The sequence below is a fragment of the Bidens hawaiensis genome, unplaced genomic scaffold, assembly GCF_021521415.1.
Source record: "Bidens hawaiensis isolate Kalapana, Puna unplaced genomic scaffold, B.hawaiensis_p1.1 tig00002153_1, whole genome shotgun sequence".
Taxonomy (NCBI): Eukaryota; Viridiplantae; Streptophyta; class Magnoliopsida; order Asterales; family Asteraceae; genus Bidens; species Bidens hawaiensis.
In genome coordinates, this window is record NW_027491115.1 from 3066630 (window position 1) to 3210808 (window position 144179).

The window sequence follows — 144179 nt, forward strand, 5'->3', positions numbered from 1 at the left end:
TGTGATGATTAATTTCTAGTATTGATAACAGATTTTATTTCTTCGATTCATTTTACTAAAACACTTACTCTTGTAGTGCCACTAGAATTTATAGGTTTGCACAACGTAATTTGTTTTAACGAGTATTTCAATTGTGAAGGATCACTGTTGTAACGACTAGTATTCATGTTCGGTAAACGATTTTTGTTGCCAATGACATTTAGTGGGGGAATGTTGGGTCGGATTTTTGAAAAGGAAGATTGGAATCTTCTCAACCTCCTCAGAAATGACTATGTATGGAATTCAAGCAAGCCCAGACGATCGAGCATGGTTTTTACTACTTCGAGCAAGGTTTTGAACCTTAGATGGTTGATTCTTCTAAGTGTTAAGGCTTCGAGCAAGCTACACTTCAAAGAGCAAGAGTATTCTTTTATCAAGCATGGATTGCCAATCGTGCAAACAGCTTGATCATACAAGTTCCAGCCAAGTGTTACGAGCACAGGATGATCGAGCACATGGGGACGAGCATGGATGCAATTAGGGGATGTCACGTGAATCAAAGCAAAGACTTCGAGCACAGTTCAGTTACCGAGCAAGATTTACATCCGAGCATGCTAAAGATTGTTGTATAAGAAAAGCTGAAGACATCAAGAAGAATGAGCTTGCTCGATAGACGAGTTCGAGCAAAGCATGGACAAGTCAAGAGGAATGAAGCTTACTCAAAGGGAATATGTATTCTTCAAAAGAGAATATATTCTAAGTAAAGTCTGCTTGAGGACATTCACCGAGGACACCCAGTTAGGAAGTTTGCTCGAGCAAGGTATGTACCTTGCTCGAGGACAGTAACACTTGTATTAGATTTATCTTTCATTATGTAATGACTAGGACTTCTAGAAGGAATGTCAAGGTCTATATATAGATGTCCTAGGGTACCTTTAGGGTACGGTTTTTCCAGACGGATTTGGAGACAGAGGCTGGCTCGCACTGATTACGAAAACATTCCATTTTGTTCATCATACAAGAGTTGCCGCCGTCACACAAAACCCTAGACATTCGATTCACTGTTCCATTGATATATCATTGAATACAGTGAATCTTTGTCTCTAAAAGAGCTTTTACTGATTATCATTTACTGTTTTGTGTTTGATATTTGTTCACAATCCTTCATTCTTAATCATTGGATATCCTGATTCCGCCGGGATATTAAATCGGTCTTTGAGTATTCAAGTCGGTGTGTTCTTGTCTAACCTTTGCTAAGGTTTCACCCGACTGACGGTCCTGACAAGTGGTATCAGAGCAAGAGTAAGCTCACTGAAGACCACGGGACTAAGGATTTGCGAAGAAGCTTGAAGATTCACTGTGATTTGCTGCTGAAAAAACTCAGATCTGGTGAAATGGAAGACCAACAATATTCCAAGGTTGCTTGGACATGAGAACTTCATAAAATGGAAGGTGCTATTTGAAGATGCAGTGAACTATAACGACCCGGAACTTTGGATGGCTATCACTGAAGGGAACTATGTTCCTTCAGCAGCACCAAACAACAACGCTGCTGTTGACTTGAGAATGAAAAAGAGGGATGATAAAGCACTGTCAATGCTGAAGTTGGGGCTTTCGTGGTAAATTTTAACCACTGTAAATCATCATAAAAATGCAAAGGATATGTATGATGCAGTGATTGAAATGTTTGAAGGGAACACTGAATTGAGAGATATTAAGAAAGACCGACTGAAGCAGTAGTTGGACAGATTTAAGTTTAAGGAAGGAGAAAGGTTGAAGTCAGTGTTACAAAGGTTCATGACCATTGTGAATGAGATTAGGACCACTGATCTACAGATTTCTGATTTTGAGCTTTACAAGAAGCTTTTGTCATCTCTATCTGGCGAATGGTACATTGCGAGCAAGTTTATAAGGAAAAGGCAAGTTTCCCTAGCTTCAAACTGGATGATGTGATTGCCTTTCTTAAGGCTGCTGAGCATGAAATGATTTAGAATCATATTATTCGAGAGGACAAACCAAGCTTTCAAATGAACAATGCTCTTGTGGCACCCATGGGAAATCTCTCGATCAAGAATCAACAGCCTATCATTGAGGAACCATCAGAAGCAAACTAATCTTGTAACAGTCAGTCAAGATTCAATGTGCAACTGATGGAAGATGACAATCAATCTACTGGAAATGGGCAGTCTACTTTCGCACAACACAATCCAAATCAAGGAACAGATTACCAAGCACTATTCTCAATGTTCACTGAGTCTTACCATGCCTTTGTGGCCAAGAATCTGATAAACACAAGCATCGTGCAAGAAGACTTAGAACAGATAGATGTTGATGATTTAGAAGATATGGACATCAAATGGCAAGCGGCTATGTTGGCAGTAAGAAGCAAAAGGTTGTATAACATAACTGCCAGAACCAGTTTCAATGACCCAATGAAAGGATTGGATTTGAGAAATCCAAAGCCATCTGTTATAACTGTCAACAACCGGGAGACTTTGCAAGGGAATGCAACATGCCAAGGCAGTCTGGCAATCAAGTTAACCAGAAATAGTTCTATTAGAATCAGAACCAAAACTTTCAGCAGCAAAGGAATCAAATTCCCAACCAAAATCCCTATCAAAATCAGAATAGAACCTAGCAACAAACATTTCAACCTCAGAGAAATAATCAGATGCAGGTTCACACAAATCAAAACAGACCATCTCAAAATGGTGTGAACCAGCAAAGGGATCAAGGGAATGTAGCTGTTACAACGGTGGCTCAGGATGGGGAGTTTGACTAAAGTAATCATGCTGCTGAGATGGAAAAGGCAAATGTTGCATTCATGGACAAAATAAATGACAAGGCTGAATCTTCCAACACTCAGATACATTCTGATACTTCTATTTCTGATCTTCTTGCTACAATTGATGAATTAAATCAGGAGGTTGGAAAATGGAAATTTGAATATGGAAGGAAGGATGTCTTTCTGAAAGTGTATGCGGATAGTGAGGCTACATATGAAAGTCAAATCAAGGGTTTGGAGGATGATTGTATGGTATCATATCAAGCTCAATCCAGAATGAGAATTGAGATAGAAGGACTAAAGAAGATGTTTGCTGATGAAAAACTCAAGAATGCAGAGTTGTTGATTGAAATGGAGTTTTTGAAAAACCTTGTCTCTACAGGAAACATTAGTAGTCATATTGAAAAAATGACTGAGGAAGAGAAGTACAAGAAGGTACCACCACCATTCTGTGACAGTTACCCATTAAAAGTTGATAAAGAGAGCAGAAGTGAGTATCTCAAACAGTTCAAAAATGTGTTTGATGACAAGCCTGAATTTATCAAGCAGTATGATGATGTGATTGTAGATCAGGATGGAGAATTTGTGATGAAACAGACTGATAAGTCAGAAACTGTGATTGATGAACAGCCTCAAGGAGAGAAAAAGAAGTGGAGTGAATACTCCAGTGAAGAAAGCAATTGTAGCTGTGGAAAGCTCTATGTCATCAAAGGGGAAGAAGAAGAAAAGAACAAATAAGAAGAAAAATGACAAAATTCCTCTTCTGCCACCTATGACATCACAGGTAAGAAAGTACCACGAGAGAATGAGAAGAGAGCATGTTCCATTTGATATATGTGCTAGACCACAGCCAGTCATCAAGAAAAGAACAGAACCACAGCCAGTCGTCAAGAAGAAAGAAGAACAACCAATTAAATCCTCTTGTGATCAGAGTCATCCACCAATCTACCCAGTCTTTTCTAATCATGAATTATTTGATGTTGGTGATGTGGATTATGCTCCAAGAAGAAAATATCCAAAAGAACAAGAGGGAAGTTCTTCAAGAGTGCCATCAAAGCTGAAGAAAATTGTTTTTGTCAAAGAAAAATGTCCACAAGCAATTGATCTCAGCAAGCCAATCAAGATGGATTTCTCCAACACTTTTAATCCAAAGACAGCTTTAGGATTTGACTTCCCTAAACCAAGTAACAAGATCAAGGACAAGAAACTTCTTGAAGATATGGGAAGCTTTGCTAAAGTGTTCTGCACGAAATGTGATGCATATGGGCATCACACTGACTCTTACTGGGTTCTTGAGGATATTTTTGAAATTCCAGATGTGGTTAGTGGCTATGACATGAAAAGCTACAAATAAATGTATGAGAGATACTTAAATGGAAATAAAAACCCATTTGAAGATAGGCACCATTAGCCTGTGTTGGAACAAAGGCTCAAAACAATTTTGAAGATCAAAGAAGATGACCAGATCCTGAGAACAACAGACAAGAACAAAAGGTCACCAAATGAAGAGAAAGCTAAGAGGAGACCAGGTGTTCTAAATGGTGATGAGAAGTTTCTGTTAAAACAAGGATTTGAACCAAGAGGATTCAAGTGGAAGACAAAGAAGAAAGTAGAAGAAGGGATGGATAAGGTGATTGAGGAAGTTGATAGTAGCATTAAAGTATCTACAGTGCACTTTGGATCAGAGTCCGACACTGATGAGGATTGTGAAGTCGTGTATGAAGATCCACCACCTGTTCCAATCCCAACTTCTGATGCATCCTCCACTATCTCTGAATTACAAACTGATGGAATTTGTAACTCAGAATCAAACTGATTCCTTTTGTGTGTGTGCAGGAACAGTCCATGAGTAGCAATGATCTATAGTATATGGACAGTGGATGTTCAAGGCACATGACATGTGACAAGTCTGCATTGATTAATTATGTGAAGAAGTATGAGGGACCACTTGCATTTGGGAGTGATGAAAATGGAGGAAAAATTGTTGGAAAGGGAACACTCACAAATGGCAAAGTATCCTTTGACAATGTTCTACATGTTGAAGGACTGCAACACTATTTGCTGAGCATTTCTCAAGTATGTGACAAGGGATACAAGGTTGCCTTCAATGATGAACATTGCTTGATTTTGAAGCCAGAGTTTGTGATTCCAACCGAAATGATTATGTTGATGGCTCCAAGAAACGGCAACCTCTATAAACTGAGAATGAATACTGCAACTTCAAGAGGTGGTTCATGCTTTGTATCAAAGGCAACTGAAAATGAAACTATGCTATGGCATAGGAAGATGTGTCATGTAAATTTGAAGAACATGAACAAACTAGTGAAAGGTGAACATGTTGGCCTTCCCACAAGAGAGTTCAAGCTAGAAGAAAAATGCACATCTTGCCTAAAAGGAAAACAACACAAATCCTCACACAAGAGCAAACTGATAAACACAATAGATGAGGTCTTGGAATTATTTCACATGGACTTGTTTGGTCCAGTGAGTGTTCCAAGTGTTGGGAAGAAGAAATACCGCCTAGTGATAACTGATGATTTTTCAAGATTCATTTGGGTATATTTCATGGGCAACAAGGATGAAACCCCAAACCTGATCAAATCATGTGTACTCAAGATAGAAAATCAACTTGACAGGAAAGTGAAGGTAATTAGAAGTGACAATGGGTCAGAATTCAAGAATGACACTATGAGTGAATTCTGCACTTCTAAGGGTATTTTCCAACAGTATAGTGCTCCTAGAACCCCTGAACAAAATGGTGTTGCAGAAAGGAGAAATAGAACTTTAATTGAAGCTGCAAGGACCATGATTGTTGATGCCAACCTTCCTGTTACCTTCTGGGCAAAAGCAATCAACACTGCATGTTATGTGCAGAACAGGGTTCTACTCAACAAGGCTCAAAATAAGACACCATACGAAATTCTCTACCAGAGAAAGCCTTATGTGAAGTTCTTGAAGCCTTTTGGATGTAAATGCTCATTCTTGAACACAAAGGACTACTTGAATAAATTCCAGTCCAAATCACTGGAATGTTTCTTTGTGGGCTATTCATCTCATTTAAAAGCTTATAGAGTCTATGTGAAAGAGCACATGGTGGTCATTGAATCATCTGACATCATCTTCAATGAAAACCACTTCAACAATACTGATGGTCCAAAATGGCTATTTGATCTTGAGAAAATGATCAAATCATTTAAAATCTATAGCGAATACATGGATGATAGTATGAACAGAACCAGCTTTGAAGAAAAAGAAAAAGCAAAACAAGTTGATCTGAACAAACTATGGACCTCAGTTGCTCCTGAAGCAAATGGTTTTGACTTTGGTAGAAACATCCAAGAAGAAGATGCAGTAGAGAGAGTTAGACAAGAGGCTGTAGTTGAAACCTCAAATGAAGGTCCAAGTGTTATTGAAAGTGAGCCCATCCAAAGTCAACAACTCTCTCAGACTGAAGAAATGTCTCAGTTGTAGACCCTATTTGACTCATTGCAGCTAGGAGGAAATGAGGCATCTACATCATAACTCAATGATGTTCAAAACTCTACTGAAAATCAAGACAGATCTGATGTTGAATCTGCTGAGATGAGTATGACAAATCTAGAAGCAGAAGTGTTTGTACCACCAGTTGTTCAAACTACCTCCGTTGAAAGAAATCACTCTACAGAGAACATAATTGGAGATCTACATGAAAGAGTTACCAGAAGTGCATCTGAAAGAGCAAATATCTGCCTGTATGCCTGTTTTCTATCCCAAATTGAACCAAAGAATATCAATCAAGCTTTAAAGGAAAACAGCTGGGTGGAAGCTATGTAGGAGGAATTAGCTCAGTTCAGAGATTTACATGTGTGGGACTTAGTGGACAAGCCCAGAGGCAAGTATGCAATTGGTACAAAATGGGTTTTAGAAACAAGAAGGATGAAAGGGGGATAGTGATAAAAAACAAAACTAGATTGGTAGCTCTAGGGTGTCTACAAGAAGAAGGAGTAGACTTTGAAGAGGTATTTGCACCTGTTGCAAGACTAGAGGCTATCAGGATTTTTCTAGCGTATATAGCATCAATGAACATTAAAGTCTATCAGCTTGATGTAAAATCTGCATTTTTGAATGGAAAGATAGATGAAGAAGTTTATGTAACTCAACCTCCTGGATTTGAAGATCCAATTCATCCAAACAAAGTCTACAAGCTCAGCAAGACACTTTATGGACTACATCAGGCACCTAGAAAATGTAAGATGTGCTGTACTGCCGCCAGATGAGTCACTCGGGGACTCGATTGGTACATGGCACATAAACAAACATCAAACATTATATCTGGACGAGATGCAGTCAAATACATAAGAGAACCAATCATTGCTCGATATAAGAGAACCAACGGTATCCTCCAATTCATCCGGTGCCAAGTTGTGACCCACGGGAAGAGGTGTAGAAGGGATTTTTCCGTCAGATATCACGAATCGGCTCAAGACATCATTCACATATTTCGTCTGATGGATGAAGATCCAGGAATCAGACTGGTAAACTTGCAATCCCAAGAAAAAGTTCATCTCCCCCATCAAACTCATCAAGAATTTAGTTTGCATCGTCGTCTCGAAATCTTTGCACAAGCTGTCGTTCGTCGAACCAATAATAATATCGTCCACATATATTTGGACGAGGAGCAGATGTCACACCCCGACTAGCACAATGCGGAAGCATAAAACGGGAATGTAACAGACACCTCCGGTATCAACACATTGTTTATAAAGAAACATTACAAACTAATTTACAATATATTACATTTCTTTGTTCTATCATTGTTTTACAGTCTAGGTGATACAAACAAAACTAGTTCGTTAACTAAACGTCCTTACTACTAACACCCTTACCTCTATTCACATAGCATCAACCACACACCTTGGGCAAGTAACAGATCACCAAATCATTCCAATTTAGGTATACCTGAAAAGCAGCTTAAAACGGGTCAACTACTAGAGTTGGTGAGTTTCACGAGTTTTAAGAAAACAGTAATGAGTATTCACAAGTCAACACTTGTAATAATGAAATAAGTATGTATGTATGTAAATGATGTAATTATGCTAAGAGACAGTGAAGCCTTGACTGTATGTGCTACGTGCATCCATTTCCCGCGCTCCATCAACCACTTTGGCCCCTTTCCGCCCACAACATGCCCCGGTAGCTATGTCTAACACTACATAGCCTGTTTGTATAAATATGGTCATGTGCAAACTGCGCTATGTGACACGACAACCAGGCCGATTCCGTTTGGGTTTGTCAAATCAATAGTACTATTCACAAGCCACCGGCTCTAAGTTAATCACTGTGATCGTGGGGACTTTCGTGTGTTAGAACTTAGATAATTCACATCAATACATGTTTCAGGTATGTATATGTAATCAAACATGCTTTTCACCCCAAAAGTTCGTAAAATTGTTTAAAGAGTGGGGTCATGAAACTCACGGTTTAGTAGATAATCAGTACTGTATCAACTCGTGGTTTGTTCGGTCCGATACCAGTAGTTCCTTTAATCAATATTATAATAATATTAATATTTTAATATTATTATAATCTCAATACTAAACTGGGCTGTATAACTAATCTGGGTGTAGCTGGAACGCCCAGAAAGTGGCAATAGGCTTAGGTTGTGATGTTGTTCAATGTCTAATACTTAAAACCGAACTTGGCTCAGATTCCCGTTTTCCCAGCTGCGCCAAGTTATTCGTTTACGCGTTCAGAAAATAGTTATGGGGAAATAAGCTTGGGTAAATGTATTGGTTAACAAAATGATTAAGTTATAAAGAAGGATCACCTATTAGGGTCCCGGATTAGCCACGGGGCCCGTTTCCGTTTATTCAGTTTGATTTGAGAAGAAACGCGCACAATCCACCCGGATTGTCCAGGTTTCTCATAGAAAAGTTCATTTTCACTTAATTAGTCCAAAAATATGATTTTTGATCACTCTTGGTGTTTTGATATTCCCGCAGATTCGCTAGTCGCGAACTTGCCGGTTTTTATAAAATCAGAATTTGTTTAATCTTTAAATTAGCATAATTAATTAATCGTTAATCATTGGATTATGAAAATTTAGCCCCTTATCAATTAAAATATGTAGATTTTTATAAAAATATTTCTGGAATTTATTTACTGATTTATTAATTTAAAAAAATTCATTTTAGCAGCTATATTTCGCCTGAAAATCGTCCGTTTACCCCAAACAATTTCCGAAAATTCCACAAAAATTCCTGAATGCTCAAATCATGTCCCAAATCAACCTGTATCAATTCCAGAATGTAAAAAGCTCTTGCAATATTCTTTTCGGCCCAAATTCGGCTATAAAAATTCACACGAACGCAAATAAACAAAATACCTTTAAACTTCTCCAAATGATCCCAAAATTCATATGTGATCAAACTACATCAAGTCTGAGTTCCCAGAAAAATTTCATAATTTTTGAAGTATTTTAGCTATTTTTCTCAAATAAACGTCCCAATTCGGTAATAAATTCGCTAAATATTCTCTGATGGTCGAAAAATTACCAAATTTGAACAGGGACTCATTGACATGGTCCCTGATGTCCCTGCAAAGTATCAAGGCCTAAAAATATTCACATCACAACGTTAACCTAAATAGCCCGTAAGCGAGTGTTTCGGCTAGTGCACAAAAACGAACTTTTGAACCGTAAAAACGTCGTTTCAACCCTTTAATCCGTATTTATGGCCAAAAAAAACTATCAAAACAGGTTCCTTACCGTGTTTATGATCAAAACATGTTTATGGACCATTTTTAGGATTTTTACACGGTTAGGAAGGATTTTTGGTAATCAAGACATGTTTTTATGGTATTAAACGAGTTTAAACAAGTACAAAAGCTACTTATTTAAGCTCCTTACCTTAGGGTTTGAAGGTTTTTTGGAAAATCAGCTTGCAACTGCTTGTACCTCAACTCTTATAAACCAAAATGAATAAACAAGCTTGTAAAATAAGTTTTATAAAAAGAATAGGGGGTGGGGTGGGCGGGCCGATCGGAAGATCATTATGGCCCATGATGGGCTGTTTTGGCCCAATAATCTAGTTTCTCAAGCCTAAATAATGAAAGCCCGGTCCAAATTTAGTTCGGGTTCGGGTTTTGGCGTGAAAAACTTATCGGGTGCGTTAAACAGCGCGAAAACAAGTGTTTTTCGGCTAGTTTTGTGTAAAATTATAAAAACATACTATATGTTTGTAAAAATCAAAAATATTTTCACCGATCGCTTAAAACATTCCAAATAAGTGTTTGGTAAGTCTTTTTCGGCTTAACGGATGATACAATGCTTGGTTTGTAAATATCTTTCGCGTTTAAATCTATAGCGGTTAGGTAAACGAGCATATTTTCGTTTAACTTGTTTGCTATCAAACTAAGGCCATATTTCTAATGTTTTAGCTTATATTAAACGTATATCACTTATAGATACCCCCCCGAGATATCTGGGTCATAACCCGACCCGTTCGGTTAATCGTTCGTTTGTTACGCAAAAGGCGTTTATTTGCTTAATCAGTAAATACGTATTAAGGTGTACCTTGTTTTGGCTCAAATGTCACAGCAGATCATCACCAACATTCTTGTAAAACAATGTACAATCCACAGTTCCCCTCTTGAAGCCACTATCAATCAAATGGTCAGCCAACGTGCTGTACCAGGCTCTCGAGGCCTGGTGTAAACCATAAAAAGCTTTGTATAAGCGATAAACACGCTCTGGATAGTCCGGATATTCAAAGTTGGGAGGCTGCTTCACATATACTTCTTCGTGAATTTCTCCATTGAAGAATGCCGATTTAACATCCATCTGATAAACCTTAAAGTTCTTGTAGGCTTCATAGGCAAGAAAGATACGTGTAGCTTCCAGTTGTGCCACAGGAGCATATACTTCGGTGTAGTCAATGCCTTCTTGTTGATTGTAACCCAATACGACCAATCATGCCTTGTTTCTCACGATTACCCCACGGTCGTCCTTTTTGCACATAAAAACCCATTTTGTCGGTTTAGCCCTTTTCACTCGGTCGGGTTTTTCGATAAGATCACGAACTGTTGCAGGTCCTCCTGCATAGCTTCAACCCAAGAAGGTTCCTTGAGTTCCCTAGTATCACTTGTCGGTTCAATCTGTGATAAGAAGCAAGTGTATCGTGCAATATTAAGAATCCCCGATGACTTCAAATCCGTATAAGCACATACAATCAGATCATCTGTAGGAGATACGTTACATTATACCACACCGTCGCATACATTAGCTAACTGATGTCTCGTGCGAACCCCGTCATTCACATCCCTAATTATCTGTTCCTGGGGATGGTTCGTGTGAATCCTTAATGAAGGATTCGCAGGCACAGATAGAATATCACCAAGATTGGTGACATTTTCCTCTGTTGTGTCTAATAAAATAGATGATGAGACATCTTCGACTAGAATTGGCTCGTTCGTTTCTTGAGCTTTATCTATTGGAATTGAAGATGAATCAACAAAATCAGCAACATCGGAAGAGTCAGAAACATCATGAGATGTTTCTGATACATTAGGAGAGTCATTTACATCAACGGACGAAGAACTTGGAATAGGAAGACATCGTTCTTCCATATAAGATTGAATAAAGTCTTCAAGTATCTCCTCAACCGTTGGTGTAAACGAATTAAATAACCCATCATAATGAAACATCCAATCAGGACCTGTACCGGTAAGAGGTGTAGTGTAGCTTTGACAGTCTACGTGATACCATTCTTCTACGCATACCGAAGAGATATTAAAGATACGCTTCTTAGGAGAATTATGCCCTAAAAAGTAACCCTCGAATGCCTTTTTATCAAACATCCCGGCATCTCTCTTCAATACCGTACATGGACACCCAAATGGTTCCAAATACTTTAAATTCGGCTTGCGACGATTTAGAAGTTCATAGCTTGTTTTCTTCAACTTCTTTACAGTTAATACGTGATTCAACGTATAACATGCTGTATTCACAGTCTCGTTCCAAAATTGAACAGAAAGCTTAGAATCAGCAAGCATTGTTCTCGCAGCCTCTATCAACGTTCGATTCTTTAGCTCAGACACGCCGTTTTGTTGAGGAACATACGTTGCACTGAATTCCCGATGTATTCCCTTCTGAATACAGAAGAAATCCAATACGTTGTTTTTAAACTTGGTTCCATTATCACTACGAATTCGTCACACTTTCAGTTTATAAAGTGATTCGATCTTCGTGATAATGTTTTGAATTAAAACAGGCGTCTGATCTTTCGAACCCATAAACTCGGTCATCTTTAATGACTGATGACGGTAATCTTGAGAAGTCATCGGTGACAACTAGGCAGTACAAATTACCCGCAATACTGGCACGATTCACTGGACCAAATAAATCCATATGAAGTCGTTCCAGTGGCGTGACAATCGAATTAATTGACTTGCACGGGTGTGACTTCTTCTTCTGTTTCCCCTTCTTGTAAGCAACGTAATGATAATTTAACTTGAAGTTCTTGAGGGTTACACCATCCTCCAAATCATTAGTGATTAAATGATTCATTTTGCGAATGTGGATGTGCCCCATGCGTCGATGCCATAGTATCGAGCCTTTCTCCGTGGCCTTGGAGAAAAAACACGTAGCCGAGGGCGAAACGTTTACATTAACACTAATGTCAAATATATAAATATCATTTGATCGAGGTGATCGCATGACAACCATTTCTTCAGGAATTGTTTATCCCGTTTGAAGGATAATACATTCCTTGTCTGTGAAAATCACGGTGTATTTCTTATCACATATCTGCAAGACACTCAACAGATTATGGTCCACTTTTTCACAATAATTTGTTTTCTCAAACGTAACTGTCCCGTTTGATACCTCTCCCTCTTTAGTAATCATCCCACCGTTATTACCAGCAAACGCCACATAACCTCCATGAATATCTTCGATGTTATTAAGAAGATCCAGGTTGCCATTAATATGCCGAGAACATCCACTGTCCAATATACACTTGTGACTTGACACAGACCTGGATGAACTCTGCACAAAAATGTAAAATGATTAGTTCAAAAAGGCAGCCCAAGCCTCAGTCTTGGGCTCTCCTTTTGAGATTTTCGGATACTTGGCACGTATGATTCCCGAATCAGCATTTTTACAAATCGATTGAGCACGGTCAACGAATTTGTTTAATACATTAGATGTTTCAACCGGAACCACTTTCCTCGGGTTGACATTTGAATACATTATAAAACACTCATCAACTTGAGTTTCTTTCAAATTTTGATTCATTTAAGTCTTTCGAGTTGATGACGACTTGATATCGTCAACCTTTGCTTTGCCCTTCTTCGAGACATGACCAGGTTCACCACATTTAAAACACAATCGATGTCTAAAATTTTTTTTGATGAAACAATTGATTTGTTTTTATGCAAAGGTTGAGGAATATCAACCTTAGATCTTTCAAAAGTTACTTTCTTTGAAACTTCACGTTTTAATCCCTTTTTATTTTGATAAAATTCCAGATTGGTGGAATTCAATGAATCCCCCATTCCTGATGATTTCATAAATTTTATAGGGTCAAACTTTTTGATATTAGAATTCACTTGAACATTCTTTAATTTTGATTTGCTAAATTGTCGTTCAAGTTCAGTAACTTTTGAAGTATCGTCTTGAAAGACACTTTCAATCATTTCAGCATTCAGAAGATTCAAAGGAACTTCCTTATCCGAAAATACATTAGATAACCCTTTTATCTTAAAGATTTTCCCATTGAAAGATTCAGGTTGAGGATTGATGAACCTCATCAACTCCTCATCAGACACAGAAGGCTTGTCTGATTTCTGTACTTTAGAAGATACCTTAGGAATTTTCAATGAATCACTCGAGGGCTTTGAACCGTATATAGCTTGTTCAAACTCCTCGGGTTCACACAAGATATGATTGTCAGAAGGTATGTTATCATTTTTGACAATCACATTTGGTTCTATCAATTCCTCAGTTGAACCATCCAACTCATTTTCAGTAAAAACTGATTTACTCTTAATTTGAATCGGTTCTTGAGTTGTTTTAGTTGGTTCAACATTTTCAGATTCAATAGTAGGGAATTCTGGAGTTATATGTTGTTCAACAACAGAAATGCTACTGTAATCTCCTTTGAAAGGAGGAGGAATCTCAACATACCCTAGACCCGCTTTCCCATTTTTTTGTGAGTATTATTGACTTCAATAATCTCATTTAAAAGAAACGAGGAATCTCGAAATTTTCTAGGTTTATTTTTCAGTTCCAAAACTTCATTTTATAAGTTGGAAATGCAGTTCGGAGTCTAAGAATCTCCTTGAAATGTTGTTCAACAACTACAATCTTACAATTAACTTCAGATTTGAGATCATGATTGCTAACAGACAAATTTTTAATTTTCAACGTCGATTGTTCCAATAATTTGGATTTTTGTCTGTAGCATTCATTGACCATGAAATGATCTTTTGTGAGAGTAGTGTTCTGTTGTATGGCTGACTCAAGTTTGACTTTGAGTTCAACACATTCAGCACACTCAGTCACAACATGTGAAGTTATTGTCTCTTTTGATTCAGATACATTACTGGAAGGTTTAGGACATACCTCTTCAATCTTAGCCATACATGCAAAGGATTTGGTTTGTTCAGGTGCTAAAAGATCCAAATCAGTTTCTGAATCAGAGGTATCACTTTCTTCAGATAGATTATCACCACTTGCATCTTCAAACTTTTCAACTGGTTCAACCAAAACAAGGTTTGCTTGATATCCCAAAATTCATTGAGACCAGTCCACACCGTCATTGGCAATAAGAGCTGCTGAAAGATCCGAATCAGTTTCTGAATCAGAGGTATCACTTTCTTCAGATAGATTATCACCACTTGCATCTTCAAACTTTTCAACTGGTTCAACCAAAAAAAGGTTTGCGTGATATCCCAAAAGTCGTTGAGACCAGTCCACACCGTCATTGGCAATAAGAGCTTGAGTGTTGGTCGGCTTATTCTGGTCACCATCTAATGAACTCTTCTTATTCTGATCATTTCCAGATGAATTCTTTCCCGAATTTCTCTCAGACTCGCATGGACCCGAATATTCCTTCCTTGGGTTATCACACTCTTTTGCAAAATGACCGAAATCTCCACAATTATAACACTTGACCTTCATTTTGTCAAACCCAACTCGCTTGCTCAAAGTCGGTAGATCGTTTGCTGTCTGTTGCATAAATCTTTTCACTTTCCTGACAATCATTGCCATGTTCCACTTAATATCCATCAACTCAAGATCATCTGGATCAATTTGGTCATAATCTCAATCAATTCACTTGTAGCAATCTTACTCCCAATGAGTTGTTCGTAAGATATCATGAACGCACAAACAAAAGCGAATTGCTGCTCAGCTTCTTGAAGATTTGCATTACGCAATGAACTTGAAGAACTTGCACTTGACACAGAATTAGCACCAGATGCCATGAAGCATACTTTAGGAGAACCGTTACAATTATTACCATTAGCATACTCTTCTGGCGATGTCTGTGTGAAGAATGCAATGATTGGGACTGAGCTTGAAGAATTATTAGCAGGTAATGAACCACCATACAGAGAAGGGTTTTGATTCTGATTATCCTTCAATGATGTTTGACACTTTAAGTCAAATTCTCTTTCTTCAATCTTGTTAATGAATTGCTCAGCAGTGAGTTGATCATTTCTAAAATAACCATTCTCCTTTAACACCAATAAGAAAGTAGAATACGAAGGTGGTAATGCATTCTTCAAGGTGTCAATCTTATCTGACTCAGTTGGTTCAAGATCACAGTAGTCATCTCCACAACCAGATGACAAAATCAACTTATCATCTCTTCCACTGTCTAGTTTTTCAGCAAAGTAAAATTTCGAAACTGAAATTTCACTAGAGTCTTTTTACTCTCGAGTTTATTTCCCAAGCTTCTAGTCTTCAAAGTTGCAAATAGGGACACACAAGTCTTGATAGTGCTATACTGGTGAAAGATTTGCTCGGGCAATGCCATCGTGAGAGTAGAATAAGCTTTGGTCTCACTTTCATAATCTTTAATTTCCTGAGCTTCATAATGCTTATGATCCTTCGGAGTCCAACCAAGTGTATCACTACCTACAAGAGGTGCCTTGTAGACTTCATGAAGAAAACGAACACTGCTTGGATGTACCGAACCCAAATGAACACGAAACCTCGGTTCCCAATGGGCAAAGTCAGACAGTTTCAGAAGTTTCGGACATTTGTTGTGAGTACCAATTTCGTTGTCCAATGATAGCATCTGTTGCATTAATGCATTCTGGGATGCTAACGCATAATACGTGGCATTTTGAGAGGCCATGTGATCACAAGTTTGAAAAGTCAAAGAACTAAACTTGTCAAATTTAAAAAACTATGTTTACTGTTCAAACGAATGAAAGAACAGTAACAAATGTGATTGATCAAATGAAAGTGTAACGAATGAGATAGGAAAGAGTAAAGAATGTGAAGTGAATAGCGAATGTAGGTCTTAGCGAATGAAAGTCTTAGCGAATAAGAAATAGAACGAATGTGGTCAACGAATGGTGAAGCAAATGTGAAGAACGAATGTAAAAAGAAATATGACTTGAGCGAATGTGATTGTAGGTTTTAGCGAATGATTAGTTGAAAAGTAACGAATGATAGGTTAACGAATCAATCTTCAACCAGTTAACGAATCAGCCGTCATATCTTCAAACCTTCAAATCTTAGTCCAGACTTGTCCGAAATCAACAAAACATATATCAATCTGCTCGAAATATGAACGAACCTCAATATGCTAGTCCGTAATCACAAGCATCCACCTATACACTCAATTAACCAATTCATCGAACTATCATTAAACACCATTAATATCCAAATCAAACTCTATCAATTCAATCAAATTTACTATCCAATTCAACTCAAGATGAACTCAATCCGCCATTAACACCTTCAATTACTTTTATAGTAAGATCACATACTATTAACTGCGTTCGAATAACAGTCTCTGTTTTAACGGAATTAATCCACACACTGATTCATATCATTTATATGGGAATTGATTCAATACGTGATGAATTAATATGATTAAATAACGAATTAGCATGAAGATCATATCAAATGGCTCTGATACCACTTGAGAGAGCCTGATAAGGATCTAGATCTACGATGACATCCTGTTCTTCGTTGATTAGGAATACGATTAGCCGGATTACAGTTAGTGTGTGTACTGTGTGTATTGAGAGGGAAATCGGGCAGAGTAACGACACGGAAGGAATAATAATAAGAACTGCTACATTAATGATAAACTTACAGATTTATATAAGGGGTGACCACATTTGCTAAGACATCCTTAACGAATGTGTCATTCGTTACATTAACCAAACGAATGAACACACTCATTTGTTAATACATTAAACTAAGCTAATAGCCCCACATTCGTTATCTCTTTCGTTAAACTTGGTTAACGAATGAGCTTACATTAATACGAATGTGATACATTCTTTACGGGGTAACTAATGTATCTTACATTAGAGCGAATGGCATATTTACACAAATAGCCCTTACATTATAATAATAAACTAATAAAGACCGAGACGTCCAAAATGTGTATCAATAGTATGTTTCCTTAAGCATCTCTCCAAATGATAGGCAGAAAGGTAATTATCCAGTCATACACAAGCCTGCTGACGTTATGGTCACCCAAAAACTCTTTTATTTAATAATTGAGCAGCTATAAATATATACGTATTAGCCTAAGTAGCACAAAAAAAAGGTTACAAATGCTTATTATAAATATTATGTTCTCTAAAAATAATCAGACTTAAAGGGACATCAAGGGAACTACAGGGGTGGGGCATACAAGTAAGTCCTAAACACCCTGAATGTAAGGCATGTAAGTCCGAATTGCATGTAAGTCCAATGTTCAACCTTAAAGTCTGCTTTTTACAAATTCTGCTCTTATAATCAAAACAATTTTGACCATACATTAGGGGGTTGAAGTCAAATTGGGGTGACTTGGAGAAAGTTGAATAAGCTTTGAGAAGAGATAAGGAACAACCAAAGTCCAAAGTGTTGACCATTCACACCTTATGCATTTAATTGAACCTTAATCATATAACTGAAAACAATGATAATCATGCTAAGTTCAAATACCTGCTGTCAATCTGTTTTTGTGTCATAATAATGTCAACCATGAAATGGTGTGAAAGTGCTTAGATAGTATTATCCCATGTTAAGATCTCTCTATAAACAGTTTTGAAGTGACTACTCAACTGAATTTTGATATCTTATTCACCTTAAACTTATGTTTGAGTTAATACAGTGTCTTAAATGATAAATTTTAATGATTTAAGAAAATTTTGTGTGTGAAAATGTTTAGTTTACTAGACAGATGATAAATTGTTTCAAACGTATAATCTGAAATGGTACAAGTGTTTTCGAGCATGTTCAAAGTCTTATAAGTCTTAGAATTGCTCTCAGAAATGCTTCGAGCATGACACTATGCTTGAAATTGCTTTTTGTTGCTCTTCGAGCACAATGATATGTCTTGACAACTTTTCTAAATGATTCGAGCATAGATTCTTGTATTTTAACATGAATTTGAATTTCGAGCACTATGTTATAGACTAACTGATGTTGCTAAGTGTTCGAGCATGTGCATATCATAGATACAGTTTGGCTCGACGAGCACAAGTTGTGAAATGATAGATTTCTGTAAGTATTTCGACCATGAGTATACTCTACGAGCATAGGTGACAACATGATAATTTGTTTAAGTATGTTCGAGTAAAGTTGATTATTTGAATGTGTTTCAAGCATGATAAATTGTATGAGCATATTTCTAAGAACTTCAAGCACATGTGGTGTAAGTAGTGTTTGAAAATTTGTCTAAGTATCTCGAGCACAAACTCATGATAGACTCTTAAGTTTACTCTACGAGCACAAACTCATGTCCAAGTGTTTGGAATGCTCTTGAGTATTATTTGTGATCAAGCATGTTGTGTAAAACTAAAATATTGGTTAAGGAAAAGTATCGCGCACAGGTAAACTCGAGCACAGTTTTGAAAAGTCTCACAGACTAGAATTTAGTCTAAGTTTTCTCTCAAGTATACTGGGGCTCGAGCAGACATTTTAATTGAATATTCTGGTATACTTAAACCACTTTCAAATGAATATAAGTCGAGCATGATTTAAAAGAGTATTAGAGTACAATGAGAGACAGCTGTTTTTGGATGTATGCTCGAGCAGAGGAGTTACACTTATTTCAAATTAAATGACATTTGGCATGCGCTAGATGACAAATCTAATTTGTACTATCCAAGCATTAGGTATAAAAGGGGGACTTAGAAAATTTTCCAAAACACTTCTTCCCTCTCTCAACCTAAAACCAAAAGAAAACCCTTTGCTCGTGCATCCCCTACTCGTTGCAAATACTCGATTATGCTTGATACTAATTCCGTTATAGCCATTAGCTCTGTTTCGACCTTGGTAAGATATCGATTATCGGTTATCATATCTCCGAGTTTCAGAATTATGGTTTCTATTGAAACGATTACTAACTGTTTACTTGTTTGTTTAGGTTCGCAAACTGTTACGGAACAGGTTACCGAAGATGACTTTCTTCTCTAACAACTAACCGCTGTTATTCTGCTATAATAGATAATGACTATTTCTTTACTCTTGCAGAACTAATGGCAATGAGGTTCGAACCTAAGCGCAACATGTGCGCCCATTTGGTGGTGGATGATGAGAACCGGGAGTTGGAGTTCATAATCAACTTCCTCAATAACTCCAATATATGGGGTAGCACTAACAGAGAACCCAATCATCAATAGAAATCATATCACAGATTTCTGGGGTTCAACAGAGTACATGGATGATATAAATGGCAGAAGAATTGAAGCATCAGTACTCGGACAAGACATTGAAGTAACAGAAGCATCTATCATAGAAGCTCTACAACTAAACGAAAATCATCAAAAGCATTTTCTATACGCCACTAGAAGATTATTGAGCATTTTTCTGGAGTTGATGGGATATCAGGGAGTAGTATATGAAGGTCAATTTCAGAAGGGGAGTTTTCCTTTGATGTACAGGTTTTTGATCCATCATGTGATTCGGTTTTTATCACCTAGACGAGGAACTTGGACTCTTTTGAGTAGAGAGTTGGCTACGATAACTGTTGCTCTATTGTTTAACCGACCATTCAACTTCTCAAGATTTATCTTTAATGGTTTGGTTAGTAATGCTCCGAAAGAGGCTAATGAGAGGTTCCTGATGTATCCTAGTGTTTTGGTCAAAAATTGGTTTAAGGATCAAGTAACCAAATTAGTTTGTGAGGATTGATGCTTGTATGAATAATATGAATAAAATGACAATTCTAAGAGATGAACAACGAGATTTATACGAGGAAAATCCCTTGGTAACTAGTATCCTGCCGGCATAAAAACCTCGGGTAGTGAAAACTATCACTACCAATTATATTAAGCTTAAAAGAATTACAAGAGATGGAATCAAGGCTGATCGTGATTACAAAGTGTTTTTGCTAAGAGTTCTATGTGCTCAAGTGTTGTGTGTTATGTGATATAATCAGCTCATATATATAGTTACAAGAAGGATGATTAAATAATAACTAGCCATAAAGAGAATTAATTGTCCTGGCGGGAATCTTGGAGCGGTTTCGACTTGTATATCTTTGTTATAAACGAGTTGTAACTCCTTCCAACATCTACAATCTTCAATGCTTTGACCATGTCTTCAACTAGGCGTTAACTGTTGAGGATCCTTTAACCATAAAGGATCTTTATTCCTGGAAACAGTCGCCAAGAATAGCTTATCCACAATAATAGCCCCCAAATATGATAGGTGTCAATGGATAACAGCTGTCATGTTTATCCCGAGAATTCAAATCGCAACCGTTGGAGAGAAAATGATGTGACCATTGCCTGCTGACCGATTATTATCCTTAGGTTATAGCATTGAGGCGCCTTATAACTATTCTTCATTCCAGACTAAAAACACTATTCCATCGATAGGTATGGATCAATGATGTTGGTGATGGTGGTGGTAGCGTGGTGAAGGAATGAGCGGGGAAATGGGCGATGATGGATATGAAGACAAGGCCGGAGCCCATTTTTTATGATGTTTTAAGGGTTTTTTTTGGGTGGTTTATGTTCGAACAATAGTAGTAGTAATTCTCAGGATTGATGATCCTAAAGACAATTATCAAAGGTGGTTAGGTTGGAGGGATCCTCAGCTTTTGCAGGATGAAGTTTTAACCGCCTTTGTCTTTTTAATTTCTGCATAGACATATGATAATCTTGTAAAGGCTTGACTCGGGTGGATGGTCCACCTGTTGATGGAGAAGCCCAGATCAACTTTTGGTTTGCTACTTGATAATATAACTCTTTTGGTTTCCGTTTTGTTTTCTGTGTTGCTAGGATAGAGGATCTTGAATCCTTATAGTACTTCTTGGATTGCTTACCTGTTAAAATAAGTAACCAAAAGAGAACAGAATAATTAGAAAAGTTAGATCTAAATCCAACCATCTCGGGCACCAGCCCATTAAAACGTGGGGACAAGCCCAATTAGATACGGGTGACGAGCCGATCCTTGGCGTTGGCCCAAATAAACACGGTGATGAGCCTAACCCGGCGTTGACTTAACTTGTGCATATGGTACGTCAACCATTTAATTCGTATGATCTAAGATATGATTTTTAGCCATGAAATTGTCAACCACGTATAGTGCACTGGTCCCACAGCCTCCAATCATATCCGCATAATCGTGCACTCCAGGCGTGTCAAAACCCTAAATTCATGGGATAAGGTGAAGACCTTATAAACCTAGCGACAAGGCCAATTAAACTTAGGAGAGAGTTGGCCAACCCGTTTTTTCCACTTGAGGGCCCTATTTCTTGGCATTTCTGCAACTTGAGATACTTGACGAAACAAAATTTTAACATAATGTATATAAATATAGACATAAAGTAAAATTTTAACAGATACCGGATTGAAGTAACTGACTAGGATCCAGGATCCTGATCAACAAAAATATTTTTTCAGATGAATTGCATTCCAAGCCCTTGGGAGCATGTCACCCTCCATATTCATCAAACGATATGCCCCCTTTCCAGCTTTGGATTCAATCAAGTAAGGCCCTTCCCATTTGGGTGCTAACTTTCCATCAGCAGGATTAGTTGTATTTTGAAAAACATTTCGAAGAACAAAATCCCCAACTTGAAACCTTCTGATTTTGATATTTTTGTTGTATGCACCAGCTATCTTCTGTTGGTAGGCTGCCATCCTGAATCTTGCTTGATCTCTAAGTTCTTCTACGGTATCTAGGTCATGGAAAAAATTCTCTTCATTCATCTGAGGATCACGGATGCTTGTTCTAGCTGTTGGATACACCATTTCGGTGGGGATCACTGCTTCAACTCCAAAGACTAATGAGAATGGTGTCTGTCCTATGGCATTCTTTGGAGTTTTCCTATCTGCCTAAAGCACGTAGGGTAGTTCCTTAGCCCATTTGCCTTTCTTTATTCCAAGCTTCTTCTTCAAGTTGTTGATGATGATTTTGTTGCTTGATTCTGCATGGCTATTTGCTTGTGGATGGACTGGTGTTGAAATGACCATCTTAATTCCCCAGCTGTCACAAAAGCTAGTAGTTCGTTTCCCAATAAATTGGGAACCATTATCACAAATAATTTCATAAGGGATACCAAATCTAGTAATAATATTACGCTTAATAAAGGATATAACTTCCTTCCCCCTGACTTGAGGAAATGCCTTACCTTTAATCCATTTAGAGAAATAATCCGTCATAGCTAACATAAAAACTTTCCCCCCTAGAGTTGTAGGGAGTTTGCCCACTATGTCCAATCCCCATTTCATGAATGGCCATGAAAAGACAATGGGGTATAAGGGTTTTGCCGGCTAATGTAGGATGTTGCCATGCCTCTGACAAGCATCGCACTTCCTTGAGTATTCCATAGCATCTTTCTTCATAGTAGGCCAGAAGTATCCAGTCCTTACGATCCTGGAGAATAATGCTCTGCCCTCCTGTATGATTGCCAAAATCTCCTTCATGGAAATCCTTTAGTACTTCCTGGATCTTGGATACTTCTATGCATTTTATGTATGGACCTGCAAGGGATTTCTTGTATAGCATATCATGTATAATAGTATATTGTGATACCTTGGCTTTGAAAGCCCTGGGTTTTCGCCTTCCGGGATTTTTCCCTTTCGGATGTACGCCATTATTGGAAGGATCTATGAGGATCTTCCCTTCTACTTCTAATGCCTTGTATTCCTCGATTGCCGGAGATAAGACATGAATAATGGGAATTTTTGTATTCTCAGGGAGCTTCAAGGCTGAAGCTAGGTTTGCTAAGGCATCAGCCTCGGCATTTTCTTCTCTTGGTACCTACGTAATATTGAAATAATCGAAGGATCCTGCAAGATCCTTAACTATATCTAAATATTTAACTAACTTTTCACATTTGACTGCATATGAGCCATTAAAACAATTAGCAATTAATAATGAATCTACAAAAATTTGAAGATACCTGATTCTCATACCTTTGGCTGGTTGTATACCTGCAACGAGTGCCTCGTATTCTGCTTCATTGTTAGTGGCATGGAACTCACAAGCTATTGAGTGGGGTAGTATGTCCCCCTGTGGTGATTTTAGTAGTATTCCTAATCCTGTTCCTTTAACGTTTGAGGCTCCATCAGTGAAGAGTGTCCAAGGATCCTTGGTTTCTTCAAGCTGTTGAAATTCAAGGTAGGCTTGTTCCTCTGTGTCACTACTGAAATCATCCACAAAATCTGCTAGGGCCTGTAGCTTGATTGCGTTTCTAGGCTCATATTGAATATCATAAGCACTTAGTTTTATAGCACACTTAGCCGTACTTCCTGACATTTCTGGTTTTCTAAAGACATTCTTAATAGGATAATTAGTTTTTATAATGATAGTATGAGTTTGAAAATAATGTCTTGTCACACCCCGACTAGCACAATGCGGAAGCGTAAAACGGGAATGTAACAGACACCTCTGGTATCAACAACATTGTTTATAAAGAAACATTACAACTAATTTACATTATATTACAGTGATCTATCTTTGATTACAAACTAGGTGTTACAACAAAATATACTTGTAAGTTATTCTATTCGTACTAGTAAGTCTGCGTCTATTCACACCGCATCGATCACGTTTGGTAACAGATAGCACACATTCACGGATTTTCCAAATTCGGTATCACACCTGTAAAAAGCACGTTTAAAATGGGTCAACTACTAGAGTTGGTGAGTTTCACGAGTTTCAAGAAAATAAATATGCATAATCACAAGACATAATTTGTATATATGCATGTAAGTATATGTGTATGTATTGATATATGTGATGTAATTATGCTAAGCTACAGTGAAGCCTGGACTGTTCGTGCTGCGTGCCTCCATTTCCCATGCTCAATCAACCACTGTGGCTCCCCTTCCGCCCACATTATACCCCAAGTAGCTATGTCTAACACTACATAGCTGGTTCGTAAAAAATATGGACATGTGCAAACGGGATAATGTCTCAGCAACCGTGCTGGCCCCGCCTGGGTTTGTCAAACCAATAGTACTATTCACAAGCCACCGGCTCGAAGTTAATCACTCTGTTAGTGGGGAATTTCATGTGTTAGCACTTAGATAATTCACATCATCACATGTTTCAGATAAGTATACAGATATAAGCAAATATGCTTTTCACCCCAAAAGTTCGTAAAACAGTTCAGAAAGTGGGGTCATGAAACTCACTGTTTAGTAGATAATTAGTAGCACGTCGGTTCGAGGTTTGTGTAACTTGTAATCACGGTTTCCTATAATCAATATTATAATAATATTAATATTTTAATATTATTATAATCTCAATACTAAACTGGGCTGTATAACTAATCTGGGTATAGCTGGAATGCCCAGAAAGTGACAATAGGCTTAGGTTGTGATGTTGTTCAATGTCTAATACTTAAAACCGAACTTGGCTCAGATTCCCGTTTACCCAGCTGGGCCAAGTTGTTCGTTACGCATTCAGAAAACAGTTATCGAAAAATAAGCTTAGGTAAATGTACTGATTAATAAAATGATGTTATAAAGAAGGATCACATACTAGGGTCCCAGATTAGCTACGTGGCCCGTTTCCGTTTATTTAGTTTGATTTAAGAAGAAACGCGCACAATCTATCCGGATTGTCCAGGTTTCTCATAGAAAAGTTTCTTTTTTACTAAATTAATCCAAAAATTTGATTTTTGATCACTCTTGGTGTTCTGATACTCCCGCAGGTTCGTTAGTGGCGAACCACACAGTTTGTTTAATCTTTAAATTATCATAATTAATTAACCGTTAATCATTAAATTAAGAAAAATTAGCCACTTATCAATAAAAATATGTAGATTTTTATAAAAATATTTCTAGAATTATTTACTGATTTATTAATTTATAAAAATTCATTTTATCAGCTATATTTCTCCTGAAAATCGTCCGTTTATCCCAAAAAATTTCCAAAAATTCCAAAATACTCAAATTATGTCCCAGAACAACCTGTATCAATTCCAGAATGTAAAAAGCTCGTGCAATATTCTTTTCGGCCCAAATTCGGCTATAAAAATTCACACGAACGCTTATGCACAAAACACCTTTAGACTTCTCCTAATGATCCCAAAATTCGTATGTGATCAAAATACATTAAATCTGAGTTCCTAGAAAAATTTCATAAGTTTTCAAGCATTTTAACTATTTTTCCCCCATTAAACGTCCCAATTCGGTAATAAATTCGCCAAATATTCTCGGATGGTCGAAAAATTACCAAATTTGAACAGGGACTCAATGACATGGTTCCTGATGTTCCTGCAAAATTTCAAGGCCTAATAATATGCATATCACAACCTTAACCTAAACAGCCCGTAAGCGAGTGTTTCGGCATTACCTTAGCGGTTTTGGTTCGTTTCCGCCTTTCTAATCAACTTTTCAAGCTCTTGTGCTCCTATGTAGGCTAGATACAAGTCCTATATTATAAACCAAGCAATTTTTCATCAACATAACAACCCTTAACTTAGGATTTCGGCTAGTGCACAAAAACGAACTTTTGAACCGTAAAAATGCTGTTTCAACCCTTTAATCCGTGTTTATGGGCAAAAAGACTATCAAACCAGGTTCCTTACCATGTGTATGATCAAAACATGTTTATGAACCATTTTTAGGATTTTTACATGGTTAGGAATGATTTTTGGCAATCAAACTATATTTATTTGGTATAAATCAATGTTAAACAAGTGTAAAAGTAGCTTATTTAAGTTGTTTACCTTAGGGTTTACAAAGTTTCCTGACGAAGAAAGGTTTTTCCAGAATTTGCTTGTGGATGAATGTGAAAAAATGTCACACCCCGTTAAGCGATTTGCGGAAGCGTAAAACGGTAATGTAGCAGACACAACTGGAATCAAATACGTTGTTCATAAAGAAACATTATTAACTAATTTTACAATATATTACGTTGTTCTAACATCTTTTACAAACTAGGTGATACAATCAAAACTAGTTCGTTAACTACTTCACTTCATACTTGTATCGGTTTACACGGCCTCGATCACAATCCAAACACGTAGCACATAATTCTACTTCACTTTTATGAATACCTGAAAAGCATGTTAAAACAGGTCAACTACGAATAGTTGGTGAGTTTCATAAGTTTTAACGAAATCAGTTCCGCATGCCACACAGTCACAGTTTGTATGTACGCGTGTATGTACAAATATACGTATGTGTGTAAGTTTAAGATATAAGTTTGTAAACTACGATAAAATCGTGACTGTTTACTCGCACTGCGTGCTTACATTTTTCCATGTAAAATCAACCACTGTGGCCCCCCTACCGCCCACAACGGTTCCACGTACAATCAACCACCGTGCCCCTCTTCTGTCCATAAAGGTTCCACATAAAATCAATCATTACACAGAGTATCCATATATATATAGTATTTCCTAAGCCTAACAACATAGTATGTATATATATACATATATATTCATGTATAGCATTCCCACGTATCATCAATTACTGTGGCCCTCCTTCCGCTCACAATATATACAATCACATTATTTTCTTGGCATTCATGCCATAATCAAATTAGTTTGTTTCGTTGCAGCAGAACTTGGCTCATAGGCCATACTCAACTTTGTTTATTAAGTTGCAGTAGAACTTGGCTCGTAGGCCATACTCAACATAGTTTAGTAAGTTGCAACAGAACTTGGCTCATAGGACATACTCAACTTTGTTTATTAAGTTGCAACAGAACTTGGCTCATAGGCCATACTCAACTTTAGTTTAGTAAGTTGCAGCAGAACTTAGCTCTTAGGCCATACTCAACTTTAGTTTGTTACTATTGTGGCCCCCCTTCCGCCCACAATAGCCCATAATCATCACAGAGCACGTTATCCCCATGGCCATTACAGACCACGTTGTTTCCCAAATTAGTTATGTTTAACATTACATAACGTGTTTGTATAAACATGCTGTCACGTGTAATTTCATTATGTTTTGCAATTCGTATTATCTCCACTCAATATATCAATCAACGATAATAATCATCTTTCATCAGCACGTAATCAATCATTATGTTTGTAGGGACTTTTCATATATAAATGTTCAGATATTTTATATCCTGAACCGTTTTCAGAAAGATAATGTGTATAAACATGCTTTCCACCCCAAAAGTTCGTAAAATAGTTTAAAGAGTGGGTCATGAAACTCACAGTTTTGTAGGCACTCAGTGCGAGGTCAGCTCGGGGTTCGTTTTCCTTGCTATCACTTAGTCCCTATAGTTCATATTATAATAATATTAACATTTTAATATTATTATAATCTCAGTACTAAACTGGGCTGTATAACTAATCTGGGTATAGCTGGAATGCCCAGAAAGTGGCAATAGGCTTAGGTTGTGATGTTGTTCAATGTTTAATACTTAAAACCAAACTTGGCTCAGATTCCCGTTTTCCCAGCTGGGCCAAGTTGTTTGTTTACGCGTTCAGAAAACAGTTATGGGAAAATAAGCTTGGGTAAATGTATTGGTTAATAAAATGATTAAGTTATAAAGAAGAATCACATCCTGGGGTCCCGGATTAGCCACGAGGCCGGTTTCCGTTTATTTAGTTTGATTTAAGAAGAAACGCGCACAATCTATCAGGATTGTCCAGGTTTCTCATAGAAAAGTTCGTTTTTACTTAATTAATCCAAAAATATGATTTTTTTATCACTCTTGGTGCTTTGATATTCCCGCAGGTTCGTTAGTCGTGAACTTGCCGGTTTTTTTAAAAACTAAATTTGTTTAATCTTCAAATTTGTATAATTAATTAACCGTTAATCATTAAATTATGAAAATTTTGCCACTTATCAATTAAAATATATAGATTTTTATAAAAATATTTCTGGAATTATTACTGATTTATTAATTTATAAAAATTCATTTTATCAGCTATATTTCGCCTGAAAATCGTCCGTTTATCCCAAACAATTTCCAAAAATTCCACAAAAATTCCTGAATACTCAAATCATGTCCCAAAACAACCTGTATCAATTCCAGAATGTAAAAAGCTTGTTCAATATTCTTTTCGGCCCAGATTCGGCTATAAAAATTCGCACGAACGCATATGTACAAAACACCTTTAAACTTCTCCAAATGATCTCAAAATTCATTTTTTATCAAAATACATCAAATCTGAGTTCGCAGAAAAATTTCATAATTTTTGAAGTATTTTAGCTATTTTTCCCTAAACGTCCCAATTCGGTAATAAATTCGCCAAATATTCTCGGATGGTCGAAAAATTACCAAATTTGAACAGGGACTCAATGAGATCGTCCCTGATGTTCCTGGAAAATTTCAAGGCCTAATAATATGCACATCACAACCTTAACATAAACAGCCCGTAAGCGAGTGTTTCCGCATTACCTTAGCTGTTTTGGTTCGTTTCCGCCTTTCTAATCAAATTTTCAAGCCCTTGTGCTCCTATGTAGGCTAGATATAGGTCCTATATCACAAACCAAGCAAGTTTCATCAATAGAACAGCCCTTTAACTTAGGTTTTCGGCTAGTGCACAAAAACGAACTTTTGAAGCGTAAAAACGCCGTTACAACCCTTTAATCCGTGTTTATGGACAAAAAAACTATCAAACTAGGTTCCTTACCATGTGTATAATCAAAAAATGTTTATGGACCATTTTTAGGGTTTTTACATGGTTAGGAATGATTTTTGGCAATCAAGCTATGTTTATATGGTATTAATCGAGTTTAAACGAGTTAAACTTAGCCAAAAATGAAGCTTTTTACCTTGGTCTTGCTGGGTTTTGAGAGGGCCAGGTTGATATCCAGAGTTTTCCACAAGAAAATGACTTTAAAATATCTTGGATTTGTTTTTATATTTAAAGGAAAACCAAGGGAGGAAAAGTCTTCTTTGGCGGGCTGGGCTCGTTGGGTCCCCTTTTGGTTCCATTTGGGCCACGTTTCATGATTTACGTGCCCGAACTTGAAATTCCAAGTCCAAATTTATTTCGGGTTTGGTTTTTAGTGCGAAAAATATATCGAGTACGACAAACAGTGCAAAAACGAGTTTTTTTTGGCTATTTTTGTGTAAATTTATAAAAACATAGTATTTGTTTGTAAAAATTGAAAATATTTTCATGGATCATTTAAAACATTTCAAATAAGTATTTGGTAAGTCTTTTTCGGCTTAACGGATGACACAATGCTTGGTTTGTAACTATCTTTCGCGTGTAAATCTATAGCGGGTAGTTAAGCGAGCATGTTTTCGTTTAACTTGTTTGCTATCGAACTAAGGCCATATTACTAATATTTTAGCTTATATTAAACGTATAACACTTATTGATGCCCCCCCCCCCCGGGATTTCTGGGTCATAACCCGACCCCCTCGGTTAATCGTTCGTTTGTTACACAAAAGGCGTTTATTTGCTTAATCGATAAATACGTACTGAGGTGTACCTTGTTTTGGCTCAAATGTCACATTCTCTCCCAGTTAGGAAATTTCGTCCCCGAAATTCAATATGCGAATTACGCCTTTTTAGTGAAAAGTTTTTGAATATATGTTACCGATTTCATTCTTCTGTTTCCGTACATAATTGATTCCTCGTTGTGGATACTCCCCAAACTTATTCAATCAGATTTTATTGAGTCATAAGTGTTTGATTTTCCCCGTTCAACATTTTCACGGGTTCTTTTACAGAGTTTAGTTGTATACAAGATTTCAGGTGGTACTAATTTCGTTCTGTTGGTAAGGCACTCGTTCTGATTCGATATATATAAAATATCGTGAATGAGGTAATTTTGTTTAATACGTTATGGGATTAACCTTCGAGGCAATTTTGTACAGTTCCATGTATTTTCAAGTTAACTCATCGGTTTCATTAACTCAACCTTTCAAAAATTGTCACCTTCTCACATTCACCGGTATAGTACTCTGGTTAGCCTCAAGCAACTTTCAGTTTGTTTTCGATATTACGAGCTTTATCTATGGCTTCCGGAATCGATTCATGTTTTGTAATTTGGTAGTTGCCAATTTTCAATTAAATAAGTTAGCGAGTTACATTCTTGCTCGTATAATATCTATATCTGTGTATCGGGGATTGAAATTACTGGTCTCACTTTCCTCTAATGTTTGAATATTGATTGTTTGTTAGAAGATTAAAGACCGTATGCATGTCGATTAGGGATCTAAGATTCATACATAAGTTACTAAGGATAAGATTTTGTTAAGGCGCGTTTTTTTTTTCAGTTGGGTAGTTGTTACAAATCTGAATAAGGTATTTGGAGTGGATTAGTCAGGGAACTATCATTCAGCTTGAATTGCTTTCTCAGGATGTTTAAGGAACACGTGTTAAGGGTTCCATTTTAGTTTGTTTCCCACTTCCAATGGGGTATCTCGAATTGTTGTAGCATCTCTGGGGATCTTTAGTATTCCCCGTTAACTTATTATAGTGCACACTTTACAACACATGAGCCTATGATTCCTTCATAGATTTCTCTTGCATCTTTATACTAGTACTCAGTTTATCCAAACATCTGGCCTGACTTTTCCTTGTTTATCACTCGGTTATTAAGGCTATAAAATTTTAAAGTTCATGTTTCGGTTAAGGATAGTATAGTTTTCCCTCATCCGTGTTTTGTCATTGGGGTACTAGGTTTTGTTCCGTGTACGGGATCACTTCTTTATCTAGAAGAGGCAGTATAACAGTTCTATTTCTATATATAACCTTCATTTGAACTCAATTAACTAGTCCATACTGACTATTACACAATGACTGTAGGTTCCCTGGACGGATCAACACGAGATATCTCGATCTACGTAGGTGCGGAATCCCTGCGTAGGTCGTTACGAGCGTAGAAGACACGGATAGATCAAACACGATATGATAAACAAACACGTTATATTATAACCAAAACACGTGATACGATATCACTATTACAGACCCGAACTCTCTGGTTCAACTATCGTTCAACTAACAACTGTTTCAACAACTCAACACAAACAAAACCGTAACCTATTTAAATACACGACAACTTCGCCTGGCATGTTCAGGCGAAGTTGTCCATAACTTCGCTTGACTAACAAGTTCGCCTAAACAGCGAACTTGTCAGTAACTTCACTTAAGACATATAAAACATAATTAATCATTACAGACTCGATTACAGACACTAGACTATGAACTACTGACATTATGCACCAACAGACTCCCCCTTGGCAGTATCTTCATGTCTTGATCTTCAAGCACGTGTCTTGTAATCTTCAATCTCTTGGTCTTCATGCATGTACTCCTTCTCTCACGCATACCGTGACTACTCGCTGATATTTCCTCGCTTCGTCTTTCCAAGCAGGAATATAAAATATCTTCTTTTCATTTAACACCTGCAGATCAGCTTTCGATAAATTAACAAGATGCACCGGATCATACACTCTTAGCACTTCTTGTTCATCTTCGTCTTCCATCACGGCTTCAGCAGTCTGGCAATCAACATACCACCATTTAAGATCTTTCAACACATCTTGAGGCATAGTCTTCATTGGAACCTCTTTCATGCATCGAATCGGTTTGTACTTCATTACCATCCATGGCTTGCCATCTGCTCTCATTCCTCTTTCCTTATCTTCCACTAGCTTTCCCTTCTGTGGCTTTAATAACTCAAACTTCTTTTCTTTAATACTTTCTTTCCACACGATCTTCCCAATAACTCTGGCCATGTTGTCGTTGCTTCTATTAATCAACCCCAATCTAGCCAAATCCTTCACCTCACATTCAGGCAATGTATTGAGAGATCTCAACGTCCTCTTAAAGTAATGGATCCCATCATATCTTTTCAACACGAACACTTTTAACTGTTCATCATATAGCCAACAGATAATTCCTTTCTTTGATTCAGCATAGCCTTTGATATTATAACTTTTCTTGAACATGGTTGGAACAGCAGGCTTCTTAGTTTTGATAAACCAATGAGCATAGCCTTCCTTCCATCTAGGCTGCTCCTCCCATTTTGTATCATCACCTGCTGTATCTTGACATACATCTGACTTTTCAACTTCAGGGATCTCGTGTTCAACATTCTCCTCAACTATTTCACCCTCTTCAACATCATCTTCAATCACTATTTCAGCACCAATCTTTTCAATCTCTTCGACTGGTAGAACATCATCTTCACACATAAACACATCATCCAACATATCATCATCTAATTCCTTCAAGGCATCGATCACATCATCTCCCATCTCCTCGTCATCTACCATCACCACCTCATCACCACCAGAACCGCCAGCTGCACCTGCAGACTCCCCCTGAGCTGTGGAAGTCCCAAGAGCTTGTGTAGTTCTTGGCAACTCACCACCTGCACCTTTCGATGCATTGGGATCATCGTCTCTGTCATTCCTCTTCTTTGTCCTGAGCTCGTCGCCTTTACAGCTCGTCTCCCCCTGAGATGCCAAGAACTCCTTCATAGCATCTATAAATTTTCCATGTTCAACCAGGAGGGACGACTGTAGTTGATTTTCTGCTACTAGGCGCTGAATAGCCTGGGTCTGGATAAGATTCACCCTTGACTGCTCTGCCACGACCCATTCCAGTGCAGCTATTCTTTCCGAGTCTGATAGGGTTGCATCGAAATCGAACCACATATGCGATAAATCGTGAGTGTACTGAGGAGGGATTTCCGACGAAACCGGGACATCAGAAGCAGCTGTGGACGTAACCGCAGGTGGTATCGTGACCGACAACCCCGCAGTTGCAACGACTGTCGACTCAACAAATTGTGCAACCACCTCTGAAGGAGTAAGAGTTGGAGGTGGTAAAGACACAATCTCCGGAGTCGTCAGCTGGAAAGTAGTGATAGATGGGATGCCAAAAGAAGATGATGTAGCCACCACGGGAACATCCGCGGCGCTTAAACTTGTAACCTGTACTGATGTAGGGACAATCGACATACCTGACAGTGCGGGCGGAGCGAAACGTACGACTCTTGAACTCTCACCTGCTCCCATACCTGCACCTGTCCTGTCCCTTCTTGAACGTCTGATCAACTTATGAATGTCTTCTTCTTCTTCTGACTCACTGTCGTCATCCGTCCTCTTTCTCTTCCCATACGTTCTTTCACGAGTCACCATCATACGTCTTGCCCCATCCATTACTTCATCAAAATCTGAGTCAGCCACTGTCGTAGCTGCTCTAGTAACATCCACCCTCGAAACTTGTGCTACCGAGACCTGTACATCTTGTTGAGGATCAACTCGGTCCATATCGAAGTAGCCTTGACCTCCAAACACTTCATCAAGGTCCACTTCCTCCTTCGGTGACACAACAGGCGCAGCAGGTATATGTTGAGGTGCTCCTGCCTGTTGTGGTCGAGGGTCTCTGAACTCGTCCCCATTGGCAGGAACATACTCCGGGTTGATTAAATACCCAAAGAGTGGAGTATGCTTGGGACGGAGCTCAGGTTTGCTCCTCGTGCTCGATGTCCTGCACTGAGCGAAGATACGTTTGTTCACACTCTCCACGTATCTGATCGGGCGGCGCTGAGGTAGATTTGGAGCTACACGGTTCAAGATCATCTGGATGAATCTTGGATACATAATGAACCTCTCACGCGCCACTGCCCGTCTTTGTATATCGATCTCATAGAAGACCATCTGACTGAAGCTATAACGTTTGTTATAAGTCAGAGCAGTCATCGCCGACTGTATGGTCGCACCCATCCCGTCAGTACCCGCCTTCCTCCCTGACATGCAGACAATCATTACGTGCATGAGGAAGCGCCACTGATCGAGTAGGAAACCCTTCCTTCTTTGTGTATCGCCCAACAGGCCCGAATAGCCCATCCGTAAAAACGCTCCATCTCGAAAAGGAGCCACAAAGTCCGTCGGGTCATCCCTGGTCTCATTCCCGAAACGTAAAGCCGCCCGGATTTGTTCAGAAGAGAACTGAACTTCTTGATTGTTGACGGTTGCTCGCATAACCGGGGGCTCAACGCGGCAATCGTATTCCACCGTCTGCCAAAAATCCTCAATATTGGGTAAGGATATCGGCAGAGTAGTGGTGATCGCGTGGAATATCCGCGAGCGAAGGAGGAAAGTGATGATTTCGCGGTAATCCTCCACACCACTCGCTTCTGGGTCTAACGTAATATACATATTATGCCCAGGGAAGAATTGTCTCTGGTTATCTCCCCCGTCATCGCCACCAGCACCTCCAGCACCAGCAACAGCAGCCATATCTGCAACAAACGAACCAAGTTAGATACACGTTAATGCATAACACAAGTTCGCTATGCTTGATCTTCTTGATCTTCTCCCCACACATAAGCGCGATCTTTTTGAGTCAAAAGGGTTAAAGGTTGCGCTATGCTCGAAAAGTTAGCAATAAAGTGCCGATAATACCCAGCTAAACCCAAAAATTGGCATATTTCTTTTGGTAACTTTGGGGCTTGCCAATTTTTTATGGCTTCAATCTTACTCGGGTCTACATGGATACCGTGTCGGTTAACAACGTGCCCTAAAAATTGTACCTCTTGTAACCAAAATTCACACTTTGATAATTTGGCATACAACTTTTCCTGCCTCAGCAACTCCAAAATGGTTCGTAAGTGCTGATCGTGGTCCTCTTTGATTTTCGAATATATTAAAATGGCATCAATAAACACGATAACAAATTTGTCGAGGTACGGTTTACAAACCCGATTCATAAGGTCCATGAAAACTACGGGAGCATTAGTTAGTCCGAACGGCATAACTAGGAATTCGTAGTGGCCATAATGAGTTTGGAACGCCATTTTAGACACATCTTCCTTTTGAATTTTAACTTGGTGGTAACCAGATCGAAGGTCAATTTTTGAGAAATAGTTTGCCCCTTGAAGTTGATCAAATAAGTCATCTATTCGTGGAAGAGGGTATCCTTTTTTTATGGTAACTTTGTTTAATTCCCGGTAATCAATGCACATTCTAAAACTTACATCTTTCTTCTTCACAAACAATACCGGTGCTCCCCAAGGAGAATAACTAGGACGTATGAAGCCCTTATCTAACAACTCTTATAATTGGTTAGATAATTCTTGCATTTCAGAGGGTGCTAGTCGATAAGGTGCCTTAGCAATGGGGGCTGATCCTGGGATTAAGTCAATACGGAATTCAACCTATCGGTTCGGTGGTAATCCAGTAGATCATCGGGAAAGACATCGGGGTATTCACGTACAACGGGAATCTCTTCTATGCATTTCTCATCAGGGTTCTTTATTGTCACGTTTGCCAAAAATGCCATACAACCTTGACGTAAACATTTCAACACTTTGAGATGAGACACGAGAGGTAATATCGAACCGGACTTCTCTTCTTGTACCACAATCATCTCACCATTTGAAAAGGGAATTTTAACTGTCTTGTCGTTACACACAATCTCGGCCTTATTCTTTGTTAACCAGTCCATGCCGACAATAACATCAAAACTTCTTAACTCTACCGGGAGTAGGTCAATAAAGAACGGGTGGTCATTTAGAATAATGGAAGAGTTTTGAATTATTTGGTTGATAGTTATAGCGTTACCGTTAGCGAGTTCTATAGTATAGGGATTTGTTAGTTCACTAACTGCATATTACCCAGGGATACAAAACTAGTGGAAACAAAGCTTCTATCAGCACCAGTGTCAAATAATACAGAAGCATATAGAAGTGATACTAACTAAATCTACTCGATTTTATGTGGAAACTTCTTAAGAGTTCTGCATGTCTTCATATATATCTTTCCGAATGATAGGCAGAAAAGCGATTACCCAGTCATACACGAGCCTGTTAGTGTTCTGATTCCCGTGAAGAAAGCGTGTCAAGAGACTGCAGTGATCCAGATTCGGGACTTGCAGTTGTTCTCTATGTGTTTGTTAAAAAAAAAAAAAAAAAAAATTTAAGTCATTGAGACATTCTTTAACTTAAAATGTCAATCATGATGTAAGAAAGAGAACGGGAAGCAGAGTCTAAAGATCGAAGAATACTTACAACTTAATCAGACACTACGGGTCGAAGTCAATTCGGGGTGACTTGGGGAAAGCCAAATACGCTTTGAGAATAGATAGGAGGCATCATAATCTCTGAGTTGTTGCCCACTTAATTTTTGAGCTTAATTGAACTTAACTCGTATCACAGAAACAATGAAAACCATCTTAAGTTATTTACCTGCCTACAACCTGTTTCTTTATGTCATAATACAGCTAAACACGGATCTATGTGACAGTCACGTAGTTAGTATGATTCCTGTTCGGATCTTTTCTAAAACATGGTAGTCCCTGTCGAGACTGAAATTTGATCCCTTGTACTTTAATTTTAAAAAGTTTTTCCTATTTATGTAGTTGTTGATTTTATACTTGGTTACTTGGACTTGATTGTGTCATTTAATTCTTTAAGGAAGTTTTAAAACTAAATTGCAAATTGTTCAAATTATAGGGGTTGATTTTGTAAAATTTGATATATCGGCGAACTTGTGAATAACTTCGCCCTAGGCGAAGTTATCCACAACTTCGCATGTATAAATCCGCTCCTATATAAAGGAATTTTTAAGGTCAACAGTTTCATAATTTTCATAACAAGCGAACTTATCCTCCGTATTTTCAGCGAACTTATCCGATTAACCAGCGAACTTGTCTTTCGATTTCATCTTTGTTCTTTTTCTCAGTTTCCGTTATCGATTCAAGGTTCGTAGTGTCGTCATAGCTAATAATCTTTGTCATTGTTGTTAATCCTAGGTTGTTTCGACACCCGGTTAGTGACCTCGGACGTTCGATCCTTAAACCCGGTTTCAAACTTGTTTTAACGTGGTCGTTCACACATTGATCGTCTAGATAACCATAAAATCATGTTTTCCGGATTCCTTAATCACGAAATCACCAACTGCACGTTGTTTCATAAACCTATCAACCGCCGATTCAGATTCAGGCGAACTTAAGGATTAGGCGAAGTTAACCGCAACTTCGCCTGAGGTTTAACTTCGCCTGAGGCGATGTTGTGGTGAGGCGAAGTTATCATTAACTTCGCCTGGACCTTTTTACGTATTAGTTATTAGACGAACTTAAAGATGAAGCGAAGTTGTTCCCAACTTCGCCCCACTTTTAACTTCGCCTATACAGACTTTATCACAACTTCGCTCATGGTAACAAGCGAACTTGTGTTATGCTTTAACGTTTATCTAACTTGGTTCGTTTGTTGCAGATATGGATGCTGTTGCTGGTGCTGGAGGTGCTGGTGGCGATGATGGGGGAGATTACCAGAGACAATTCTTCCCTGGGCATAATATGTATATTACGTTAGACCCAGATGCGAGTGGTGTGGAGGATTACCGCGAAATCATCACTTTCCTCATTCGCTCGCGGATATTCCACGCGATCACAACTACTCTGCCGATATCCTTACCCAATATTGAGGATTTTTGGCAGACGGTGGAATACGATTGCCGCGTTGAGCCCCCGGTTATGCGAGCAACCGTCAACAATCAAGAAGTTCAGTTCTCTTCTGAACAAATCCGGGCGGCTTTACGTTTTGGGAATGAGACCAGGGATGACCCGACGGACTTTGTGGCTCCTTTCCGAGATGGAGCGTTTTTACGAATGGGCTATTCGGGCCCGTTGGGCGATACACAAAGAAGGAAGGGTTTCCTACTCGATCAGTGGCGCTTCCTCATGCACGTAATGATTGTCTGCATGTCAGGGAGGAAGGCGGGTACTGACGGGATGGGTGCGACCATGCAGTCGGCGATGACTGCTCTGACTTATAACAAACGTTATAGCTTCAGTCAGATGGTCTTCTATGAGATCGATAGACAAAGACGGGCAGTGTCGCGTGAGAGGTTCATTATGTATCCAAGATTCATCCAGATGATCTTGAACCATGTGGCTCCAAATCTACCTCAGCGCCGCCCGATCAGATACGTGGAGAGTGTGAACAAACGTATCTTCGCTCAGTGCAGGACATCGAGCGCGAGGAGCAAACCTGAGCTCCGTCCCAGGCATACTCCACTATTTGGGTATTTAATCAACCCAGAGTATGTTCCTGCCAATGGGGACGAGTTCAGAGACCCTCAACCACAACAGGCAGGAGCACCTCAACATATACCTGCTGCGCCTGTTGTGTCACCGGAGGAGGAAGTGGACCTTGATGCAGAATTTGGTGGTCAAGGCTACTTCGATATGGACCGAGTTGATCCTCAAGAAGATGTACAAGTCTCGGTAGCACAAGTTTCGAGGGTGGATGTTACTAGAGCAGCTACGACGGTGGCTGACTCAGATTTTGATGACTCAGATTTTGATGATGTAATGGATGAGGCAAGACGTATGATGGTAACTCGAGAAAGAACGTATGGGAAGAGAAAGAGGACAGATGACGACAGTGAGTCAGAAGAAGAAGAAGACATTCATAAGTTGAGCAAACGTTCAAGAAGGGACAGGACAGGTGCAGGTATGGGAGCAGGTGAGAGTTCAAGAGTCGTACGTTTCGCTCCACCCGCACTGTCAGGTATGTTACTTGTTCCTACACCATTACAGGTCACAAGGCAAGCGCCACGGACGTTCCCGTGGTGGCTACATCATCATCTGTTGGCCTCCCATCTATCACTACTTTTCAGCTGACGACTCCGGAGATTGTGTCTTTACCACCTCCAACTCCTACTCCTTCAGAGGTGGTTGCACAATTTGTTGAGTCGACAGTCGTTGCAACTGCAGGGTTATCAGGTATGATACCACCTGCGGTTACGCCTGCTTCTGATGTCCCGGTTTCATTCGAAATCCCTCCTCAGTATACCCAAGACATATCTCACATGAGGTTCGATTTAGATGCAACCCTATCAGACTCGGAAAGAATAGCCGCACTTGAACGGGTCGTGGCAGAACAATCAAGGGTGAATCTTATCCAGACCCAGGCTATTCAGCGCCTAGTAGCAGAAAATCAACTACAGTCGTCCCTCCTGGTTGAACATGGAAAATTTATAGATGCTATGAAGGAGTTCTTGGCATCCCAGGGGGAGACGAGCTGTAAAGGCGACGAGCTCAGAACAAAGAAGAAGAATGACAGAGACGATGATCCCAATGCATCGAAAGGTGCAAGTGGTGAGTTGCCAAGAACTACTCAAGCTCTTGGGACTTCCACAGCTCAGGGGGAGTCTGCAAGCGCAGCTGGCGGTTCTGGTGGTGATGAGGTGGTGATGGTAGATGACGAGGAGATGGGAGATGATGTGATCGATGCCTTGAAGGAATTGGATGATGATATGTTGGATGATGACTTTATGTGTGAAGATGATGTTCTACCAATCGAAGAGATTGAAAAGATTGGTGCAGAAATTGTGATAGAAGATGATGTTGAAGAAGGTGAAATAGTTGAGGAGAATGTTGAACACGAGATCCCTGAAGTTGAAAAGTCAGATGTATGTCAAGATACAGTAGATGATGATACAGAATGGGAGGAGCAGCCTAGATGGAAGGAAGGCTATGCTCATTGGTTTATCAAAACTAAGAAGCCCGCTGTTCCAACCATGTTCAAGAAAAGTTATAATATCAAAGGCTATGCTGAATCAAAGAAAGGAATTATCTGTTGGCTATATGATGAACAGTTAAAAGTGTTCGTGGTGAAAAGATATGATGGGATCCAATACTTTAAGAGGACGTTGAGATCTCTCAATACATTGCCTGAATGTGAGGTGAAGGATTTGGCTAGATTGGGGTTGATTAATAGAAGCGACGACAACATGGCCAGAGTTATTGGGAAGATAGTGTGGAAAGAAAGTATTAAAGAAAAGAAGTTTGAGTTATTAAAGCCACAGAAGGGAAAGCTAGTGGAAGATAAGGAAAGAGGAATGAGAGCAGATGGCAAGCCATGGATGGTAATGAAGTACAAACCGATTCGATGCATGAAAGAGGTTCCAATGAAGACTATGCCTCAAGATGTGTTGAAAGATCTTAAATGGTGGTATGTTGATTGCCAGACTGCTGAAGCCGTGATGGAAGACGAAGATGAACAAGAAGTGCTAAGAGTGTATGATCCGATGCATCTTGTTAATTTATCGAAAGCTGATCTGCAGGTGTTAAATGAAAAGAAGATATTTTATATTCCTGCTTGGAAAGACGAAGCGAGGAAATATCAGCGAGTAGTCACGGTATGCGTGAGAGAAGGAGTACATGCATGAAGACCAAGAGATTGAAGACTACAAGACACGTGCTTGAAGATCAAGACATGAAGCTACTGCCAAGGGGGAGTCTGTTGGTGCATAATGTCAGTAGTTCATAGTCTAGTGTCTGTAATCGAGTCTGTAATGATTAATTATGTTTTATATGTCTTAAGCGAAGTTACTAACAAGTTCGCTGTTTAGGCGAACTTGTTAGTCAAGCGAAGTTATGGACAACTTCGCCTGAACATGCCAGGCGAAGTTGTCGTGTATTTATATTCCTAGGTTACGGTTTGTTTGGTTGGTTGAACGATAGTCGTATACGAGAGTTCGTGTCTGTAATAGTGATATTGTATCACGTGTTTTGGTTATAATATAACGTGTTTGTTTATCGTATCGTGTTTGATCTATTAGTGTCTTCTACGCTCGTAACGACCTACGCAGGGATTCCGCACCTACGTAGATCGAGATATCTCGTGTTGATCCATCCAGGGAACCTACACAATGTTTGTGCTTTGCGTATTTGAGATTATATAAAATAAATAATTTAGATATTGACACGTGTATTTACTTAATGTCTTTTGAACTATGATACAATTATGTCGCGCCCCGGCATATTCCGCCGTAGGTTGGGGTGTGACAACGTAGCACATGATCAAACGGATGATGATGTGTTTGTTGCCAATGTAATCTCAGATGTAACTGGAAATATTCAAAAGATCAGTTCACCAGACTCACTTGGTTCACATGGTGACCAAGATGATAACTCTTCTGGGGGCACCGAACCATTTTCGTCACAATCAGACCTTGCAGTACCTGCAAGTGACTCAGTACCACCCTCCCCAGCAAACACTGAACCCTTAGCATCCGGCCCTGAACCAATGCAAGAAACGTCTATTCAAACACCACCTGCATCACCACCCAAAGATACTATTCAAGTTGCATCCATTCCAACACCACCAACTTCACCAATCCAATCCAACACAAGTTATATCCATATCTACACCACCAATATCACCTACACAAGAGCCGATTCAAAATTCACCCACCCAAATCACCCAAGAACTTCAAAGCCAAACTGAAACTTATAAAGTACCATCACCTGAAACCTCATCATTTCAACTTGTGTCCGATCTTGAATTCAAACCAACTCAAGAAACACCCTCATCTTCTCCAACATACATTAATGAAGATATTCTTGCAGAAAATGCTGAGATGGAATTTGAAAACATTTTGCTCAAAGAGAAAAATGCATTTATGGAGAGGAAGAACAAAGCACTAGAAGCAGCACTGCAACAAGCTTTATTGAAAATTCAAGCCATGGAGCAGCCTGAGGTTGAGAAGACAAACAGGGGGAGAATTATGAAGATGAAGATGGTCTTGAGCAAATTAACAAGACTTATGCTGACTCAAGCAGTGAGAATGCAGAAGCAGGAACATCAAATGCTCTAAACTTGTTAAATGAAGAATATAATGAGCAAGTTGTAGAAGAAAATGCATACAGAAGACAAGCATTTGAAGAGGGGGAGTTTGAAATGGAAGATGAGACCCTAGAACAAGTTGCAAAAAGATAATAGTAGGAAAAGGGGATTGGTCATTCTGAAGAAGATTTACACCCCAAAGCTGATCACAAGATAACATCTGGTGATGAAATATTAGAGACAAATGAAGTTAATGATCCAGATGTAGCTGAAATGGAGTCTGTTTAGACTGTGATGGGAATTATAAATGAGGAGATGGCTACAGAGGCTGCAGTTCAAGAAGATGAAGAAGAAATACCACAAGAAGTACTTGAAACACTTATCAATTTGAAGAGAAAAGAATATGAGGACAACAAGGCTCAAAACAAAACTCCATATGAGGTTATCTTCAAGAGAAAGCCTTATGTGAAGTTCTTAAAACCTTTTGGATGCAGATGCTCACTGTTGAATACAAAGGACTACCTAAACAAATTCCAGTCAAAATCTCTGGAATGTTTCTTTGTGGGCTATTCATCTCATTCAAAGGCTTACATAGTCTATGTGAAGGAAAACATGGTGGTCATTGAGTCTTCAGATATAATATTCAATGAAAACCACTTTAACATTGTTGAAGGTCCCAAGTGGTTGTTTGACTTGGAAAAGATGATCAAATCTTTAAAATCTACAATGAAGATATGGATTACAACATGTATTTCTCAAGCTTTGAAGATAAGGGAAAACAAAAACAAGTTGATCTGGACAAGCTAGGGTCATCTTTTGTCCCTAAAACAAATGGATTCAACTTTGAAAGAGGCAACCAACAAAGTGCTGAAGTTGATCTGAATGAACAAGATACAACAATTGAAGTTTCTAATGAAGGTCCAAGTGAAGTAGAGAGTGAACCCATTCAAAGTCAACAACCTGTTCAGTCTGAAGGGATAAATCAATTTGAAGATAGGTTTCAGTCTTTGTTTGACTCTCTACAATTTGGGTCAAGTGAAGCATCATCATCAGAGATTAATCAATTTCAAGCAATTGATGAAGCTCAAGAGAGAATTGAAAATGAATCTGCTGAGTTAAATATGACCAATCTAGAGACAGAAGTGTCTGCACAACAAGTTATGCAAACCACCTCTGTTGAAAGAAATCACCCTGCAGAAAATATAAGAGGAGACTTGCATGAAAGAGTGACTAGAAGCTCTTCTGAAAAGGCAAGCATATGTCTGTATGCTTGCTTCTTATCCCAAGTTGAACCAAAGAACATTAATCAAGCTTTGAAAGACAATAGCTGGGTAGAAGCTATGCAGGAAGAGTTAGCCCAATTCAGAGACTTACATGTATGGGACTTGGTGGACAAGCCCAGAGGCAAGTATGCTATTGGAACAAAATGGGTATTCAGAAACAAGAATTATGAAAGGGGGATTGTGATCAAGAACAAAGCAACATTGGTGACTCTAGGATGCTTACAGGAAGAAGGAGTGGACTTTGAAGAGGTTTTTGCTCCAGTTGCACGACTAGAGGCTATCAGGATCTTTCTTGTATATGCAGCATCAATGAACATTAAAGTCTATCAACTTGATGTATAATCGGCATTCTTAAATGGAAAGATTGATGAAGAAGTTTATTTCATTCAACCTCTAGGATTTGAAGACCCAGTTCATCCCAACAAAGTTTACAAGCTCAGCAAAGCACTTTATGGACTGCATCAAGCACCAAGAGCCTAGTATGATGAGATGTCAAACCATTTGTTGGAAAATGGCTTCTGCAGAGGAGCCATTGACAAGACTCTATTCTACAAAAGGAGGGACAAGGATCTGCTGCTGCTGCAAGTGTATGTGGATGACATTATCTTTGGCTCTACAAATGAAAAATGTGCAAGGAGTTTGAGCAAGTAATGAAATCCAAGTACAAGATGAGCTCAATGGGGGAAAATGAATTTCTTCCTTGGACTTCAGGTGCAACAGAAAGCTGATGGAATCTTCATTAATCAATCAAAGTATGTACAAGAGATTCTTAACAAATTCAAGTGCCAAGACTTCGGACAGTGTCCACACCAATGGACACACATGAGAAAACGCCAATGGTACCTGATGAAAAGTAGGAGCCAGTGGACCAGCATGAATATAGGGCCAAGATAGGATCACTGATGTATCTCACAGCATCTAGGCCAGATATTATGTTTGCTCTGTGTGTCTGTGCCAGATTCCAAGCTAACCCCAAGGTCTCACATATGCTAGCAGTTAAGAGGATCTTCAGATATCTAAAGGGAAAACCAGATTTGGGGATTTGGTATCCAAAGAACCTTTCCTTTTACTTGATGGCCTACACAGATAGTGACTATGATGGTTGCAATATGAGTAGAAAATCAACCTCTAGAGGATGCCAGTTTCTAGGGAACAGGCTGGTGTCTTGGCAATGCAAGAAGCAAACTACAGTGTCAATCTCTACTGCTGAAGCTGAGTACATTGTTGCTTCTGCCTGCTGTGCACAGGTTTTGTGGATTCAAAATCAACTGCTGGATTATGGTCTGAATTTCTTACTTACACCTATTTTATGGTCTGAATTTCATTTTCTGTTAAAATGCCTAGGAATGATAAATGCTGATGAAGTTTGATTTAGGATGTGTGCTTAAGTGAGGTGCTTACTGACTATCTATGTTACTCACTTTGAATGTTTTCATGATGATTTGCTATTCTTGAATGACTACTCTAATTGCGTGAATCATGTATGTGACTATCCTTGAGTGGAAACTTAGTTAAAATTGCTAATTACAGCTTTTGGTACTTTGATCTGTACTTGCATGATGTATTTTTGTGATTCTAAGTACTTCGAGCATGAATCTATGCTTGATATTGTTCTTGTTGCTCTTCGAGCACAAGCAAAGGCTCTTAAGACTATTCTAAGTCCTTCGAGCACAGATGTCATAGCTCAGCTGCTCGTGCATAGAATTTGGACTTGAAAACTTTCTCGAGTATTTTGAGCATAATTCTGTGTTTCATGGTATGTTCAATGCTCTTGGAGCACTAACAAACCATACTTGAGGTTTCTCAAGTAACTAGAGCACAAATTTTGTGTTACTTGTGGTCGAGCATGGACATGTGTTATGGAAAACTTTCTAAATATTTCAAGCACAGGTATACTACTCAAGCACTCAGCTAAGTCTTTCGAGCACAAGCACTGAAATGATCAATCATAAGCTTGCTCGATTGACTTTCGAGTATGCTTGATGAACTTCTGAGCGTGCTCGACAAACTTCTGCGATTATCTTAATGGTTTCTACTGTCTAGATGAATGTGTTGTGATATTGTGATAGTGTGTGCAAGTTAAATGTGTTGGACTCGTTATGCCCAAGACACATAATTTTATTGATGTGGCTAGTACGTCATGATCCAAGTCGGGTCATACCAAATAACAAGCTAGACAAACACCGATAATATTTGTTTATATATGATATGATCATAACAAATAAATATTAACACTTGAGTTATTTGGAAAGGGGTTTCTAAATAATATGTACTTGTGAAATAAATAAATCATGTGGATGATTTATGATTTGAGTAAGAGCATTCCATATTGTTATTTAAAATGTTTAAGTAACAATATGTAAATAATGTTACCTAACATGTTGCCCATGTTATGTTATCTTTATAACAGAATGTAATTTTTTTTTACTACACAAAATATAAACATATATATGTTATATTTAAAAGATTGAAAATAATATAAACAAAGAAAGGAAGGGGGCCGCCCCCCCCCCCTCTTCCTCTTTCCTTTTATTTGTTTATTATTATTTGGAGATAGTGGAAACATGTAAGGATTCTTATTTGACCAAAGGTTGGTGCATTTAGAATAAAACATCTCCACTCTCTTTCATTTTTACAACACACAAGATATAAAACAAGTCTAGAGGATAAATCCTCTGCACATTTTTCTTCCTCTCTTTTCTCTTGGACGGCCAAGAACAAAGACAAGAAGGAGTCCACAAGTGTTACCAAATCCTAGCTAGAAGTAGTGTTTGTTGGAAAGCTTGGGGTATGCTAGCTTGAGGAGCTTCATATTCATGTTCTGGTCATCTTCATCATCATCTCCTTCCTTTTCTTGGATTAGAAAGGTAGCTTTAACATGCATGGACTTATAGTGACATGCATGTGTTTGATAGTATGTATTTCGTATATGGATTCGGGATTGGGTTTTGCATGTGTAAAATAAGTTTTATACATATCAAATTAACAAGATTTAAAACTAATTTCCGATGCGTTTTTGGTAAAATTGGGATTTTATCACTCTGATAATCTTGTTAAAACCCAACAATGGCATCAAGAGCCACTTATACGGAGCATGCTTCATTAGACCCAAAAATTTTCGGGTTTATGGTGGGGTTTTACCATATGGCCGAAAATTTTTGGGTTTTGGTTACCCCATGATTTTTCAAGGTTATAATTTACATGCATGTGGTAATCTTGAAAACTAAGTCATTTGGATGATTAATTGTGTTGTTTGGACAAAATTCGGAACTTTCGGTTTTGTCAAGTTTGGGCCAAAAGTTTTAGGGAAAGGGGAACCATTTTTGGGTTATTGTGTTATAACATATTTGGATGTGTAATAGATGTTCATAACCTAGCCATGGCCTTGTGTTTGGTTGAATGTTTGTGTTGGTTGTTTGTTCATTCAAATGGTTGTTTGTTCTTTCGATATGTTTGTAATATTTATTTGGGTTTGTAATCTATTTATTCATTTCAATTGGTTTGTAATAATAAGTAGATTAGATGCATTTCTTTTACTAGAAAAATGTATTAGGATATATTTTGTAAAAGAAGATGCAAGGAAGGAGGCCCAAATAAAATGAAGGAGACCACAACACGGGGGTGAACACTTGGAGCATTTGGATGCGGGATCAAGTGGGAGTTCACCGACACAAGCACATCTCCTTTTGAGTCCTTTAGGAGTATGACACACTTGTCTTCGGTCAACAAGTGTGGTCAACATTAGGAGGCTATGGTTATGAACTTGTGGTTGTGTGTATTTTATGCTTGCATGGTTGATTTACTTTTGTTTGTATGTTTTAACAATTTGGATTGTTAACTACTTAAAATCAATAACTAAGCATAAAATTGGTTCCTTAGAAATCGTTAGGTAATAAAAATTGGTTTTATTAAAGGCTAATGATTTCATAATAAAATGGGTTTTATTAATAGGAACTTTGAAAATGGGTTTTTCAAATAAGTACCATACATTTGAATGCATGCAAATGAACGGTACATAAAAAGTCTTCCAATCTAGAATTTAGAAAACTAAAAATCCCTTTTATAAAATAAGTTGAACACCATCCTTTTATACAACACTCGAATCACTTGGGAACTCAGTGTGAGATAAATGTCACCTAACTGCATTAGAGGAAACTTGTGAATTGAGGTGGGCTTGCCATATTTGTCGGATAAAGGTCACCTAACCACTTGTATGTGTAAACTCACTCGTGTGTGTAAGTAAGACGACTTAAATTGGAAACCATGTGAATAGGGTCACCGAAGCATGGCGTACAATGGTGTTGATGGGATTAAACATGCCAACTAAGCAGGAGATGCTTAACCGATCCCATAAAACTAGAAGTTGTAAAGGGTTGCAATCGTCAAACGTTGACTACCTTGTTAATTTAAATAGTGGGATAAAGGTCACCTAACTACTATTTGAATGTAACGTTGGGTTCTAGATTATAATCATTAATTGTCTTGGAGACATAAAAGGGTATTAACGATTAAAATAATTGATATCAAAAATTCTAAAATTGAGCTTTGTTATATTTGTAGATGGCCGCAATCAACAATCCACCTAACGTTATTATTGCACCCGTCAATAACATATCACTAAGATCTATTCTTGACAAGGATCGTCTAAACTATACCAACTTTATGGATTGGTATCGAAACTTGAGAATCGTTCTCAAACAAGAAAAGAAATACTATGTATTAGAAGATCCAATCCCCGATGAACCTAGCATTGACGATGTCGAAGTCCATAACAATTGGGTTAAGCACAATGAGGATTCGGTGCAAGTTTCTTGCCTAATGTTGGGAACTATGATTCCCGAGATTCAAAAGGATTTTGAACTTCATGGGGTATACGATCGTCACGAGTGCCTGAATTGTCGCGTCTCAAACGAGTTAGCCACATATTTGATCCTAAATGGCTTAACTAAAAGGTTTGAGACATTTGTTATGAATTATAACATGAATGGATGAGACAAGAGCATTGGTGAGCTTCATTCAATGCTTAAAACGGCCGAGACGGGAATGGGTAAAAAGGTTTTACCCGTTCTCACGTTCAATAAGGGAGGCAATAAGAAAAGGCATCACCCGGAACCCAAGGCAAAGGTTGCCAAAGATAAGGGACAAGTCAAGGGCAAGTTCAAGAGAAAGGCTAAAGTGGAACCACCCAAACCGAAGAAGCTAAAGGTTAGCTCGGAGGATCCGTGCTTTGGATGTGGGGAGATAGGGCATTAGATGAGGAATCGTCCAACTTATCTCAAAGAATTGAAAGATAATAGGGATGCGGGGTGTCACACCCCGACTAACACAACGCGGAAGCGTAAAACGAGAATACACCTCTGGTATTAACAACATTGTTTATAAAGAAACATTACAACTAATTTACATTATATTACAATGATCTATCTTTGATTACAAACTAGGTGTTACAACAAAATATACTTGTAAGTTATTCTATTCATACTAGTAAGTCTGCGTCTATTCACACCGCATCGATCACGTTTGGTAACAGATAGCACAAACTCACGGATTTTCCAACTTCGGTATCACACCTGAAAAGCACATTTAAAATGGGTCAACTACTAGAGTTGGTGAGTTTCACAAGTTTAAAAAAAAAACAGTTATGAGTATTCACAAGTTAACACTTGTAATCATGAAATAAGTATGTATGTATGTAAATGATGTAATTATGCTAAGATACAGTGAAGCCCGGACTGTTCGTGTTGCGTGCCTCCATTTCCCACGCTCAATCAACCACTGTGGCTCCCCTTCCGCCCACACTATGCCCCAAGTAGCTATGTCTAACACTACATAGCTGGTTCGTAAAAATATGGACATGTGCAAACGGGATAATGTCTCAGCAAACCGTGTTGGCCCCGCCTGGGTTTGTCAAACCAATAGCACTATTCACAAGCCACCGGCTCGAAGTTAATCACTGTGTTAGTGGGGACTTACATGTGTTAGCACTTAGATAATTCACATCATCACATGTTTCAGATAAGTATATAGATATAAGCAAACATGCTTTTCACCCCAAAAGTTCGTAAAACAGTTCAGAAAGTGGGGTCATGAAACTCACTGTTTAGTAGATAATCAGTAGCACGTCGGTTCAAGGTTTGTGTAACTTGTAATCACGGTTTCCTATAATCAATATTATAATAATATTAATATTTTAATATTATTAAAATCTCAATACTAAACTGGGCTGTATAACTAATCTGGGTATAGCTGGAATGCCCAGAAAGTGGCAATAGGCTTAGGTTGTGATGTTGTTCAATGTCTAATACTTAAAACCGAACTTGGCTCAGATTCCCGTTTCCCAGCTGGGCCAAGTTGTTCGTTTACGCGTTCAAAAAATAGTTATGGGAAAATAAGCTTGGGTAAATGTATTGGTTAATAAAATGATTAAGTTATAAAGAAGGATCACATACTAGGGTACCAGATTAGCCACGGTGCCCGTTTCGGTTTATTCAATTTGATTTAAGAAGAAACACGCACAATCTATCCGGATTGTCCAGGTTTCTCATAGAAAAGTTCGTTTTTACTTAATTAATCCAAAAATATGATTTTTGATCACTCTTGGTGTTTTGATATAATCCCGCAGGTTCGTAAATCGCGAACTTGACGGTTTTTATAAAAACTGAATTTGTTTAATCTTAAAATTAGCATAATTAATTAACCGTTAATCATTAAATTATGAAAATTTAGCCACTTATCAATTAAAATATGTAGATTTTTATAAAAATATTTCTGGAATTATTTACTGATTTATTAATTTATAAAAATTAATCCTCAACACATTTTTCTTCCTCTCTTTTCTCTTTGACGGCCAAGAACAAAGACAAGAAGGAGTCCACAAGTGTTGCCAAATCCTAGCTAGAAGTGGTGTTTGTTGGAAAGCTTGGGGTATGCTAGCTTGAGGAGCTTCATATTCAAGTTCTTGCCATCTTCATCATCATCTCCTTCCTCTTTCTTGGATTTAAAAGGTAGCTTTAACATGCATGTACTTATTGTGACATGCATGTGTTTGATAGTATGTATTTCGTATATGGATCCGGGATTGGGTTTTGCATGTGTAAAATAGGTTTTATACATATCAAATTAACAAGATTTAAAACTAATTTCTGCTGCGTTTTTGGTAAAATTGGGATTTTATCACTTTGATAATCTTGTTAAAACCCAAAAAAATGTGCTTAACTGACAACACTGTTTTTAAAATCAATGGTTTTCAATTGAACTTTCAAAAGGAAATGGTTTTGAAAATGGTAAATCTTTTTAACTAAGCAACACTATTTTCGGTGACACTTCATAAGAGACATGATAATATTATCCAAGTTCCCAGCTTCAAAGAAGCTAGAAACTGTTTTTCTGTGGAGATTGAATCCAACCTAAAGTGGGAAATGATAGTATATTGTCTAATCTCCTAACCCATAGATTAGAAGCTTAAAAGATTTATGTTCAGCACATTGACAATTCGTGTGGTATCTTCTCATGAGTGTTGTAACCGATGTGATACAAACCTAATAAATTTGCTAAGTTTGATGTGGTGATTCATCCGAAGACCATGGTATGTTTCCTTACACATCTCTCCGTATGATAGGCAGAAAGGTGATTACCCAATAATACAAGAGCCCGTTACTGTCTTGGTCTCTCAAACAAAATTTATAAAATATACGAGCAGCTAAAAGAGTTATATGTAGTGAAAAACTGTATAAGTCCAAAGAAGCACAAATAAAAATATGGAAAAAGAAACTAGCAAATTGCTTCAAAATGCTTATATTCCATAAATAAAGTATCATGACTTTGAGGGGCACCAAGGGAACTATAGGACTGGGGCAATCAAATAAGTCCTAAACAGTCTGAATGTAAGGCATGTAAGTCCGGATGGCTTGTAAGTCCAACGTTCAATCTTGAAGTCTGATATATATATATATATATATAAGTCTGCTCATATAAATAAATATTTTGACCAAGGCATTAGGGGGTTGAAGTCAAATTGGGTGATTGGAGAAAGCTAAATAAGCTTTGAGAAGAGATAAGGAACAACCTGAACTCTATAGTGTAACCATTCCAACTCAAGCTCTTAATTGAATCTTAAGCATATCACGAAAGTTATAAGAATCATGTTAAGTGCTTTCACCTAGTGTCAACCTGACTTAAGTCATAATAAGGGTGAAAATGATATGGTGTGACAGTAATTAGATAATCTGATCCCATGTTGAGATCTTTCCAAATGAATTGAAATAAATTTTGAACTGGATTTTGATCTCTTATTTCACTTTAAACAAATTGTTTAGGTCAGCTCGTCAAGTTGAAATGATCATTTTTAATTCGAGTAGAAGAACTTTGCTTACTAAGCATGATAACCTTTTGTCAAGCATCCTATGTGAATTGTATGAATTATCAAGTGTTTCGAGCATGCATCTCATGAAAATTTGCTATCAAGTGTTTCAAGCATGCATATTACCTTTGAGCATCCTAATGACATGAAAATTTGCTATTAAGTGTTTCGAGCATGCATCTTACTTACGAACACCTACTATGATGTGAAAATGGACGTTATGTGTTTCAAGCATGATTGCATGATGAATTATAAGACCTAAGTCTTCGAGCATAGAAGTATGCTAGGTGTTTCGGTATGAAAGAGCTTAAGGAAATGGATCACTTTGCTAAGTAGTTAGAGCAACCTTGTGAGCTAGACACTTAGGTTGTGCGTTCGTACGAGCATAGGAAAGATTTATTATGCCAAGGCTTTCGAGCATAAGGGTACATCGAGCAGAATGACCTATAGTAATCTAAGTAGGTCGAGCAGAGGGTCTAACACTTCTAAGAGTGCATCTCGAGCATAGGATATTGTCAAGATAGATTTCTAAGTATCTCGAGCATGATGCATCGTCGAGTAGGGTTAGATTGCAGGTGTGACTTAGGTATACACATTTGAGTAAGATTTTGCTTAGTACATTTGAGCACACTAACCCTCGAGGATGACTCAATACTTGAGCAAGTTATAATCAAACATCTGGCTAAGGCATTGAGCACAAGTCTATTCGAGCACATTGCCTCGAGTATACTAGTGCTCAAGAGCATCATATTCCAAGTACTACGAGCAAGGGTTGTACTATGTACTCGAGTACAGTGGGAGCCAGCTATTGCTTTGGCTGTATGCTCTAGCAAGGGAGGTACATTAATTTTGAAATTAAATGACAACTGTCGTCTGCTAGACGACAAAAGAAGGTACTGTACCACCCAAACGTTAGGTATAAAAGAGGGACTTAGAAACTTTTTCACATATTTCTTCCTCTTTCTCTTAAACCTAAACACAAAGCCCTCTTGCTCGTGTTATCTTCCACTTGCTCGAATACTCTAATACTTACTCGATTTTACTTCGAATATAGCCATTAGCTCTATTTCGACTTCAGTAAGACATCGTAATTCGATAATCATCACACCGACTTCGGAATTAGGGTTTCTAATTGAACTACTAACTAACTGTTTAATTGTTCTTGCATGTACGCATATTACTACAGAACAGGTTAATTGAAGACGCCATTAATCATCTAACTATCCTCATATATTAGTTCTGTAACTTTGTGTACTGACATATTCTCTTGTTTTGCAGAACTGATGGCCTTTAAATTCGAGAAGAGGCACAATATTTGCGCTCAGTTGGAGCTCAACGATGACAATCAAGAATTGGAGCTGATGATAAACTTTCTAAGGAACTCAAACTTAAGGGTGGCACTTACCGAAAGTCCAACAATATACAGAAATCATATCTCAGATTTTCGGGGGTCAGCTACCTATGTCAGTGATGTTAACGGAAAAAGAATTGAGGCATCGGTCCTGAATCACGATATTGAGATCACAGAAGCATCTATACGAGCTTTATTGGAACTAAATGACAATTTTAATGCTCAGCCATCCTACTCTGTTCCCAGGTTGTTGAGAGTCTTTCAAGAGACTATGGGATATAAGAAGAGCTTGGACACGTGGGTTAAAATGCATAACTGCTTAACCACCACATAGCATGAAAAAGTTGTAAATTTAACTACCACCTGTTAATGGAGCAACTGAAAACAAGCCCCTGGTTTGAATTAGATGCACTTCAGCCAGAAACAAATTCAGGTGTGTGCTTGTATGTATATTTAGTTACTGTTTGAAAATTTTTATATATTTTGAGAAAAAACCTTAAACGAGGCTAAGTTCGGCTCGAGCTCGTTTGTGTAATGTGAAATGAATGCATATAGGTCCAAAATTGGTAAAACTTAAAATTACAAAAGGCTTGTTAAGGTTTGACGAGCCTAAGAAGGGGCTTCCCATACGAGGCTCGAGCTCAATAATAAACATGCTTTATTTGAGTCTCGGATTGAGCTCGAAAAAGCTCGGATCGCTTCAAGCTTTTTATTGGTTCGAGTACCTCGCGAGCAGTTCGTCTCGTTTACACCCCATTTAGTGGTGGCGGCAGGTCTTTTGAACGTAGAAGAAAAAAAGTTGTCCAAGTTTTTTAATTTAAACTATTTCTATGATTGGATCAATAAATGAGTTTACCGTTTAGAATTAACTTAGTAAGCATCTTTTCTTTGTCTTAAGAAGAACGTAATCAGCAATACTGCACAACTGGTAGTTTGCCTCATTAAAATAATTTCTTGTTTCATGAATTAAAAGTAAGATAATTAACGATCACATTTTTTTTAATCTTTGGTGCAATACTTTAACTTTTGTATAACTTTATCAGCTACAAAAAAGCTGGTGGAATAATAAGTGATGATGGCGGTCTGTCCAGCTTTCAAATTGGTCTTGAGAAGCGTCTACAAGCTCAACGATTTTGTAAAGGTTATTTTGATGTTTTAATTGGTAATAAATAACATTGGCTGTAAAGTTGGACTAAAAGCAAGTTAAAATTCAAAAACCTTTTTTCTCTTTTCTTTTGGTAGTTTATAGTGTTGAATTTTTAAAGGATTTTTAAGCGTTGAACTTTTGTGGGTGACTTGACTTTGACTAGAGTTGAACTTCTTAATAAAAGTCTAATGCTGGAGTTCATGTTCATTTTCTACCTTCGATCAAGTTATTATATGTTTGTGTTTGCTCAAACTGGTTTAATCATTGTTTGTTTTAACTATGTTGATATTTCATGTTTCATCTAATTTGTCCAGCATGTAAGAAAAGGGTGTTGTTGGTTGATTAAAGATGAAACGTTCACACACTCAACATTACCCACTAGTTGTTTGCAAAGCTCTATTTGGGTCTATTTGTTATGTTTTTTTGTTTCTTTTCTTAATGTTATTCGCTATTAATTTTAAGTTGTATACTGATGATTGTAAAAACACTTATATGTTACACTTATGATGATCAAGGTTTAGTTGTGTAAAAGAGCTTCTAAGGATACAATGGAGAATCAAACACATGGATGTAACAAGAAAATAAGACCATAGAATAATTAGATGTTTACCGCTTGTATAAATGCCTAATAAGTCCATATTGTGAAAGCAAACTGGAACCAAAGCGATATTTGTGTGTTCATTATTTTTTAATTCACGAGGGTTACTCCCGTTTTGTAAATTGTTACTCCCGCCACATCACGAGGGTTTCTACTAGTAAGTGTATAATTTTTCATAATTGAACGATAAACGGATAATTAGTTGTACTAATTTGAAATTTAAACAAATTCTATTCTAATAAAAACTGACCGGTTTGCGGTTAATGAACCTATGTCATATCATCAAGAGTGATCAAATATCATATTTTTGGGTTGATTGAATAAAACAAAACTTTTTGTGAGAAATCCGGACAATTCTGATGAATTGTGCACAATTTTCTCCAAACCATACTAAATAAATGGAAATGAGCCCTATAGCGAATCCAGACGTTTAAACTATGGTTTTTTTTTTTTTGTAAATTTAATCATTTTATCAACCAACACGTTTGCCCGACTTTATGTGATCATACATGTTTTCTAAACACGTAAACGATCAACTTGGCCCAACACGTGAAACGGTGAAACTAAGACAAGTTCGATTTTAAGCATTAGACATTGAACAATGTGACAATCTAAGACTACTGACATGTTCAAGGCGTGACAGCTATACCCAGACTAGATATACAGCCCAGTTTAGTAAGGAGACTATAATAATAATAATAATAATAATAATAATAATAATAATAATAATAATAATAATAATAATAATAATAATAATAATAATAATAAAATATTAATATTAATAATACAATACCAATTATAGGAATCAAGTGACATCAGGTGAAACGAAACTATATTGAGTATCTATTCCCCTCTTTCTAAACTGGTTTACGAAATTTTGGGTTGAAATGTATGTTGTTTATGCTTGTATACTTGAAAACATGTCATGATGTGAATTATCTAAGTGTTATTACACGAGAAGTGCCCACAAACACAGTGATTGACTACGAGCTGGTGGAATGTGAATAATACTGTTGATTGATAAGTTAGATTGAAATGGTACGAATGCCGAAACTATGAAACTATACATGACTACATGTTTATACAAACACCCTATGTGGTGTTAGACATAGCAATTGGGGAATAACGTGGTCTGTGATGGCCATGGGAATAATGTGGTCCGTGAAGGCCATTGGAATAACGTGGTTCGTGATGGCCATTGGAATAACGTGGGCAGTGGAGGCCACGAGAATGACGTGGGCAGTGGAGGCCACATGGTACAAACGCAGTCGAGGTTTCACCCATGATTTAGCGTAAATTCATTACATGAATTCAAACGTACATATATACATCCGTACGTACAAACTATGATTGTTGTAGTTACGCATAAATGATTTCGTTGAAACTTATGAAACTCACCAACTATTCATAGTTGACCCGCTTTAACAACCTTTTCAGGTATATAGAAAATTGGAGTAGATTTCTTGTGTGCTATGTGTTTGGATGGTTATTAACGCTGTGTAAATTGATGCAAGTATGATAGTAAGAAGTAAAGTAGTTAATGGACCGGTTTTGATTTGTATCACCTAATTTGTAAATGAAATTAGAACGATGTAATATATTGTTAGTTAGTTAGTATTTTTTCTTTATAAAGAATGTGGTTGATACCAGAGGTGTTTGTTACAGTACCATTTTACGCTTCGGCAAATTGATAAACAGGGTGTGACACATACCTAACTCTTTTAGACAATTTCGGTTGTTAAACAAGTCCTGTGTTTGAAAACCAGTTAAAAAACTAAAAAGCCAGACCAGACTAGGTCAGCATATCCGTGCCTAGCTGACCACGACCGTGGCAAGCCCATTTGATGGGTTTTAACTTCAAAACCATCTCTTTTTCATTTTTTACCATTCCCCTCAAACCATAGGACGATTTCTAGCTGATTCTACCCTCAATCTTCCGATTTCTTCTATCAATCATCAAGGTATGTCAATTTAATCATTTCTATATCACCACATTCAATTCGGCTATAAACAAAACCCTAGACTCGTGTTCCTACTACGTTCGGGTTAGATTAGGCTAAATTGATGTGTCTAAACTTGTTGTGATTTATATATGATTTTGGTTAGGAAAGTTTGATGTAAACAAGTTTAAACATGATTTTTGGTCCACTTTGGTTGATTTTCGGGTCGGATTTCACCCTAATGACTCACCCAAATCCGAACCCACTGATATAAGTTTGGAAAACTGGGTTTATACACACGTTCGAGTCTTCAAAACCTCGAATTCGTGCAACACACGGGCAGTGTTTTACCTGTAAACAGCTGTGGTTAACCCTAGAAGTCAACCAAGAATAAACAACCTCAGCACGGGCTGTGTTTTGCAAAACACGGCCATCTCTAACCTCTAGAACAAATTCTCAAAATTTTAATTTGCCTTTGTCTTGACTCGTTTTTCGTTTCACAACAATGAACGACACCCATACTTGCTTTTTTCGGACAGAAGTGAAGAAGAAAGAATGGCATTCAACCATCTGCATACAATTAAGCGGAGGGGTGAGAAGCTAGTGTTGTATGGGTGTACAAGAACACTTGAAGAGGTGGATGAATTTTATCGACTAATGAATATTGTCAAGGGTCAATGGATTAGAGTTTTCTCAGTTACTGAATGGTCAATAACTAAACTAACCACGAAACTTTTATCATCATTCTAGCTAAAGATAAGTCAACTACCAACTGGCCTTTGGGAGAGAAACACACTAAGATTTAGATTAGGAGGAGTGTGGCATGATTTTGACCTTACAAATTTTGATGTAAATATCAGTAATTATACCGAGGAAGAAATCATGACTGACATGTGGTTTAGCTCAGCCCACCCGTTTCCAGATGATATAGGAAGACTACACATGTTTATATAGCAAATGAGAAAAGACGCTTGGGAACTGCTATCACCACAAGTTTTTCAAAGACCACCGAACTTGGAGACCCCTTAATGAGGTATTTTCACAGTCTCCTATGTAACATGCTTACCAAGTCGGGCACTAATGGAGAAATTGTAAATCTCCGTGATCTTTGGGCACTTCATTACATAAAGAAAGAAAGGCATTGTAACATTACATACCTTCTTTGCTCTTTACTTTTTAAGAATTCCCAAGCCGGGGTTGGTGTACCAGCATTTTGAGGAGGGTGGACTGTGGATCTTTACAAGAAATATAGAGTAGACACTCGCGGTACACTAGGGCCAGCTCCCTTACCCATAGACCTTGACTACTGCTTAAGGATGGGAATGGTGGAAATAGTCTTCAACGAACCACGCAATGTGGGGTTCATAGATTGCTCAACCATAGTTATGGGCCCGAATAGCACATGATTGACATAGAGAGTCCCGATCCCGTCCCACGTATACTTACCTGAAGGATCTTTGTAGTATGACGAGGTGTGTGGTTGTGTTGACTTATTATGATGGTTTGTTTATGGTTATGTGTTGAACACTTTTATTTTCGCTTTCGTCGTATGAATGTTATCAAAAAATATTTATTAATTATGTATGGTGCCCACTTACCATGCGGCATGGGTAATTATATACGCATGTCTACTGTATGTCTTATATTTTGTGTATTATGTTTGTGGTTGTATTTGTAGAGTTTATCCAGGTAGGATATATTCCTAGTTCTAAAAACAACATGGTGTGCAAGGAGACAAAAATTTTGACTTGGCTCATGGGGAAGTTAAATTACTTTTAAGCCTTGTTTTCCATTTATTGTTAATCTTTTCACATTGAGGACAATGTGAGATATAAGTGTGGGGGAGAAGGTTTACACTTGGTCAAACCAAGTCTAAAAAGCAAAATTTTTGAGCAAATTTTTCAAAATTATTCTTTTTGTAGCAATAAAAACCAATAGCTTTCTAAACATTTTTGACAAACCGTTAGAGCAAAATTAATCTATTTCAAAAAAAGTGATAGATTATAAACATGGTTTGTAATATTGAGTCTAACTTTATGCAAAATATGGCGTTTTCTCCCTATCCTTCCGTTTTATGAGAATTATGCCCTCATGCAGATATTACGAAAAATACTCATATATTGGATACTTTTGAGTTAGTCAAATGCTTCTTGTGGATTAAAACTTGTCTTGAGTATTCTATTCGAGATTAGACGAAATGTTGTACAAAAAGAAAGGTAATATATTTCCAACAAAAACCACAAACAACCACAGTCAAAACCATACCAAAGCAAACCCTATTCCAATCACCAAAACACTAAACCTACCCAATCCTATCCTACCAAATTATCAATTCACTGGTAGAATTCAGCATTGGTCTTTTACCGGCAGACCCTAAAGAACTAGGATGCGTTATTTCAATTTCAATTTACTTTGCTACCTACAATTCGCGAAACCTAGGTTGCCTCCAAAACTTAGGGAGAGAATCTTTCTATTTAGCAATGAGGCGAGGAAAACTGACACCAAGAGGAACAAAGGCCACCATTTGTGGGATTTCTAAAAGCGTAATGAAAAGATGAGGGAAAAGATATGAATGATGCTTGGGCAGCGGAAATTGGTCTCACGAAGGAATATATAAAGTAAGTCAAACCCAGTCCCAATATGAATATACCGAACTAATGAGGGTGGGGGTCTATTAGACTCAAAGCCGAATGATCCATTAGACTTGGAAGTAATGTTCAGAGCAGGGTTGAGGAAGAATTGATCCAGATCTTGGATAAATCGGTCATTACAACCTGACCATAAAAGAGTCATTAGGTTTGTAAAATAAATAAATAATAAAAAAATAAAAAAAAACTGCTGATTCACCACACTTTGGGACGAAGATTGAAGCAAGAGCAAGAAAAGAAGAAAATTTCAAGGAAGAAGCTCGATTAGTCTTACCCCTCCGAACACCTTTGCCAAAATACCTGACAAAACCTAACACCCACATACCAAAATCCTTGGAAATATGCTATCTTTTAACGTATGTAGCATCTCACAAAGTGGGTGGAGAATTGATCTCTCGAAAATCATATTTTCTTTAAGTTGTATGTTGGCTAAGTGTTACGACCAAGGTTTATAGATCGATTCAAAATAATCGGAAAAGCACCACAAAAAGGAATGCTAAAGACCTCAAACCATATTCGGCGGAATCAACTATAATCCGAAAGTTGCTACAAATAGTTTGAAATACTAATGACAAACGCACACGAAGTCACTCAAAAGATTTTCACTAATATTGAAATGTTAATGAGGTACAATGGAGGTCTTAGGGTTTTTTAAGTGAGGAATGTCAGGTGCGACTGCTAGGTCATCGAATATTTAGTATGCTCTAAAAGGTGTGTAATCAGCCATCCCTCATTAATGAGACATAGTATATATTTTATAGACACCCTGACATTCCTTCTAGAAACCTTAATCACTACAAAACTTTCTAAAAATAAATACAAGTGTAGTATCAGGTCTTCGAGTAAGCTTCTTCCTTTACGAGTAGACCTTGAAATCCTCGAGTTTACTCGAAGCATTACTTTAAGAAGACATTACTTAGAATATTTTGCTAAGAAAATATTCTTCTCAAGCAGACTTCAAACTTCATGATTGATCGAAACTTTGCTCGGATAAATCCCACGAGCAAACTAGTTCTTCAATGATCTCTTCAATCTTCACTAAGGGTTATTAAGGCAAACATAGTATACTCGGATACTGTAGCTTTGCTCGAGATTGAACTATGCTTGGAGTAATACTTAGAAAAAATTCATTAATTCACTACAAGCATACTAGAGATCTTCCTTTATTATATTCGTGCTCAACCCACCAAATTACTTGTAAGTTTGGTTTTAGCTCAGATGTATCAAGTGTTTGCTCTTATGCAAACTGTGCTTGATAGAAGAACAACTTTGCTTGACGAAGTGTAGCTTGCTCGAAGCTTTAACACTTAGAAGAATTCCTGAAGATAACCTTACTTGCATAAGATATCATGCTTCAAATAGTAAACACCTTGCTTGGAGGCCCTGAGTTTGCTCAAGTTCCATACGTAGCTTTATCTTGATGAGGTTGAGAAGATTCCAATCCTCCTGGTCAGATTTGACCCAACAATCTCCCCTAGATTGGATCATACTCAAATGCACCAAAACACATCCGGATTACATACACTTGGTTTAAAATACACATCAAATCTTTAAAAGCATTAAATTACGTTACTTGAAAAGAAAGATTACATATCAGAATTCTGCCACATGGGCATTACACATCAAATCACAAAACACAAAGTACAATGCAAAATCAAATTACAAGTAATACAAATAATAGTCTTTGAAGCTTTATTACTTGCATTTTCAATTTTGATTTTGTCTCTTGGCTCTGTTGATCTTCCTGTTTCGAACGGCTGCTCATCTTTGTTGGAACATGTCAATTTCAACATGAAATGGGTGTTCAACTGGCAAGCCCCATTCCATGATATCAGTTAGATCACTTACCTGCAAGTATTCCAACTCAGAGTCAAGTTCGATTATACCTAGCAACATACCTGTAAGGCCCCGAACCCCGGGTACCCCACAGTTGGTAATCATTCAAAACACTTGTAAAAATAAATAAACTTCAAAACAATTCACTTCATTAAAATAACCATTTCAGAGTATAATTTAGCGGAAAACATAAATAATAAAATAAGTTCCCAAAACCAATTTAAATAAATGTTAAAAAGAAAACATTTATTATTATTGAAACATCCGACTAAGTATGCTCTCCAACGTCCAAATAGCTTCGTGCACGTCCAAGCGGTAATGTATCCATCTCCTAACCTGAAACTCACACTAACATGCACACAAAGTCAGCTTGAGCTGAGTGAGTTCAACTTTTTATAAATAACATCTATAATAATAATCATGATAGTCATCCCAAGAGTTTCAAAATAAAAGGGACAAAACAGTTAGGCCAAATAAACGGGATAAAACAGTTAGGCCATCATCAACAATAAGTAATCATCCTTATATAGATATAGATATATATAAACATCCTTATACTTAAATATAAACATTCTTATAATTATATATAATCGTCCTTATAATTATATATAAACATCCTTATAATTATATACCTACATATATATCATCCAAGTAATAACATTAGGGTCGAGCAAACGTACAACCCAAACACGTAACATCAAGGTCGAGCAAACGTACAGCCCAAATACGTAACATCAACGGATACAAACACAAAGTAGGCATACGCAACATCCGTAGTCGAAATGACTACAACATCACCAAATATAGGCCAAACAATAATGTGTGTATATATATATATATATTTAACATCCCAAGGCCTACCATATACTAGCAAGCCTATATAAAATCATTTAAAAAAAACATTTCATCAAATAAGAAAACACTTAGGTGTGCATGCTAGCCCAAAACTTAAAAAGAGTTAAAAAGGAGGCATCATGAACTCACCTGAAATCGATCGAACACCTACAACGAGCTAGGAAATCCCTAAGTGCACACTCACAAGTAAGGGCCTGTAAATAGTACACAATGCGTTACTAAACTAGACCGTAAGAACACTCTTGCCTAATGGGCCGTTCAAGCCCAACACTTTGGCCCAAGGCCCAAGGCCCAACCCAAACCCAATTACTTTACCTCAGCCCTAAAACCTTTCAACTAACCAAATCCACCGGTTAAGCCTAAAACGAACTTATCGATTAATAACGAGTAAAATGTGTAGATTTTAGCGTACGAAGATGCATTTAATTACATAGAATAACCTTTGAAATAAATTATTAAATTTTTACCAGACCTTAATAAATTTCTTAGGTTTATAAAAATATTTTATTATATTTTTCTATTGGACACAAAAATTATAAAAATTCCTCCAACATAGCAAGGTACGTGCAGCTATTTCAGTGTGCAACAAAATGGTTTATTTTTATAAAATTCATTACCAAACCAAATTAAACGATTCCAATTGGGTTTGGTTCCTAACTCAAAATACTAACTTCCAGAACTAGAACCAACCAAATTGGACCTGTCGAAAAAAGGTTATGACGTCGGGAAGACAGACCAGAATCCGTCATCCCGCATCAGCTTTGACACTCAATTTTATAAATTTATCCCCCTCTTACAATAAACCTCGGACTGAGCTTCCCCCTCTTACAAAAACGAATAATGCCCTTCTAGGGAGAAACTTTTAACATAACCCGATCCCCAGCCTCGAACACAATGGGCCTTCACCTTTTGTCCGCATAGGACTTTTGATGATCCTGAGCGGCCTTCATAAACGCCTTGATTTTATCGAGCTTCTCAGTCGTGGATTCAAGTACCTCCAAAGTACCCAACTGTTTCTGTCCAATGGAACCCCAGCAGACTTGAGTCCTACACCTCCTACCATACAACATCTCAGACGGTGGCATCCCAATCGTGGCGTGATAACTGTTATTATATGAGAACTCTACAAACGGTAAGTGACGGCCCCAACTACCACAAAAGTCGATAAAACAAGCCCGCAACATATCCTCGAGAGTCTGAATGGTCTTCTGGGACTGACCATCCGTGTGCGGGTGATAAGCAGTACTGATAAGGAGTTTGGTGCCCATCTCCTCGTGAAACCTTTTCCAAAACCTGGAGGTGAAACGCGTATCCCTATCCGAAACAATAGATACCGGAACCCCGTGCCTAGAGACGATCTCACGAATAAACACATCGGCCAGCTGCTCAGAATTAAAAGTCTCTCGAATCGGCAAGAAGTTAGTGCTCTTCGTCAATCTATCCCCGATTACCCAAATGGTATCATAATTACCCTAGGAGTACGAGGCAGTGTAGTCATGAAATCCATAGTAAGATGCTTACTTTTCCACTCAGGTATTTCCAACGGCTGAAGTTTCCCAAACGGCTTCTGATGCTCGGCCTTAACTTGCAGATATGTCAAACACTTACTTACATACTGAGCCACCTCAAACTTCATCGCAGGCCACCAATAATTCTTTTTCAAGGCTTGGTACATCTTGGTCGCGCCCGGATGAATGGAATAGCGCGACTTGTGCGCCTCATCTAAAATTTTACCTCTGAAACCTCCATACCTCGGCACCCATAAACGCCCATCCTTATACTTCACCCCATCACCGACGTCTTCCAACAACTTTTCCTGACCCCAAATACGCTCTGACATAATTCATTCCACCTGCAACGCTTCATTCTGGACGTTGGCTATTTGTTTCAAAATGTCGGGTTTAAGGATAAGCTGGTAAGATTTTACACGAATCGGCTTCGGACTCTCCTTTCGGCTCAACGCATCAGCCACCACGTTAGCCTTACCTGGATAGTACATAATCTCCAAATCATAATCCTTAATCAACTCCAACCATCGACGCTGGCGCTTATTCAGTTCCTTTTGTTCGAAGAAATATTTTAAGCTGTTATGATCGGTATAGATAACGCAAGGAACACCGTACAAATAATGTTTCCACAACTTGAGCGCAAACACCACCGCCGCCAGCTCCAAATCTTGGGTAGGATAATTTGCCTCATGAGGCTTCAACTGCCGTGAGGCTTAAGCGATGACTCTACCTCACTGCATCAAAGCACACCCAAGACCCTGATAAGAGGCATCATAATAAACCACCAGATCATCCGTGCTATCAGGTAGAGCTAAAATCGGGGCATGCGTTAACCTGTTCTTCAACTCGAGAAAAGCCTCTTCCTGCTCAGTACCCCAAACAAACTTAACACTCTTCTTAGTCAACTTGGTCAGCGAAGAAGCAATTTTCGAAAAGTCAGGAATAAAGCGGCGGTAATACCCCGCCAAGCCCAGAAAGCTACGGATTTCAGATGGAGACTTAGGAGACTCTCAATCATTCACGGCATACACCTTTGCAGGATCAACCAAAATACCCCTCGGGTTAATAACATGACCCCAGAACTGAACCTCACGCAACCAGAAGAAACACTTAGAAAATTTTGCATAAAACTTGTTCTTTCGTAGAGCTTCCAAAACTTCCGAGAGATGACCGGCGTGATCGGATTCGCTTTTGGATTACACAAGGATGTCGTCGATGAATACAATAACAGAGCAATCGAGCTTCGGTCTACACTCCCGGTTCATAAGATCCATGAACGCAGCCGGTGCGTTGGTCAAACCGAAAGACATCACGAGGAATTCGTAGTGCCCATAACGAGTGCGGAAGGCAGTCTTAGGAATATCTTCCTCCCGAATCATCAACTGATGATACCCGGATCTAAGGTCGATCTTCGAGAACCAACTAGCTCCTTGGAGCTGATCAAATAAGTCGTCGATCCTCGGGAGCGGGTACCGATTTTTAACGGTGAGCTTAATCAACTCATGGTAGTCAATGCACATTCGCATGCTACTGTACTTCTTCTTAACGAACAAGACCGGGGCACCCCAAAGCGAGATGCTCGGTCGAATGAACCCTTGTCGAGCAAGTCTTCCAACTGGGCCATAAGTTCTTTCATCTCATTCGGTGCTAGACGATAAGGGTTCGAGCAACGGGTTTTGCGCCCGGCACAAGATCTATCTGTAACTTGACCTCGCGGTCCGGCGGCACATCTGACAAATCATCTGGAATTAAATCCGGAAAATCCCGAACGATAGGAACATCACCGACGGTAGCCCTAGACACGGAAACAGATTTTCGTACGGCGACCTCAACCTCAAACACATCGAGTACGCGCTCGGGTGATTTATTCTACGAGGAACAAAAAGCGGTAGACACAAAACTTCTACTGGCGCCCGAATCAAATAAGACTAACGCCGGTAATTCATCAAGTAGAAAGGTATCTGGGATAACATCACGCTCCTACTTAGCTAAACAGTTGTTCATACATTCTTGAAGGAGCGAGGAATTTAAGCGGTCAGGTACCAAGTAACCCAGAGTGACAGTATGCTATGCCTCAGCTAAACAATTACGCGCAAAGCGTTCGAGAGGATGGGAAACGAACAGGAGAATTTAGGGAATAAGATAAACTTTAACGCTAACGACTCGAGAGTTAGCCAAATCCTATCCCTACAAAGACGAAACCCTAACATAGTCAGACACAAATGGTATTTAAAACATGGAAGGTAAGGGTAAACTGCTAATAACGTTGATCAAGTGTTATTAGTCGTTTACTTCACCGGCCCGTTCTAAGCACCCCCTGCCCCTACCCACATTTGCATTCTATCTAACACTTTACAATTAATCACATACTGGAAACTTTCAAATTCAAAGGAATGACTAAATAATTTAAAGTTACCTCTTGGCGTGCAGCTACTCGCGGTGGGCATGACGAAAATTCGCGCACTGCCGACTCGATTGACGGAGCACTAACCACAACAGCCCCGAGCTTCAAAAAAATAATTTTTTCCACAGTCCTTAAACCCCCCTAGGGCTGTACAAACTGATTCGGTCGGTAACCCGATCAATTAACGCATCAAACTCAACAATTTGCAAATCTACACCCGATAAACCCTAGTTTTCGAACTAAAATCGATTGACCGACCTAAACACCTCCAATGACCACGAAATTTTAATATGATGTAAATTCCATACCTGGGGATCTTTCTACGCCGGAAACTCTAATTTTATCCACGGGAAGTGGGTCAATTACACCTTGGCCGAAAATTTGTCCAATGAAAAGTCTCTTCAAAATTGAGCATCAAAACAATTAGGGGTGAACAAAAAGAGTGTTGGGGATTGTAGTACATACCTTGAAGTACTTCTAGGAGCTTGGAATCGATCAAAAAGTCGAAGCAAGGAAGGGAGGGGGTGGCTGGACTCGGCCGAAAAGTTCATTTTCACTTAATTAGTCCAAACATATGATTTTTGATCACTCTTGGTGTTTTGATTTTCCCACAGGTTCACTAGACGCGAACTTGCCGGTTGTTATAAAAACTGAATTTATTTAATATTCAGATTAGCATAATTAATTAACCGTTAAACATTAAATTATGAAAATTTAACCACTTATCAATTAAAATATGTAGATTTTTATACAGATATTTTTGGAATTTATTTACGTATTTATTAATTTATAAAAATTCATTTTATCAGCCATATTTCGCCTGAAAATCGTCCGTTTACCCCAAACAATTTCCAAAAATTCCACAAAAATTCCTGAATACTCAAATCATATCCCAAAATAACCTGTATCAATTTCAGAATGTAAAAGTTCGTGCGATATTCTTTTCGGCCCAAATTCGGCTATAAAAATTCACACTAACGCAAATAAACAAAACACCTTTAAACTTCTCCAAATGATCCCTAAATTCATATGTGATCAAAATACATCAAATATGAGTTCCAAGAAAAATCTCATAATTTTTGAAGTTTTTTAGCTATTTTTCCCAAATAAACGTCCTAATTTGGTAATAAATTCGCCAAATATTCTCGGATGGTCGAAAAATTACCAAATTTGAACAGGGACTCATTGACATGGTCCCTAATGTCCCTGAAAAATTTCAAGTTCTAAAAATATGCACATCACAACCTTAACCTAAATAGCCCGTAAGCGAGTATTTCGGCATTACCTTAGCGGGTTTGGTTTGTTTCCAACTTTTTAATCAAGTTTTCAGGTTCTTGTGCTTCTAAGAAAGCTAGGTACAAGTCCTATATCACAAACCAAGAAATATTTCATCAACATAACAGCCCTTAACTTAGGGTTTCGGCTAGTGCACAAAAACGAACTTTTGAACCGTAAAAACGCCGTTTAAACCCTTTAATCCGTGTTTATGGCCAAAAAAACTATCAAAACTGGTTCCTTACTGTGTTTATGATCAAAACATGTTTATGGACCATTTTTAGGATTTTTACACGGTTAGGAATGATTTTTAGTAACCAAGACATGTTTTTATGGTATTAAACAAGTTTAAACAAGTTCAAAAGCTACTTATTTAAGCCCTTCACCTTAGGGTTTGGAGGTTTTCTGGAATTTTAGGATGCAGCTGCTTGGACCTCAGATTTTATAAACCAAATTGGATAAACAAGCTTCCTAAACAAGTTATATAAAAAAATGGGGGGGGTGGGGTGGGCTGGTCCGATCGGAAGGATGGTTTGGGCCCCCTTGGGCCCATTTTGGCCCAACAATCTGTTTTCTCAAGCCCAATACGAAAAGCCTGGTCCCAATTTAGTTCGGGTTCGGTTTTTGGCGCGAAAAACTTATCAGGTGCGTTAAACAACGCGAAAACTAGTGTTTTTCGGCTAGTTTTGTGTAAAATTATTAAAACATACTATATGTTTGTAAAAATCAAAAATATTTTCACGGATTGCTTAAAACATTTTAAATAAGTGTTTGGTAAGTCTTTTTTGGCTTAACGGATGATACAATGCTTGGTTTGTAACTATCTTTCGCGTTTAAATCTATAGCGGGTAGTTAAACGAGCATGTTTTCGTTTAACTTGTTTGCTATCAAACTAAGGCCATATTTCTAATGTTTTAGCTTGTATAGATCGTATATCACTTACAGATGGCCCCCCAAGATATCAGGGTCATCACCCAACCCGTTCGGTTAATCGTTCGTTTATTACACAAAAGGCGTTTATTTGCTTAATCGGTAAATACGTACTGAGGTGTACCTTGTTTTTGCTCAAATGTCACAGGTAAGTAGATGGTTTGACAACTCATCATACTAAGCTCTTGGAGCTTTATGTAATCTATACAAGGATTTTCTAAGCTTATACACATTATTAGGAAAATCAGGATCTTCAAAGACTAGAGGCTGAGTCACAAACACCTCCTCATCTATTCTTCGGTTAAGGAAAGCATATTTGACATCCAATTGATAAACTTTGATGTTTTTGAAGCTGCATATGCCAAGAAAATCCTTATGGCTTCCTCAAAATCACTCCCTTCTTCTTATAGGCACCCAAGAGCTACAAGTCTTGCTTTGCTCTTAACCACAATCCCTCTCTCATTCCTTTTATTCCTTAAAACCCATTTGGTGCCTATTGCACATTTTCCTTTTGGTTTATCAACAGCCTCCCATACTTGTGGAAGTTGAGTTTTAACAAGATTATCAAAGTGATAAAACCTTACAATTACCAAAACGCAGCGGATATATGTTTTAAATCTTGTTAATATAAAGTGTATAAAACTAATTTTATACATGCAAAACCCAATCCCGGATCCATATACGAAATACATACTATCAAACACATGCATGTCACTATAAGTCCATGCATGTCAAGACTACCTTTCAAATCCAAGAAAGTATGAAAGAGATGATGAAATGGCTGGCTAGAACTTCAAAGAGGAGTTCCTCAAGCTTGTATACCCCAAGCTCTTGTCAAACACCCTTGGTTTAGCTAGGATTTTATTCGAAATCTTCTTCCTTCCCTTGGCTCTTATTTTGGCCGAAAATGTAGAGAGAAAAGAGAGGAGAAAGATTTTGTAATACTTGTGAAAATTATGTCATGTGAAAGGGAGAGTCTTGTGGTCTTTCAAAGCACCACCCAAAGGTCCAATGAAAGTCCTTGCATGTTGCCACTATCTTTTGAAATAATAATAAACTAACCCTCCCTTTCTTTTATTATTATTATTTTCAAACCTTCAATATATAACTTATATATATGTATATATTTTGTGTTATAAAAATAGTTACATTGTGTTATAAAGATAACACAATATAGGCAACATGCTAGGTAACATTATTCACAAATTGTTACTTAACCATCTTAAGTAACACTATGGAATGCTCTCTCTAAAAGTATAAATCATCCATATGATTTATTCATTTCACAAGTATATTGTATTTAGAAACCCTTTCCAAATAACATAAGTGTCAATATTTATTTACTATGATCACATCATAAATAAAAAAATATAATTGGTGTTTGTCTAGCTTGTTATTGGGTATGACCCGACTTGGATCATAACGTACTAGCCACGTCAATAATAATATGTGTCTTGGGCAGACCGAGACCAACAATCTCCAACTTGCACAAGATACATAGAAGATTGATGCAAGCAGTAAATACCGCCTAACTACGGTTTACTACCCCTAATACGCATGACAAAGTGCCATTCAATAACATCATCCCCTTCAAGTCCCTTACTTGAAATGATTTAGGTGAAACTATCATTTATCCTTTTGCCACGGATGTCATGTCAAATCCAGAGACACAGAGTGATCATTCTCTATTGATTTAACTTAGCAGGCCTTAGACATCTTACTCTCAACGAATAAGATGGACAAATCCCCTCTTGACTACATAGTCTCTCACAATCACCTTGTACTATACCTGATCTTAGACTTATGTACTGTCATGTTTCAGAACAGCCAAGAACTAAGTCAAAGTATGATAGTTGGTGAATATCAAGACCCAATATGTGTCTCAGGTTGGAGGATACTATGATACTCTCCTTTTAGTCAAATTTACTTATGATCAATCACAAAGATTCCATGTAGTTACATTTGAGAGCAGGCCAGTCCAATATTTATATCCGATAAATATCTATAAACCTTGGCAGCAGCCTTTTGTTCTATATTCATACCTTATGAATATCTACCAATCCAAGTTCATAATAGTCTTACCTTCATATTTGTTCCCACAAATATGAGCGACTATAGACATTTAAAATAAGTAACTCATTCACGGATTTAAACGTGCTAAAATGGAACATAACTCAAAATGTCATAATCATAAACCATAATCATATGAATGAGTGAAAATAACAATTGTTCCGATATCCAAATACAAAATTAGATTATATCCAATCACTAGAATATCGAAGTCCTGAGGCACAAGTTTGACCCTCATGCTTTGGCCTTTCAAGGAGCTTCGTGAGTGGATCCGCAATGTTTTGATCAGTGTGAACTTTTCGAATACATATCTTTCCTTTCTCAACTTCATCCCTTGTGTAGTTAAACCTCCGTTCAATGTGCCTCGTCTTTTGATAAGCACGAGGTTCCTTGATTTGAGAAATTGCACCCTCGTTGTCATAAAAGATTTCTAGAGGGTCCTGAATGGTACGGAACACCCCTAGGTCGGCAATGAATTTCCTAATCAACGCAGCTTCTTGAGTTGCCAATGAGGCGGCGATGTATTATGATTCTGTGGTGGACAAAGCTACCACATCTTGTTTCAAGCTCTTCAATAGACTGCCCCAACATTCATAATCAAAACATATCCCGATTGTGATCGAGAATCATCTCGATCGGTTTGGAAACTCGCATCCGTGTAACCTTTTACAACGATTTCCTCCTCACCCGAACCGTATATTATAAACATGTCCTTAGTCCTTCTAAGGTATTTTAATATACTCTTAACCGCCATCCAATGGCTACTTCCCAGATTATGTTGGAATCTACTTGTCATGCTTAAAGCGCATGACACATCCGATCTAGTGCATACCATTGCGTACATGATGGATCCAATAGCCGATGCGTACGGGATCCCATTCATTTTATCTTGCTCTTCCTTTGAGCTTGGACATTGAGACGCACTCAATATCGTTCCTCTTTGAATAGGTACCAAACCTCTCTTAGAGTTCACCATCTTGAACCTTTTCAAGATTTTGTCAATGTATGCACTTTGGTTTAAACCTATCAACCGCCTTGATCTATCCCTATAGTAGATCCCTAAATTGTGTCTTGGGCAGACCGAGACCAAAAGTAGATCCCTAAATTGTGCCAATTCATCTTGCATAGCTTCCACCTAGCTGCTATCTCTTATAACTTGTTCAATATTTTTGGGTTCAACTTGGGATAGAAAGCAAGAGAAAAGACTGATTTTTGCATTATCAGATCCACTTCTGGTTACTCTGTCATGCAGGTCACCAATGATATTTTCAAGTGGATAATTCTCTGAGTATAAGTGGTTTGGATGATTGAGTTCGTTGTGATTTCAGGTTCCAAATTTGAAGCATTAAGATCTGGTTCTTAATTATGTTGATCTTGATTGTTTGATGTGGAAGCAATGTCGATGGATATTGGAAGACTGTTAAAAAAGGATTCAAACATATTGCCAGAATTATCTCTATTTGATGGAACAATTTGAGGTGATTCTTCAGTATTTACAGCTGGTTTTAATTCTTGATTGTTAATGTTTTGTTCAGCGTTTTCAAATTCATCATGCTTCTTTTTCTGAAATTTGATTTCAGTTCTCTCATTAGCAACCTTGGACCATAGTTTGTCAAAATCTAATTTCATTTCTATGGTTGTTTCAGGAAAACTTGTTTGTTAAGAACTTGGTTCAATATCTTATAGGTATACTTTGAATGACTTGATGAGCCTTTCTAAATCAAACAGCCAGCTTGGTCCATCAACATTTTTGAAATGGTTCTCATTGAATACTATCGGATGATACAATGCACTCAAATGATCCTTTACATATACTCTGAAAGCTTTAGATTGTGATGCATAACCAATCAAGAAGCACTCAAAAAACTTAGTTTGAAACTTGTTCAAGTAGTCCTTAGTGCTTAACAATGAACACTTATAGCCAAAAGGCTTGAGGAACTTTATATAGGGTTTCCTTTTGAACAAAATCTCATACGGAGTTTTGTTTTGACTTTTGTTGAGAAGTACCCTATTTTGAAAATAGCAGGCTATGTTGATTGCTTCAGCCCAGAAGGAGACAGGTAAATTTGCATCAGCAATCATGGTTCCTGCAGCTTCCATTAAGGTTCCGTTTCTTCTTTCTATAACACCATTTTGCTCAGAAGTTCTAGGAGCACTGAATTGTTGGTGTATTCCTTTTGCTAGACAAAATTCAATCATAACTCCATTTTTGAACTATGTCCCGTTATCACTTCTCATAACCTTGACTCTTCTATCCAGCTGATTTTCAACCCTTGTTATGCATCCTTTGATAAGCTTAGTAGTTTCATCCTTATTTGATAAAAAAAAATATACCCATGTGAACCTTGAATAGTCATCAATGATGAGAAGATAAAATCTCTTCTTTCCAATACTTAGGGCACTCACAGGACCAAAGAGATCCATCTGAAGCATCTCAAGAACTTGTTCAATTGAGTTTATCAGTTTTGTCTATTGTGATGACTTGTGTTGTTTACCTTTTAAGCATGAAGAACATTTGTCATCCAATTTGAACTCCCTTGTTGGCAAACCAATGACATGCTCACTCTTGACAAGTTTGTTCATGTTATTTAAACTCACATGACACATCTTCTTAGGCCACATCTTTGATTCATTTTCAGAAGCCCTTGGAACAAAGCATGTTCCTCCTCTTGACCCAACATCTATCATTCTTAGCTCATAGAGGTTCCCATTTCTAGGACCCATCATCATGATCATGTCAGGAGGAATCAAATACTCAAGCTTCAAGATAAAACAGTGTGAATCATCAAAACTTGCTTTATATCTTTTTTCACATACTTGAGACATGCTTAAAGAATATACTGAAGTCCCTCAACGTGTAAGACATTATCAAATGAGACTTTTCTATTCATAAGAATTCCTTTACCGACAATCTTACCACCATTTTCATCACTGCCAAATGCCACCGGACCCTCAAATTTCTCTTCATAATTGATTAATGACCCCTTATTGCAGGTCATGTGCCTGAAACACCCATTGTCCTTATACCATATGCCATTTTGCTTTGTGGACTATTCCTACACAAAAAGAGATAATTTGATTAGTTTCGGTGCGAATCACAAGCCAATGAGATTTGATCTTCATCAACTACAACTTGAACATTTTTAATTGGAATTGGGTCCTCATAAACCAATTCACATGATTCTTCACTTTCATACCCATCTTCTTCAACATTGTCATTATATTCAAAAATACTCATGCATTGTTGAATCATTGGTATAACTTTTCCTTGATCAATCATAGGAACATCATTCCTCAACTTCCAAAGAAAACCTCTTGGTTCAAAACATTGTTAATAGATACTTTTCTTCTTCGTTCAGTTTTCCAATAGATTTTCTTTTGATTGTCTTTTGTTCACGTTTTCCTTTTAGCACTGATGAACCAGATTTTTCTGAATCTAAAGAAATTTTAAAATCTTGGGATTTGAAAGAGACTTTCCTTTCCAACATTTTTTCTTTCTAGCCTTGAACTTTCTTTCATATCCTGTTTCTCATCAGGATCTTCAGTTTGCATGCCTTTCTCAAGATAGGCAGCATATCTTCTTTAGTAGTAATTGACCGAATTTCATACAACTTGGAACATCAAATGGTTTTGGCATAAATTTGTCTTGACATGAGTCTTTGTGGTGTCCATAAACATGACAAATTTTACACCAAACCTTGCCTTTGTGTTCTGAGAGAGCTTAACGAGCCGGATCTAGATCTTATAATTACAACGCATTGTTCGGATTCATTATTGTTACTGTCATGATTACGATTACGCTTAGTATTACTTTAATGTGTGTAGTGTGTGTGTTCTAGAGTGATTTTGACAGAGAAGGACGTAGAATACAATTATGCCAAAAACTCTTGTTACGTTATTATACTTTACAAGTATATATAGTGAAGACCTCATTCGTTAAGACATGCCTTAACGAATGAATCATTCGTTACATTAAACCATACGGATGACCTAGAGTCATTCTTTACATTTACATTATACGAATGTCCTTTCATTTACTGAATGACACTTACATTATAAAGAATGTGACTCATTCGTTACTAGGTAACGAATGAACCTTACAATTAAGGCGAATGGGATAAATACATAATTACCAAAATGCCCTTTACATTATAAACTAATATAATAATCATATAAAGACCGAGACAATCTAATTTGTATCAAGAAACTCCCCCTCGTCTCGAGCTCTTTATACTTTAGCCTTGGAGCATCTTGGTCTTCCGATCATTACAACTATGAATCTTGAACGCATAGCAAACCCGAACGACTCGCTGAAACTGCATCGCAAGATCATAGTCACTTACTTTGCAAACCTGATCTAATTATGGAATAAAGCATCGTTATCAGACTCCAATAAGTTAACGAGCCACATATGATCAATAACACGAATGAATTGTATATTCATTCCTGATCCTAGAACAATAACCGCTTCACTCGTTCGGTTTTCGTAATACCATCTGTTGAACGACATGAATGGACTCTAAGGGAATGTCTTCATCGGTACCCTCTTCATAGTCTTCGATGGCTTCACTTGTAGAATCCTCTTCCTCCAGCCCGTGCGCATAATTATGTTGGCACCCGCGACTTAAAGAATTTGAATCCACATCGAGCTTCGTGTAAAAGATGCTTATAGAACCACATGGGCCACTGGTCTTTACCCTAATTCACAAATGTTCGGTTGGACAAGGTTCTCACATGCCAACGAAGCATTGTTAACACATCGCGTATACGCGTAAAATAAAATAGACTGTGTTCCTACTTAACCACGTATACCTTAAGATTAGAATCTTACTGCCAAGCCACCATATCACCTTTCACTAACCTTGTACTCTTGTACTTATTCATCTGGTATGTAGACGCTCGAACCTTCGCTTGTCGGATATCTTCTTGTTCATTATAGCGAAGCGTCTCGATCATCTTGTTCATTTTCTCGACATTGTGCTCGAACATACCATCTAAAGCTCGCTTACGCTTCTTCACTTTTGCTGATAGATGACTTGTCTCGGCTTCCTTGTTCCACCGTTCACGTTCTTGTCTAAGACGTGCCTCTACCGCTTCAAAGTGTTCTGTTGAAAAGAACAGAATACCAGAATCAGAGTTATTCATTGTATACATACATGAGTACTCCTCGGCAATTACGTCCTCAACTTCCACTTCCTCAAAATCTGGCACATTCCCACGTGGAATGCCAGTATTCTCACTTTCTTCAAAATCCACCGACTTTCCCAACTCCTCGACCTCGTCCTTGTTTAGATTCAGACGCAGAGCGATTTGTTCTTTAGTCAATTAGTGGTCAACAAACTCGCCTTATTAGATCTCATCAGCATTCACCGTACTACCCACATATCCATGCCCACAAACAAAATCATATTAGCCGCTATCATATCTACCAACTTTACCCTCGTATAATCCTTGTACGGGTTTTTCTGCATGTTATTCCCGTCACCACCACTACCACCGCCACTAGTCCCAACTTTGACTACCGACAATGAATTACCACCGCCCGGTTGCTGATCACCTACTCCACCATCATCAGGATCATTATCATCATTCTTCAACTTTTTCAGCTTGTCATCCTTACACATTAAATGTAGGAAATCTCTTCTAGCTTATCTAATCTCTCCCCTTGAGCGGAAAGCAGGGCTTTCAACTCCCTCTCATTCTGAATATACTGAATATGTCGATACATATTCCGCTGCTTGATCTGCATTTGCTCCTGAAACATACGATCAGCTTGCAGCTAATTCTGTTTCAATTGAATCAGATTAAGCAACTGGAACATCTGAGCATTTGGAGAAGTGTGATAGAAGTTAGGATGAACTGGTTGCATAGGACCCTTAGGATGGTTAAAAGCCATATGTGAATACTCAGGTCTTGGTAACATCATAGGACTAGCTGGAGCAACTTGTGGCTGTGGACTCGGCATTTGTGCTAGTACAGTCTGTAATACGTCAGCGAATCAAGGATCAGTCATCGACGTAGTCATCAAAGTCATAGTCAGAGGAATAGGAGAAGTAGGCATCTGCATTGGTGTAGGAGAATGTGGAATCTTAGGAGATGCAGAAGCAGGAACAGTAACAGGTGCCACAGTCTAACTGTAGGCATAGCCGGTTAGCTAGGCTCCTTTCCTTTCCTCTTTCTCTTCTCAGCATAAGACAAACCCGCACTTAGTCCTTGACCACCATCATCACCACCATCATTACCTCCACCCGCACCACCATCACCATCTTCACGTTTAGAATCTGAATTGTCGTTAGCCCAACAAACATTAAGTGGGGCCTCGTAATCAATAGCGGCGAGATAGTCAATCAACGTCTTGTACTTAGGATGATCTTGTAAATTCTAATTCCTATATGTACATATACGTATCATCGTATCCAGGTTCATATGTTCAAGAACCATCAAGTCAGCACGATTCGTCGGATCTTTAGATAGCTCTAGCTACAAATCCTTAATAATCAATTGGAGGAACCGAAGATACATCAAGAATCAGTGCTGGCTCGTACAATTCTCCTTAAGATGATAGAAAACCATTTCAAAAAAGTTGAATAGTTTGTTGAGCACTAAAGCAACAAAGTAGCATCACCCGGCGTCGTATCCACCCTTTCGACCTCCTAAACAGTGAATAAGAACATGCAACAAGTACTTGTACTGCTTGCACAAGTTTTCATTGTTATACAATGAACGGTCAAATCCCCCTTATATTTAATCCTCCTAAACAATCCCATGATCAACCCACGGTCAAACTCACATCCATCATCAATTGTATCCTGAAATCCCAACACATCTCTGTTGGGACCAGGATCTTTGATCCTCGAAGATCAATTATCATTGGCAGTTGTTACCAGGACTAAGGATCCTGAGTAGTTGAAGGATCCTCAGCAGTTGGCCTCAATTATTTACTAACCTATTTTGCAGGAATAACACGTGCTAACTGGAATCCTTATTCTTGCGGATGAGATGTTTTACCTAGTCTTCCCTTCTAGTCTAAGCTCTTAAACGGTCAAGTTGAAAAGGTAAAGCGGATGTGGCCGAGATTATAGCTTAAGTAGTTATTAGACGTTGTATTTCCTTGTATATATATATCAAACTATAGCCGATAAACACACAACACTCTAGCATTGAGAACTCTTAGCAAACACTTTATACTCACGATCAGCTATAATTCCACCATTTGTTATCTTTTCAAATTCAATATAATTGGTAGTGATAGTTTTCACTACCCGAGGTTTGTATGCCGGCAAAAAAAAGTTACCAAGGGCTTTTCCTCATATAAATCTTAGTGTTCATTTTCTATAACTGTTACTTTGATCATATTTGTTCATACAAGCACCAATCCTCACATACGAATTTTGTTACTTGATCCTTAGGTCGATTTTTGACCAAAACAATTTGGCGCCCACCGTGGGACCTTTGGTGCTTTAATCACAAAAAATCCTTACCTTTATTCAATCCCTACTTTCAAAGTTATCACTCAATGGCCTCTCAAGGAAAAGTTGTTCCCACAACCGCTGCTTCAAGTGTCTCGGCTCAAATGGATTTACCACCACTACCTACCTCTATGAAGCCACAAAAGCCCATAATTGTTGCTTAGAAGAAGGAGACTACTGTTTTCTCTGGACCAAAATCCACTACTGTCTCCCAAACGGTTACCGGGATCAACCAAACCATAGCCCCATGAGCTACAAAAGCTCAAGGATATGATATCATGTGTACCATTAGCCATCAAACCTATTCCCGAATTACCAGCAGTAAGCCATAACATATCCAGGTTCGCTCCACCAATTTGTGATGCTGAGATACCAAAGCGCTTCACTGCCCCTAGTATGAAGTTATATGATGCATCCACGGATCCTGAGGAACATGTAGCCTTATACCATGAGAGAATGTAAATTAACCCAATCCTAGATAGATTGAAAGAAGCTTGCTTGTGTAAGGGCTCTGGCTCAACCCTCACTGGATCCACCCTTAAATGGCTACTAAGTCTTCCTCCTTATTCTATTACTTCTTTTTCTTATTTGTTCAATCTGTTTAATAGTCAGTTTTCATGCAGTAGATCCTTTGAAAAATTAACTAGTGATTTATATAGAGTTGTCCAACCTCGTGAGGAACCTCTTAGGCAGTTCCTTACTAGGTTTTGAAGAGAGGCCTTGGAAATTCCAAATTTAGATGTCCCGACAGCTGTTGAGGCATTCAAGATGGGATTGCAAAAAGACTCTCCATTTTATCAAGATCTTGTGATGACCCCATGTAGGAATTTAGTTGAAGTCCGAAACAGAGCTTTAAGATTCATCAGATTGTAGGAGGATTAAAGAATACAAGATCAACTGAATACTCGACAAAAAATGAGTCTCAAGACAAAAAGCAGGGACCCTACTTCAGAAACAACAACTCCAAACCATACATTAAACCGAATGGCCAGAAGATTAATGCTATGGAAGAGGATGAAGACGATGAAGATTGCCCAAGGATATCTGATTACTGCTTCTCCATAGATGTGGGAGGAGTAATGCTTGCTGTTAGGAACTTGCCTGACAAAGCAAGATGGCCAAGGAGAATGAGAAGGCACCACCCCCAAAGACAAATCAAAATGGTGTGCCTTTTACGAAGATTTTGGTCACATAACAGAAGACTGCATAGCCTTGAGAAAGGAGATAAGCTACCTTGTCAGCAAGGGTTACCTTAAGGAGTTATTCGGAAGAAAAAAGTCTATGGCCCAGGATCCTAAACCTGTCCCGAAAAAGGCTGCTCTACCTCCCCAGACGCTTAAGTTTCAACATGATCTTTAGAGGCTCTGATATATATGCGGAACTTCATATTCAGCTACAAAGTAGTACGCCAAAGAGTGCAAACTGGAGAATGGTGAAAGGTCGATCAGGACTTCTACAACAGCCGAGAAAAGAGTTACCTCCTTTGATAAGGATGATCGAGTCAATGTCCAGGATCCTCACCACGACGATTTAGTCATTACATTATTTATTTCTAACCATTATGTTCGAAGGATACTCATTGATGGAGGAAGTTCAGTTAACATCATCCATTTGGAAGTGCTCAAAAGGATGAATATCCCAGAGTCGGAAATTGTCCCACGATCCTCATTTTTGTAGGATTCGGTGGAGAAACGAAGAATACATTGGGGGACATCAAACTACCTATATATATAGAGGGAGTAAATTCTATTCAAAAATTTTGTGTTATTGATTCTCCCTGTCTTGTTGCAATGTTATTCTTGGCAGGACTTGGATACACGAAATGAAGGCAGTTCCCTCTACTTACCACCAATGTGTAAAGCTGCTTACCCCATGGGGAATAGCGAAGATCGAAAGCGATCAGCAAGACGCTAAGGATTGTTATACTTCTTCAATGAAGCCTACAGAAAAGCTGAGGGAAGCTTAGCAATTACAGAAAGACAGAAGAAATGCCATGGAGACTAGGGAACAAGACTCTAAGGAAGTGGTCTTGCACCCAGAGGATCCTGACGGCAAAGTCCTAATAGGAGTCGAAATACAAAAATCCATTGAGAAGGATCTAGTATCCTTCTTACAACGAAGAAAGTCAACCGTTGCGTGGAAGCACGAAGATATGACAGGTATTTCTAAAGATGTTATAACCCATAAACTTGGAATTGATACTTCTTTCAGGCCTATTCATCAAAAAAGAAGTACTTTTGCTCCGGAAAGAAACGCGATCATCCAAGAAGAGGTACAAAAAATACTGAAGGCAGATATGATTAGAGAAGTAAAATATCCAAAATGGTTAGCCAATGTGGTTGTAGTTCAAAAGAAAAAGGGAAAGTGGAGGGTACGTGTCTATTTTACTGAATTAAATAAGGCATGTCCCAAGGATCCTTTCCCTCTTCCCCACATTGACTCCATGGTGGATGCTACCGCATGGCATGAAATGTTGACCTTTATGGATGCTTCATCAGGATTTCAATAAATCCAGATGAAACCATCTGATCAAGAGGACATAACATTTATAACCCCTACAAGAATATATTGTTAAATTGCTATGCCGTTTGATCTTAGAAATGCAGGTGCTACATATCAAAGACTAGTCAATATGATGTTCAAGGAACAGTTGGGTGATACCATGGAAGTCTACATCGATGACATGGTGGTAAAATCAAAGAAGGCGGAAGATCTCCTCAAGGATTTGGAAGTAGCGTTTGACATCCTTGACAAATACAACATGAAGCTAAATCCTGCTAAATGTGTATTTGGTGTCAAGGCTGGAAAATTTCTTGGGTATTTGGTAACCAAAAGGGGGATAGAGGCAAGTCCAGAGTAGATCCAAGCTATCTTAAATCTCAAGTCCCCAACAAACGTCAAAGAGGTACAAAGATTAACAGGAAGGATGGAAAAAAAGAAATTCGAGTGGACGGAAAAACATGAGGCCGCCCTCACCGCTCTAAAGTACTAATTATCCTCAGTCCCCACTTTGATGAAACCTGTAGATGGAGAACCATTGATCCTTTATCTAGCCGTTTCCATCACTGCCTTAAGTGCAGTCTTGGTAAAGGATCACGAAGGTAACCAACAACTTATTTACTATGTAAGTAAAAGTATCCTCGATGCTGAGTCCGGGTACTCTCACCTAGAAAAACTTATTCTTTCTCTAATTATGGCTTCAACTAAGTTAAGACATTATTTTGAAACTCATACTATTATTGAAAAAACTAATTATCCCATAAAGAATTTCCTTAGAAAAACAAAGATGTCGGGTAGAATGGCCAAGTGGGCTATGAAACTAAGTGCGTATGATATTCAATATGAGCCTAGAAATGCGATTAAGTCACAGGCACTAGCAGACTTTGTGGCTGATTTCAGTAGTGACATAGAAGAACAAGCCAATCTTGAAGTTCAACAGCATGAAGAGACCAAGGATCCTTGGATACTCTTCACTGATGGAGCCTCAAATATTAAAGGAACAGGATTGGGAATACTACTAAAATCGCCATAGGGGGACATACTACCCCATTCAATAGCTTGTGAATTCCAGGCCATTAACATTGAAGCAGAATATGAGTCACTTATTGCAGGTATACAACTAGCCAAAGGTATGAGGATCAGGTATCTTCAAATTTTTGTAGATTCATTATTAATTGCTAATCATTTTAATGCCTCGTATGCAGTCAAAGGTGAGAAATTAATTAAATATTTAGATATAGTAAAGGATCTTGCAGGATCCTTCGATTATTTTAACATTACCCAGGTACCAAGAGAAGAAAATGCTGAGGCCAATGCCTTAGCAAACCTAGCATCAGCCTTGAAGCTCCCAAAGAATATAAAAATTCCTATCATCCACGTTATATCCCCTGCAATTGAGGAATGCTAAGCAATGAAAGTAGATGATAATCTACACATAGATCTTGAGGATCATCCTCTCGATCATTCATCCTGGATCCTTCTGATAATAAAGTATATCCAAAATGGAGAAATCCCGAAAGAAGAGAATCCCAAAGCTTTCAAACCTAAGGTATCACAATATACTATTATACATGATATGCTATACAAGAAATCCCTTACAGGTCCATACTTAAGATGCATAGAAGAATCCGAGATCCAAGAGGTGCTGAAGAATTTCCATGAAGTAAATTGTGGCAACCTGTGACATTTGAGCAAAAACAAGGTACACCTCAGTACGCATTTACCGATTAAGCAAATAAACGCCTTTTGCGTAACAAACGAATGATTAACCGAACGGGTCGGGTTATGACAGAGATATCTCGGGGGGCCATCTATAAGTGATATACGATTTATACAAGCTAAAATACTTCAAAAATTATGAAATTTTTCTGGGAACTCAGATTTGATGTATTTTGATCACATATGAATTTTGGGATCATTTGGAGAAGTTTAAAGGTGTTTTATTTATTTGCGTTCGTATGAATTTTTATAGCCGAATTAGGGCCGAAAAGAATATCGCACGAGCTTTTTACATTTTGAATTGATACAGGTTGTTTTGGGACATGCTTTGAGTATTCAGGAATTTTTGTGGAATTTTTGGAAATTGTTTGGGGTAAACGGATGATTTTCAGGCGAAATATAGCTGATAAAATGAATTTTTATAAATTAATAAATCAGTAATTAATTCTAGAAATATTTTTATAAAAATATACATATTTTAATTGATAAGTGGTTAAATTTTCATAATTTAATGATTAACGGTTAATTAATTATGCTAATTTGAATATTAAACAAATTCAGTTTTTATAAAAACCGGCAAGTTCGCGACTAGCGAACCTGCAGGAATATCAAAACACCAAGAGTGGTCAAAAATAATATTTTTGCCCTAATTAAGTGAAAATGAACTTTTCTATGAGAAACCTGGACAATCCGGGTGGATTGTGCGCGTTTCTTCTCAAATCAAACTGAATAAACGGAAACGGGCCCCGTGGCTAATCCGGGACCCTAATAGGTGATCCTTCTTTATAACTTAATCATTTTGTTAACCAATACATTTACCCAAGCTTATTTTCCCATAACTGTTTTCTGAACGTGTAAGCGAACAACTTGGCCCAGCTGGGAAAACGAGAATCTGAGCCAAGTTCGGTTTTAAGTATTAGTCATTGAACAACATCACAACCTAAGCCTATTGCCACTTTCTGGGCGTTCCAGCCACACCCAGATTAGTTATACAGCCCAATTTAGTATTGAGATTATAATAATATTAAAATATTAATATTATTATAATATTGATTATAGGAACTACTGATAGCAGATCGAACAAACCACGAGCTGATACAGTACTGAATATCTACTAAATCGTGAGTTTCATGACCCCACTTTTAAATTGTTTTACGAACTTTTGGGGTGAAAAGCAGTTTGATTACATATACATACCTGAAACATGTATTGTTGTGAATTATCTAAGTGCTAACACACGAAAGTCCACACGATCACAGTGATTAACATTGAGCTGGTGGCTTGTGAACAGTACTATTGGTTTGACAAACCCAAACGGAATCGACCTGGTTGCCGTGTCACATAGCGCCGTTTGCACATGACCATATTTATACAAACAGGTTATGTAGTGTTAGACATAGCTACCGGGGCATGTTGTGGGCGGAAAGGGGCCACAATGGTTGATTGAGCGTGGGAAATGGATGCACGCAGCACATACAGTCAAGGCTTCACTGTAGCTTAGCATAATTACATCATTTACATGCAAACATACTTATTTCAAGATTACAAGTGTTGATTTGTGAATACTCATTACTATTTTCTTGAAACTCGTGAAACTCACCAACTCTAGTAGTTGACCCGTTTTAAATTACTTTTCAGGTGTACCTAAATCGGAGTAATTTGGTGATCTGTTACTTGCCTGAAGTATGTGGTTGATGCTATGTGAATAGAACCAAGGGCGTTAGTAGTAAGGACGTATAGTTAACGAACTAGTTTTGTTTGTATCACCTAGACTGTAAAACAATGATAGAACAAAGAAATGTAATATATTGTAAATTAGTTTGTAATGTTTCTTTATAAACAATGTGTTGATACCAGAGGTGTCTGTTACATTCCCGTTTTACGCTTCCGCATTGTGCTAGCCGGGGTGTGACAGAAGTTGGTATCAGAGCCATTGGTTATAAAGGATCAGGTTATCCCTTAGGGTACCTAAAATATAACCGTAGGCTCGATTAACTCTGGGAAAATAATTAAATAATAAATTAATATTATATACTGATGGATGTCGGGATGAACTTGTAGGGCAAGTGAGTTATTGGGGTCCGGAACATAATAACAGACTTGCTTGTACGAGGGAATTCAGGGAGAAGTCGCGGAACGTGTGGTTAGGTAAAAGTGGCAACATATGTGTATAAAAGGTAATGTTAAAGTATATATGTATATATGTAACACTCATACGTGCTTATGTGAAACAAGGTGTATGAATACGTGTACGTACAATACTGTTGATGACGGTAAATTTTACTATGAATATTATATTCGTTTATATTCAATATTGATATAAATAATAATAATAATTAAAATCTTAATAAAACTAATATTATATTCTAATATAATTAATATTAAATTTGGTTTAATTAATTAATCTCCTCAACAATAGTTAGCACTAGCAATAGTTATTATTCTTATAACTATCCTTTGTGCAGAGTCATGTCAAGGAATAACGAGTATGTACCGGAAGAAAAACCGGTAATCTCTGTTGAAGAGGATCCTGAGGAAGAATCAGAGGAGGATCCAGAAGAGGAGGATCCAAAAGAGGAGGACCCAGAAGAGGAACCGGAGGAGGAGGAGGAAGAGGTGGAAAAAGAAGTTATCTGTAGGGTGCTACCCAAAAATGTGCCTGATCTATCTGGCTACAGATGCGATAATTATCCACCCAGGTAACCACGCAGGGATCAAAACGATGTTAACAGTCAATATCGTTCACCTGCTAGAATAGCCAGATTACCCACTCCAACTATACACCTGTCGCTGACGACTTCAGTTACTGCGCGAGTCCGACAGACTGCTCGTATTCGGGTAACCCCGATTGACCCTACCTAGATTCCATTCAGATCTACCCACGACCGGGGAGGAGCTTCACGCCCTAGGGTAGATACTTCATCTTCCCGTTCATTGAGTATACCTACCCCTCGCCTTGTCCTCCCAAACGCAGGAAATAACTCTTAGATGGCTGTCCTGACTGACCGTGTGATAGACCATTCGATAGCCATAGATAACATTAACCAGGAGAGGAGGGACGTGACCCAGTACTTATCGACGTTACATCAGATAGTACTGAACTTGCAGCAGTCAGATGCCTACCACCACTGGTGTTTGGATAGGGTGACAGTTCGGCTGTGGAACTGTTACTGGGTGATTACGGTGCTGTTATTTTTATGTTTGTGGCTAGCCTATCGTCTGTATGGATAGATGCGGAATATTACAAATATGTGTACGTGATCTTTTGATACTCTATGTATGTATATAGTAGTATGTTATGTTAACATGGGGCACAATTTTGTACAATATTACAACCACTGACCCTTATAGGGTTAAGTCTAACCGTCACTTAGTGACAGATTTTGATATATACATGCAAGCACTAGCCTTTATCAGGCTAAGTCTATATACTTTTTGATATCAATGTAAAGAACAATTTGTGAAATGTTAGTATGTTATCTGGTTTACCTATACAACATTTATTGTGATTATTATTACACAGTGCTGTAGACTGGAATTAGTACTAATTGGCTTATATTTGTTTATCATTATAGAATGGCCCCAAAGAAAGCAAACCCTATGACTGAGGCTGAAATAGCCAAGATGATTGCTCGGCAAATGCAGGCAGTAATCCCACTTATCGTAACACAAGTAAATTCTGGTGTTAATGCCAATATACAAACAAACCATCAACAAAACAATAATGCTCCCCCAACCAACAATGAAACAATTAAAAATAACAATCCCCCACTTAATACAAATGCCCCTATCAATGCAAATAATCCCCCACCTGATGCAAATAATGTCAACAACAATAATCCCCCACCGAACCCAAACAATAACAATAACAACACTAATCCCCCTCGAATGGAATATTCGATCAAAAACTTAATGTCCTGTAAACCGATTGATTTCAAGGGCACTGAAGGGCCAAACGGGTTAATCAAATGGATCGAAAAGACTGAATCTGTCCTCAATATCAGCAATTATCCAACCGAAAACATTGTCAAATATGTTGCCTCTACATTTACTAATCACGCATTAATGTGGTGGAACACTACGGTACAGATAAAAGGGCAAGATACAATTAACCGCATGTCATGGGCTGAACTCAAAACACTGATGCTGGAGCATTTCTGCCCAAAGAACGAAATACAAAGGTTAGAACACGAACTTTGGAGTTTGGAAATGAAAGGAGCGGATCATTTGGGATACACGAGCCGCTTCAATGAATTGGCCCGCTTAGTACCATGGTTAGTAACTCCTGAAGATAAACGAGTTGAACGTTAAATTTGGGGTTTAGCCCCGGAAGTGAGGAGCTTGGTAAACTCCGTGGGGCACACATCATTTGAAAATGCTGTGACCCAAGCCGGAATTGTGACTTTTGACTTGGTAAGAAGCGGAGTATTGAGAATGACTGGAGAATCAGTGGGTATGAAACGAACTGACTACGAGACGAGAGCACAAGGAGGACAATCAAGCAAACGTGCACGCCCGACAATAAGAAATTATGCGATAACTGGTTCCGATACGAAGCAAGACAGGTACAAAGGACCCTTGCCAAAGTGTGACAGATGTAATTACCATCATGTGGGAGAGTGCAGATTGCCGGTATGCCAGAAATGTGGTCGAACTGGGCATTATGCCCCTAATTGCAGAGCAGGTGTAGAAATTGTGAGCCGACCAACTCAAACAACTCAACCTTGTCGTCCACCGCCACCGAGACCTCAGCCAATCCGCCAACAACCTATTCAACAAACTTCAACCGCAGCAACCTACCGTGCCTGTTATGAATGTGGCAGCACAGAACATATTAGAAGAAACTGCCCCAAGTTGAATCCAAGAGCAGTTACTAGAACGAACCAAGCATCGACTTCAAATGCGCCTCGGGGACGCGCGTTCGTTATCGAGTCAGGAGAAGCACGACAAGACCCGAACGTAGTAACAGGTACATTTGCTGTTTCTGATCAATATGCTTCTGTGTTATTTGATACTGGTACCGATAGAAGCTTTGTTTCCACTAGTTTTGTATCCCTGGGTAACATGCCAGTTAATGAACTAACAAATCCCTATACTATAGAACTCGCTAATGGTAACTCAATAACTGTCAACCAAATAATCCAAAACTGTTCCATTATTCATAATAACCACCCATTCCTTATTGACCTACTCCCGGTAGAGTTAGGAAGTTTTGATGTTGTTGTCGGCATGGACTGGTTAACCAAGAATAAGGCAGAGATTATGTGTAACGACAAGACAGTTGAAATTCCCTTTTCGAAGGGTATGGTGATTGTAGTACAAGGAGAGAAGTCTGGTTCAATTTTACCTCTTGTGTCTCATCTTAAAGTGTTGAAATGTTTACGCCAAGGTTGTATGGCATTTTTGGCAAACGTAACTATAAAGAATCCTGATGAGAAACGCATAGAAGAGATTCCTGTTGTACGTGATTACACTGATGTCTTTCCCGATGATCTACCTGGATTACCACCGAACCGACAAGTTGAATTCCGCATAGACTTAATTCCAGGATCAGCCCCTACTGCTAAGGCACCTTACCGGCTGGCACCCTCTGAAATGCAAGAATTATCCAACCAATTGCAGGAGTTGTTAGATAAGGGTTTTATACGTCCCATTTATTCTCCTTGGGGAGCACCAGTACTATTTGTGAAGAAGAAAGATGGAAGCTTTAGAATGTGCATCAATTATCTGGAATTAAACAAAGTTACCGTCAAAAACCGATACCTTCTTCCACGAATAGATGACTTGTTTGACCAAATCCAAGGGGCAAACTATTTCTCGAAAATTGACCTTCGATCCGGTTACCATCAAGTTAAAATCCAAGAGGAAGACGTGTCTAAAACGGCGTTCCGAACTCGTTATGGCCACTACGAATTCTTAGTTATTCCGTTCGGACTGACTAATGCTCCTGCAGTTTTCATGGACCTTATGAATCGAGTTTGTAAACCGTACCTCGACAAATTCGTTATCGTGTTTATTGATGACATTTTGATATATTCGAAAACCAAGGAGGAACACGAGAAGCATTTACGAACTATTTTGGATCTGTTGAGGCAGGAAAAGTTGTATGCCAAGCTGTCAAAGTGTGAATTTTGGCTACAAGAAGTACAATTTCAAGGGCATGTTGTTAACCGACACGGTATCCATGTAGACCCGAGTAAGATTGAAGCCATCAAAAATTGGCAAGCCCCAAAGTCACCAAAAGAAATTCGCCAGTTTTTGGGTTTAGCTGGGTATTATCGGCGTTTTATTGCTAATTTTTCCAGCATAGCCCAACCTTTAACTCTTTTGACTCAAAAAGATCGTGCTTATGTTTGGGGAGAAGAACAAGAAGCGGCATTTCAATTGCTGAAACAGAAACTATGCCAAGCCCCGATACTAAGTCTTCCAGAGGGAACTGATGATCTGGTTGTTTATTGAGATGCGTCCCGGAAGGGGTTGGGATGCGTACTTATGCAAAGAAACAAAGTCATAGCATACGCTTCTCGACAATTAAAGGTGCACGAGAAGAATTATACCACCCATGATTTGGAATTGGGCGCGGTTATTTTTGCGTTCAAGATCTGGAGGCACTATTTGTATGGCACCAAGTGTACAGTATACACCGACCACAAAAGCCTACAGCATATTTTTGACCAGAAAGAACTAAACATGAGGCAAAGGAGATGGGTAGAACTGTTGAACGATTATGACTGTGAGATTCGATACCACCCGGGCAAGGCTAATATAGTGGCAGATGCTTTGAGTAGAAAAGACAGGATCAAACCACTACGGATCCGAGCACTTGGAATGATCGTCCAAACCAGTCTCACCGAGCAAATTCGTATTGTTCAAAACGAAGCTCTAAAAGGAGATCACTTGGAAGATGAAAACTTGCATGGGACCGAACAACATTTTGAAGAAAGAACTGACGAAATTCTATACTAAAAAAACCGAGTTTGGATTCCCACTTTCAGCAATCTACGTGACTTGATCATGGACGAAGCCCATAAGTCCAAATACTCCATTCATCCTGGAACGGATAAGATATACAAGGACTTGAAGGAGTATTATTGGTGGCCCGGTATGAAGAAGGATATAGCCACGTACGTCAGTAAATGTTTAACCTGTGCAAGAGTTAAGGCTTAATATCAAAAACCTTCGGGAATGTTGCACCAACCGGAAATACCACAATGGAAATGGGAACAAATTACTATAAATTTTGTAACACACCTCAAAAAAACTTCCCGAGGAAATGATGCAATATGGGTGATAGTTGACCGATTAACCAAGTCCGAACACTTCCTTCCAATCCGAACCACTTACACAACCGATAAACTTGCTCACATTTACATAAATGAAGTCGTATCCCGACACGGCGCACCCATTTCAATAACCTCCGATCGTGATAGCCATTTCACCTCTCGTTTTCGGCAAGCAGTACAAGAAGCTTTGGGAACCCGAATTGACCTAAGTACCGCCTACCATCCTCAAACCGACGGTCAATCTGAGAAAACCATTCAAACCTTAGAAGGTTTGCTTCGCGCATGTGTACTAGACTTCGGTGGAAACTGGGATCAACATCTCCCACTGGTTGAATTTTCGTACAACAATAGCTATCACAGTAGCCTTCAAGCGGCACCATATGAAGCGCTGTACGGGCGGAAATGTAGATCACCCTTGTGTTGGACTGAGGTGGGAGATACCCAAATTACACGATCTGACTTGATTCAAGAAACCACCGACAAATCCGTAAAATTACAAGTAAATTAAAAATCGCCCGAGATCGACAGAAAAGCTATGCTGATGTTCGTAGAAAGCCGTTATCCTTTGAAATAGGCGACAAAGTTTTTCTGAAAGTATCCCCGTGGAAAGGCGTCATTCGATTCGGAAAAACCGGTAAACTAGCCCCGCGATACATTGGACCATATGAAGTCATTTCTAAGATAGGTCCGGCAGCTTACCGACTAAAACTTCCTGTGGAGTTGAGTTCTATTCACGATGTCTTTCATGTTTCGAACCTGAAAAAGTGTCTTACTGACAAAACCGAAATCGTGCCATTAAAAGACTTAAACATAAACGAAAAACTGAATTTTGTTGAAGAACCGGTGGAAATATTAGAAGGAAAAATAAAACAATTAAGACACAACAAAATCTCTCTAGTAAAAGTTCGGTGGAATTCACAACGGGGACCAGAATTCACGTGGGAGCGGAAATCTGAATTCAAAAATAAATACCCGCACCTGTTTCCAAACAAAGATAAATTTGAATGATCAAATTTCGGGGACGAAATTTTCTAACGGGGGGGAGAATGTAACATTTGAGCCAAAACAAGGTACACCTCAGTAGGTATTTACCGATTAAGTAAATAAACGCCTTTTGCGTAACAAACGAACGATTAACCGAACGGGTAGGATTATGACCCAGATATCTCGGGGGGGGGGGGGCATCTATAGGTGATATACGATCTATACAAGCTAAAATACTTCAAAAATTATGAAATTTTTCTAGGAACTCAGATTTGATGTATTTTGATCACATATGAATTTTGGGATCATTTGGAGAAGTTTAAAGGTGTTTTGATTATTTGCGTTCGTATGAATTTTTATAGACGAATTAGGGTCGAAGAGAATATCGCACGAGCTTTTTACATTTTGAAATTGATACAGGTTTTTTGGGACATGATTTGAGTATTCAGGAATTTTTGTGGAATTTTTGGAAATTGTTTGCGGTAAACGGATGATTTTCAGGCGAAATATAGCTGATAAAATGAATTTTTTTAAATTAATAAATCAGTAATTAATTCTAGAAATATTTTTATTAAAATCTACATATTTTAATTGATAAGTGTTTAAATTTTCATAATTTAATGATTAACGGTTAATTAACTATGCTAATTTGAATATTAAACAAATTCTGTTTTTATAAAAACCGGCAAGTTTGCGACTAGCGAACATGCGGGAATATCAAAACACCAAGAGTGGTCAAAAATAATATTTTTGCCCTAATTAAGTGAAAATGAACTTTTCTATGAGAAACCTGGACAATCCGGGTGGATTGTGCGCGTTTCTTCTCAAATCAAACTGAATAAACGGAAACGGGCCCCGTGGCTAATCCGGGACCCTAATAGGTGATCTTCTTTATAACTTAATCATTTTATTAACCAATACATTTACCCAAGCTTATTTTCCTATATCTGTTTTCTGAACGTGTAATGGAACAACTTGGCCCAGCTGGGAAAACGGGAATCTGAGCCAAGTTCGGTTTTAAGTATTAGTCATTGAACAACATCACAACCTAAGCCTATTGCCACTTTCTAGGCGTTCCAGCCACACCTAGATTAGTTATACAGCCCATTTTAGTATTGAGATTATAATAATATTAAAATATTAATTTTATTATAATATTGATTATAGGAACTACTGATAGCAGATCGAACAAACCACGAGCTGATACAGTACTGAATATCTACTAAACTGTGAGTTTCATGACCCCACTTTTAAACAGTTTTATGAACTTTTGGGGTGAAAAGCATGTTTGATTACATATACATACCTGAAACATGTATTGATGTGAATTATCTTTGTGCTAACACACGAAAGTCTCCACGATCACAGTGATTACCTTCGAGCCGGTGGCTTGTGAATAGTACTATTGGTTTGACAAACCCAAACGGAATCGGCCTGGTTGCCATGTCACATAGAGCCGTTTGCACATGACCATATTTATACAAAAAGGCTATCTAGTGTTAGACATAGCTACCGGGGCATGTTGTGGGCGGAAAGGGGCCACAGTGGTTGATTGAGCGTGGGAAATGGTTGCACGCAGCACATACAGTCAAGGTTTCACTGTAGCTTATCATAATTACATCATTTACATACATACTTATTTCATGATTACAAGTGTTGACTTGTGAATACTCATTACTGTTTTCTTGAAACTCGTGAAACTCACCAACTCTAGTAGTTGACCCGTTTTAAACTGCTTTTCAGGTGTACCTAAATCGGAGTAATTTGGTGATATGTTACTTGCCTGAAGTGTGTGGTTGATGCTATGTGAATAGAAGCAAGGGCGTTAGTAGTAAGGACGTATAGTTAACGAACTAGTTTTGTTTGTATCACCTAGACTATAAAACAATGATAGAACAAAGAATGTAATATATTGTAAATTAGTTTGTAATGATAGAACAAACAATGTGTTGATACGAGAGGTGTCTGTTACATTCCCGTTTTATGCTTCCGCATTGTGCTAGCCGGGGTGTGACACAACCCTGCAGGAGGTAGAGCATTATTCTCCAGGATCCTAAGTACTGGATATTTGTGGCAACCATACAAGGTCTTTGATAAGATCTTGGGACCTAAGTTCAGGAACAACTTCCCTAGGGTTCGAACAATAGATGGATTTCAAGTTTTTCTTCGGCATAATTGAAGATATTGGAAAGACGAAAAATAATGAACAAAAGACTTGAGAGAAGAAAGTGGAATACCTGAGGATTATGGTCGCTGGAATATGATTTTGAATATAATAAAAGAGAATTTGTAAGGGTTGAAGTCCTATTTATTAGGGATAATGATACAATGGCAGGCGACGGTCGCGTCACATTATCTCTAACGGTCTGATTCAAAAACGCCTCGGGATAAACATGTCAACTGTTTCCCATTCATATCTATCATGTTTGAGGGCAATTGTTAGCACCAGGATCTTTGATCCTGGAAGATCAATTATCATTGGCAGCTGTTACTAGGACTAAGGATCCTGAGTTGAAGGATCCTCAGAAATCGGCCTCAATTATTTACTAACCTATTTTGCAGGAATAACACGTGCTAACTAGAATTCCTATTCTTGCGGATGAGATATTTTACCTAGTCTTCCCTTCTCGTGCAAGCTCTTAAACGGTAAAGTTGAAAACGTAAGGCGGACGTGGCCGAGATTGTAACTTAAGTAGTTATTTGCCGTTGTATTTCCTTGTATATATATATCGAACTATAGGTGATCAACACACAACACTCTAGCATTGAGAACTCTTAGCAAATACTTTATCCTCACGATCAGCTATAATTCCAGCATTTGTAATCTTTTCAAATTCAATATAATCGGTAGTGACAGTTTTCACTACCCGAGGTTTTTATGCCGGTAGGATACTAATTACCAAGGGCTTTTCATCGTATATATCTTAGTGTTTGTTTTGGTCAAAAATTGACAAAGGTAATTCCGTAACCAAATTAGTAAACGGGACCTGGTGCTTGCTTGAAATGATTGTTAAACTTGCTATAACACAGAGATTTGTTGTGAGGAAAAAACTCGTTATCTTGAGGATAACAAGGAAAAAACCCCGGGCGGTGAAAACTATCACCACTGATTTATTAATAACAAAAAGTGGTTACAAGTGTGGAGCTAAAACCCGATCGTGATTATAGAGAATGCAAGTACTAGTAAGTCTCGTGTGTCTAGAGTGTGTGTTATGATATGAGTTTATTGCTTTATTTATAACAAGAAAAGACTAACAATATTGCCTATAATTTTAGAAATAGTAGACTAAATCCTATTTAGCCGTTAATCACTCCATTGATCACATTCCCTTTTCCATCACGTTCTATTAACGGAATGTCTGAGTCTTTAGGGAATCAAGTGAACGTCCCTTGACCTGTTAAATATGGAAAATAGCGAAAAATGTCTTAGTTATACAACATATCTAGGATACCTGTCACCCTGGAGGATACCCTTTCCTTGAGCTATCCTGAACATATTGCATGCTAAGGATATCAAAAATCCGAGCTGTAACAATTGTCCCCAAATTTAACAGCTGTGGATATGGATTACAGCTGTAAAATTTTGAATTTTGAATTCTTGCATGTGTGAAGGATCTCGCTACACATGTCACACATCCTGGTAATTCGCTAAACCCTAGATTACCCATGTAACTACCCGGATAACACTTTCATCCATCGGTCCCTTTATCCAGGTAATTTCTTCCTTCTTTCTTTTATCTTCACGAAATCATGGCCCCAAAGCTTCATAATTCTGGCATCGAAGATTTTGTGTCACAAAATCTCCTCGAGTGAGATATGTACTTTTGGTAATTCCGACCTTGCTAATCTTCAGTATCGGGGTTGTTTTCCTCCAGGAACTGTTTTTCGAGCCTTTGATGCTGCCATTTCTTCCGATCTTGTTTCAAAAACCTGGGTCTGTTTTCCATACTTGCCTTTCAAGATTGGCTTTTCTTACCCATTTCCGGTCTTTACCACCGAGTTCTTTAATAGGACTGGACTTAGCTTTGCCCAAACCATGCCCATGATTTGGAGGACCTTGTTCGTATTGGAAAGATTAATACCCTTGAATTCACCCTTTCTGAACTTGCTTATGTGTATGACCTTCGCAGCTACGGTTCCTCAAGATACCTTCTAAAAACCAATATGACATTCGAGCCAAAACAAGGTACACCTCAGTACGTATTTATCAACGCCTTTTGCGTAACAAACGAACGATTAACCGAACGAGTCGGGTTATGACCTTAGTTTGATAGCAAACAAGTTAAACGAAAACATGCTCGTTTAACTACCCGCTATAGATTTAAACGCGAAAGATAGTTACAAACCAAGCATTGTATCATTCGTTAAGCCGAAAAAGACTTACCAAACACTTATTTGAAATGTTTTAAGCGATCCGTGAAAATATTTTTGATTTTTACAAACATATAGTATGTTTTTATAATTTTACTCAAAACTAGCCGAAAAACAATCGTTTTCGCACTGTTTAACGCACCCGATAAGTTTTTCGCGCCAAAAAACCGAACCCGAAATAAATTTGGACTGGGCTTTTCGTATTTCGGCTTGAGAAATCAGAAACTTGGGCCAAAATGGGCCCAAAGTGGGCCCATATGACTTCCGATCGGACCAGCCCACCCCACCCCCCATTCTTTTTATAAAACTCGTTTTGTAAGCTTGATTATTCATTTTAGTTGATAAGAAGTTGAGGTCCAAGCAGCTCTAAACCTGATTTTCCAGAATCCTTCAAACCCTAAGGTAAGAAGCTTAAATAAGTAACTTTTGTACTTGTTTAACCTTATTAATACCATAAAAACATGTCTTTATTACTAAAAATCATTCCTAACCATGTAAAAAAATCCCAAAAATGGTCCATAAACGTGTTTTGATTATACACATGGTAAGGAACCTGGTTTGATAGTTTTTTTGGCCATAAACACGGATTAAAGGGTTGAAACGGCGTTTTTACGGTTCAAAAGTTCGTTTTTGTGCACTTGCCGAAACCCTAGGTTAAGGGCTGTTATGTTGATGAAAAATTGCTAGGTTTGTGATATAGGACTTGTAGCTTGCCTACATAGGAGCACAAGAGCTCGAAAAGTTGATTAGAAAGGCGGAAACGAACCAAAACCGCTAAGGTAATGCCGAAACACTCGCTTACGGGGTGTTTAGGTTAAGGTTGTGATATGCATATTATTAGGCCTTGAACTTTTCAGGGACATCAGGGACCATGTCAATGAATCCCTGTTTAAATTTGGTAATTTTTCGACCATCCAAGAATATTTGGCGAATTTATTACCGAATTGGGACGTTTATTTGGGAAAAATAGCTAAAATACTTCAAAAATTATGAAATTTTTCTGGGAAATCAGATATGATGTATTTTGACCACATATGAAATTTGGGATCATTTTGAGAAGTCTAAAGGTGTTTCGTGTATATGCGTTCGTGTGAATTATTATAGCCGAATTTGGGCGGAAAAGAATATCGCACAAGCTTTTTACATTTTGGAATTGATACAGGTTGTTTTGGTACATGATTTGAGTATTCAGGAATTTTTATGGAATTTATGGAAATTGTTTGGGGTTAACGGATGATTTTCAGACGAAATATAGCTGATAAAATGAATTTTTTTAAATTAATAAACAAGTAAATAATTCCAAAAATATTTTTATAAAAATCTAAATATTTTAATTGATAAGTGGCTAAATTTTTATAATTTAATGATTAACGGTTAATTAAGTATGCTAATTTGAATATTAAACAAATTCTGTTTTTATAAAAATCGGCAAGTTCGCGAATAACGAACCTGCGGGAATATCAAAACACCAAGAAAAATCAAAAATCATATTTTTGGACTAATTAGGTAAAAATGAACTTTTCTATGAGAAACCTGGATAATCCGGATGGATTGTGCGCGTTTCTTCTTAAATCAAACTGAATAAACGGAAATGGGCCCCGTGGCTAATCCGGGACCCCACTATGTGATCCTTCTTTATAACTTAATCATCTTATTAACCAATACATTTATCCAAGCTTAGTTTCCCATAACTGTTTTCTGAACGCGTAAACGAATAACTTGGCCCAGCTGGGAAAACAGTAATCTGATCCAAGTTCGGTTTTAAGTATTAGACAATGAACAACATCACAACCTAAGCCTATTATCACTTTCTGGGTGTTCCAACTATACCCAGATTAGTTATACAGCCCAGATTAGTATTGAGATTATAATAATATTAAATTATTAATATTGATTATAGGAACTACTGATAGCGGACCGAACAAACCACGAGCTGATACAGTACTGATTATCTACTAAACCGTGAGTTTCATGACCCCACTTCTAAACTGTTTTACGAACTTTTGGGGTGAAAAGCATGTTTGATTATATATACATACCTGAAACATGTATTAATGTGAATTATCTAAGTGCTAACACACGAAAGTCCCCACGATCGCAGTGATTAACTTCGAACCGGTGGCTTGTGAATAGTACTATTGGTTTGACAAACCCAAACGGAGTCGGCATGTGTTGCTGAGACTTTATCCCGTTTGCACATGACCATAATTATACAACACGCTATGTAGTGTTATACATAGCTACTTGGGGCATGTTGTGGGCGGAAAGGCGCCATAGTGGATGATTAAGCGTGGGAAATGGATGCACGCAGCACATACTATCAAGGCTTCACTGTAACTTAGCATAATTACATCATTTACATACATACGTACTTTTTTCATGATTACAAGTGTTAACTTGTGAATACTCATTACTGTGTTTCTTGAAACTCGTGAAACTCACCAACTCTAGTAGTTGACCCGTTTTAAACTGCTTTTCAGGTGTACCTAAATCGGAATGATTTTGTGATCTGTTACATGCCCAAGGTGTGTGGTTGATGCTATGTGAATAGAGGCAAGGGTGTTAGTAGTAAGAACGTATAGTTAACGAACTAGTTTTTTTTGTATCACCTAGACTATAAAACATTGATAGAACAAAGAAATGTAATATATTGTAAATTAGTTTGTAATGTTTCTTTAGAAACAATGTGTTGATACCAGAGGTGTCTGTTACATTTTCGTTTTTCGCTTCCGCATTGTGCTAGTCGGGGTGTGACAACCAAATCCGGCCGTACCCCACTTTTCTTGAGAAACACCCAAAATAACGACCAGTGGAAGAAACAGTTCTTTTTTGTTAGGAGAGATTCTCTTCCCCATCCTGACAATCTTCTGAATTCTTGGGTCACCAAAAGTAGGATACATTATCTTGAAGATGTATGCTAATATATTTGAAACTGATATGCCTTTGCCTTTGTCATTTACAGCTTTGAAGTTCTTCGTGATTGCCCCTCCCACCAAAGAGACTGAGAGCAAGCTTAACTCTTTCATTCTTATTGACAAGGAGGTAAGGACGTTCTACTTTCAGTCAAGGTTCCAAGAACCATCGTCGTCAGCAGGCTCCATTATGTCTGCTAAGAAATTTTGATATGTTAGTAAAAAAAATTTAGAGGTACTAACTTGTATCTTTTTAGGTAAATCTACTTCCGTTTTCGTGCTTGAGGATATTGATAGTATGGTCTACACCCGTAGCATCAAGAAGAGGGAAGATGCTCCCGTTCTCCAGTCTAAACCCGAAAGCAGTCACGCCAAGGATTCAAAAAAGAGGAAGACCTAGGATACCTCCGACTCCTCTCCGACATGTGATCTTGAATTCAACCAGGTACGTCTTCATATTTTATCCTCATATCCTGTAGATAACGTATACTGAGGATATGTTGATTTGAGCAGGGGCTAGGATTATTATCCTCCAAATTCAACGATCTCCATCATGAGCTCCTCGAGGCCAACACTCGTATTGCTGAGATGCTAAAATTGCGAATGCTAAAACCAACCTCCTTGACATGAAGACTAAGGAGATTGAGGATTTGAAACAGGAACTTGCGCTAGCCAAGAAGGAACTCGTTCACCAAGAAGCGGATCGTTTGGGGCAGATTCAAGAGGTTACAGAAGGGGCGAAGAAGTCGGTTGTTGTCTCCATATTCCATTCACGGCTCAAGAAGGGTAAGGAAGCAAAAGATGCTGGTCTGGATACTACTTTTTGGGATGTGGCTACATAGGAGATTGTCTTGGCTGAGCTTAGTGGCGAGAGTGTGGAGGAGGCTGGTCCGAGTGGAGCGGAGAAGGCAGCGGAGGAGGCTGTGGAGGTGACGATCAAGGATGCAGTGAAAGCGGTTGGTGCTGAGGTGCAATTGGGCGATGATAGCGGTAAAGAAAAGGCTTGAGCCCAATTTTTTTATGGTTTATGTGTTTGTTGGTTTGTGATGGGTCGTACTGGCTTGTTTGAAAAATTTACCTTTTTGTCGTTAAACAATTATGCTTAGGATAATAGGATACATGGGTGGAGGGATTTTGACTTTCCAAGACGAAACCCGGGTGTTGCCTTTTTAATTTCATGCACTTATGATTAGTAATAACATAATCTTTTGGTTTTAAGCATTGTGTTCAATATGTATGTTACTTTTACATATCTTATCTGAATAAGTTTTAATTGGAATATTACACATCTTCCATTTTCTGAAATAAGATAAAGTATCCTGAAAACATGTTTCTTGAACATCTTGAGGATTATATATCTTTAAGACTTTTAATAAAACATCTTGAAGATAATGTATCCTGATCATAAAGTTTTTTAAGGATTATATATATTTTAGAAAATATATCTTTAAGACTTATTATGTATTGAAATAAAGCATTTTAAGGATAATATATCCTTATGCCTTGTGTGAGTTGTCACAATCAAACCAAAAATCATGCTTTGAAATATAAATTGTGTGATAGTACTAAGTGTAAGGAGTACCTTCGTGGAGATCATTTATAAATCTAGTTAGCTTACATATAATGTCCCCAACCGTGATCTTTTTAAGTATCATGCTTCTGGGATTTATTTACATTTCTATACTTAGCGATCTGGCCGATCTCTGACCTGTTAAAACAACCTTAGATAATCCTGGTGAGAAAGCCCATTTACTGGCGATAAAGCCTTTTTACTGGCGACTAGGCCTTTACTTGAGACACATGAAAATGTCTAAACTTGAGATAAACCTGGGAAAAGTCCCAAACGTATGGACATAATAATGCTGAAACTTTAGATAACATGAAAATGTTATAAACCATAGATAACATGAAAATGTTATAAACCATATGTGTGACACGTCTGCCACTTATCTTAAGGATTCGGTATATAGCCAACAACAAATGGATTATCAACTGGTCTGGTCCGCCTGCCTCGAACTATGTCCGAATCATCGTGCACTCCATGCGGCATTAGAAAGGTGAAAACCTTTAAACCTTAGAAGATATCAGGGATATCATATTCGTGCGCTCCAGGCTTTCGTTATAAAGGTGAAGACCTTTAAACCTTAGGAGATATCAGGGATATCATATTTGTGTGGGAGGTGATCAGGCTCTGACTGTTGTCAAGATAACATATCCTTAGGATAACTGCAAAACACTAAGCTCTTGATGAGGGGTGGGTGTTAGCCTGGCTAACACCCCTCCGATGCTTAAGTCAGTAAACTTGATTTAGAGATAATAAAGTTCAAAAATGTAAAAGTAGATGAGGGAACATACCTTTATCCTGAGGATACGAACATACCAGTTAAGGATACTAAAAAAAATATGCCTTGAGGAGGATAGCATTCCAAGCTCTTGGTATAGAAACACCTTCCATAGTGATTAAAATGTAGGCCCCTTTTCCTGCTTCTAAATCAATCAAGTAAGGACCTTCCCACTTTGGAGCTGGCTTTCCATCTGCTGGGTTAGTGGTATTTTGAAATGCCTTTCTTAACACCATATCTACTACTTGGAATCTTCGAATTCTGATATTCTTGTTGTAGGACTTGGCTATTCTTTGTTGGTATGCTGTCATTCTAATCCTGGCAAAATCTTTGAGTTCATCAATGGTATCAAGGTCTTCAGTAAGGCTTTGGTTGTTGGACTCAGTATCTTGGATGTTGGTTCTTGCGGTGGGGATCACCATCTCTGTACGGATAACAGCTTCGGCCTCAAACACCAAAGAGAAAGGTGTTTGTCCCGTTGCATTTTTTGAAGTGGTCCTATCAGCCCAAAGAACAAATGGTAGTTCTTCAGCCCATTTTCCCTTCTTGGATCCCAATTTCTTCTTCAAATTGTGGATGATGATCTTGTTACTAGTTTCTGTTTGACCATTAGCTTGAGGATGTACTGGAGTTGAAGTCACCATCTTTATTTCCCAACTTTCACGAAAGTTGGTTGTTCTACTACCGATGAACTGTGATCCATTGTCACAAACAATCTCTGCCGGATACCAAACCTTGTCAGGATATTGCGTTTGATGAATGAGATCACATCCTTTTCTTTAACTTGGACAAATGGCTCTGCTTTGATCCACTTGGAGAAGTAATCTGTCATGGCCAGCATAAAGACCTTTTCATCAGCAGCCTTGGGCAGCTTTCCCACAATATCCATTCCCCATTTCAGAAATGGCCACGGGGATATGATAGGATATAATGGTTCAGCTGGTTGATGCAAGATGTTGCTGTGTGTTTGAAAAGCATCACATTTTTTGGAGAATTTCATTGTGTCCTTCTTCATTGTTGGCCAAAAGTAACCTGTCCACAGTATCCTGGATACTAAGGCTTTGCCCCCAGTGTGGTCTCCACAATCACCTTCATGTATATCCTTGAGAACTTCTTGTGCTTCTTGATATTCCAAGAATCTCAAGTATGGACCTGCAAGTGATTTTCTATACAAAACATCATTTAGGATAATATACTGGGTTACCTTCATTCGGCAAGCTCTTGGATTTTATCCTTCTGGGATCTTCTTATCCTGAAGATACCGTATTATAGGATGGGTCCAGGATACTAGATCATCCTCAGTTTTTGAAATATCCATGACTTCGTGGTTCTCCTTTGTTGCTGGAGTAAAGATATGTATGATGGGTATCTTAATGTCATCAGGTATCTTGAGAGCTGAAGCTAAATTTGCCAAGGCATCTACTTCAGTGTTTTCTTCTCTTGGTACCTGTACTATATCAAATGTTTCGAAACACACAGCTAATTGCTTAACTATTTCTAAATATTTTGCTAAGTTATCTACATTTACTGCATAAGAGCCATTAAACTGATTAGCTAATAATAATAATGAATCAACTGTTGGGTTTTAACAAGATTATCAAAATCATAAAATCCCAATTTTATGAAAAACGCAGCGGAATTAGTTTTAAATCTTGTTAATATGAAGTGTATAAACCAATTTTATACATGCAAAACCCAAGCCCGGATCCAAATACGAAATACATACTATCAAACACATGCATGTCACTATAAGTCCATGCATGTCAAGACTACCTTTCAAATCCAAGGAAGTATGAAAGAGATAATGAAATGGCTCGCTAGAACTTCAAAGAGGAGTTCCTCAAGCTTGTATACCCCAAGCTCTTGTCAAACACCCTTGGTTTAGCTAGGATTTTATTCAAAATCTTCTTCCTTCCCTTGGCTCCTATTTTGGCCGAAAATGTAGAGAGAAAAGAGAGGAGAAAGATTTTGTAATACTTGTGAAAATTATGTCATGTGAAAGGGAGAGTCTTGTGGTCTTTCAAAGCACCACCCAAAGGTCCAATGAAAGTCCTTGCATGTTGCCACTATCTTTTGAAATAATAATAAACTAACCCTCCCTTTCTTTTATTATTATTATTTTCAAACCTTCCATATATAACTTATATATATGTATATATTTTGTGTTATAAAAATAGTTACATTGTGTTATAAAGATAACACAATATAGGCAACATGCTAGGTAACATTATTCACAAATTGTTACTTAACCATCTTAAGTAACACTATGGAATGCTCTCTCTAAAAGTATAAATCATCCATATGATTTATTCATTTCACAAGTATATTGTATTTAGAAACCCTTTCCAAATAACATAAGTGTCAATATTTATTTACTATGATCACATCATAAATAAACAAATATAATTGGTGTTTGTCTAGCTTGTTATTGGGTATGACACGACTTGGATCATAACGTACTAGCCACGTCAATAATAATATGTGTCTTGGGCAGACCGAGACCAACAATCTCCAACTTGCACAAGATACATAGAAGATTGATGCAAGCAGTAAATACCGCCTAACTACGGTTTACTACCCCTAATACGCATGACAAAGTGCCATTCAATAACATCATCCCCTTCAAGTCCCTTACTTGAAATGATTTAGGTGAAACTATCATTTATCCTTTTGCCACGGATGTCATGTCAAATCCAGAGACACAGAGTGATCATTCTCTATTGATTTAACTTAGCAGGCCTTAGACATCTTACTCTCAACGAATAAGATGGACAAATCCCCTCTTGACTACATAGTCTCTCACAATCACCTTGTAATATACCTGATCTTAGATTTATGTACTGTCATGTTTCAGAACAGCCAAGAACTAAGTCAAAGTATGATAGTTGGTGAATATCAAGACCCAATATGTGTCTCAGGTTGGAGGATACTGTGATACTCTCCTTTTAGTCAAATTTACTTATGATCAATCACAAAGATTCCATGTAGTTACATTTGAGAGCAGGCCAGTCCAATATTTATATCCGATAAATATCTATAAACCTTGGCAGCAGCCTTTTGTTCTATATTCATACCTTATGAATATCTACCAATCCAAGTTCATAATAGTCTTACCTTCATATTTGTTCCCACAAATATGAGCGACTATAGACATTTAAAATAAGTAACTCATTCACGGATTTAAACGTGCTAAAATAGAACATAACTCAAAATGTCATAATCATAAACCATAATCATATGAATTAGTGAAAATAACAATTGTTCCGATATCCAAATACAAAATTAGATTATATCCAATCACTAGAATATCGAAGTCCTGAGGAACAAGTTTGACTCTCATGCTTCGGCCTTTCAAGGAGCTTCGTGAGTGGATCCGCAATGTTTTGATCAGTGTGAACTTTTCGAATACATATCTTTCCTTTCTCAACTTCATCCCTTGTGTAGTTGAACCTCCGTTCAATGTGCCTCGTCTTTTGAAAAGCACGAGGTTCCTTGATTTGAGAAATTGCACCCTCGTTGTCATAAAAGATTTCTAGAGGGTCCTGAATGGTACGAAACACCCCTAGGTCGGCAATGAATTTCCTAATCAACGCAACTTCTTGAGTTGCCAATGAGGCGGCGATGTATTATGATTCTGTGGTGGACAAAGCTACCACATCTTGTTTCAAGCTCTTCAATAGACTGCCCCAACATTCATAATCAAAACATATCCCGATTGTGATCGAGAATCATCTCGATCGGTTTGGAAACTCGCATCCTTGTAACCTTTTACAACGATTTCCTCCTCACCCGAACCGTATATTATAAACATGTCCTTAGTCCTTCTAAGGTATTTTAATATACTCTTAACCGCCATCCAATGGCTACTTCCCAGATTATGTTGGAATCTACTTGTCATGCTTAAAGCGCATGACACATCCGATCTAGTGCATACCATTGCGTACATGATAGATCCAATAGCCGATGCGTACGGGATCCCATTCATTTTATCTTGCTCTTCCTTTGAGCTTGGACATTGAGACGCACTCAATATCGTTCCTCTTTGAATAGGTACCAAACCTCTCTTAGAGTTCACCATCTTGAACCTTTTCAAGATTTTGTCAATGTATGCACTTTGGTTTAAACCTATCAACCGCCTTGATCTATCCCTATAGTAGATCCCTAAATTGTGTCTTGGGCAGACCGAGACCAAAAGTAGATCCCTAAATTGTGCCAATTCATCTTGCATAGCTTCCACCTAGCTGCTATCTCTTATAACTTGTTCAATATTTTTGGGTTCAACTTGGGATAGAAAGCAAGAGAAAAGACTGATTTTTGCATTATCAGATCCACTTCTCGTTACTCTTTCATGCAGGTCACCAATGATATTTTCAAGTGGATAATTCTCTGAGTATAAGTGGTTTGGATGATTGAGTTCGTTGTGATTTCAGGTTCCAAATTTGAAGCATTAAGATCTGGTTCTTAAATATGTTGATCTTGATTGTTTGATGTGGAAGCAATGTCGATGGATATTGGAAGACTGTTAAATAAGGATTCAAACATATTGCCAGAATTATCTCTATTTGATGGAACAATTTGAGGTGATTCTTCAGTATTTACAGCTGGTTTTAATTCTTGATTGTTAATGTTTTGTTCAGCGTTTTCAAATTCATCATGCTTCTTTTTCTGAAATTTGATTTCAGTTCCCTCATTAGCAACCTTGGACCATAGTTTGTCAAAATCTAATTTCATTTCTATGGTTGTTTCAGGAAAACTTGTTTGTTAAGAACTTGGTTCAATATCTTATAGGTATACTTTGAATGACTTGATGAGCCTTTCTAAATCAAACAGCCAGCTTGGTCCATCAACATTTTTGAAATGGTTCTCATTGAATACTATCGGATGATACAATGCACTCAAATGATCCTTTACATATACTCTGAAAGCTTTAGATTGTGATGCATAACCAATCAAGAAGCACTCAAAAAACTTAGTTTGAAACTTGTTCAAGTAGTCCTTAGTGCTTAACAATGAACACTTATAGCCAAAAGGCTTGAGGAACTTTATATAGGGTTTCCTTTTGAACAAAATCTCATATGGAGTTTTGTTTTGACTTTTGTTGAGAAGTACCCTATTTTGAAAATAGCAGGCTATGTTGATTGCTTCAGCCCAGAAGGAGACAGGTAAATTTGCATCAGCAATCATGGTTCCTGCAGCTTCCATTAAGGTTCCGTTTCTTCTTTCTATAACACCATTTTGCTCAGAAGTTCTAGGAGCACTGAATTGTTGGTGTATTCCTTTTGCTAGACAAAATTCAATCATAACTCCATTTTTGAACTATGTCCCGTTATCACTTCTCATAACCTTGACTCTTCTATCCAGCTGATTTTCAACCCTTGTTATGCATCCTTTGATAAGCTTAGTAGTTTCATCCTTATTTGATAAAAAAAAATATACCCATGTGAACCTTGAATAGTCATCAATGATGAGAAGATAAAATCTCTTCTTTCCAATACTTAGGGCACTCACAGGACCAAAGAGATCCATCTGAAGCATCTCAAGAACTTGTTCAATTGAGTTTATCAGTTTTGTCTATTGTGATGACTTGTGTTGTTTACCTTTTAAGCATGAAGAACATTTGTCATCCAATTTGAACTCCCTTGTTGGCAAACCAATGACATGCTCACTCTTGACAAGTTTGTTCATGTTCTTTAAACTCACATGACACATCTTCTTAGGCCACATCTTTGATTCATTTTCAGAAGCCCTTGGAACAAAGCATGTTCCTCCTCTTGACCCAACATCTATCATTCTTAGCTCATACAGGTTCCCATTTCTAGGACCCATCATCATGATCAAGTCAGGAGGAATCAAATACTCAAGCTTCAAGATAAAACAGTGTGAATCATCAAAACTTGCTTTATATCTTTTTTCACATACTTGAGACATGCTTAAAGAATATACTGAAGTCCCTCAACGTGTAAGACATTATCAAATGAGACTTTTCTATTCATAAGAATTCCTTTACCGACAATCTTACCACCATTTTCATCACTGCCAAATGCCACCGGACCCTCAAATTTCTCTTCATAATTGATTAATGACCCCTTATTGCAGGTCATGTGCCTGAAACACCCATTGTCCTTATACCATATGCCATTTTGCTCTGTGGACTATTCCTACTCAAAAAGAGATAATTTGATTAGTTTCGGTGCGAATCACAAGCCAATGAGATTTGATCTTCATCAACTACAACTTGAACATTTTTAATTGGAATTGGGTCCTCATAAACCAATTCACATGATTCTTCACTTTCATACCCATCTTCTTCAACATTGTCATTATATTCAAAAATACTCATGCATTGTTGAATCATTGGTATAACTTTTCCTTGATCAATCATAGGAACATCATTCCTCAACTTCCAAAGAAAACCTCTTGGTTCAAAACATTGTTAATAGATACTTTTCTTCTTCGTTCAGTTTTCCAATAGATTTTCTTTTGATTGTCTTTTGTTCACGTTTTCCTTTTAGCACTGATGAACCAGATTTTTCTGAATCTAAAGAAGTTTTAAAATCTTGGGATTTGAAAGAGACTTTCCTTTCCAACATTTTTTCTTTCTAGCCTTGAACTTTCTTTCATATCCTGTTTCTCATCAGGATCTTCAGTTTGCATGCCTTTCTCAAGATAGGCAGCATATCTTCTTTAGTAGTAATTGACCGAATTTCATACAACTTGGAACATCAAATGGTTTTGGCATAAATTTGTCTTGACATGAGTCTTTGTGGTGTCCATAAACATGACAAATTTTACACCAAACCTTGCCTTTGTGTTCTGAGAGAGCTTAACGACCCGGATCTAGATCTTATAATTACAACGCATTGTTCGGATTCATTATTGTTACTGTCATGATTACGATTACGCTTAGTATTACTTTAATGTGTGTAGTGTGTGTGTTCTAGAGTGATTTTGACAGAGAAGGACGTAGAATACAATTATGCCAAAAACTCTTGTTACGTTAATATACTTTACAAGTATATATAGTGAAGACCTCATTCGTTAAGACATGCCTTAACGAATGAATCATTCGTTACATTAAACCATACGGATGACCTAGAGTCATTCTTTACATTTACATTATACGAATGTCCTTTCATTTACTGAATGACACTTACATTATAGAGAATGTGACTCATTCGTTACTAGGTAACGAATGAACCTTACAATTAAGGCGAATGGGATAAATACATAATTACCAAAATGCCCTTTACATTATAAACTAATATAATAATCATATAAAGACCGAGACAATCTAATTTGTATCAAGAAACTCCCCCTCGTCTCGAGCTCTTTATACTTTAGCCTTGGAGCATCTTGGTCTTCCGATCATTACAACTATGAATCTTGAACGCATAGCAAACCCGAACGACTCGCTGAAACTGCATCGCAAGATCATAGTCACTTACTTTGCAAACCGGATCTAATTATGGAATAAAGCATCGTTATCAGACTCCAATAAGTTAACGAACCACATATGATCAATAACACGAATGAATTGTATATTCATTCCTGATCCTAGAACAATAACCGCTTCACTCGTTCGGTTTTCGTAATACCATCTGTTGAACGACATGAATGGACTCTAAGGGAATGTCTTCATCGGAACCCTCTTCATAGTCTTCGATGGCTTCACTTGTAGAATCCTCTTCCTCCAGCCCGTGCGCATAATTATGTTGGCACCCACGACTTAAAGAATTTGAATCCACATCGAGCTTCGTGTAAAAGATGCTTATAGAACCACATGGGCCACTGGTCTTTACCCTAATTCACAAATGTTCGGTTGGACAAGGTTCTCACATGCCAACGAAGCATTGTTAACACATCGCGTATACGCGTAAAATAAAATAGACTGTGTTCCTACTTAACCACGTATACCTTAAGATTAGAATCTTACTGCCAAGCCACCATATCACCTTTCACTAACCTTGTACTCTTGTACTTATTCATCTGGTATGTAGAAGCTCGAACCTTCGCTTGTCGGATATCTTCTTGTTCATTATAGCGAAGCGTCTCGATCATCTTGTTCATTTTCTCGACATTGTGCTCGAACATACCATCTAAAGCTCGCTTACGCTTCTTCACTTTTGCTGATAGATGACTTGTCTCGGCTTCCTTGTTCCACCGTTCACGTTCTTGTCTAAGACGTGCCTCTACCGCTTCAAAGTGTTCTGTTGAAAAGAACAGAATACAAGAATCAGAGTTATTCATTGTATACATACATGGGTACTCCTCGGCAATTACGTCCTCAACTTCCACTTCCTCAAAATCTGGCACATTCCCACGTGGAATGCCAGTATTCTCACTTTCTTCAAAATCCACCGACTTTCCCAACTCCTCGACCTCGTCCTTGTTTAGATTCAGACGCAGAGCGATTTGTTCTTTGGTCAATTAGTGGTCAACAAACTCGCCTTATTCGATCTCATCAGCATTCACCGTACTACCCACATATCCATGCCCACAAACAAAATCATATTAGCCGCTATCATATCTACCAACTTTACCCTCGTATAATCCTTGTACGGGTTTTTCTGCATGCTATTCCCGTCACCACCACTACCACCGCCACTAGTCCCAACTTTAACTTCCGACAATGAATTACCACCGCCCGGTTGCTGATCACCTACTCCACCATCATCAGGATCATTATCATCATTCTTCAACTTTTTCAGCTTGTCATCCTTACACATTAAATGTAGGAAATCTCTTCTAGCTTATCTAATCTCTCCCCTTGAGCGGAAAGCAGGGCTTTCAACTCCCTCTCATTCTGAATATACTGAATATGTCGATACATATTCCGCTGCTTGATCTGCATTTGCTCCTGAAACATACGATCAGCTTGCAGCTAATTCTGTTTCAATTGAATCAGATTAAGCAACTGGAACATCTGAGCATTTGGAGAAGTGTGATAGAAGTTAGGATGAACTGGTTGCATAGGACCCTTAGGATGGTTAAAAGCCATATGTGAATACTCAGGTCTTGGTAACATCATAGGACTAGCTGGAGCAACTTGTGGCTGTGGACTCGGCATTTGTGCTAGTACAGTCTGTAATACGTCAGCGAATCAAGGATCAGTCATCGACGTAGTCATCAAAGTCATAGTCAGAGGAATAGGAGAAGTAGGCATCTGCATTGGTGTAGGAGAATGTGGAATCTTAGGAGATGCAGAAGCAGGAACAGTAACAGGTGCCACAGTCTAACTGTAGGCATAGCCGGTTAGCTAGGCTCCTTTCCTTTCCTCTTTCTCTTCTCAGCATAAGACAAACCCGCACTTAGTCCTTGACCACCATCATCACCACCATCATTACCTCCACCCGCACCACCATCACCATCTTCACGTTTAGAATCTGAATTGTCGTTAGCCCAACAAACATTAAGTGGGGCCTCGTAATCAATAGCGGCGAGATAGTCAATCAACGTCTTGTACTTAGGATGATCTTGTAAATTCTAATTCCTATATGTACATATACATATCATCGTATCCAGGTTCATATGTTCAAGAACCATCAAGTCAGCACGATTCGTCGGATCTTTAGATAGCTCTAGCTACAAATCCTTAATAATCAATTGGAGGAACCGAAGATACATCAAGAATCAGTGCTGGCTCGTACAATTCTCCTTAAGATGATAGAAAACCATTTCAAAAAAGTTGAATAGTTTGTTGAGCACTAAAGCAACAAAGTAGCATCACCCGGCGTCGTATCCACCCTTTCGACCTCCTAAACAGTGAATAAGAACATGCAACAAGTACTTGTACTGCTTGCACAAGTTTTCCTTGTTATACAATGAACGGTCAAATCCCCCTTATATTTAATCCTCCTAAACAATCCCATGATCAACCCACGGTCAAACTCACATCCATCATCAATTGTATCCTGAAATCCCAACACATCTCTGTTGGGACCAGGATCTTTGATCCTCGAAGATCAATTATCATTGGCAGTTGTTACCAGGACTAAGGATCCTGAGTAGTTGAAGGATCCTCAGCAGTTGGCCTCAATTATTTACTAACCTATTTTGCAGGAATAACACGTGCTAACTGGAATCCTTATTCTTGCGGATGAGATGTTTTACCTAGTCTTCCCTTCTAGTCTAAGCTCTTAAACGGTCAAGTTGAAAAGGTAAAGCGGATGTGGCCGAGATTATAGCTTAAGTAGTTATTAGACGTTGTATTTCCTTGTATATATATATCAAACTATAGCCGATAAACACACAACACTCTAGCATTGAGAACTCTTAGCAAACACTTTATACTCACGATCAGCTATAATTCCACCATTTGTTATCTTTTCAAATTCAATATAATTGGTAGTGATAGTTTTCACTACCCGAGGTTTGTATGCCGGCAAAAAAAAGTTACCAAGGGCTTTTCCTCATATAAATCTTAGTGTTCATTTTCTATAACTGTTACTTTGATCATATTTGTTCATACAAGCACCAATCCTCACATACGAATTTTGTTACTTGATCCTTAGGTCGATTTTTGACCAAAACAATTTGGCGCCCACCGTGGGACCTTTGGTGCTTTAATCACAAAAAATCCTTACCTTTATTCAATCCCTACTTTCAAAGTTATCACTCAATGGCCTCTCAAGGAAAAGCTGTTCCCACAACCGCTGCTTCAAGTGTCTCGGCTCAAATGGATTTACCACCACTACCTACCTCTATGAAGCCACAAAAGCCCATAATTGTTGCTTAGAAGAAGGAGACTACTGTTTTCTCTGGACCAAAATCCACTACTGTCTCCCAAACGGTTACCGGGATCAACCAAACCATAGCCCCATGAGCTACAAAAGCTCAAGGATATGAAATCATGTGTACCATTAGCCATCAAACCTATTCCCGAATTACCAGCAGTAAGCCATAACATATCCAGGTTCGCTCCACCAATTTGTGATGCTGAGATACCAAAGCGCTTCACTGCCCCTAGTATGAAGTTATATGATGCATCCACGGATCCTGAGGAACATGTAGCCTTATACCATGAGAGAATGTAAATTAACCCAATCCTAGATAGATTGAAAGAAGCTTGCTTGTGTAAGGGCTCTGGCTCAACCCTCACTGGATCCACCCTTAAATGGCTACTAAGTCTTCCTCCTTATTCTATTACTTCTTTTTCTTATTTGTTCAATCTGTTTAATAGTCAGTTTTCATGCATTAGATCCTTTGAAAAATTAACTAGTGATTTATATAGAGTTGTCCAACCTCGTGAGGAACCTCTTAGGCAGTTCCTTGCTAGGTTTTGAAGAGAGGCCTTGGAAATTCCAAATTTAGATGTCCCGACAGCTGTTGAGGCATTCAAGATGGGATTGCAAAAAGACTCTCCATTTTATCAAGATCTTGTGATGACCCCATGTAGGAATTTAGTTGAAGTCCGAAACAGAGCTTTAAGATTCATCAGATTGTAGGAGGATTAAAGAATACAAGATCAACTGAATACTCGACAAAAAATGAGTCTCAAGACAAAAAGCAGGGACCCTACTTCAGAAACAACAACTCCAAACCATACATTAAACCGAATGGCCAGAAGATTAATGCTATGGAAGAGGAAGAAGACGATGAAGATTGCCCAAGGATATCTGATTACTGCTTCTCCATAGATGTGGGAGGAGTAATGCTTGCTGTTAGGAACTTGCCTGACAAAGCAAGATGGCCAAGGAGAATGAGAAGGCACCACCCCCAAAGACAAACCAAAATGGTGTGCCTTTTACGAAGATCTTGGTCACATAACAGAAGACTGCATAGCCTTGAGAAAGGAGATAAGCTACCTTGTCAGCAAGGGTTACCTTAAGGAGTTATTCGGAAGAAAAAAGTCTATGGCCCAGGATCCTGAACCTGTCCCGAAAAAGGATGCTCTACCTCCCCATACGCTTAAGTTTCAACATGATCTTTAGAGGCTCTGATATATATGCGGAACTTCATATTCAGCTACAAAGTAGTACGCCAAAGAGTGCAAACTGGAGAATGGTGAAAGGTCGATCAGGACTTCTACAACAGCCGAGAAAAGAGTTACCTCCTTTGATAAGGATGATCGAGTCAATGTCCAGGATCCTCACCACGACGATTTAGTCATTACATTATTTATTTCTAACCATTATGTTCGAAGGATACTCATTGATGGAGGAAGTTCAGTTAACATCATCCATTTGGAAGTGCTCAAAAGAATGAATATCCCAGAGTCGGAAATTGTCCCACGATCCTCATTTTTGTAGGATTCGGTGGAGAAACGAAGAATACATTGGGGGACATCAAACTACCTATATATATAGAGGGAGTAAATTCTATTCAAAAATTTTGTGTTATTGATTCTCCCTGTCTTGTTGCAATGTTATTCTTGGCAGGACTTGGATACACGAAATGAAGGCAGTTCCCTCTACTTACCACCAATGTGTAAAGCTGCTTACCCCATGGGGAATAGCAAAGAACGAAAGCGATCAGCAAGACGCTAAGGATTGTTATACTTCTTCAATGAAGCCTACAGAAAAGCTGAGGGAAGCATAGCAATTACAGAAAGACAGAAGAAATGCCATGGAGACTAGGGAACAAGACTCTAAGGAAGTGGTCTTGCACCCAGAGGATCCTGACGGCAAAGTCCTAATAGGAGTTGAAATACAAAAATCCATTGAGAAGGATCTAGTATCCTTCTTACAACGAAGAAAGTCAACCGTTGCGTGGAAGCACGAAGATATGACAGGTATTTCTAAAGATGTTATAACCCATAAACTTGGAATTGATACTTCTTTCAGGCCTATTCATAAAAAAAGAAGTACTTTTGCTCCGGAAAGAAACGTGATCATCCAAGAAGAGGTACAAAAACTACTGAAGGCAGATATGATTAGAGAAGTAAAATATCCAAAATGGTTAGCCAATGTGGTTGTAGTTCAAAAGAAAAAGGGAAAGTGGAGGGTACGTGTCTATTTTACTGAATTAAATAAGGCATGTCCCAAGGATCCTTTCCCTCTTCCCCACATTGACTCCATGGTGGATGTTACCGCATGGCATGAAATGTTGACCTTTATGGATGCTTCATCAGGATTTCAATAAATCCAGATGAAACCATCTGATCAAGAGGACATAACATTTATAACCCCTACAAGAATATATTGTTAAATTGCTATGCCGTTTGATCTTAGAAATGCAGGTGCTACATATCAAAGACTAGTCAATATGATGTTCAAGGAACAGTTGGGTGATACCATGGAAGTCTACATCGATGACATGGTGGTAAAATCAAAGAAGGCGGAAGATCTCCTCAAGGATTTGGAAGTAGCGTTTGACATCCTTGACAAATACAACATGAAGCTAAATCCTGCTAAATGTGTATTTGGTGTCAAGGCTGGAAAATTTCTTGGGTATTTGGTAACCAAAAGGGGGATAGAGGCAAGTCCAGAGTAGATCCAAGCTATCTTAAATCTCAAGTCCCCAACAAACGTCAAAGAGGTACAAAGATTAACAGGAAGGATGGCAAAAAAGAAATTCGAGTGGACGGAAAAACATGAGGCCGCCCTCACCGCTCTAAAGGACTAATTATCCTCAGTCCCCACTTTGATGAAACCTGTAGATGGAGAACCATTGATCCTTTATCTAGCCGTTTCCATCACTGCCTTAAGTGCAGTCTTGGTAAAGGATCACGAAGGTAACCAACAAATTATTTACTATGTAAGTAAAAGTATCCTCGATGCTGAGTCCGGGTACTCTCACCTAGAAAAACTTATTCTTTCTCTAATTATGGCTTCAACTAAGTTAAGACATTATTTTGAAACTCATACTATTATTGTAAAAACTAATTATCCCATAAAGAATGTCCTTAGAAAACCAAAGATGTCGGGTAGAATGGCCAAGTGGGCTATGAAACTAAGTGCGTATGATATTCAATATGAGCCTAGAAATGCGATTAAGTCACAGGCACTAGCAGACTTTGTGGCTGATTTCAGTAGTGACATAGAAGAACAAGCCAATCTTGAAGTTCAACAGCATGAAGAGACCAAGGATCCTTGGATACTCTTCACTGATGGAGCCTCAAATATTAAAGGAACAGGATTGGGAATACTACTAAAATCGCCATAGGGGGACATACTACCCCATTCAATAGCTTGTGAATTCCAGGCCATTAACATTGAAGCAGAATATGAGTCACTTATTGCAGGTATACAACTAGCCAAAGGTATGAGGATCAGGTATCTTCAAATTTTTGTAGATTCATTATTAATTGCTAATCATTTTAATGCCTCGTATGCAGTCAAAGGTGAGAAATTAATTAAATATTTAGATATAGTAAAGGATCTTGCAGGATCCTTCGATTATTTTAACATTACCCAGGTACCAAGAGAAGAAAATACTGAGGCCAATGCCTTAGCAAACCTAGCATCAGCCTTGAAGCTCCCAGAGAACATAAAAATTCCTATCATCCACGTTCTATCCCCTGCAATTGAGGAATGCTAAGCAATGAAAGTAGATGATAATCTACACATAGATCTTGAGGATCATCCTCTCGATCATTCATCCTGGATCCTTCTGATAATAAAGTATATCCAAAATGGAGAAATCCCGAAAGAAGAGAATCCCAAAGCTTTCAAACCTAAGGTATCACAATATACTATTATACATGATATGCTATACAAGAAATCCCTTACAGGTCCATACTTAAGATGCATAGAAGAATCCGAGATCCAGGAGGTGCTGAAGAATTTCCATGAAGGAAATTGTGGCAACCTGTGACATTTGAGCAAAAACAAGGTACACCTCAGTACGTATTTACCGATTAAGCAAATAAACGCCTTTTGCGTAACAAACGAATGAATAACCGAACGGGTCGGGTTATGACAGAGATATCTCGGGGGGCCATCTATAAGTGATATACGATTTATACAAGCTAAAATACTTCAAAAATTATGAAATTTTTTTGGGAACTCAGATTTGATGTATTTTGATCACATATGAATTTTGGGATCATTTGGAGAAGTTTAAAGGTGTTTTATTTATTTGCGTTCGTATGAATTTTTATAGCCGAATCAGGGCCGAAAAGAATATCGCACGAGCTTTTTACATTTTGAATTGATACAAGTTGTTTTGGGACATGCTTTGAGTATTCAGGAATTTTTGTGGAATTTTTGGAAATTGTTTGGGGTAAACGGATGATTTTCAGGCGAAATATAGCTGATAAAATGAATTTTTATAAAATAATAAATCAGTAATTAATTCTAGAAATATTTTTATAAAAATATACATATTTTAATTGATAAGTGGTTAAATTTTCATAATTTAATGATTAACGGTTAATTAATTATGCTAATTTGAATATTAAACAAATTCTGTTTTTATAAAAACCGGCAAGTTCGCGACTAGCAAACCTGCGGGAATATCAAAACACCAAGAGTGGTCAAAAATAATATTTTTGCCCTAATTAAGTGAAAATGAACTTTTCTATGAGAAACCTGGACAATCCGGGTGGATTGTGCGCGTTTCTTCTCAAATCAAACTGAATAAACGGAAACGGGCCCCGTGGCTAATCCGGGACCCTAATAGGTGATCCTTCTTTATAACTTAATCATTTTGTTAACCAATACATTTACCCAAGCTTATTTTCCCATAACTGTTTTCTGAACGTGTAAGCGAACAACTTGGCCCAGCTGGGAAAACGAGAATCTGAGCCAAGTTCGGTTTTAAGTATTGGTCATTGAACAACATCACAACCTAAGCCTATTGCCACTTTCTAGGCGTTCCAGCCACACCCAGATTAGTTATACAGCCCAATTTAGTATTGAGATTATAATAATATTAAAATATTAATATTATTATAATATTGATTATAGGAACTACTGATAGCAGATCGAACAAACCACGAGCTGATACAGTACTGAATATCTACTAAATCGTGAGTTTCATGACCCCACTTTTAAATTGTTTTACGAACTTTTGGGATGAAAAGCATGTTTGATTACATATACATACCTGAAACATGTATTGTTGTGAATTATCTAAGTGCTAACACACGAAAGTCCCCACGATCACAGTGATTAACTTTGAGCTGGTGGCTTGTGAACAGTACTATTGGTTTGACAAACCCAAACGGAATCGACCTGGTTGCCGTGTCACATAGCGCCGTTTGCACATGACCATAATTATACAAACAGGTTATGTAGTGTTAGACATAGCTACCGGGGCATGTTGTGGGCGGAAAGGGGCCACAATGGTTGATTGAGCGTGGGAAATGGATGCATGCAGCACATACAGTCAAGGCTTCACTGTAGCTTAGCATAATTACATCATTTACATACAAACATACTTATTTCAAGATTACAAGTGTTGATTTGTGAATACTCATTACTATTTTCTTGAAACTCGTGAAACTCACCAACTCTAGTAGTTGACCCGTTTTAAACTACTTTTCAGGTGTACCTAAATCGGAGTAATTTGGTGATCTGTTACTTGCCTGAAGTGTGTGGTTGATGCTATGTGAATAGAACCAAGGGCGTTAGTAGTAAGGACGTATAGTTAACGAACTAGTTTTGTTTGTATCACCTAGACTGTAAAACAATGATAGAACAAAGAAATGTAATATATTGTAAATTAGTTTGTAATGTTTCTTTATAAACAATGTGTTGATACCAGAGGTGTCTGTTACATTCCCGTTTTACGCTTCCGCATTGTGCTAGCCGGGGTGTGACAGAAGTTAGTATCAGAGCCATTGTTTATAAAGGATCAGGTTATCCCTTAGGGTACCTAAAATATAACCGTAGGCTCGATTAACTCTGGGAAAATAATTAAATAATAAATTAATATTATATACTGATGGATGTCGGGATGAACTTGTAGGGCAAGTGAGTTATTGGGATCCGGAACATAATAACAGACTTGCTTGTACGAGGGAATTCAGGGAGAAGTCGCGGAACGTGTGGTTAGGTAAAAGTGGCAACATATGTGTATAAAAGGTAATGTTAAAGTATATATGTATATATGTAACACTCATACGTGCTTATGTGAAACAAGGTGTATGAATACGTGTACGTACAATACTGTTGATGACGGTAAATTTTACTATGAATATTATATTCGTTTATATTCAATATTGATATAAATAATAATAATAATTAAAATCTTAATAAAACTAATATTATATTCTAATATAATTAATATTAAATTTGGTTTAATTAATTAATCTCCTCAACAATAGTTAGCGCTAGCAATAGTTATTATTCTTATAACTATCCTTTGTGCAGAGTAATGTCAAGGAATAACGAGTATGTACCGGAAGAAAAATCGGTAATCTCTGTTGAAGAGGATCCTGAGGAAGAATCAGAGGAGGATCTAGAAGAGGAGGATCCAAAAGAGGAGGACCCAGAAGAGGAACCGGAGGAGGAGGAGGAAAAGGTGGAAAAAGAAGTTATCTGTAGGGTGCTACCCAAAAATGTGCCTGATCTATCTGGCTACAGATGCGATAATTATCCACCCAGGTAACCACGCAGGGATCAAAACGATGTTAACAGTCAGTATCGTTCACCTGCTAGAATAGCCAGATTACCCACTCCAACTATACACCTGTCGCTGACGACTTCAGTTACTGCGCGAGTCCGACAGACTGCTCGTATTCGGGTAACCCCGATTGACCCTACCTCGATTCCATTCAGATCTACCCACGACCGGGGAGGAGCTTCACGCCCTAGGGTAGATACTTCATCTTCCCGTTCATTGAGTATACCTACCCCTCGACTTGTCCTCCCAAACGCAGGAAATAACTCTTGGATGGCTGTCCTGACTGACCGTGTGATAGACCATTCGATAGCCATAGATAACATTAACCAGGAGAGGAGGGACGTGACCCAGTACTTATCAACGTTACATCAGATAGTACTGAACTTGCAGCAGTCAGATGCCTACCACCACTGGTGTTTGGATAGGGTGACAGTTCGGCAGTGGAACTGTTACTGGGTGATTACGGTGCTGTTATTTTTATGTTTGTGGCTAGCCTATCGTCTGTATGGATAGATGCGGAATATTACAAATATGTGTACGTGATCTTTTGATACTCTATGTATGTATATAGTAGTATGTTATGTTAACATGGGGCACAATTTTGTACAATATTACAACCACTGACCCTTATAGGGTTAAGTCTAACCGTCACTTAGTGACAGATTTTGATATATACATGCAAGCACTAGCCTTTATCAGGCTAAGTCTATGTACTTTTTGATATCAATGTAAAGAACAATTTGTGAAATGTTAGTATGTTATCTGGTTTACCTGTACAACATTTATTGTGATTATTATTACACAGTGCTGTAGACTGGAATTAGTACTAATTGGCTTATATTTGTTTATCATTATAGAATGGCCCCAAAGAAAGCAAACCCTATGACTGAGGCTGAAATAGCCAAGATGATTGCTCGGCAAATGCAGGCAGTAATCCCACTTATCGTAACACAAGTAAATTCTGGTGTTAATGCCAATATACAAACAAACCATCAACAAAACAATAATGCTCCCCCAACCAACAATGAAACAATTACAAATAACAATCCCCCACTTAATACAAATGCCCCTATCAATGCAAAAAATCCCCCACCTGATGCAAATAATGTCAACAACAATAATCCCCCACCGAACCCAAACAATAATAATAACAACACTAATCCCCCTCGAAGGGAATATTCGATCAAAAACTTAATGTCCTGTAAACCGATTGATTTCAAGGGCACTGAAGGGCCAAACGGGTTAATCAAATGGATCGAAAATACTGAATCTGTCCTCAATATCAGCAATTGTCCAACCGAAAACATTGTCAAATATGTTGCCTCTACATTTACTAATCACGCATTAATGTGGTGGAACACTACGGTACAGATAAAAGGGCAAGATACAATTAACCGCATGTCATGGGCTGAACTCAAAACACTGATGCTGGAGCATTTCTGCCCAAAGAACGAAATACAAAGGTTAGAACACGAACTTTGGAGTTTGGAAATGAAAGGAGCGGATCATTTGGGATACACGAGCCGCTTCAATGAATTGGCCCGCTTAGTACCATGGTTAGTAACTCCTGAAGATAAACGAGTTGAACGTTATATTTGGGGTTTAGCCCCGGAAGTGAGGAGCTTGGTAAACTCCGTGGGGCACACATCATTTGAAAATGTTGTGACCCAAGCCGGAATTGTGACTTTTGACTTGGTAAGAAGCGGAGTATTGAGAATGACTGGAGAATCAGTGGGTATGAAACGAACTGACTACGAGACGAGAGCACAAGGAGGACAATCAAGCAAACGTGCACGCCCGACAATAAGAAATTATGCGATAACTGGTTCCGATACGAAGCAAGACAGGTACAAGGGACCCTTGCCAAAGTGTGACAGATGTAATTACCATCATGTGGGAGAGTGCAGATTGCCGGTATGCCAGAAATGTGGTCGAACTGGGCATTATGCCCCTAATTGCAGAGCAGGTGTAGAAATTGTGAGCCGACCAACTCAAACAACTCAACCTTGTCGTCCACCGCCACCGAGACCTCAGCCAATCCGCCAACAACCTATCCAACAAACTTCAACCGCAGCAACCTACCGTGCCTGTTATGAATGTGGCAGCACAGAACATATTAGAAGAAACAGCCCCAAGTTGAATCCAAGAGCAGTTACTAGAACGAACCAAGCATCGACTTCAAATGCGCCTCGGGGACGCGCGTTCGTTATCGGGTCAGGAGAAGCACGACAAGACCCGAACGTAGTAACAGGTACATTTGCTGTTTCTGATCAATATGCTTATGTGTTATTTGATACTGGTGCCGATAGAAGCTTTGTTTCCACTAGTTTTGTATCCCTGGGTAACATGCCAGTTAGTGAACTAACAAATCCCTATACTATAGAACTCGCTAATGGTAACTCAATAACTGTCAACCAAATAATCCAAAACTGTTCCATTATTCTTAATAACCACCCATTCCTTATTGACCTACTCCCGGTAGAGTTAGGAAGTTTTGATGTTATTGTCGGCATGGACTGGTTAACCAAGAATAAGGCAGAGATTATGTGTAACGACAAGACAGTTGAAATTCCCTTTTCGAATGGTATGGTGATTGTAGTACAAGGAGAGAAGTCTGGTTCAATTTTACCTCTTGTGTCTCATCTTAAAGTGTTGAAATGTTTACGCCAAGGTTGTATGGCATTTTTGGCAAACGTAACTATAAAGAATCCTGATGAGAAACGCATAGAAGAGATTCCTGTTGTACGTGATTACACTGATGTCTTTCCCAATGATCTACCTGGATTACCACCGAACCGACAAGTTGAATTTCGCATAGACTTAATTCCAGGATCAGCCCCTACTGCTAAGGCACCTTACCGGCTGGCACCCTCTGAAATGCAAGAATTATCCAACCAATTGCAGGAGTTGTTAGATGAGGGTTTTATACGTCCCATTTATTCTCCTTGGGGAGCACCAGTACTATTTGTGAAGAAGAAAGATGGAAGCTTTAGAATGTGCATCAATTACCGGGAATTAAACAAAGTTACCGTCAAAAACCGATACCTTCTTCCACGAATAGATGACTTGTTTGACCAAATCCAAGGGGCAAACTATTTCTCGAAAATTGACCTTCGATCCGGTTACCATCAAGTTAAAATCCAAGAGGAAGACGTGTCTAAAACGGCGTTCCGAACTCGTTATGGCCACTACGAATTCTTAGTTATTCCGTTCGGACTGACTAATGCTCCTGCAGTTTTCATGGACCTTATGAATCGAGTTTGTAAACCGTACCTCGACAAATTCGTTATCGTGTTTATTGATGACATTTTGATATATTCGAAAACCAAGGAGGAACACGAGAAGCATTTACGAACTATTTTGGATATGTTGAGGCAGGAAAAGTTGTATGCCAAGCTGTCAAAGTGTGAATTTTGGCTACAAGAAGTACAATTTCTAGGGCATGTTGTTAACCGACACGGTATCCATGTAGACCCGAGTAAGATTGAAGCCATCAAAAATTGGCAAGCCCCAAAGTCACCAAAAGAAATTCGCCAGTTTTTGGGTTTAGCTGGGTATTATCGGCGTTTTATTGCTAATTTTTCCAGCATAGCCCAACCTTTAACTCTTTTGACTCAAAAAGATCGTGCTTATGTTTGGGGAGAAGAACAAGAAGCGGCATTTCAATTGCTGAAACAGAAACTATGCCAAGCCCCGATACTAAGTCTTCCAGAGGGAACTGATGATCTGGTTGTTTATTGAGATGCGTCCCGGAAGGGGTTGGGATGCGTACTTATGCAAAGAAACAAAGTCATAGCTTACGCTTCTCGACAATTAAAGGTGCACGAGAAGAATTATACCACCCATGATTTGGAATTGGGCACGGTTATTTTTGCGTTCAAGATCTGGAGGCACTATTTGTATGGCACCAAGTGTACAGTATACACCGACCACAAAAGCCTACAGCATATTTTTGACCAGAAAGAACTAAACATGAGGCAAAGGAGATGGGTAGAACTGTTGAACGATTATGACTGTGAGATTCGATACCACCCGGGCAAGGCTAATATAGTGGCAGATGCTTTGAGTAGAAAAGACAGGATCAAACCACTACGGATCCGAGCACTTGGAATGATCGTCCAAACCAGTCTCACCGAGCAAATTCGTATTGTTCAAAACGAAGCTCTAAAAGGAGATCACTTGGAAGATGAAAACTTGCATGGGACCGAACAACCTTTTGAAGAAAGAACTGACGAAATTCTATACTAAAAAAACCGAGTTTGGATTCCCACTTTCAGCAATCTACTTGACTTGATCATGGACGAAGCCCATAAGTCCAAATACTCCATTCATCCTGGAACGGATAAGATATACAAGGACTTGAAGGAGTATTATTGGTGGCCCGGTATGAAGAAGGATATAGCCACGTACGTCAGTAAATGTTTAACCTGTGCAAGGGTTAAGGCTTAATATCAAAAACCTTCGGGAATGTTGCACCAACCGGAAATACCACAATGGAAATGGGAACAAATTACTATAGATTTTGTAACACACCTCAAAAAAACTTCCCGAGGAAATGATGCAATATGGGTGATAGTTGAACGATTAACCAAGTCCGCACACTTCCTTCCAATCCGAACCACTTACACAACCGATAAACTTGCTCACATTTACATAAATGAAGTCGTATCCCGACACGGCGCACCCACTTCAATAACCTCCGATCGTGATAGCCATTTCACCTCTCGTTTTCGGCAAGCAGTACAAGAAGCTTTGGGAACCCGAATTGACCTAAGTACCGCCTACCATCCTCAAACCGACGGTCAATCTGAGAAAACCATTCAAACCTTAGAAGGTTTGCTTCGCGCATGTGTACTAGACTTCGGTGGAAACTGGGATCAACATCTCCCACTGGTTGAATTTTCGTACAACAATAGCTATCACAGTAGCCTTCAAGCGGCACCATATGAAGCGCTGTACGGGCGGAAATGTAGATCACCCTTGTGTTGGACTGAGGTGGGAGATACCCAAATTACACGATCTGACTTGATTCAAGAAACCACCGACAAATCCGTAAAATTACAAGTAAATTGAAAATCGCCCGAGATCGACAGAAAAGCTATGCTGATGTTCTTAGAAAGCCGTTATCCTTTGAAATAGGCGACAAAGTTTTTCTGAAAGTATCCCCGTGGAAAGGCGTCATTCGATTCGGAAAAACCGGTAAACTAGCCCCGCGATACATTGGACCATATGAAGTCATTTCTAAGATAGGTCCGGCAGCTTACCGACTAAAACTTCCTGTGTAGTTGAGTTCTATTCACGATGTCTTTCATGTTTCGAACCTGAAAAAGTGTCTTACTGACAAAACCGAAATCGTTCCATTAAAAGACTTAAACATAAACGAAAAACTGAATTTTGTTGAAGAACCGGTGGAAATATTAGAAGGAAAAATAAAACAATTAAGACACAACAAAATCTCTCTAGTAAAAGTTCGGTGGAATTCACAACGGGGACCCGAATTCACGTGGGAGCGGAAATCTGAATTCAAAAATAAATACCCGCACCTTTTTCCAAACAAAGATAAATTTGAATGATCAAATTTCGGGGACGAAATTTTCTAACGGGGGGAGAATGTAACATTTGAGCCAAAACAAGGTACACCTCAGTAGGTATTTACCGATTAAGTAAATAAACGCCTTTTGCGTAACAAACGAACGATTAACCGAACGGGTAGGATTATGACCCAGATATCTCGGGGGGGCATCTATAGGTGATATACGATCTATACAAGCTAAAATACTTCAAAAATTATGAAATTTTTCTAGGAACTCAGATTTGATGTATTTTGATCACATATGAATTTTGGGATCATTTGGAGAAGTTTAAAGGTGTTTTGATTATTTGCGTTCGTATGAATTTTTATAGACGAATTAGGGCCGAAAAGAATATCGCACGAGCTTTTTACATTTTGAAATTGATACAGGTTTTTTGGGACATGATTTGAGTATTCAGGAATTTTTGTGGAATTTTTGGAAATTGTTTGTGGTAAACGGATGATTTTCAGGCGAAATATAGCTGATAAAATGAATTTTTTTAAATTAAAAAATCAGTAATTAATTCTAGAAATATTTTTATTAAAATCTACATATTTTAATTGATAAGTGTTTAAATTTTCATAATTTAATGATTAACGGTTAATTAATTATGCTAATTTGAATATTAAACAAATTCTGTTTTTATAAAAACCGGCAAGTTTGCGACTAGCGAACATGCGGGAATATCAAAACACCAAGAGTGGTCAAAAATAATATTTTTGCCCTAATTAAGTGAAAATGAACTTTTCTATGAGAAACCTGGACAATCCGGGTGGATTGTGCACGTTTCTTCTCAAATCAAACTGAATAAACGGAAACGGGCCCCGTGGTTAATCCGGGACCCTAATAGGTGATCTTCTTTATAACTTAATCATTTTATTAACCAATACATTTACCCAAGCTTATTTTCCTATAACTGTTTTCTGAACGTGTAATGGAACAACTTGGCCCAGCTAGGAAAACGGGAATCTGAGCCAAGTTCGGTTTTAAGTATTAGTCATTGAACAACATCACAACCTAAGCCTATTGCCACTTTCTAGGCGTTCCAGCCACACCTAGATTAGTTATACAGCCCATTTTAGTATTGAGATTATAATAATATTAAAATATTAATTTTATTATAATATTGATTATAGGAACTACTGATAGCAGATCGAACAAACCACGAGCTGATACAGTACTGAATATCTACTAAACTGTGAGTTTCATGACCCCACTTTTAAACAGTTTTACGAACTTTTGGGGTGAAAAGCATGTTTGATTACATATACATACCTGAAACATGTATTGATGTGAATTATCTATGTGCTAACACACGAAAGTCCCCACGATCACAGTGATTACCTTCGAGCCGGTGGCTTGTGAATAGTACTATTGGTTTGACAAACCCAAACGGAATCGGCCTGGTTGCCATGTCACATAGAGCCGTTTGCACATGACCATATTTATACAAAAAGGCTATCTAGTGTTAGACATAGCTACCGGGGCATGTTGTGGGCGGAAAGGGGCCACAGTGGTTGATTGAGCGTGGGAAATGGTTGCACGCAGCACATACAATCAAGGCTTCACTGTAGCTTATCATAATTACATCATTTACATACATACTTATTTCATGATTACAAGTGTTGACTTGTGAATACTCATTACTGTTTTCTTGAAACACGTGAAACTCAGCAACTCTAGTAGTTGACCCGTTTTAAACTGCTTTTCAGGTGTACCTAAATCGGAGTAATTTGGTGATATGTTACTTGCCTGAAGTGTGTGGTTGATGCTATGTGAATAGAAGCAAGGGCGTTAGTAGTAAGGACGTATAGTTAACGAACTAGTTTTGTTTGTATCACCTAGACTATAAAACAATGATAGAACAAAGAATGTAATATATTGTAAATTAGTTTGTAATGATAGAACAAACAATGTGTTGATACGAGAGGTGTCTGTTACATTCCCGTTTTATGCTTCCGCATTGTGCTAGCCGGGGTGTGACACAACCCTGCAGGAGGTAGAGCATTATTTTCCAGGATCCTAAGTACTGGATATTTGTGGCAACCATACAAGGTCTTTGAGAAGATCTTGGGACCTAAGTTCAGGAACAACTTCCCTAGGGTTCGAACAATAGATGGCTTTCAAGTTTTTCTTCGGCATAATTGAAGATATTGGAAAGACGAAAAATAATGAACAAAAGACTTGAGAGAAGAAAGTGGAATACCTGAGGATTATGGTCGCTGGAATATGATTTTGAATATAATAAAAGAGAATTTATAAGGGTTGAAGTCCTATTTATTAGGGATAATGATACAATGGCAGGCGACGGTCGCGTCACATTATCTCTAACGGTCCGATTCAAAAACGCCTCGGGATAAACATGTCAACTGTTTCCCATTCACATCTATCATGTTTGAGGGCAATTGTTAGCACCAGGATCTTTGATCCTGGAAGATCAATTATCATTGGCAGCTGTTACTAGGACTAAGGATCCTGAGTTGAAGGATCCTCAGAAATCGGCCTCAATTATTTACTAACCTATTTTGCAGGAATAACACGTGCTAACTAGAATCCCTATTCTTGCGGATGAGATATTTTACCTAGTCTTCCCTTCTCGTGCAAGCTCTTAAACGGTAAAGTTGAAAACGTAAGGCGGACGTGGCCGAGATTGTAACTTAAGTAGTTATTTGCCGTTGTATTTCCTTGTATATATATATCGAACTATAGGTGATCAACACACAACACTCTAGCATTGAGAACTCTTAGCAAATACTTTATCCTCACGATCAGCTATAATTCCAGCATTTGTAATCTTTTCAAATTCAATATAATCGGTAGTGATAGTTTTCACTACCCGAGGTTTTTATGCCGGTAGGATACTAATTACCAAGGGCTTTTCATCGTATATATCTTAGTGTTTGTTTTGGTCAAAAATTGACAAAGGTAATTCCGTAACCAAATTAGTAAACGGGACCTGGTGCTTGCTTGAAATGATTGTTAAACTTGCTATAACACAGAGATTTGTTGTGAGGAAAAAACTCGTTATCTTGAGGATAACAAGCAAAAAACCCCGGGCGGTGAAAACTATCACCACCGATTTATTAATAACAAAAAGTGGTTACAAGTGTGGAGCTAAAACCCGATCGTGATTATAGAGAATGCAAGTACTAGTAAGTCTCGTGTGTCTAGAGTGTGTGTTATGATCTGAGTTTATTGCTTTATTTATAACAAGAAAAGACTAACAATATTGCCTATAATTTTGGAAATAGTAGACTAAATCCTATTTAGCCGTTAATCACTCCATTGATCGCATTCCCTTTTCCATCACGTTCTATTAACGGAATGTCTGAGTCTTTAGGGAATCAAGTGAACGTCCCTTGACCTGTTAAATAAGGAAAATAGCGAAAAATGTCTTAGTTATACAACATATCTAGGATACCTGTCACCCTGGAGGATACCCTTTCCTTGAGCTATCCTGAACATATTGCATGCTAAGGATATCAAAAATCCGAGCTGTAACAATTGTCCCCAAATTTAACAGCTGTGGATATGGATTACAGCTGTAAAATTTTGAATTTTGAATTCTTGCATGTGTGAAGGATCTCGCTACACATGTCACACATCCTGGTAATTCGCTAAACCCTAGATTACCCATGTAACTACCCGGATAACACTTTCATCCATCGGTCCCTTTATCCAGGTAATTTCTTCCTTCTTTCTTTTATCTTCACGAAATCATGGCCCCAAAGCTTCATAATTCTGGCATCGAAGATTTTGTGTCACAAAATCTCCTCGAGTGAGATATGTACTTTTGGTAATTCCGACCTTGCTAATCTTCAGTATCGGGGTTGTTTTCCTCCAGGAACTGTTTTTCGAGCCTTTGATGCTGCCATTTCTTCCGATCTTGTTTCAAAAACCTGGGTCTGTTTTCCATACTTGCCTTTCAAGATTGGCTTTTCTTACCCATTTCCGGTCTTTACCACCGAGTTCTTTAATAGGACTGGACTTAGCTTTGCCCAAACCATGCCCATGATTTGGAGGACCTTGTTCGTATTGGAAAGATTAATACCCTTGAATTCACCCTTTCTGAACTTGCTTATGTGTATGACCTTCGCAGCTACGGTTCCTCAAGACACCTTCTAAAAACCAATATGACATTCGAGCCAAAACAAGGTACACCTCAGTACGTATTTATCAACGCCTTTTGCGTAACAAACGAACGATTAACCGAACGAGTCGGGTTATGACCCAAAAATCCCAGGGGGCCATCTATAAGTGATATACAATATATACAAGCTAAAATATTAGTAATATGGCCTTAGTTTGATAGCAAACAAGTTAAACGAAAACATGCTCGTTTAACTACCCGCTATAGATTTAAACGCGAAAGATAGTTACAAACCAAGCATTGTATCATTCGTTAAGCCGAAAAAGACTTACCAAACACTTATTTGAAATGTTTTAAGCGATCCGTGAAAATATTTTTGATTTTTACAAACATATAGTATGTTTTTATAATTTTACTCAAAACTAGCCGAAAAACAATCGTTTTCGCACTGTTTAACGCACCCGATAAGTTTTTCGCGCCAAAAAACCGAACCCGAAATAAATTTGGACTGGGCTTTTCGTATTTCGGCTTGAGAAATCAGAAACTTGGGCCAAAATGGGCCCAAAGTGGGCCCATATGACTTCCGATCGGACCAGCCCACCCCACCCCCCATTCTTTTTATAAAACTCGTTTTGTAAGCTTGATTATTCATTTTAGTTGATAAGAAGTTGAGGTCCAAGCAGCTCTAAACCTGATTTTCCAGAATCCTTCAAACCCTAAGGTAAGAAGCTTAAATAAGTAACTTTTGTACTTGTTTAACCTTATTAATACCATAAAAACATGTCTTGATTACTAAAAATCATTCCTAACCATGTAAAAAAATCCCAAAAATGGTCCATAAACGTGTTTTGATTATACACATGGTAAGGAACCTGGTTTGATAGTTTTTTTGGCCATAAACACGGATTAAAGGGTTGAAACGGCGTTTTTACGGTTCAAAAGTTCGTTTTTGTGCACTAGCCGAAACCCTAGGTTAAGGTCTGTTATGTTGATGAAAAATTGCTAGGTTTGTGATATAGGACTTGTAGCTTGCCTACATAGGAGCACAAGAGCTCGAAAAGTTGATTAGAAAGGCGGAAACGAACCAAAACCGCTAAGGTAATGCCGAAACACTCGCTTACGGGGTGTTTAGGTTAAGGTTGTGATGTGCATATTATTAGGCCTTGAACTTTTCAGGGACATCAGGGACCATGTCAATGAATCCCTGTTTAAATTTGGTAATTTTTCGACCATCCAAGAATATTTGGCGAATTTATTACCGAATTGGGACGTTTATTTGGGAAAAATAGCTAAACTACTTCAAAAATTATGAAATTTTTCTGGAAAATCAGATATGATGTATCTTGATCACATATGAAATTTGGGATCATTTTGAGAAGTCTAAAGGTGTTTCGTGTATATGCGTTCGTGTGAATTATTATAGCCGAATTTGGGCCAAAAAGAATATCGCACAAGCTTTTTACATTTTGGAATTGATACAGGTTGTTTTGGTACATGATTTGAGTATTCAGGAATTTTTATGGAATTTATGGAAATTGTTTGGGGTTAACGGATGATTTTCAGACGAAATATAGCTGATAAAATGAATTTTTTTAAATTAATAAACCAGTAAATAATTCCAAAAATATTTTTATAAAAATCTACATATTTTAATTGATAAGTGGCTAAATTTTTATAATTTAATGATTAACGGTTAATTAAGTATGCTAATTTGAATATTAAACAAATTCTGTTTTTATAAAAATCGGCAAGTTCACGAATAACGAACCTGCGGGAATATCAAAACACCAAGAAAAATCAAAAATCATCTTTTTGGACTAATTAGGTAAAAATGAACTTTCTATGAGAAACCTGGACAATCCGGATGGATTGTGCGCGTTTCTTCTTAAATCAAACTGAATAAACGGAAACGGGCCCCGTGGCTAATCCGGGACCCCACTATGTGATCCTTCTTTATAACTTAATCATCTTATTAACCAATACATTTATCCAAGCTTAGTTTCCCATAACTGTTTTCTAAACGCGTAAACGAATAACTTGGCCCAGCTGGGAAAACAGGAATCTGATCCAAGTTCGGTTTTAAGTATTAGACATTGAACAACATCACAACCTAAGCCTATTATCACTTTCTGGGTGTTCCAACTATACCCAGATTAGTTATACAGCCCAGATTAGTATTGAGATTATAATAATATTAAATTATTAATATTGATTATAGGAACTACTGATAGCGGACCGAACAAACCACGAGCTGATACAGTACTGATTATCTACTAAACCGTGAGTTTCATGACCCCACTTCTAAACTGTTTTACGAACTTTTGGGGTGAAAAGCATGTTTGATTATATATACATACCTGAAACATGTATTAATGTGAATTATCTAAGTGCTAACACACGAAAGTCCCCACGATCGCAGTGATTAACTTCGAGCCGGTGGCTTGTGAATAGTACTATTGGTTTGACAAACCCAAACGGAGTCGGCATGTGTTGCTGAGAGTTTATCCCGTTTGCACATGACCATAATTATACAATACGCTATGTAGTGTTATACATAGCTACTTGGGGCATGTTGTGGGCGGAAAGGCGCCATAGTGGTTGATTAAGCGTGGGAAATGGATGCACGCAGCACATACTATCAAGGCTTCACTGTAACTTAGCATAATTACATCATTTACATACATACGTACTTTTTTCATGATTACAAGTGTTAACTTGTGAATACTCATTACTGTTTTCTTGAAACTCGTGAAACTCACCAACTCTAGTAGTTGACCCGTTTTAAACTGCTTTTCAGGTGTACCTAAATCGGAATGATTTGGTGATCTGTTACATGCCCAAGGTGTGTGGTTGATGCTATGTGAATAGAGGCAAGGGTGTTAGTAGTAAGAACGTATAGTTAACGAACTAGTTTTTTTTGTATCACCTAGACTATAAAACATTGATAGAACAAAGAAATGTAATATATTGTAAATTAGTTTGTAATGTTTCTTTATAAACAATGTGTTGATACCAGAGGTGTCTGTTACATTTCCGTTTTTCGCTTCCGCATTGTGCTAGTCGGGGTGTGACAACCAAATCCGGCCGTACCCCACTTTTCTTGAGAAACACCCAAAATAACGACCAGTGGAAGAAACAGTTCTTTTTTGTTAGGAGAGATTCTCTTCCCCATCCTGACAATCTTCTGAATTCTTGGGTCACCAAAAGTAGGATACATTATCTTGAAGATGTATGCTAATATATTTGAAACTGATATGCCTTTGCCTTTGTCATTTACAGCTTTGAAGTTCTTCGAGATTGCCCCTCCCACCAAAGAGACTGAGAGCAAGCTTAACTCTTTCATTCTTATTGACAAGGAGGTAAGGACGTTCTACTTTCAGTCAAGGTTCCAAGAACCATCGTCGTCAGCAGGCTCCATTATGTCTGCTAAGAAATTTTGATATGCTAGTAAAAAAAATTTAGAGGTACTAACTTGTATCTTTTTAGGTAAATCTACTTCCGTTTTCGTGCTTGAGGATATTGATAGTATGGTCTACACCCGTAGCATCAAGAAGAGGGAAGATGCTCCCGTTCTCCAGTCTAAACCCGAAAGCAGTCACGCCAAGGATTCAAAAAAGAGGAAGACCTAGGATACCTCCGACTCCTCTCCGACTTGTGATCTTGAATTCAACCAGGTACGTCTTCATATTTTATCCTCATATCCTGTAGATAACGTATACTGAGGATATGTTGATTTGAGCAGGGGCTAGGATTATTATCCTCCAAATTCAACGATCTCCATCATGAGCTCCTCGAGGCCAACACTCGTATTGCTGAGATGCTAAAATTGCTAATGCTAAAACCAACCTCCTTGACATGAAGACCAAGGAGATTGAGGATTTGAAACAGGAACTTGCGCTAGCCAAGAAGGAACTCCTTCACCAAGAAGCGGATCGTTTGGTGCAGATTCAAGAGGTTACGGAAGGGGCGAAGAAGTCGGTTGTTGTCTCCATATTCCATTCACGGCTCAAGAAGGGTAAGGAAGCAAAAGATGCTGGTCTGGATACTACTTTTTGGGATGTGGCTACATAGGAGATAGTCTTGGCTGAGCTTAGTGGCGAGAGTGTGGAGGAGGCTGGTCCGAGTGGAGCGGAGAAGGCAGCGGAGGAGGCTGTGGAGGTGACGATCAAGGATGCAGTGAAAGCGGTTGGTGCTGAGGTGCAATTGGGCGATGATAGCGGTAAAGAAAAGGCTTGAGCCCAATTTTTTTATGGTTTATGTGTTTGTTGGTTTGTGATGGGTCGTACTGGCTTGTTTGAACAATTTACCTTTTTGTCGTTAAACAATTATGCTTAGGATAATAGGATACATGGGTGGAGGGATTTTGACTTTCCAAGACGAAACCCGGGTGTTGCCTTTTTAATTTCATGCACTTATGATTAGTAATAACATAATCTTTTGGTTTTAAGCATTGTGTTCAATATGTATGTTACTTTTACATAACTTATCTGAATAAGTTTTAATTGGAATATTACACATCTTCCATTTTCTGAAATAAGATAAAGTATCCTGAAAACATGTTTCTTGAACATCTTGAGGATTATATATCTTTAAGACTTTTAATAAAACATCTTGAAGATAATGTATCCTGATCATAAAGTTTTTTAAGGATTATATATATTTTAGAAAATATATCTTTAAGACTTATTATGTATTGAAATAAAGCATTTTAAGGATAATATATCCTTATGCCTTGTGTGAGTTGTCACAATCAAACCAAAAGATCATGCTTTGAAATATAAATTGAGTGATAATACTAAGTGTAAGGAGTACCTTCGTGGAGATCATTTATAAATCTAGTTAGCTTACATATAATGTCCCCAACCGTGATCTTTTTAAGTATCATGCTTCTGGGATTTAGTTACATTTCTATACTTAGCGATCTGGCCGATCTCTGACCTGTTAAAACAACCTTAGATAATCCTGGTGAGAAAGCCCATTTACTGGCGATAAAGCCTTTTTACTGGCGACTAGGCCTTTACTTGAGACACATGAAAATGTCTAAACTTGAGATAAACCTGGGAAAAGTCCCAAACGTATGGACATAATAATGCTGAAACTTTAGATAACATGAAAATGTTATAAACCTTAGATAACATGAAAATGTTATAAACCATATGTGTGACACGTCTGCCACTTATCTTAAGGATTCGGTATATAGCCAACAACAAATGGATTATCAACTGGTCTGGTCCGCCTGTCTCGAACTATGTCCGAATCATCGTGCACTCCATGCGGCATTAGAAAGGTGAAAACCTTTAAACCTTAGAAGATATCAGGGATATCATATTCGTGCGCTCCAGGCGTTCGTTATAAAGGTGAAGACCTTTAAACCTTAGGAGATATCAGGGATATCATATTTGTGTGGGAGGTGATCAGGCTCTGACTGTTGTCAAGATAACATATCCTTAGGATAACTGCAAAACACTAAGCTCTTGATGAGGGGTGGGTGTTAGCCTGGCTAACACCCCTCCGATGCTTAAGTCAGTAAACTTGATTTAGAGATAATAAAGTTCAAAAATGTAAAAGTAGATGAGGGAACATACCTTTATCCTGAGGATACGAACATACCAGTTAAGGATACTAAAAAAAATATGCCTTGAGGAGGATAGCATTCCAAGCTCTTGGTATAGGAACACCTTCCATAGTGATTAAAATGTAGGCCCCTTTTCCTGCTTCTAAATCAATCAAGTAAGGACCTTCCCACTTTGGAGCTAGCTTTCCATCTGCTGGGTTAGTGGTATTTTGAAATGCCTTTCTTAACACCATATCTCCTACTTGGAATCTTCGAATTCTGATATTCTTGTTGTAGGACTTGGCTATTCTTTGTTGGTATGCTGTCATTCTAATCCTGGCAAAATCTTTGAGTTCATCAATGGTATCAAGGTCTTCAGTAAGGCTTTGGTTGTTGGACTCAGTATCTTGGATGTTGGTTCTTGCGGTGGGGATCACCATCTCTGTAGGGATAACAGCTTCGGCCCCAAACACCAAAGAGAAAGTGTTTGTCCCGTTGCATTTTTTGAAGTGGTCCTATCAGCCCAAAGAACAAATGGTAGTTCTTCAGCCCATTTTCCCTTCTTGGAGGATGATCTTGTTACTAGTTTCTGTTTGACCATTAGGTTGAGGATGTACTGGAGTTGAAGTCACCATCTTTATTTCCCAACTTTCACGAAAGTTGGTTGTTCTACTACCGATGAACTGTGATCCATTGTCACAAACAATCTCTGCCGGATACCAAACCTTGTCAGGATATTGCGTTTGATGAATGAGATCACATCCTTTTCTTTAACTTGGACAAATGGCTCTGCTTTGATCCACTTGGAGAAGTAATCTGTCATGGCTAGCATAAAGACCTTTTCATCAGCAGCCTTGGGCAGCTTTCCCACAATATCCATTCCCTATTTCAGAAATGGCCACGGGGATATGATAGGATATAATGGTTCAGCTGGTTGATGCAAGATGTTGCTGTGTGTTTGAAAAGCATCACATTTTTTGGAGAATTTCATTGTGTCCTTCTTCATTGTTGGCCAAAAGTAACCTGTCCACAGTATCCTGGATACTAAGGCTTTGCCCCTAGTGTGGTCTCCACAATCACCTTCATGTATATCCTTGAGAACTTCTTGTGCTTCTTGATATTCCAAGAATCTCAAGTATGGACCTGCAAGTGATTTTCTATACAAAACATCATTTAGGATAATATACTGGGTTACCTTCTGTAACGATTCCGACGAAACCAGGTATACCCTAACCGGTAGACGTTAGTTACGTCATATGTAACGTCGGGTACATGAGTTACCGTGGTAATTATACTAGAAAACATGATTCATTGTATTGATTGTACGTGAATATATAATTCACCGTATTGATTATGCGATCAAACGATCGATAGTTATTGAAACCCGAATGAATCGAGGGTTCAATTATAGACGAGATTTATGATATTTAGTGAGGTTACGAAGTAATAAAGCTTCGGGATAAGTGGATTAAAGCACAGAAAAAGGATTTCGATTTAATAGTACGTCGGTACGATAAACGAAACCTTTAATACCAAACCAAGCAAGAGACGATCGATCAAGCCGGAAAAAGATGCACAATTACCGACAATACGATGTGTTAAGTCAATAAACGTCATGGTTTAAATTTTTAAAGTTTTTAAATCAGTTTTATGTAAATTTTATTTTAACCCGAAAAACAACCATTTTAAGCTCGTTTTAAGCCGAATTACGAGTTTAAACGAGAAACGAACTGAGCCAGATTATCCAAAACATTATCCGGATTACGAGAATCCAAACATGTGGCCAAGATTGAACTTGTGGGTCCCACCCCACCTCTTACCTTAGGCCGATCGGACCCTTTGGTCCAACCTCATTTCATTTTTCTTTTTTCATCCAATAATCCATCAAACCTTCAACTCTCTCAACCCCCTTGATCAAAAACCGAAACTATTAACAAGAAAAACCGAGGTAAAGATCGTGTTATGTACGTATTTATCTTTGTTTCTTGAGTGTTCTTGCAAGAAAATGAGGTTTCCAAATGAAAAAGGGTGAAAACCCGAGATGGAACCGATTCTTGCATGATCAAGTGATGTATACGAGTTATACAAGGGATCTTGGTCCAAGAAAGTAGTTAAAAGAGTCAAAAACGAATTTTTACGGTCAAAATCTTTGTTTTGATGTTTTAACCGTAACCATGAAATAAATGGCTTGATCGTGAGTGTAACTTGCTTGGTATTGTGGTATGTTTTTTGTAGGCTCTGTATTTAGTGGTAGATAAGGCGGAAAGATGAGTTTGTAGCTTGTAGTGGCGGAAAACGAAAGGTATATTCGGTTATGTTCGGTTTTGGGAAATTTGGACAGATTGTTGGTCGTTTAGAGTTAGGTCATGAAATTTTACAGAGGTGTTAAACACATGGAAATATGAGTTCTGTGAATTTTTGGTAATTTTTGGATAAAGGATGAATATTTGGTGAATTTAATGCTCGGTTTTGGCCAAAAATGGTGAAAAATAGTTAAATATCATGAAAAATTCTGGAAAATTGTGGATAAGCTTTTCATATCATGTATAAGTCACACACAAAATTTGAGGTCTGTTGGAGAAGTCTAAGTAGGCTTTTCGGTTAAACGAGTTCTAGGGATTTCTAGCTCGGTTTTAGTAAAAATGGCATTTAAAAGAAGATTTTGGTTTTGGAAAAATTACAGGGGACTATGTGGATGGCAGGGGACATCCAGGAGAAATTTGGGATTTTTCTAAGATCGTTTAGTATTTACGACATATTTAGTGTTTAAATGGTGTTTAAAAATAGATAAGTAAATTTTAAAAATAAGAATTAATTCTAGAAATATTTTTATAAAATTCCCCACTGTTAAAAAGTGATTTGTGCAAATTTTCGAGATCCGAGAGTAAACGGATAATTATTTGTGCTAATTATCAAATTTTTAAAGTAAAACGCGTAAACCGGTGAAGTTCGCTTAAGCGAGCTGACTGGTGTACAAAAACCGTAAAAATGAACTATTTTCATATAAATGAACTAAACAAGTAAAAATAAATCATCCGAAAATAATTCGGATGATTTGAGTAATTTTAATCTATTTTAATAGTTTCCGGTACGCCTAAGACGGAAACGGGTCCCGCGGCCAATCGGGACGTCTAAACCGAGCTATAATTTCACATCTTTAATTAAATTATCCGTCAACCACTATTTTCGGGTCGTGTGTGACCAAACTCATTTTTGAAACATAAAAACGGATAACAGTGCTAGGCACGCAAAACGAGAAAAACGACTAATAGTAGTTGTGACCTTGGAACTCTAAACGACATCACAATCTGAGTCCAGAGAAGTGTTTCTGGGTTAACCTTGCCCCCAGAACGGGTACAGTGCTGGGTTGACAGTGTCCCCAGGTGTACGGATTGATAAGATTAAAGATTATATAAACAATAATTGTATAATAATGATCGTAGGGATCATATTACCGATTGGACGGGTTAACTGATATTGATCGTTGTTACCTACTTGCATGTGCTAAGGTGAGTTTTCACGAGCCCCTTTTAATGAATTGTTTTAATTATATTTTCCCGGGGCGGAAAACATGTCTTATTTAAAGTATTTAAGTACATACCGATCGTATGGAAATACTTGTACATTTATATATATATGGACTGATGCATAGAATATATATAAAATGTTTATCAGGTATTATTGTTTTGGGGTAACATAGTTCCCAGGGGTTATTATTGTTCTGGGGTAACATAGTTCCCAGGGGTTATTATTGTTCTGTGGTAACATAGTTCCCAGGGGTTATATTGTTCTGGGGTAACATAGTTCCCAGGGGTTATTATTGTTCTGGGGTAACATAGTTCCCAGGGGTTATTATTGTTCTGGGGTAACATAGTTCCCAGGGGTTATTATTGTTCTGGGGTAACATAGTTCCCAGGGGTTATATTGTTCTGGGGTAACATAGTTCCCAGGGGTTATTATTGTTCTGGGGTAACATAGTTCCCAGGGGTTATTATTGTTCTGGGGTAACATAGTTCCCAGGGGTTATTATTGTTCTGGGGTAACATAGTTCCCAGGGGTTATTATTGTTCTGGGGTAACATAGTTCCCAGGGGTTATATTGTTCTGGGGTAACATAGTTCCCAGGGGTTATTATTGTTCTGGGGTAACATAGTTCCCAGGGGTTATTATTGTTCTGGGGTAACATAGTTCCCAGGGGTTATTATTGTTCTGGGGTAACATAGTTCCCGGAGGTTATTATTGTTCTGGGGTAACTTAGTTCCCAGAGGTTATTATTGTTCTGGGGTAACTTAGTTCCCAGAGGTTATTATTGTTCTGGGGTAACATAGTTCCCGGAGGTTATTATTGTTCTGGGGTAACTTAGTTCCCAGAGGTTACTATTGTTCTGGGGTAACTTAGTTCCCAGAGGTTATTATTGTTCTGGGGTAACATAGTTCCCGGAGGTTATTATTGTTCTGGGGTAACATAGTTCCCGGAGGTTATTATTGTTCTGGGGTAACTTAGTTCCCAGAGGTTGTTATTGTTCTGGGGTAACATAGTTCCCGGAGGTTATTATTGCTCTGGGGTAACTTAGTTCCCAGAGGTTATTATTGTTCTGGGGTAACTTAGTTCCCAGAGGTTGTTATTGTTCTGGGGTAACATAGTTCCCGGAGGTTATTATTGCTCTGGGGTAACTTAGTTCCCAGAGGTTATTATTGTTCTGGGGAAACATAGTTCCCAGAGGTTATAATTGTTCTGGGGTAACATAGTTCCCAGAAGATTAATGAAAATGTTCTGGGGAAACATAGTTCCCAGCATAATTACATCGATAATATTATCTTATGATATGGATTTATCATGGTTTACTCAAATTGTGAAACTCACCAACTATTCGTAGTTGACCCGTTTTCTCACATGCTTTTCAGGTACAATTAAGATGAAGTGATCGCTTACGTGCTAAGTGCTTGATGTGTGTAAGATTTGTGTGCAGTAGGTTAGGATACATTATAACAGATAGAATTGTGTACTGTATTATATGATGCGTGTATCACCTAGACGGTAACGAACTCGCAACAATGTAATATGATATAAATTAATGTAGTGGTATTTTCTTTATAAACAATGTGGTTGATATCAGAGGTGTCTGTTGCATCCCGTTTACGTTTCCGCTGCGGTCACGGGGTGTTACAGAACTTGGTATCAGAGCCATTGGTTATAAAGAATTAGGATGTCTTTAAAAGATACCTAAAATATAACCAGTAGCTCAAGTCTTATAGGGTCTGAATATCAACTAATAACTTATAGTGACAAGGTCTGGATGAACTTGGATGGACAAGTGAGTTATTATGGTCCGGAACATAATAACAGACTTGTCCGCACGAGGGAATTCAGGGGAAGTCACGCGGTACATTAATAGGTAAAAATGGCAACATATGTGTAAAGTATATAATATTATTTATGTGTGCTAATGTGTATATATATATATATACGTGCATATCTTGGGGGTACAAGTATGGTGAAATAAGACCCGGATAAGGAACCGGGGGATGAGATAATAAAAAGTACCGAGGATGCTGAAATTTCTAGAGCATCGATTGGTGATAAGTCGGACTTATCAGGTTATAGTTATGATGGTACCAAGTCAAATCTCCCGTTTGACATTAACCAGAAATATCTAGTAAACGTGACTCCCAACCAAAAAAAAAAAAAAAAAAAAAAAAAAAAAAAAAAAAAAAAATTTGATAAGTCCCATACCCTACCAACACCGGTACCGCCTATTCTAATAACTTCCTATGTTATCCTTACATCCGTTAGATGTTTACACCCATGTATGCTCGAATAGAATGATTACCTATACACAAAGAAGTGTTGGAATCATTATAGCATAGTTGGTTGTTCGTTCGTAGGTGGTATACTGTGTATGCCGGATATACGAATAAACACGGATATTATAACTCCGTGGTATGTGATCGTTTGGTGCTCACGGTGAGCATGTATCGGTTATACTGACATGCAGAAGGATATTGAAAGCAGGCATGTTAAACATTGATCTTTGTTGAGAAAGATCTATATGTCAGTTGGTGACAAGGGTTATGAAACTTATTTAAACGTTAACCGATGTCAGGTTAAGTCCATATGTTATTATAGTTGTGGGGCATATATACTAGATGCCGGTATGTGTAATATATGTGATAATAATTGGTGTGTATGTGTACCTGTTGTTATGATTGAACTGGTAACGAGTGATATGGTGAGAGTAGTATTGATTACTGCGTACGGGATGAGTACGGCAGAATGACATAAAAAGAATAACTTCAAGGGTGGAGATTGTTGTGATTCAGTTGATTGCTCAAAGATAGCAGATGATGATACCGAATGTCGTATCACAGATCACTGCTAGTGTCGATGCGAATGTGATCGCAGAATTATAGATCGAGCAATCACATGATTATGAATATTTAAATTCTTAGTATTATTGCTAAGAGTGATTATGTCCCACCGAATATTAATATGACTACAAGTGTTAGTTATGAACTAAACATGATTAGTAGTCGTAATGAATTAGATCCGGTATGAAGGATATGTTGTTGTGGGTGTTAAGGAAATTAGTAATAGTTACTGATGGTAAAGGGAGGGATAGATTAACGAGTGGATAGAAAAGATCGAAATGATTAAGGATATTGGTAAGAGTCTAGAACATTGTGTAGTGAAATATGCTACAGATATGTTGAGAGATTATGTTGTATCGTGATGGAACACGATGGTACAAATTTATAGTTAGAAAATTTTTGTTCAGATAATATAGTCAGGGTTTAAAATCCTTGTGCTAGAGCACTTTTATTCGAGTAATTGAGTTCAGAGATTTGAAACTGAGCTATGAAAGATTGAAATGTTGTGTGCTGATCACTTAGAACGCGCTAATCGTTTAAAGGAATTGTCATGTCTGGTAACATGGCTAATTACTCCTGAAATTAAGCGAAGTGAGCGCAATATTGGGGATTAACTCCATCGATAAAGGAGTATAGTCAATCCTGTAAAATATACAACCTTAGGAAGGGTTGTGTCACAAGCCAGCATTTATATATTTGATTCTATGGGACGTGGAATGAAAGGACGTTAGGTGAAACGTCGAGTGTTAGAGAAGGGAAATGATAAAGGTATAGTGCAAGATAGACTGGCGAATAAGTAGGTATGTCCTACAACCCAGAATTATACTAAGACTAGTTCTGGTGCGAAAACATGAACCGCATAAAGGGTCCTTCCTTAAATGTGGAAAATATAGTTATCGGCAGAAAGAATAATGTCGGGTGATAGTAGGCCACGGTATGGTAAAGATGGACGTAATGCCCCAATTGTAGAACCAACTGAAGCCATGTGGACCGGCAACCCTAACCCATTCGTGTACAACCACTCCGAACCCAACAACTTCAATAACAATCCATCCAAAGAAACCAAATTATACCAAACAGTTGTACTTGCTATGAATGTGGCAGTACAGAACGTTTCAAGAGAGATTGCCCAAAGTTGAACCAAGGTGTCGTGGAAGATGAACCTCATGACAAGCATCAACCTATGATCAAGCAAGGAGCCGTGCTTTTGTGAGTAATTCAAATAAAGCACGTCATGATCCAAAAGTGGCATTAAGTACGTTGTAGTTTTAAATCAATAGGCTTCAGTGATATTTTTACGGTCGTCGATATAAGTTAGTTCCTGCTAACCTCCTACCCTTTGGAAAGATACCGGTTAGTGAAACTATAGAACCCTATACTGTAGAATCGCTAACGGCAAATCCCTAATGGTTAATTAAATTGTACGGGATTGTCCTATTATTCTGAACAATTAACCTTTCCTTATTGACCTACGACCAGTAAAGCAAAGAAGTTTTGACGTAATAGTTAGCATGGATTGGCTAACTCAGCATGAAGCAAAAATCAAATATGAAAAGAAGATGATTAGAAGCTCTCTTTCGGACGATGAAGCGATTAAATACAGAGAAAAGTGTACGGTACTATGTTGCCACTCAAATCTCATCTTGAGATGTTATAATAATTACGACAAGAAGTCGTGGTATATTTAACAAACGTGATTACCAAAGTATTTAAAAGAAGGCATATAGAAGATATCCCGGTGGTACGCAAATTTCCACAAGTTTTCCCAAAAGAACTTCCTGGACTACCGCCAACCCGATAGGTCGAATTCAGAATCGATTTAATGTCTCAAGCTGGCCCTATTGCTAAAGCACCCTACCGACTTGCACCGTCCGAGATGCAAGATTTATCCAACCAGTTACAAGCATTGTTGGATAAGATTTTATACGACCTAGTTAATCACCATGGGGTGTACCAGTTTTAATTGGGAAATGAAGGACGGAAGTGTTAGGATATGTGTTGATTACGGAAAGTTGAATAAAGTGACGATCAAGAATAGAAAATCGATCTTAGGTATAGTTATCACCAAATGAGAAATCCAGGAGAAAGACGTTGCAACAACAGTGTTTCGGAATCGCTACGGCCATTAAGAATTCTTAGTTATGCCTTTCGGGCAAACAAATGCGCCGGCAGCATTCATGGAACTCATGAACCAAGTCTGTAAACTTTATTTAGACAAATTTGTCATAACATTCATTGATGATATTTTTATATATTCGTAACGTAAAGAAGAGCACGAACAATGGTTAAGGAAAATTATGGAAGTGTTAAAGCAAGAGGAGCTATACGCGAAGTTTTCGAAATGTGATTTTGAATAAAGAAGGCATAATCCCTTGGTCATGTTGTAAAGCAACAAGGATTACGCAAAGATCCAAATAAGATAGAAACCGTTAAAATTGTACCAAGCGCCGATTTTAAGTCTCCCCGATGGAGACGATGGTTCTGTCGCGTAAAGGATTAGGATGCGTGTTGGCGCAGTATAATAAGGTCGTAGCCTATACTTCCCGACAGTTAAAAGTACACGAGTAAGATTACACTACTCACGACTTAGAACTGGGAGCGGTTATCTATGCACTTAAAGTGTGGAGACATTGTCTCTACGATACGAAGTGCACCATCTTCACTGATCATAAAAGTGTGCATCACATATTCGATCAGAAAGAACTAAATATGAGGCAACGAAGATGGGTTGAGTTGTTAAACAATTAAGACTGTGACATCCGTTACCACCCGGCAAGGCTAACGTCGTAACCGATGCCTTGAGTAGGAAAGATCGGGTTAAGCCATTGCGAATGAGGGCGTTGGGGATGATAGTCCAGTTGAAACTTCGAAACTGATTCGAGTCGCTCAACGTGGGGCGTTGAAAGAGGAACAATTGGAAAAGGAGGAACTTTACGGCAATGAGAAGAATTTCGAGCAACGCGTGCACGAAATTCTCTACTTCAAAAATCGGATCCCGACCCTCCATGACCTTCGTGAATTAATCATTGACGAAGCGCATAGATCGAAATGATCCATACATCCGGGATCGGATTTGACTATTGATGATACAGATCTCTGAAAGGATGTTGTTAATGACCGAGAGTGGAGAAAGATATGGTTACGTATGTTGGTGAAAATTTAAGTTATGCAAGAGATAAGGCTGCATACCGAAAACCATTGGGAACGCCACAATAACAGAAAAGTCGCCAATGATAGTGGGAGTAAATTACATTGGATTTCGGGATGCAAATTCCCAAAATATATCAAAAGCATGAGGAAAATTGGGTAATCGCGGATCGATTAACCAATCCTCGCATTTCATTCTAATCTATGACGATTACCAAAATGAATTCTTGCCTAAATTCCTGTTGGTGAAATGGTATCTCGTCGTGGAGTGCCATTTTCAATTATCTCAGATCAAAATAGTCATCCTACTCCCAATATTGGAAGACGGGGAAGGAAACATTGAGAGCTTGAAGCTTTCTATGGGTGAAGTGATTATCACCAAGTTGTTAAATTGAAATTGGGCGTCACTCAGGCCATAAGATTTGAATTGATTAGAGAAACAACCAATCGGATTTATAATATTTAAGACAAGTTGAAAGCAGCGCGTGATTGGCAAAGGAGTTATGCCAACATTCAAAGGAAACCATTGTCGCCGGAGAGAGGTGACAAGGTATTTTAAGGCGTCACCTTAGAGAGGTGATATGAGGTTTGGCAAAACCGAAAATAGCTTCTTAATAAATTGGACCCCATGAGAACTATCTCCATGGTTGGTCATTTAGTTTATCGATTAAAGTACTCTAGGGGCTAAGTACTATACATGATGTTTTGCCATGTATACGGATTGAAAAGTGCCTAAGCGATGAGGCAACGAAAGTACTAGTAATAGAGGTAATCATAGAAGACATGCATGATATCATAAATAATCCCGTAGAAATAATAGTCGGGAAAATTAAACAGTTTGGACATACCAAGTTTTATTAAGATTAAGTGGAATTCACAGCGAAGACCAGATTATACTTGGTAACGCGAGGATGAATTCTGAAGGAAAAACCCCCACCTTCCTCTCGAAAGGAGATAGTGGGCGTGTAAAATTTCGAGGACGAAATTTCTTAACGGGGGGAGAATGTAACGATTCCGACGAAACCAGGTATACCCTAACCGGTAGACGTTAGTTACGTCATATGTAACGTCGGGTACATGAGTTACCGTGGTAATTATACTAGAAAACATGATTCATTGTATTGATTGTACGTGAATATATAATTCACTGTATTGATTATGCGATCAAACGATCGATAGTTATTGAAACCCGAATGAATCGAGGGTTCAATTATAGACGAGATTTATGATATTTAGTGAGGTTACGAAGTAATAAAGCTTCGGGATAAGTGGATTAAAGCACAGAAAAAGGATTTCGATTTAATAGTACGTCGGTACGATAAACGAAACCTTTAATACCAAACCAAGCAAGAGACGATCGATCAAGCCGGAAAAAGATGCACAATTACCGACAATACGATGTGTTAAGTCAATAAACGTCATGGTTTAAATTTTTAAAGTTTTTAAATCAGTTTTATGTAAATTTTATTTTAACCCGAAAAACAACCATTTTAAGCTCGTTTTAAGCCGAATTACGAGTTTAAACGAGAAACGAACTGAGCCAGATTATCCAAAACATTATCCGGATTACGAGAATCCAAACATGTGGCCAAGATTGAACTTGTGGGTCCCACCCCACCTCTTACCTTAGGCCGATCGGACCCTTTGGTCCAACCTCATTTCATTTTTCTTTTTTCATCCAATAATCCATCAAACCTTCAACTCTCTCAACCCCCTTGATCAAAAACCGAAACTATTAACAAGAAAAACCGAGGTAAAGATCGTGTTATGTACGTATTTATCTTTGTTTCTTGAGTGTTCTTGCAAGAAAAGGAGGTTTCCAAATGAAAAAGGGTGAAAACCCGAGATGGAACCGATTCTTGCATGATCAAGTGATGTATACGAGTTATACAAGGGATCTTGGTCCAAGAAAGTAGTTAAAAGAGTCAAAAACGAATTTTTACGGTCAAAATCTTTGTTTTGATGTTTTAACCGTAACCATGAAATAAATGGCTTGATCGTGAGTGTAACTTGCTTGGTATTGTGGTATGTTGTTTGTAGGCTCTGTATTTAGTGGTAGATAAGGCGGAAAGATGAGTTTGTAGCTTGTAGTGGCGGAAAACGAAAGGTATATTCGGTTATGTTCGGTTTTGGGAAATTTGGACAGATTGTTGGTCGTTTAGAGTTAGGTCATGAAATTTTACAGAGGTGTTAAACACATAGAAATATGAGTTCTGTGAATTTTTGGTAATTTTTGGATAAAGGATGAATATTTG